General features: G+C 43.4%; 1 protein-coding gene across 3 annotated transcripts; it reads left to right on the top strand.

Moving 5' to 3' along the window:
- Window positions 1-83,993: 83,993 nt before the first annotated feature.
- On the top strand, window positions 83,994-141,754 carry LOC140459797 (NACHT, LRR and PYD domains-containing protein 3-like). 3 transcript variants are annotated; one of them, XM_072554323.1, is made up of 15 exons: window positions 84,022-84,315; window positions 86,463-86,555; window positions 93,713-93,867; window positions 98,798-98,837; window positions 99,234-99,400; window positions 103,938-104,109; window positions 104,210-104,275; window positions 111,608-113,375; window positions 120,168-120,254; window positions 122,677-122,847; window positions 122,977-123,147; window positions 124,744-124,914; window positions 127,129-127,299; window positions 137,316-137,483; window positions 137,653-141,754. In XM_072554323.1, exons 5-15 carry the CDS (start codon window positions 99,251-99,253, stop codon window positions 137,747-137,749), a joined length of 3,192 nt encoding a protein of 1,063 aa, XP_072410424.1. In that variant the 5' UTR covers window positions 84,022-84,315; window positions 86,463-86,555; window positions 93,713-93,867; window positions 98,798-98,837; window positions 99,234-99,250; the 3' UTR covers window positions 137,750-141,754. The 3 variants fall into 3 exon arrangements, with proteins under 3 accessions (XP_072410423.1, XP_072410424.1, XP_072410422.1); XM_072554322.1 differs by lacking the exon at window positions 98,798-98,837 and having other exon boundaries at window positions 83,994-84,063; XM_072554321.1 differs by lacking the exon at window positions 98,798-98,837.
- The last annotated feature ends 2,425 nt before the right edge of the window (window positions 141,755-144,179 follow it).

Genomic DNA, 144,179 nt, shown 5'->3' with positions numbered 1-144,179 from the left:
GGCTTTTCACTACGCTGCAAAGCACTCCATCTTTTTTTCTGCATTCCGTCTCGTCTTTTTGTTTTGCTGTCATCAGCAAACTGGTAAATGAAGTTAGAGCAGAAATTGACCACACATTTGAGAGTGCAGAAGAGGTATTCTATGGGGGTGAGTTCGCAACATTGTAGGGCGTGGCTGTTGATATTAATTGCAGAGGCAGTGTATTTGCATCTTCTTCCGGATTGTGGCTTGTCTCGAGTCCAACAGCGATCACACAGGCCCTTTGGTCGTAACTGGTCTTTGCCAACCAAAATGTACACCGATGCAAACCGAATTTCCTTCCACTTGTCTCATATCCTTCTAAACCTTTCTTTTTCATGCATTTGTCCAAATCCCTTTCCAAAGTTCTTTATGTACCAGTCAACAACTTGCCAAGGCAGTTCATTCCATATGGATTAGATTACTTACAGTGTGGAAACAGGCCCTTCGGCCCAACAATTCCACACCACCCCGCCGAAGCGCAACCCACCCCTACCTCTACATTTACCCCTTACCTAACACTATGGGCAATTTAGAATGGCCAATTCACCTGACCTGCACATCTTTGGAGTGTGGGAGGAAACCGGAGCAAACCCACGCAGACACGGGGAGAATGTGCAAACTCCACACAGAGAGTCGCCTGAGGCGGGAATTGAACCCGGGTCACTGGCGCTCTGAGGCAGCAGTGCTAACCACTGTGCCACCGTGCCGCCCATACCACTCCTTGTGTAAAACCGTTTCCAATCAGGTTCACTCTTACTATTTCCCATCTAACCTTAAACTAATGTGCTGTAGCCCTTGATTCCCCGAACCTGGGGAAAAGACTGAGTACATTCATCTTTTATGATCATTCCTTTTATGATCATATATACTTCTATAAGATTTCTAAAGCTCTGAAGAAATAAGTCCTAACTTGTCCAAACTCTCCCTATAAGTCAGACTACTGAGACAGAATAACCACCTTGGAAATTTGTTCTTCAGGATTTCCAGTTTAGGAACATCCTTCCTATAACCAGGTGATCAAAAATGAATGCAATACACCATTCAGACTCACCAAATCCCTGCACAACTGTAACAAAACTTCTGAACTTTGACACTGAATGTCCAAAGAAAAGAATGTTTCCCCTTGATGGAGGAATTTGATAAGTTGGTTTGGGAGTGGCTTTAAGGAAAGGGACTGGGGAAAAATGTTTCCACTCAGTAGGAATTCGAAACTCAGTGACTGGCAGGGTGGATGAGGCAACATCCCTAAACACATTGAGGAAATACATAGATATACACTTGCGATGCCAAGGCAATGGGCAAGGTTTTGCGAATGGAATTAGAAAAGTAAGGTGGTTGTTATTGTTTTGCACAGTCCAATAGGCTGAATGGATTAGTTACTGTTTTTCCATGTTGTGAAGCTCTGTATCCAAATTACTTTCTCTGTCCACCATTTGCAAAGACTTTCAAGTCTCCTCCAGCAGAGGGCGTGGTTATTTGCTGATGAAGTCAATCTCTCGAAATGGATTGAAACTTGGGAAGTCTTCATCTCGTGAGATCATCTCCAATATGTACTTGAGTTCGATTTTCAAGCGCCTCTACAGAGCCGGTGGCACTCACACCACCCTCCCCCACCAAAGCATGCCATCACCAGCCCACCCCTCTCCTCCCATCGACCCCTTACCTTCTGATCACATTCTCGAGATCACAAAACACTTCGGATTCATCTTCATCGCTAACCAGCAGACGACAAAATGTTAGATGCAGACCCAGCGAGTCTGCTTCATCATCGAAAGGATAATTTAACAAAGCTCAACTCAATCAACTCACTGTTTAGGCTGTACTTCTTTATTCCATTTCTGATTTGAAATATCTATCTGTATTACCCTTGAAAATGCTCCATGAACAACCTAAACTGCTCTGTACAGTAAAGACTTTCACAAATCCATTAACCTCTGAGCAACGAAATTCGGCTTCATCTCTATCTTAGAATTTGCCCACTGCTCATCGACCTTCCATCAAGGAGAACCATTCACTCTTTATTTTGCGTGTCATACTCCCTTGTGAGAACCTCAATATTATTCTCTGTTCGTTTTCTACATTCCAATGAGTGTGCACACACAAACTTTCCAAGGTATCCTCATAACAAGTTCGCATTATTTCAGGAAGTGAATTTTTTTAATCCTCCAAAATAAATTGCCCCCTTTTCAAATGAGACTAAAAGGTGTTCCACAGTTTTTCTCATCAAATTTAGGCAATGCTTGAACATACTTAAACAATTTCTCACTAGGCTTCTGACGAGCAGGGGCTTGCTCTCTATTCCTCACTAAGCCTACCCTCAGCGTTTATCTCCAGCCTTTTTAGCCAACTTTCCTTATTAAGTGTCAGTCTTTGAACTTCAAAAGCTCTATCTTTTTCTTTCTCTGCTCTCTTGTTTCCCTCTCTGCTGTTCTCTCTTTTTCCTTCTGTTCTGTTGCTCTCTCATTTTCCATCTCTTCTACTTTTCATCATAACTCAAACTGTTTCATTTCTGCCACCCCTTCACTACCTCTCGCCTCAAACGCAAGCTACTTCATTTGCAATCAAATTATTGCCATCTCTTTCGATTCTGATGGTTTCTCCAGCAAGTTTAAATGCTGAGGGACTGCTGTAATTATCTCTCCTTTCCTCACAAAAGCAGACAGTCCCAATTCCAGCTTCTCTGCTAATTTCTGCAGCTTAGTCTTATATTCACTTATTCCAAAACTTCCAAAGTCACTGCATTCACATCCAGAAAACCTTTGGCGACTGAAACAGCCATTGCTATCCCAAACTTTGTCTTCCCAACCAAACAACCACCCGAAATAAAGAGACTAGCACCTACCTCTCGCTGATTAATGTCCCGAAAAGAGCCCCCAATCTGTTAAAGACTAGGCCAGACCACTCAAAAAATTCATAAGCTGGTCGACCAGACCATGGATTTGCAATTTGTTTCATTAAGGGTACAGTGAAAATTACCCTGTTAAGAGGTTAACTGCCAGGCCTAAAATAAACAAATATGTATTCACAAAACTATATAATGAAACATGAAGAACAGAATAAAGAACCCATTCAGAACTCCATCCAACCAAACTAGACTTAAGTATGCTGTTTTGAATATACCCAACAGTCCATATTAGCAAACCTCATTTAAACACAGTACAAAAAAGGTTCAGATGCTTACAGGATGAAGTTAGAAGGGCAGAAGAGAATGTTTCCACACAGCTCACTGTTGAACTCCCAACCGTCACTTCTAAAACATGACGACTTTGGCCTGAAGTTTCATCTGTTTGCATATAACCATAAGGCCTCTCAAAACCATTTACATCTCTCTCCCAAACCAGCCTGATCGGAACTTGTCCTGGTTTATTACACATCTGAAAAATCATCAAGTACAGAGGATCCTTAAGGCAAGGAACAGCTTTTAGGAAATGTATCACTAGCTTTGCGACAGGACTGAAGTTAATTCCTTGGAATGCTCAGAAATTCTACTTTACATCTCACAAGGTAAGGAACTAACATGCAAACAAATAAATGATACTGCATCTTGTTCAAATGCAAAAGGTGTGGTGATATTGCACACCAAGAAAGATTACACATGAATGTTTCTTCGAAAGGAATTGAATGAGTGCGTTAACCATAATTATTTTTAATAGATACCGTTGAGCTGGCAACTATGAATCAGAGAAAGTGATAACTAACCTATTCCAATGGGGCTTTTCTGCAAATGTTAGAGATATGCATTGGAGTAAAATGGAATTCCAGCCTATCGAGTCTTCTGAAATCATTAAAAAAGATACACCGAAAACTACCTAATCGCGTTTCCAGCTGCTCGTCACAGCCTGGTCTGTCTTGGTCTTGGAGAACTGAATTTTTTTAAGTTAAAGCGTGATTACGTTTGTTATATAGGAGCAAACTTAGTGCATTCGGCCTATTGAAGGAATTTTCAGAACTGAAAGAGAACAGAGATCCAGTGAGGGGCGGACCGGTGAGGCCAAAGATGGCTGCTCCTGGTCTATGTGCTGAAATCCGGGAATTTTCTTTCTATGCTTGCGACCTAGCACGCCAGTAATATGTATCTCCATTTCAAACTCCTGATAGTGGGAGGATTCGGAACAGGAACGATGCTGGGACACAGAGGGACGTCAATGAGACCAAGGAATCATGGGTGAAACAGACGGAGATGACGTATTGGTGAAACCACGGTGGAATAATTCCAGTACAGCAAAGGAAATGGCAGAATGAGCTGACTAGCGAGAACACAGACCCCACAGAAACAGTGACACCATTTTTGATCCTGGTCGAATTCCAAAGGACTATCGGTGTGTGTGTATTCGTGTGTGAGTGGACGAGGGTTGGGGGGAGGGGGTGGTGGTGACGAGCAGCAACCACTCATAAAGGTCCGCCTTACTTCCGTTCGGCTGCACGGGGGTGGGGGGACGGGGAGAAGTACAAAAAAGTTTGAAAAAGGTGATCCAAATGTGTTGGGAACAGATAGGCGTTTCCATGCTTACAAACTGGAACCCAGCAAGTTATAATGCCTCCTTGGGACTAAGGTCAAGGTGGTCTCAGAGAAGTTACAGGATATTCTAAGGGAGTGGGGAGTTGGGGGGACGGTGTGAGGGTGAATATCCAGTGGTGGGGGAACACATAAGCATTGACAATACGTTTAAAAATTCAAGGACGAAGCCGCAAAAGCGAGTTAGCAACCTCGACCAACAGTTGCATCCCAAAGGGCGTGATCTCAGATGTCTCGTTTCCATTTCTCGAACAGTGCCTCCTTCTGAATTCTCTCAAGTGAACCTGCCATCCCCACATGTCCAGGCTCTACACTCCAAATCATAATCCTCGCCTCGACATCCATTAAAAATCCTTATAAATCGAGCTGTCTCATTCCTATTTCGTTAACTGTATGTGGAGACAGCATTTCCCTGGCTTTTATGTGCCGAGACATCACGGTGTTGGAAATCTCAATCTAAAATCCACTTGCCTTTAAGTCTCCCCCCCAAGTTAAACAGTGCCTCATTTTCCAATCTCTCTTTTGGCACGTTCTCTTAATCCTCTAATGGACTTTCTCTCCAATACCATTCCAAAAAAAAGCCTTGCCCAGAACTGCACATAGAATTCCCAGAAGAACGGATTGGTATGGAGAGTTCGGGCGAGGCAATAATCTTTGTTGGTAATCAATCTTCACTGCAAATGTCACAATAGCAATTAATCACAAAGTGTAAGCACATGCAAATGAGAATAAATAAAAGCGTACAAAGGAGAGTTCGACTTTCATGTTGATTCTGTATGACAGTCTGAATATATATAAATTTGATTCAATGCCGTTCTGATACATTGTGAGAGAGATGTATTTTTTTAAATTTGCAGTACGCTGTTAGTTGCAGCCTTGCCACTCACAAAAAGAAGCTTTCTGAAAGAGAAAGGAAAGGTTCAAAATGCAGGCAGTTGTGCAAAATGCAGAACTGATTTGCGAATGACAAATGTTCTTTGAAATCCTGTGCTTTTGAGAATAATGTAAAGATTGGAAAACGAGGCTGGGAGGTGCAATAATTTCGGAGCAATGAGCAGTTTAAGTGACCCAAAGAGATTGAAAAGTCACTTCAAACGTGGGTTTAAAACGAGCCACTCCTGACCCACATCCGTGGTATCAATGTCATTGGGAACTGTTTTCGCCGTGGGTTACCCATTCGGGTGAACCTTTTACTAATTCTTATCCTTGGGGTGAACACTTGAGATTCATAGTGATCATGTTGAGATGATGCGTAGTTCTCCCTCAGAGCGATGGTTGAGGTGAATGCAGTGGCACGGGAAGGAGATGCGTGGGTGTGTTAGAGGCAAACAATTTGGTATTCTAATCCTGGGTTTAGTGAAGAAAGACAATCACAGGGTTGAAGAGTAGGGAAGGGGGCTGTGCTTTTCTGGGGTGCGGGGTGAGGGGCAAGTTAGCAGAAGGGACACGAAGTGAGAGATAGAGTGACAGAGGTGCTGAAAGAGAGTCTGCTCAAAGGTTTGCGTTGTCAAGGTTCGGGGCTCACATTTGTCAGATTTGGAGAGGCAGTCACAAAGTCGGAGAGATTCATTCGGAAGGCACAGTCGAGAGCTAGGGTGTGTCGAATGGGATGGACACTAAAATGCATGCAGGAAGCAGTCGGGACAGTTCAGGGTTTGTGTTGGCATAGGATAGCCACAGGGTGAGTATCAAAGATGGAGAATGGCAAAGGGAATTGTGAGAGAGTCCAGAGTGCTTCGGGGTTTTAGGTACATAGAAACAAGGCGTAAAGTGGATTCAGATATGTCAAAGTTGATGGTGGGGTCAGAGTACTGAGGGCAAAGAGACAGGAACCCATCTCAAAGGCCAAAAGCTCCATTTGAGTGGTTTGATGCAAATGCTGGGGTAGTTCCCGTAGTAATCAACGTCCAATGGGTTTCCATTGACCCAAGATTTCTGCAAGTGACAAAGCGAAAGGAAAGAGGCAAATGCAGGGAGCTTCACTGACGATTTTCTGGGAGACGGTTTGCACTGGTGATGAGGGAGGGCAAAGGCTCCTGCAGATGTCACGGAAGCGGGACCATTAGCACCACAGGGAATGACCATGGAGATATGCCAATACAGAACTTGTTGGTGACCACGATGCTCAGCTGTGGTTTTGCTAGCAATGCCTGGAAACATCACATTTCTGCAGCTATCATGTGTGAAGTTATCACCAGTGTCCGCTTTCATTGCACCCATTAACTGATTTTGCCCATTTCACCAGGACGGGAGGGCAGTCGGGGGGTGACAAGAAAAGTTCAGGGGCTACACTGTTCCTCGGTTTCCGAACACTAATTGTCACTGGCTGGACTCCTAAACATGAGCGCCCCATTGGAATGATCCAATCGCTTTTAAATGGTGATGGATTTCCCCCTCCGAAGGTAGAAACTGCTGCACAGCCGAAGAAGATTGATGCTGATCTGTTTTCCTTATTCGGAGACTGATTGCACCGATCATGGCTCTTATTGCTGAAATGTCAAGTCCAATGAATATATCCTAGAGTTATACAGCAAGCGAACACGCTCTTCGGCCAATCTCATCCATGGCAAAATAGTTTCTTAATTACAACCAATTTATTGGCCATGCTAAATTGCCCGTAGTGTTCGGTGAAGGGGTAAAGATAGGGGAATGGATCTGGCTGGGTTGCTCTTCGGAGGGTCGGTGTGGACTTGTTGGGTCGAAGGACCTGTTTCCACACTGTAAGTAATCTAATCTAATCTAATCTAATGTAATCTGCCTGTAGCTAGCATGTAACATTTTAACCCTTTCCTAATAAATACCGTATCAGATCGTACAGTAAATTTTGGTGTCAGGCTGCAGCCCGTAAATATTCCATATTCTATACAATGAATGGCAGTGAATTACTTCACACTGGGTGTGCCTGCCATCGATGAAATTCATGAGGAAAGTCTCCATTTTCCTTGATACGTCCAACCATACCTGCGTACTCTATCAAAGCACAGAATTCCAATTTCTGTGAGCAAGCCCACAAAGGTGACAAGAAAAGAAACACAACTGTGTCGTCAACCACACAGAGCAAGTGGCACGCTTTCCCAGGACAGGGAATATCTGTGGGCTAGAGTCTCTGCATTCAACTGTTGAACTTTCAGTGAACATCCTTTCCATTTTTTTTGAACCTGTGTCTATTTTAGAGTATTACAACAAGGGACATAGAACAGTACAGCACAGACCAGGCCCTTCAGCCCACGATGTTGTGCCGACCACTGATCCTCCTATATGCACCCTCAAATTTCTGTGACCATATGCATGTCCAGGAGTCTCTTAAATGTCCCAATGACCCTGCCTCCACAACTGCTGCTGGCAACGCATTCCATGCTCTCGCAACTCTCTGTGTAAATAACCCGCCTCTGACATCCCCTCTATACTTTCCTCCAACCAGCTTAAAACTATGACCCCTCGAGTTCGTTACTTCTGCCCTGGGAAATAATCTCTGGCGATCGACTCTATCTAGGCCTCTCATTATCTTGTATACCTCAATTAGGTCCCCTCTCCTCCTCCTTTTCTCCAATGAAAAAAGTCCGAGCTCAGTCAACCTCTCTTCATAAGTTTAGCCCTCCAGTCCAGGCAGCATCCTGGTAAACCTCCTCTGAACCCGCTCCAAAGCATCCACATCTTTCCTATAATAGGGCGACCAGAACTGGAGACAGTATTCCAAGTGTGGTCTAACAAAAGTTTTATCGAGCTGCAACAAGAGCTCATGACTCTTAAACTCAATCCCCCTGTTAATGAAAGCCAAAACACCATATGCTTTCTTAACAACCCTGTCCACTTGGGTGGCTATTTTAAGGGATCTATGTATCTGCACACCAAGATCCCTCTGTTCCTCCACACTGCCAAGAATCCTATCCTTAATCCTGTACTTAGCTCTCAAATTCGACCTTCCAAAATGCATCACCTCGCATTTATCCAGGTTGAACTCCGTCTGCCACCTCTCAGTCCATCTCTGTATCATGTCAATGTCCCGTTGCAGCCTACAACAGCCTCTATACTGTCAACAACACATCCAACCTTTGTGCCATCTGCACACTTGCTGATCCATCCTTCTATCCCCTCATCCAAGTCATTAATAAACATTACAAACAGTAGAGGCCCAAGGACAGATCCCTGTGGAACACCACTCACCATAGACTTCCAGGCAGAATATTTTACTTCTGCGACCACTCGCTGTCTTCTGTTGGCCAGCCAATTGTGTATCCAGACAGCTAAGTTCTCCTGTATCCCATTCCTCCTGACCTCCTGAATGAGCCTACCATGGGGAACCTTATCAAATGCCTTATCAAAGTCCAAATACACCACATCCACAGCTCAACCCTCATCAACTTTTCTAGTCACATTCTTAAAGAGCTCGGTAAGGTATGTGAGGCATGACCTTCCTCTCACAAAGCCATGTTGACTGCATTTAATCAAGCCATGCTCTTCCAGGTGGTCATAAATCCTATCTCTCAGAATCCTTTCTTACACTTTTCAGACTTACTGGTCTGTAATTGCCGGGGATTTCCCTATTTCCATTCTTGAAGAGAGGAATTGCATTTGGCTCTCTCCAGTCCTGAGGTACAACTCCAGTGGAGAGTGAGGATGCAAAGATCTTCGTGAGTGGCAAAGCAATTGCATTTCTCGTTTCCCAAAGCAGCCAAAAAGCAGTGTTGAGCCAATAAGGGCGTTACTTCAATGGAACAGCATTTCCAATGTCATCATGGTGCATTACTAGTTCCATGCATATTCCCAGATATATCTCCGGGTGATTGTAACAAATCTTTCAGGTCATTTTGATTTTCGTCTCGAAGGTTATTCAATATTGCATTCCAATTGTCAAAAAAAAAATCCTCATTGCCCAATTCAATTTGAGTAATCTCAAATTCAGAAGCATCTGGATTAGGCCTTGTGGTCTGACTTGTAACAAGTGCCACATGATCCTATCACTATCATTCCAAATTGAAATACCATCTGCGCATATTCAGATGACACATTATGTAAGCTGGAATACTTCAAGGGCAGTGCGAGTGCGGTGGAAAATGGGGTATCAGTAGATATGGTGCACCTGGATTTCCAGGTGGCATTGATCAAAGAGACACAGAAATTTTTGCTCCAACAGGTAAATGTGTGCAGCATTTTGGTTAATGTGTGAGCATGGACAGAAGGGCTAGCTAACGAACAGAAAGCAATAAGTGTGGAGAGATGCTGCCTTTTGGGTTGGCAATCAGTAGCTAGTGGAATGCTAAAAAAAGCAGTGTTGAGATCGCAATTGCATCCAATTTATATCGATGATTTAGAATTAGGGCCAAGTGTCGTGTGTCAACGTTCACAGATGACACTACGATCAGTGGGACTGCAAAGTGTGCAGCGAGATGTAAGGAAGTTTGGCGTCTAGGCACGAATGTGTAAGATGACAGACAGTGTTGGTAAATGTAAAGTCATCTATTTTTTTAGATTAGATTAGATTAGATTAGATTACTTACAGTGTGGAACCAGGCCCTTCAGCCCAACAAGTCCACACCAACTCTCCGAAGGGCAACCCATCCAGGCCCATTCCCTTACATTTACCCCTTCACCTAACACTACGGGCTATTTAACATGGCTAATTCACCTACCTGTACATTTTTTGTACTGTGGGAGGAAACCAGAGCACACAAAGGAAATCCACGCAGACACGGGGAGAATGTGCAAACTCCACACATTTTGTTCGGAATTAGAGCAAAATAGACTATTATTTATATGGTAGACAAATTTAGTATGCTGTAATGCAGAGGGAACTAGGTTTCCATGATCATGATTCACAGAAAGTCGATTTGCAGATGCAGCCCTTCATTGTGAGAGGGCTATATTCACAGGAGTTCAGAACAATAAGATCGGGGATTCTTCTAACAATGTCTAATGTTAAAACAGTATATTTATTCTAATATGAAGAATATTTCAGATGACGGGGGAAGTCCAGATGTTGGGATCACGGTTTTTTATCATGGGAAGAGATTTTGAACTGAGCTGAGGAGCAGTTTCTTCAACCAGAGAGAGGTAGATCTTTCAAATCCCTTCACACAGACAGCAGTTCATGTCAAAACATTGAATATGTTCAAGAAAGGGGAATGAACAATGAAGCAGTGTAACGAAGGAACATGGAACTGATTTGAATGATCAGCCTTGATCACATTGAATAGCTTTGAGGATCAAATTGACTATTACTGCACTCATTTTCCATGTTTATGCCAGGAAATGCTGTTTTCACAACATTTACTGCCTCCTGCATCCGAATGTTGATTGTGAAGCTTTGAGACTGGTGTGTCGCAGTGTGTGCCATCATACATGTCCTGTCTTGCCAAACTGAAAATTAGTAATTAAGCCGAATTCTCTGTTTCACGTCAGATACTCTGAATTCGACCCAATGTGGCGTTTGCTTCCCAACATCATAGATTGTTTTCTGAAGGAACTGCTTACTTGGCATCTTGTTGAGTGCTTCTTTTCAAAAATCCAAATGCACACTTCACCCACGGTGATAAACAACATTCTCAATAGTGTCGGGTTTCAAATGTATTCCAAGTGACATCAGTTTTTAGTAAGCATTTTGCATCTACCTCATGGCAGTCTAACGTTTCAAGTCTATCGAGCATCAATCACATCACTAATTTAAATGCTTTGCGTTTTCCGATTTAATTTGATTCTTCAAAGGATCAGGCTTGAAGCAAAATAACCTTTCTTCATGCACTGTATTTAAAATGAAGACGGAATAACATAAAACAAATGAGCAGCTTAACTGCAGTTCTATAGATATACTTAGTGAAATAAATAAAGAAATAATTCCACAGAGGCCTGTTTCTGTCACCAAGCCACACTTAATGCTCATTTCCCCGGCACTTGCCACTGATCCGGCGTCCTCAGAACCAGCTTTCAGAGTGAACAGACCCTCTGACACTCCTGTTTACGCTTGTGCAGAGGGCTCCCAGATTGGACCTGGATTATAGTCCCAGTTAGGGAAATCATATTCGATGAAGTCTAACTGGCTGAACTTGCTACATCACTACATCCCTCCCCCTTTAATTCAGAGGGCGTATACGTGTTAATTTTCTTGTATCCAATTTTGGGGTGTTCTCATACTGGGCATGAGTCCTCCGAGTCTGCTTCAGTAACGGGTGCTGTATGTCAGACTGATGACTGCCTCTTACAGCTGGAATGTATTGGAAGAAATCCATCCTGTTCTTCAAGCACTAAAGGCATTGAGGGTGCGACATCCGCTGTGTGCACCTCAGATTCAGAGGTTACTTTGACTCTCAGCAGAGAATGAGAACCCATAGTTTCTGACCTCGTTTCTAGTTGTTCTGAGGGACCGTGTATGTTTTGTTCCTGCACTGTTTTCGAGAGAACAACTTCGTTGTAATCCATGCGCTAACTGAGGACTGACTCAGGTACCTCAGATTTTAGTAATCAGGCCAAACACTCTTAAAGGATTTCAAGAAAGTTGCCTAGACGCTAGCTTTGCTACTTGTTTTAAGCACATGCCGTGTGTACATTTCAGGAGAGATGTAGCTGGTCAATCCACTGAGTTTCAAACAAAACTAAATTTATTTATAAGATTACCGAATTAAACACAAACAAAAAAAAACAGAATACCGAATACCTTGGCATATTCGAAACCCTAACGGCTCATCCCAACTTCATAATGCAGTTCGAAATACTTGCAACAATCCCCATGAACACTCCTTGGAAGAAAAGGTAAAGACAAACACATGGTCTTACAGGAGTGATGTCAGAGAGACAGGTGGCAGCATGGTATACCCTGCTCCATTTAGCTGTTTCTTGGATGAGCAACCTCAAACACTGCTACTTGCTAACCAAACAAACAAGAGAAAAGGTAAGCTGGGAGAACAGGCCACCGATCCCAACACCCCACCATTCAATGTTTTTACACTTTAAAATCTTTTTTCTTGAGGTAGTATCTCTTAGCTACCGTCAAACTGGCCCGAAAATCCATTAAAACCCAAACTTAGCATAATCTGTGACTTTGTGTTATCTTGAGAAAAATAACAAGGACAACACAACCGTGTTAACCAGTATCATCATCAGACGCATTAATGTCCAAAGGTGGCTTCATTTTAATACCTCTTGAACTTAAGTTGTTAATACATTCGAATACTCATAATCATTACATTGACATTGGGGCGGCACAGTGGCTCAGTGATTAGCACTGCTGCCTCGCAGCACCAGGTTTGATTCCAGCCTCGGGTGACTGTGTGGAGTTTGTACATTTTCCCTGTGTCTGCGTGGGTTTCCTCGGGGTGCTTCGTTTTCCTCCCACAGTCCAAAGATGTGCGGGTCAGGTGAATTGGCCACGCTAAATTGCCCATAGTGATAGGTGCATTGGTAGGGAGTAGGTGAATGGGTCTGGGTGGGTTACTCTTCGGAGGGTCGGTGGGGACTTGTTGAGCCGAAGTGCCTTTTTTTGCACTGTGGGGAATCTATCTAAGAATCTATCTATCTAATAATCATCCAACATGCACTCTTACATTACGTTTCAGTCTGTTTTACTCCTGCCACCGAGCACCTCAGTTTCTCATTCAAGTCTCGACAATACGTTGTCATTCATGCTTTCTTGTACTTACACATTCAAAATTAACAAATGAATAGCTGTGACAGCAAGCTCCATCGAAACAGTCTGGCATAACAGTCCTTAAATTTCTTCACAATCTTCAATGGGATATGGCCATTATATATGCATCACTGACAACATAAAGATTGAAGTGTTGTAACGCCAAGACGTGACAGGTTTCGGACAGATATTAGGGGAAGTTCCTTAACTCAGAGAGTAGTATGGGCGTGGAACGGCCTGCCTACAACGATAGTAGATTCCCCAATGTTAAGGGCATTTAAGTGGGCATTGGACATGCATATGGATAATAATGGAATAGTGCAAGTTAGATGGGCATCAGATTATTTTCACAACTTGGCGCAACATCTAGGGCTGAAGGGTCTGTACTGTACTGAAACGTTCTATGTTCTATTTTCTAACACCAAGACCAAATTTCGTTTCTCAACTGTCAAATTTTTCTGCAGATGAATGTTCAATTTCCTGCAGAAATAACTGGAGAAATGGTGCACTGAGAACAACCTAGCTCTCAATGCCAGCAAAACCAAGGAAATCATTATTGACAAATGGCAGCATGTTACTCATGCCCCCCTTTACATTTTAGCACAGAGGTGGAACAAGTGGAGAGTGTCAAGTGGTCAAGTGGTCATCCACAACAAGTTTTATTGGACTCTTCATGTAGACGTTCTAGTTACAAAAGCCTAACAATGTCTCCTCTCCCTCAGGCAGCTGAGGAAATTTGGCATGAAGGTGAATACCCTTACCAACTTTTATAAGTGTGCCATCGAGAGTATTCTGACTGGATGTATCACTACCTGGTATGGCAACTGTAGCATTCAAGATCAGAGATGGTTGCAGAGACTGCTGAACTCGGCCCGAACAATCACAAAGGCAGATTCTACAGATGGTTTCTATAGAATCCATCTACCAGGCCCGCTGTCAAGGAAAGGCCACCAGCATTCTCAAAGATCCATCCCAACCTGGCAATACTTTTCTCCAACCTCTCCCATCGGGGAGAAGATACGAACGCCTGAACACACGCACCAGCCGATTTCAAAACAGTTTCTACACAACTATTGTAAGAATACTGAATGGACTCACTAACTCTTAACATTTGCCTGTACCTGTGATTTTGTTTTTGCCACTTTTTACCTATTATTTACTTATCAATGCTACTTAACTCTGATCTGCCTATATTGCTTGAAATGTTTTCATTGTTCTTCAGTACACGTGACAATAAATTCAATGCAATTCAATTCTATAGTCTTTCTATCTTCTTATCGTCTTCCTGCAAGAGCACAACACTGCTACCCACATCATTTGCATTGATAGCTATCTAGAATGGGTTTGCTTAATGAGGTGTGGCTAACACTGGGGTAATGGTCAATACTACTTTCAGGCTGCCAAATGCCTTGTGACAGTCCGCTGTCCACTGAAGATTCTTGCCTGTCTTTAGCAATTCAGTGAGTGGACAAACCCACATTGGTAAAATCCCGTACGGTTTTTCAATAGAATCCACTCAATCCTTGGAACCATAAGGACTGCTGTTTAGTTGATCTTATGGGAAGCTCCCCAATTATCTTCAAATGTGCATTCCGTGGAGCCGTTTGTCCATATCCAATAACATGGCGCAGGAAGGTGACTTGGACTGTGGAAAATCAATTTAAGCCAACTTAATCATCAATTCTGCCTTCCTGATTGATCGAACAAGTTTTATAAACGTTGAAAGTGTTTCTTTCATGTGTGAGTAAAAATCGTAAGGTCATCAATTTTTTTCATTAGAATAGATTACTTACAGCGTGGAAACGGGCCCTTCGGCCCAACAAGTCCACATCGACCGGCCGAAACACAACCCACCCAGACCCATTCCCCTACATTTACCCACTCACGTAACACTACGGGCAACTTATCATGGCTAATTCACCTAACCTGCACATTTTTTGTATTGTGGGAGGGAACTGGAGCACCCCCACATAAACATAGCGAGAATCCGCAACACTCCACACAGAGAGTCGCCTGAGGTGGGAATTGAACCCAGATCCCTGGTACTGTGAGGCAACAGTGCTAACCACTGTGCTACCATGCCGCCTTAATGCATGCAACATAATTGAGTAATGCGGCAATGACCTTACTGGTGAGTCTCTAATGTGGCTGGTGCATTTTTCATATCATAATTGACTTAATTGATAGAGTCACTTTGGCACTATGAAAGCCACAATTGTCTTTCTTTGTTACTGGATTGACTATAGTTCACACACAATCGTTGGGTATGATCTGGTTTTGTCATCATTACTATGGGCGACCTCCAATCACTGTAACTTACTTCGATCATGTCGTCTTGGAGCAGGTGTTCAATTTCCTTTTGAACCTTTCCCAACATTACAGCTTATGCCTAGAGGGATGTTGTTTAATCAGAACAGCATGTCCTATCTTTAAATCGTGCATAATTAGGAAAGTACTGCCAGCTTATTTCTGCACATTGATAGTCAGAACTCTTCCAGGTCATTTTGATTTTCCTTTGGAAGGTAGCTTAATAATTTATCCCAATCTTTGACAAATTTTCATTATCCATTTTAACTTGAGGAGCGTCCAATTTAGAATTTTCTGATCCTTGTTCTTCACTCTGACTTGAAACCAACGATGCATTCTTCTTTGGCTTTCCTTTCCTGTCTTTCAAGCTTGATCACATGACACACTTTGTGAGATTACATTCTGTCTGGAGTCCTTATCAAATAGTTCACCTCATTAAATTTCCTTTCCACTTTATAAGGTTCACTAAACCTTGCTTTGAAAGGTTCACCTCTCACTGGAAGGAAAACTCAAACCTTAACCTCGGTGGCAAAATTACAAGTTCTTGACTTCTTATCTGCTTCCTGTTTCATGATAAGCTGTGAGAGTTTTAAGTTCTGTCGAGCTGACTCCCCCACTGTATTTCATTGCTCCCAAACTTTGACACTTAGTCCAAATATGTAGTCTCTGAATTCTGACCTACAAGTTTCTCCTTAATCAAATTCAGTGGTCCTCTCTCTTCCTGCCCGTAAACCAATTCAAATAGACTGAATTTTGTTGAGTCATTGATGCACCTCTGACCACAAAAATTACAAAAGCAATTCCCTCTTCCAGTCAGCTGGATATTCTTGACTATCAGCACTCAACATGGACTGGAATGTCTGACATCACCTTCCTAATGTTCCCTGTAATTCTGGGTGGAATGCAATAGAATTTGAATTATTTTATTTCTAAGCTCGACGTTACTACCTTGAATAATTTCGATACGAAATTTGACCCTTGATCTGATTGAATCTCTATGAGTAGTCCATATCTCTTGAAACTTTGAGTAAGTCCTCCACAGTCCTTTTATCTGTGATTTTGCAGAATGGACGAGACTCTGAAAATTTGGTGGATAAGTCCATTATTTTTACGAATTACTGATGTTGTTGAGGTAGGGGTTCTACACAAACAATTAAGATTCTTTAAAAAGGTTCCTCAAAGGCAGATGTATGCATTGAAGATGCATTTTTTATTACTGCCTGTAATTTTCCAATGAGCTGACAGGCATGACATAACAGGCAAATGTCAATGACATCTTTGTGCCGTCGAGGCCATGAAAAGTATTTTTGAGTTTTAGCATGGGTTTTTCTCACTCCTCAATGATCCCCTCGGCGTTGCTCATGTGCTATTCACAACACCTCCTTTTTGTAACCCAGTCGCAGTACGATTCACGAACCTCTGCCCACTTCTCAGCTGCCAAAAGATATGATGCCCTGCATTTCTCATGAAGACATTATTTTTAAGATACTAACATTCAGAGATGCATTCGAATTCTTTTTCTGTGTATGGCTTTCGATACAATTGCTTTAAATTTTCATTTTTCTCCCATAGCTCAGTTAATCTATTTAATCTAATGATACCTGCCTTGTAATCTATTTTGTCTCCAAGATCTGATCAATTATAGTTGAAATGACTGATAATTATGAATTAGTTCATAAAGCAAAGCTTGGATTCCGAGATCAACTTCAGGACATGAAATGGTGGAAAAGAGAAATCCTCACCTGGCAAGAGAAAACTAGATCTTGGTGACGATCATAAGGATAACTTAGGATAAGTTGAAAAGAAACCTTTTCAAGGAAAGCGAAGTCAAAAAGCTCTGGTGTTTTCAGTGATGGGTCTCTGCAAATTCCACTGCAACTTTCTTATCTGTATTATTTAATCTGTCTTATTTCACCTGGTGAGTTTGTGACCTCGTTACCACACAGTCCGTAAAAAATCCCAGGATACCTGTCCTCAGTTCCCTGAGCTTTTACTGGCTTTTCAACCATGGTCGGCAGCACTCCAACCTATGAACCAGCTGTACCATTGCCGAGGAGAATTCTACTACTGGAGCTGAGAGTTTGTCCAGTACTCCTGCCACTACTTTTACGCTGTTCACTGGACACCCTAACCTCACTCTGAATAATTAAGTGCTTCATATTTCTCCGTAAATTCCCGTTGATAGCACGTTTTCTGGCAATAGCTCTTTACTCAGCGAGTCGTGACTTCATGGAATGCTCTGCCAGTAGCAGTGGTGGACTCTCCCTCTTGATGGGCATTTAAACAGGCATTGGATAGGCATATGGAGGATAGTGGGATAGTGTAGGTTAGGTGGGCTTGGATCGGCGCAACATCGTGGGCCAAAGGGCCTGTACTGCGCTGTATTCTTCTATGTTCTATGTTCTAAGTATGCATCTCCTCATCTTTACACGTCAGAGACTAAATGAAGTCTTTGCCTCTTAGAATTGTAATCTCTTTGAATGCTAGTCCTGGCCTATGTGAGTTATCGTTACCTTTGCAGGTATATGGTTGAAGAAGCGAGTCAAGGTTAGAGTGGTGCTAGAAAACTACAGCGGGTCAGGCAGCATCTGATGAGCAGAAAAATCGACGTTTCGGGGAAAAGCCCTTTATCAATTGAGTATAGAAGCAAAGAGGTGCTTCTGCAGCTGTACAGGGCCCTGGTGAGACCACACCTGGAGTACTGTGTACAGTTCTGGTCTCCAAATTTGAGGAAAGACATTCTGGCTATTGAGGGAGTGCAGCGTAGGTTCACGAGGTCAATTCCTGGAATGGCAGGATTGCCTTACACGGAAATACTGAAGCGACTGGGCTTGTATACCCTTGAGTTTAGAAGACTGAGAGGGGATCTGATTGAAACGTATAGGATTATGAAAGGATTGGACACTCTGGCAGGAGGAAACATATTTCTGCTGATGGGGGAGTGCCAAACCAGAGGACACAGCTTAAAAATACGGGGTAGACCATTTAGGACAGAGATGAGGAGAAACTACTTCACCCAGAGAGTGGTGGCTGTGTGGAATGCTCTGCCCCAGAGGGCAGTGGAGGCCCAGTCTCTGGATTCATTTAAGAAAGAATTGGATAGAGCTCTTAAAGATAGTGGAGTCAAGGGTTATGGAGATAAGGCTGGAACAGGATACTGATTGGGAATGATCAGCCATGATCATATTGAATGACGGTGCAGGCTCGAAGGGCTGAATGGCCTACTCCTGCATCTATTGTCTATTGTCTATTGTCTATCAGGCTTTTTTTTTTGTTTCTGACATCCGGGTTCTCAATGCTCTTCTAAATCCAACAAGATTATTTTAGTTAAGCATACTGCATTGCAGTGAAATCACCGGAGCATTTTAACATCTCTTTCTCCTTCACGGGTTTTCTTTTTACCCTGTGGTAAGTCATCCTTATGTTTTTTTTTTACTGAAATCTACCTTTGCTTTTCCATCCGAGGATTTCTCTTTTCTCCAATTTCAATCCGTCACAGATTTAAAATGGTGCTTGAAATGAAATTTTGATTGATGAACCAATTCATAATCAGCACCATTTCAGCTGCTAATGTTGTGGTTTTAACATGAGTTCTCATTGCCTCACTTAGCTTACCTTCTGTCTTCACCTCCATCATCTTAAGCCGTGTTTCCTGTCTGAGTACCAATGTCGGAAGTTCAAACTGTTGCTCCTTTTTCTTCTTGTTCTGCTATGGCTTTTCGTTCTTTTCCTCATTCTTCTGATTTTAATCGTAATTCAATCAGTTTCAATCTGTCTTCTCTTTCTATTTCCTTTGCATCTAACTCAAGCTGCTTCATTTTCAATTAAATTTTAGCAATCACCAATGTTTCAGATGGCGTTTCCAGCAACTTTAAATGCTGAGTTGTTGCTTTATTAACTCCATTCTTTTTTTCGGAGACACAGTCAAATTCAACTATAACATGCTTGCCAACTCCAGAAGTTTTTCCTTCTTCACCTTTTCTAAAGCCCCCGAAGTCACTTCTTCTCTCCCAGAAATTTCTTACTGACTGAAAGAAACATTACTACACCAAGCACTGCTTAAACAAAACAAATTCAATAACCGTAACAAAATACATAAATACCTAACAGTTGCTGCCTTTAAGACCAACATCCCTAATCCCAACATCCCTAATCCCAAATTGGGACTACAGAACAAATCACACATATCTCTTGTGGACCACACCATCCCCCTTCAACACATTTTAAGAAGATAGGCCAGACTCTAACTTTCATAGTTGTTTTAAGCACGTGTAAGATTAATATGCCAGGAGTGATGTAGCTGGTCAAAACAACCAGGTTAAACAAAACATAATTTATTTACAAAATAGCAAATGAAACATAAACAAAAAAAGAATATAAAGTGAATTAACCTATCTGAAAACTCAGCTGATTCCCAACTTAATGATACTATTCCAATGTCCTACAGTATCCTGTTAAATGCACCTTTGGCAAGAAAAGTTAAAATCAAACTATGGATCTTACAGGCGGGATAACAGAGGAGTCAGCTAGAAAACCTCTGTTGAGTCCAGAAATCTTTTTACTCAGTAGAGTTTCATAGACCAGTAGCTTCAAACTAAACCAAACTATATAAAAAACCTGACTTGGGAGACCTGGCAAGTCGCCCTTTCATTGTACAAGTGTTTTTATTTTTTTAAAAACTCTAAACGCCTCCTCTGATTGTTGACTTAGGCCGTTTCAGTTCGCCATTTTAAAGTAGCCAGTTCAGATAATCCAGCACCCCTGTGCTTCTGACCAGCCTCGAAAAATAACAAGGGCAAAATAATTTTAATTACGGGGCAGCACCATCTCAAACCGAATTAACAAGGAAGAACAGATTATAACAGTATGCAGCCAAGAAAGCTCTCTCATGGAGCTGGACATATGTGATAATTAGTGACTCAACAGTCTCAGCAAGATGGAAGTAATATCTATATGAAAACATATCTATATGAAAACATGTTTAGATATTGATGTGAATGAAAGTACCTAAAATAGTGCAAGTGGTGCTGCTTGAAGACAAATTTCAAATAACCTTTGAGGATCTAGATCGGGTTAATCACTTCCTTCGGGTATTCATATACTAACTGAAATCTAAATTTAACACACCACACCTTTAGGCTAAACCTCTCGTAATGTTTTCTTTTTTAAAATGACAAAAGAAATTCAAGTGTAATCACAGGTTCCATCGGAGATAACACACAGCATAAAGTATCACCTCTGAACTGGCTCATCAACAGTTGCAGGAAGATTCTTCAAATCCAAAAGATTTTCAGCAGCAGGGAGAGATTGTTTCATCGACAAGAATGGTCGCAAAAGTACATTACACTATTCTTGCTATTGTTGGTATTCCTGTTAGGTTTTGGAACAATCTACTTTTTATAATTCAGTGCATTGAATCATTCTCATTTCCACTCTCGGACTGATAATTTGTTTATTTACATTCAGCAAATTAAATGGCAATTGCAAGAAATAGTGTCCTCATTTCTTAAGTTTCAAGTGTATTGTTTATTGTTCAGGAGACTCGACAGTAATGTGCAGCATTGCCTCTTTTTCTGTATTGTACAGAATGTGCTTGCATTGACACCTCATTGACAGAGTTTGGCTGAACATCAGTACTGCTTTGTCCAAAAAAAACTGTTCAGCAAGATTGATCTCTCAGTGGAATTGCAAATGTGATTCGGAGATGCTGGTGTTGGACCCGGGGTGTAGAAAGTTAAAAATCACACAACACCGGGTTATAGTTCAACAGGTTTAATTGGAAGCACACTAGCTTTCGGAGCGACGCTGATGGAGCGTGGCCAAAGGAGTCATTTCACCGATTGCCACATATGATGTAATGTAGTTCAAGATGTCCCTGGTCAAACATTTTCAAACTGCTTCTCAGAAATTCTGCTGCATCTTCTTATTCTTTTGAAGATTGGAATGTGTACGTATGTGTGAAGTCAGTTCAACTCGAATCGTTTTGTGTGAAGTCGTTCCTGACTAGAACCTTTGCTGGTTGAGAATGACCATTCAAGGAACTGACCTGCATAGGTCTGTTGAGGATAGTTTACTCATTCGGGTTGGATGATTAGATTACTTACAGTGTGGAAACAGGCCCTTTGGCCCAACAAGTCCACACCGACCCGCCGAAGCGCACCCAATCTGACCCGTTACTCCTGCACCTAGCACTACGGGCAATTTAGCACGGTCAATTCACCTAACCTGCCCATTTTTGGACTGTGGGAGGAAACCGGAGCACCCGGAGGAAACTCACGCAGACACGGGGAGAATGTGCAAACTCCACACAGTCGCCTGAGGCAGGAATGAACCCAGGTCTCTGGCGCTGTGAGGCAGCAGTGCTAACCACTGTGCCACCGTGCTGCCCACATATATTTTGTTTCATCATGTTCGGATCGCTGTATCATACTAAGGTTGCTTATTGAAGATTACATTTAGGTGCTGAGTAAGCCAACACGTTTATTGATTAGTGAAGAAGTATTCAAATTACTTGCTGCTGCCCGCTAGCATGTGGAAGTTGATAAAATGTTTGTATTGACGGTAAGGCTAAGCTGAACATGGTCACATTACATTGCCACCACATGTTGCATCAATCGTGCCGTGTGGCCATGTCTGGCTTAGTTGTATTTTACATGACAGGAGTTAAACCATTAATAACAATCATTGATGCAATAACGTTCTGGTTATTCAATTCCACAATGAAAGAAAATGATTTGTTGGAGTGTTGGGTGGAAGGTTTCATTTGGCAGCAGATAAGACTTTGGAGGATTCAGAGAACATGCACTATTGTCATAAAGCCAGAGGTTATTATAATACTCAAGCTTGACTTTTCTGGGATACTAGTCTTCTTTCATGCCTCTCTTTGGAGTCCTTTATTCTGCCCTTGAAGTTTAGTCTTTACTTCCCTAGAGGATCTCTAAAATTAGAACTACAATTAGTATGGGTTACTAAATGAAGGTGAACAACATTCCACAGTGCCTTTCTGTGTGTCAAAGCATCTCTGATTACAGAATGTAACAATTTGTGAACAACTGAACGAAATAGAATATCAGACCCCAGAAGTAAGTAGGACCAAGAATCATCGTGTGATACCCTTATATCTATTCTGCTCAATAGTGCAGTCGTCAAAGTGGATTGGTCACACAATGGACTGCAGGTGGGAAATTGTCTCCGTTTATTCGATTTTCTGGCACTACATTTACAATGTAGTATATTCCATTGGTGACAAACAGATGTGCTTTTTTTTTAATGACAAAACAAAATAGCACAGCAACAACGTTGTTTCAATGAAATGTTTTCTCCAAAAGTATGTGGTACATAGCAACTTCAATCTAACACTTGCACATTAATAAGAAATTGACATATTGACAGTATTTCATATCTGTGTCTGATTAGATTCTGTTAAACTATTTTCAAATCAGGAAATCATAACGCTTCCACAGTTATTTTCCACTGATTGTTGTGGTTCTCTGTGATGTGGGTCCTCCTGGTGAAGTTGGTTTGATGAGAATTGTGCATCAATCAGTATTAAGACAATATATAAAAAATGAAAATGAGAATATTAATGGGAATAAAAATGACTGTTTTAACGAATGTTCAGGTTTAGTGCCTGCAATATAATTTCTGGATTATTAATGGAATTGATGAACATTTTATGGAATCAACAGTGCAGAACACAGAACATTAATATAACATTTTAATGTAACCTACGCATCTCTGCCATTCCGATTTGTTCCAAGCTGTAATGCATATTTCATATTCATAAACTCCAGTTGTGGTCTTTCTCATTTGCTGAAGTTTCATGCCCAACATGAGAGCTGTACTTCACATTCTCTCAGCGAAATTCAAGAGAGAGATGCAAGTTTGTCCGTGTGTGTCGAACATGTAAATGAGCTATGTTTTCTGCAACATATTGAGTCGTTTCTGCCCGCCATCTTCGTACTTCATGTCACTACCACTACATTTGAGAGTTCACAAGTTAAATTTTCAGAATTGTTAGCTTTTCACTTTATTTAATGTGATAATGGCAAACATGTTGACTCTGCCCTGGTCTTCAAACTTTGTCAGAACCTTTTTTTTGGGTAATACGACCTCTGACCTTTGAACACCATCGCATGTTAACTGTAAACTGTGATATACTCAGGCTTGATTTACTGGAATTGACAGATTGATAAACTGAACCTCAACCAGCTGCACTTTTTTTTAGTTTTGTTTCATTACTGAAAAAAATGCTTCGGTCATAGACATGAACATTTTTAACATATATTCACAACAAGGAGTCGTTGTCAAACTGGGCTCAATCAAATTATAACATTTTTTAATTTGGTTCCAGCTGTTTTAAGTGAATCAGCTAAGCCACCATTGTTGTCTGCAGGAGCTCGTCAGGGTATGCCCGAGAGCATAACATCTCCAGTTGTCTCATCTCTGTCCTTTCTTCCAGCATCATTTTCAAAGTGATATTTCCTAGCGATTGTGCATAGATAATGAAGATGTCTCTACCATATACAGTAACATAACATCTATTTGGGCTGAATGTAACATTCACATGTGACAGAGTCACACATTGACCAGCTTCAAATTGTTAGAATTTACCAGTTTGCTGTTGCCTTGCTATGACATTGCCATCACTGAGTGCCTGACCATCCATACTCCGAGCCAATCATGGAAAGAAAAATAAACTGATTCAGCCGTATCTGTGCTGTGCACACAGGAGTGCATCAGACACTAATTTTCAGTGGCCTGCTGATAAATTCATTTCCACTACCAGGAAAGCATAACTCAAGAACTGAATGCTGTTCATTTTCATGGATGATTGCAGCTCTAGCAACACTCAAGAAGCTGGACGTTCTACAGAGCAAGTTGTCAATTGACTAGTGTGCCACCCACTACGATCGGTACTCACACCTTTCACCAACAGCACTAACGACTATCAACTAATAGCAACTATAAGATGCAAAGCAGTAACACACCAAGTCCCTTCTGACATCACCTCGGACAACAATAACCTCCAGCACATAAAAGAATAAAAGTAACAGATGCATAGAAACAACATCACGTACAACCTCCCATTCAAACCAGATTTCATTCTGACTTGGATTTATATCATTGTTTCATCACTGCTGCTGAGCAGAAATTCCAAAAATATTTTCTGCATCCCAGTTAATGCAAGCGGTCAGAAAGTCAGCTGTCCATTGCTATCACGTCGGTGGTTAGAACTGAGCAGCGATCACTGGCCAAACATCAAAGCTAACTTTCCAAGAACAAGTTTTAAAATGTTCACTATTTACAAATAAGACAGAGGACATTTCTGAATTTGAGCATGACTTAACGTCCAAAAGAGAATTCCATGTGCAGTGCTGAGGTCTTCCCAAATTCAAGGCGTCGGCTTATCCCAGAGAATAGTCTGCGTCATGAGTTATTTTGCATGATGCACTGAATTTCCGAACTCTTGCTGGTCTGAAAGCCAGGATACACATCCTTTCCAGGATACGCATCCACAGCGTTGTCAGTGCTGCTGTCTGTGCTTGGTTTTCCATACTCGAATAGTTAATTTTACTGGAACATCTTATGACTTTGACAGCAAGCCCATTTTGTGAATCTCATATCAGTGTCTACAATTGTTGTGGCACTCTAAGCTAAGCAACGAAAACAGAAATTTTGTAAACCATAGGTGCTTCCTATTCTTTGTTTTGCCAATTCATTTTGCCTCAAACGTTGTCTTCTGAAGGGCAATTCAAGCCAGTCAGAACAAACTATAAAACAGAGGAACTCAGCTGTTGCATACACTAGAAGTAACCCACTACTCATGTTGGACACCATGTCTGTTATTTAAAAGAATACAATGGATTCCTTCTGTGACGGTTTTCTGCTGTATTTCAATTTTTTTTAAAAATTATGTGACACTGAACAACAACAATGTTTATGCTAAAATCCATCACTTACAGTCTGGTTCAGGTACAGAGAATACATTATCTGTAACTTCAAGTCTATCTTACTTTTCTGTCTCTTACAGTTAATCTAGTGGCGGCATGGTGGCACAGTGGTTAGTACTGCTGCCTCACAGCGCCAGAGACCTGGGTTCAATTCCCACCTCGGGCGACTCTCTGTGTGGAGTTTGCACATTCTCCCCGTGTCTGCGTGGGTTTCCTCCGGTTGCTTCCCACACTCCAAAGATGTGCAGGTCAGGTGAATTGGCTATGCTAAATTGCCCGTAGTGTTAGGTAAGGGGTAGATGTATGGGTGGGTTGCGCTTTGGCGGGGCGGTGTGGACATGTTGGGCCGAAGGGCCTGTTTCCACACTGTAAGTAATCTAGTGGCGATTGTATTTTTGTCTGGGGGCAAGTGTGGGCTTTCTACCTGCACCACTCAATATTTGGTGGCTATGGCAGCATCAGATCTTCTGTTCATTGTCTTCGACGTCATACTTGGTCAGTTCAGTTACTATTATTATCCACGGTGTTTCCTTGACATCACTCCTGTTTGTACTATTATTTATGCCCTGAATCGTTCATCCATTGACTGTTCTGTCTGGTTAACTGTCGCTTTCTCTTTTGATCGTTTTGTTGCCATTTGCATTCATCAAATGAAAACTAATTATTGCACTGAGAAAACAGCAACGAAAATAATAACAACAATATGCATTTTCTTTGTTTTAAAGAATATTCCTATTTACTTTCGATTTGAGCCTAAAATGTTTATCAACAATGTTCCATGGTACTGTTCTGACAGGGAAAGTTATCATTATCATCCTCAATGGGTTAGTTTTCGATATTTTGAAAAATTTCTAACACCAATTTTGCCATTTGCTTTCATTCTCTTGCTCAATGCTCTGACAGTGAGACACATCTTTGAGGCAATAAAGGTGTGTCAGGGACTCAGGGATCAGAGAAAAACAGAGAATGATCCAGAGATGGAGAGCAGAAAGAACTCTGTGATTTTATTGTTTGCCATATCAGGCAGCTTCCTACTTCTTTGGTTGATGTATATTTTATATTTCTTTGATGTCTCTTATCACTTGGATTATGCTGCTTATGATATTTTTGAACAAGTCGCATATATGCTACAAAACTTAAGCTGTTGCACAAATGCATTTATATATGTGGTGACACAAAATAATTTCAAACACCAGATAAAGAATGCTGCGAAATATCCGTTTGTAAAAATGTATCAGTTAGTGTTTAAATCCAAGTGACTGAGAGTCAACATTTGACGCAGCTTATAATGGAACAAGGTGTCCAGGTGAGGAACTGAACGAACAGAAAAGGAGAACACGCAATTTGTCAGCATTTGTCTTCAGTTGGGCGAAGAATGAATCTGAGGAGAAAGAAACAAGAGAATTAAATGAAGTATAAAGCTACTACAATGACGAACAGTTAGTAAAAAGCTGAACAGCAGCAAGTATAATGGCGACATTAAGTGCCAAGTGTTTTGACCTACTGTATCAATCTTGGGATAGTAACCTTACATCTGCCTAAAACAACGGGAAAATCTATGGTCAGAGCTAACTTCTTAAAATGTCTTGAGGATGTCTGGCCTTTTCTGTAGTACCAGGTAGCAGGGATGTGGACACAGCATCATGAAGACATGTTTATCAACTTGGAAATGCCAGCCCCGTTACTCTACAGGAAGCCTCCTTGACTGATGAAGGGCTTTTGCCCGAAACATCGATCTTCCTGCTCCTCAGATGCTGCCTGACCTGTTGTGCTTTTTCAGCACCACTCTGATCTAAACTCTGGTTTCCAGCGTATGCAATCCTCACTTTTGCCAATTGATTTTAATCTTACTGCGAATCCTCTTGTAAGGACAAAATGCAGGTTAAATGCACTTGACAAGCTTTGCTACCTGCCATTTCGAACTTTTAGAGGGAAATAGATAGACAACATTCTGATACTAAATCTGCACGCTGCCTGCCGTGGGAATGTTGAATACTTCAAAAAAAACTTGCAGTTTATACAATTTGTACTGTGCCAGTCTTGGGAAAGTCTGATCGTGAAAGTGCAGGTGGAGTTTTATTCTGTAGTCAAAGAATTTTGTACTTTGCATGGCATTGCTTTATTGGGGAACATAGATTGATTTTTACAAGTTAATTGAAGGTTGCTTTAATTGGCCTGAGCATGTATGAAAGTGTGGCCCTGGCCTCCGCTCTCCTTAGTTGAATGCTGATTTATGAGTGAATGTTGCTCTTTTGTCGGGTCATGACAGAGGACCCTGTTCCAATGTCTCATCAATTTAAATCAAGGACACTATCGGTTCGCTCCGAGTAAACTCATGATTCTCGCCAGGTCTGCTTGATGAGGCTTATTATCTGAGGAAATCTAACATGCTAACTCTATTCTTGGCCCCTTCATGATCCACCAGCGTGAATCTTCCAGCAGGACGTAGCTTCTCTAACTTTCTAGGACGTAGTGCAGTAATAATATTCTGTGATCAGTCTAGCTATCTTACAATTCTTGGATAAGTTACCTTTTATTGGTGTTGATTATCTGATCATTTCTTTGCCATGGGAGAACCACACGTCTTAAGATAATTATTGCCACCATGTCCCCCTCATCTGACAGAAAAATCATTCTTGCTGAGAACAAATGCATCTTATTCTCGAAAACAGAACACACTAATATTATTGGCAACAGATGGATTTGCAACCTGATATTAACCATATAATGTCATTAGGCCCGAGGCATCATGAGTACAAGTTGAATAACGGGGAATTATCATGTCTGTATTTCATTGAAAGTCAGAATACAAATAAACTTTTGTAAACCAACAGTTAGAACATAGAAAAATACAGCGCAATACAGGCCCTTCGGCCCTCGATGTTGCGCCGACCGAAGCCTACCTAACCTACACTAGCCCAATAACCTCCATATGCTTATCCAATGCTCGCTTGAATGACCATAAAGAGGGAGAGTCCACCACTGCTACTGGCAGGGCATTCCATGAACTCACAACCCGTTGAGTAAAGAATCTACCCCTAACATCTGTCCTTTACCTACCACCCCTTAATTTAAAGCTGTGTCCCCTAGTAACAGCTGACTCCATACGCGGAAAAAGGTTCTCACTGCCAACCCTATCTAAACCCCTAATCATCTTGTACACCTCTATCAAATCTCCCCTAAACCTTCTTTTCTCCAATGAAAACAGCCCCAAGTGCCTCAGCCTTTCCTCATACGATCTTCCTACCATACCAGGCAACATCCTGGTAAACCTCCTCTGCACCCGTTCCAGTGCCTCCACATCCTTCCTATAGTATGGCGACCAAAACTGCACACAATACTCCAGACGCACCAGAGTCTTCTACAACTGCAACATGACCTCAGGACTCCGGAACTCAATTCCTCTACCAATAAAGCCCAGTACGCCATATGCCTTCTTCACAGCACTATTTACCTGGGTGGCAACTTTCAGAGATCTGTGTACATGGACACCAAGATCCCTCTGCTCATCCACACTACCAAGTAGCCTGCCATTAGCCCAGTAATCCATCTTCTTGTTACTCCTACCAAAGTGAATGACTTCACACTTAGCTACATTGAACTCCATTTGCCACCTTTCTGCCCAGCTCTGCAACTTATCTATATCCCGCTGTAACCTGTCACATAACATTAAAAAATGTAAATACACGAGAATGCATCACATTCAGAATGCAGGTTTTATGAGCAAACCCAGCATTTATTTGTCATTCCTCATGGTACTCAAGGTGGTATCGCTACGCTACATTATTTGTCATTGTAATGCATGCCAGAAAAAATACTCCAAAGGTAGTACAGTTGTGAAGGAATTCTGAACTAGTTATACAGAGGGGAGAGTTTGAACAGGAAGCAACAAAATACTTACAAATTTCCTGAGGTTATATCTCAGAAATCTACTGAAAGGTTAGGCCAATCTTCCAATCGAGCTTGCTCCATCATTCTCTCTCTCTCACAAGGTCAGAACTGGGGATTTTCACTGATGGTTGTACCACGTTCAGCACTATTCACAACCCCTTAAATACTTTATTCAAATGCAGCAAGAATGGGATGGTATCCAAATAAAAAATGTGCTTGACAAGAGTGTAGAACATAGAACATTACAATGCAGTGCCGGCCCTTCAGGACTCGATGTTGCACTGACCTGTGAAACTAATCTGAAGCTGATCTATCCAACACTAATCCACTTTCATTTTGTATGTTTACCAAATGACCATTTAAATGCTGCTAAAGTTGGCGAGTCTGCTACTGTTGCAGGCAGGGCCTTCCACACCCTTACTACTCTCTGAGTGAAGAAACTACTTCTGACCTCTGTCCTATATCTAACACTCCTCAATATAAAGTTGTGTCCACTCGTGCTACCCATCACCATCCGAGGAACACGTCTCTCACTGTGCACCCTGCTTAATCCTCTGATTATCTTCTCTGTCTCTATTAAGTCATCTCTCAATCTTTTTCTTCCTATCGAAATCACCCTCAAGTTCCTCAGCCTTTCTGCATCAGACATGCCTTCCATAACAGGTAACATCCTGATAAATCTCCACTAGACCCTTTCCACATTCTTCCAATAAAATCGGTAACCGCATTACTCCAAGTGTGGCAGTTTTGTACAGCTGCAAAATGACCTCATGGCTCAGAAACTCAACCACTCGACCAATAAAAGCTGACACACTATACACCTTCTTAACAACCCTATCAACCTGGGATCTATGTACATGGACACTGAGAGCTGTCTGTTTACCCACACTGCCAAGAATCTTATGATTCACCCAATACTGTGTTCCTGTTACTCATTCCAAAGCAAATTGCCTCAACCTTTTCTGTATTAAACTCAATTTCCCACCTCTCAGCCCAGCTCTGCAGCTTATGTATGAACCTCTGTAACCTGCAACATCCTTCGGCACTGTCCACAACTCCACTGACCTCAGTGTCATGCGCAAACTTCCTAACCAATCCCTCTACGCCCTCATCCAGGATATTTATAAAAATGACATACAGCAATGCCTCCAAAACAGATTCCTGTGGGAAGCCACAAGTAACTGAACACTGGAATGAGCATTTTCCATCAACCATACCCTCCATCTTCTTTCAGCTAGCTATTTTCTGATCAAAACCACTAAATCACCCTCAATCCCATACATCCACATTTTCTGCAATAGCCTACCATGGGGAACCTTATCAAACGCTTTCTTGAAATCCATATACACTACGTTAACCGGTTTACACGCATTCACCTGCTTGGTCGCCTTCTGAAAAACTTTATAAGCTTTGTGAGGCACTACCTACACTTGACAAAACCGTGTTAACCATCCCTAATCAAGCTATTCGTTTCCAGATTGATTATAAATCTTGTCTCTTATAATCCTTTCCCACACTTTACCCACAACTGAAGAAAGGTTTACTGGTCTTTAATTACTAGGATTGTCCCTACGCCCCTTTATCATCAAGGGGATAACATTTGCTGTCCTCTAGTCTCCTGGCACTATTCCTATAGACAATTATGAAATAAAGATCAAAGTCAAAGTTTCTGCAATTTTCTCTCTAGATTCCCAAAGAATGCAAAGATAAATAGCATCTGGCACAAGGGACTTATCTATTGTTAAACTCTCCAGAATTGCTAACACCTCCTCCTTATGACCCCAATCCTATCCAGTCTAGTGGCCTGTGTCTCAGTATTATCCTCAACAATATTATCATTTTCCAGTGTGAATACTGACGAAAAACATTCATTTAGCAACTCTCCTATCTCCTCCCACTCCACACACCATTCCCCACTGTTGTGTTTGACAGTCCCTATTCTTACTCTTGTTATCCTTTTATTCCTGACATATCTACAGAAAACTTCAGGGTTTTCTTTGATCCTGCCTGACGAAGACTTTGCCTGTCATCTCCTTGCTCTTCTCAACTCTGTCGTTAGATGCTTACTGGCTGGGCCTTCATGTCTCATCCTCACATAAGCCTCATTCTTTCTCTTGAGATTCAATTTCTTTAGTAAACCACATTTCCTTCACTCGACAATCTCCTCTCTGTCTGAAGGTTTATACTTATCAAGAACACTCAGTAGCTGTTCCTTGATCAAGCTCCACATTTCAATTGTGCTAATCCACTGCAGCTTCCCCCATTCGATGCATCCTAAATCTTGCCTAATCTTATCATAATTGCCTTTCCCCCAGCTTTAACTCCTGCTCTGTGGTACATACCTACTCTTTTCCATCGCTAAAATAAATGTAATCAAATTGTGGTAACAATCACCAAAGTGCTCACTTATGTCCAAACCTAACACCTCACCTGGTTCATTACCGACTGCCAAATCCAATGTGGTTTTGCCTCTTATTCACCTATCGACAAACTGTGTCAGGAAACACTCCTGAACACATTGGACAAAAACTGACCCACCTAATGTATCACAAGCACAGCGTTTCCAGTTAACATTTGGAAATTTAAAGCCTCCTTAAAAAAAATTACTGGCCAGTTTCGCTCCTATCCAGAATCGTCTTTGCAATCCTTTTCTCTACATCACTAGAAATTTTTGGATGCCTTTAGAAATCTTCTAACAGGGTGACATGGCCTTTCCTGAAAATCTCCCAACAGGGTGACCTGTCCTTTCCTGGAAAAGTGCTAGGCAATGGACATCACCAACAAAAGAAAATCTGTCCTCTATCCATTGGCTTCGAATAGCAATAGCATCACCAAATTTTCACTGAAGTTCACAGTGCCAAAGTGCTGGGGATTATGATTGCTGAGCAACTGACCTGAATCAATCACGCAAGTGCCAGGGTGAGAAGCATAAGTCCGAGGCTGGGAGGTCTATGGAGAGCAACTCGCCATCTGACTCCGCAAGAACTGCCCATAATCTAAAATGCTTGAACCAGGTTTGAGGTGGATTATTTGCCAGTTGCCTCTGAGCGCAGTTCCCCAACAGCCTAAATCCTTGACAGAACATTTGACAAAACCACTCACGCAATTGATATTACAGACGTCACCTTCAATATGCATGCCCTCCACTTTGATACTTAAGCAGCAGTGTGTTACATCTACAAGATGCACTGCAGCCTCAACAAGGCTCCCCAGATAGCACCATCTGAGCGCACAAAGCCTACTACCCACAATCACTACAGCAGCAAAGAAAAGGGAGCACTGTCTTCAAGTTCATTACCAAGAAACATCATATTCCCAGTTGGAACTGCACTGGGAAATATCTTGGGACAACTGTTCAGCAACATCTTCAAGGACTGTTATAGATGGAAAAGGAATGCTGGCCTAGTCAATAACACTATCATGCCAGAAATTAATGCAAAATAAAAAGGTTGACTTGAATGTGATCTGTGAAGTTTTTCATTTCCCTCCCGTTATTATTGGAGAACTGTTTGTAGAAAACTAAGCTTGTCGAACTCAAGATTAACTCTGTTCATTGACAGATTCCCCACACTATCAAGTGAAGGAAATTTGAAAGAGCTGATGACATACAATATAAATATTCTTCCAAACATTCCTCTTAAATGGATGCAAGGTGGAAAGCCACCAGGTCCAGGTTACTTATGAGCATCTAATCACATTAGCTTTTCAAATTCATTTTCCCTCTTGCTCTTCTTTGAAGTTCCCCGTCTCCTATTCAATTGCTATAGTGCACTTCTTATGATTTTAAGTAGGTAACTTTGTAGAACGTTGCTTATTTCACAGAAGTACTCAGATGTGAGTCATTTCTATTTCAGTTCCATTGTGTTACAATTTCATTGCTCCTACAATATTATTCTTAGTAGGAAAATCCATTAATTCAATCTAAGTCAGAATCTCTGAGGAGATGTTACTGTACAGTTTTATTTGAAAAAAAAACATGATTGTATAACTTTTCTGAAAAGTGAGAAAAAACTCACATTAGTATACGGTTTCAAGCATTTGCTTTTTTTTCAAAAGAGAAAATTGTATTTCCTTCAACAGTAACTGGTAATTTATGTGTTACTTTATACATTTCATCATCATCCCACACTCAACATGGCAGTGATGTACTTAAGGATTTCTTCTTGCCCTCGAGATTTGATTGTGGAAAGTTTAAACTAGTTTTGCAAGGGGGACTAGGACCCAAGCAGTCGTGGGATGAGAGAATTGATTGATGTGGTAGTGATAGAGAACAACTTAAATAGACAAGGCAAGCAAGAGCATGACAGAGAAGAAGGGAAGGTGGTGAACTGAGCGGCATTTATTTCCCACCATTCGGTCTTGCTCAGTTTCGTTTTCTATGTATCTCTATTTCTCTTTTGGTCTTTCTCTCTCTCTCACTCACTCTCTTTCCATCTTGCTTCATTACTCTCTCTTTCTCCCAATCTATCTCTCACACAAATCGCACCATGCTGATCTCAAAGAACTGAAACCAGTACATCTAAGGGAAAGTTTTATCTTCCACCAGGCCCTTTGCTGGGACAGGTCTCAGACTTTTAGAATGTCATTTCCAGAATGTTGAAGAAAAGGGGCTGATGTCAAGCTCCCGAAAAGCCACTGGATATTTATATTTTGCACGCTTCTGGACACAATCACAAGAATCCCAAACCTATGGGGGGATGGAGAGAAGGACAAAGCAGAACTTAATATGGCACATGTGCTACATGGCTGGACAATGGGCTCCAATTATTAGGGGTACAGATAATGCATGAGGCAGGATGGCTAACTGTATTAATTTGATTCAATTAAAATCAGGCCCAGTGGGCAGTTGTTGTTCAGGCACTGTCTTTGAAATTGTTAACCCTCATGGACATGATGGATAGGGTAGTGGAAGCTTGTTTTTGCAGGTTTATTCCTGGTGCTGTCACACACTTCAGCATATGCAACCTTGCACAGAGTGGATCTTAACTTCCTTCATGCCATGCTCTCCTCAGTTATGCCATAGTCATTTGGTAACTTCACCTAGATCCAGTGGCACATTCAGGTAGGGCACGCGGGCTCACAGAATGTCCTGAACAGCCAACCTCTATTTGTGCCTGCTTGTAATAGAGGAAGTGCAGTGGCCAATGTACCACTGCAAGCTCCTGTAAACATCAGTTAGACTTTTTCCATCCCATTTTTTGGGATTTGGGTTGGGCCCTGCATTTATTTCCCCTTGAGAAGATGGTGGTAAGGCACAATCTTTAACTGCTGCCGTTGATGTTGTGTAGGGACACAGCACCATTAGGAAGTGAGCTGCTGGATTTTGACACAGTGACACTGATAAATCTCCAAGTGGGGATGGTGAGTGGCTCAGATGGGAGCTTGCAGTGGGTGGGGTTCACTTATATATCCTGCTTTTGACCTTCTACTTGGAAGTGGTCATGGGTTTGGAAAGTGCTGACCAAGGATCATTGTTGTATTTCCACTGTGCATCTTGGCAGTGAAACACACCACTGCTACTGGGTGTTTGCGAATGTGGTGCAAATCAAGCAGTCTGTTTTGCCCTGGATGGGGTTAAGCCCTTGTGTGTTGTTGGAGCTACCCCCATCCGGGGCAAGTGGGGAGCATTCCCTCACACTCCTGATCTGTGCCATGTCGATGGCAGGACACGACTGGGGAGTTAGAAGGTGAGTTCCTCGCTGCAGGATTCCTAGCTTCTGACCTGCTCTTGTAGCCATTTGTTTATATGAGCTGGATGAGTTCAGTATCTGTCAATTCTATCATCGATCTGACGGGTAGAGTGCGCTGGTGATCAAATGCAATTGTTCTGAGGGACATCAGTGCTGTGTAAGTTGCCAATTTTATCACTAAGATGCTTAATTATGCCCACAGTCTCACACAAATAAAGGATCTGACTTCAGGTTTTGTCAATAGAACCACTGCAAAATTTTGTTTTAATTAAGAAACATATCCTTTTCTGTGTGACAGCATAGAATCTAAATTATTCTTGTGCAAGTAAAATGATATTCCCTATAAATCCCAAACACATGCAACACACAGCAACATGCACACGTGCACATCCACACACTCACTCACTCACATGTATACACACACATACATTCACAAATCCAATGGTCAAGACACAGATCTCTGTCAAAATGTAATGTGCAGAAAAAATTAGTACAGAGGCAAATTTGCAGATTATGAGTCGGATTGCAAGAGTGGAATTAGATGAGTTTTGCACAATCCTTCTGGCTTTTAGTGGCACTGTCAGATTGTTGATGTCGTGTCAGAGGCCGGACAGTTGGAGTTGGTCTTGACTTCAGATAGACGTTCTTCCTTGCTGAGCATTTCAGAGCTCCACTCACAGAAAATTTTAACTGAAGAAAGAAAGAGAGCAAGAGAAACCTGTAGCAACTTCAAGACAAAAGTAGTCCCTCTGCGGTTTCTGTTTCCAAAAAAAATGTATTCAGTTTATCCTAGAACAGCATGGCCTTGTGTTGCCAAAATGTATACAGTTAAGTATCATTGAGGTATGAAAGAAAAACAACGAATTGATTCTATAGAATGTCACATAACAGCACTCAATCCAGAGCACATTGTGAAAATGAGCATTCACTGGGATTGTGTTCCCAAATGCAAAGTGTATAATCCTGATAGTGTTAATCGCCAGGATATTAACGAATGTGATACTGATTTGAAAAGTGGTTGATGGTCACGTGCCTGACTGCATTAATCCCCATCTGCTCAGTTGCAGTAATCGTTTCATGCTGCTGATTTTCCAAGCTACCATGCAAAGGTTGGGACTGCCGACTATATACCATGACATTATTATTGTCAAAGAGGTGTGAGGCGTGGTTGCCCAGCTCTGTCGTACAGATTTGCCAACTATGGTGGACAAGATCCGGGAGAAACAAAATATAAAATGTGTCTGGGGAGGATTGACGACACCTGTTACAAACTGCACCCACAGTAATTCTGATCCAGCTAGGTTGACATCTCTGTCGGGGTTAGGTAACAAAGAGCAGAATGTAAGTGTCATCAGCGGGTGGGGGAAGCTCACTGCATTGGTAATGAAGGATCACAGACTGGAGGGACACGGGCTAAAATCCCATGTCTCCACAGCTGGGGAATGTTTTGTTCAGTTTCACAACAAGAAACGCTTAAAATCTGAAACAAAGCCAGATTCTGCAGAGTGAGAGAGATAGACATAGACAGAAAGAGAGAGAGAGAGAGAGAGAGAGAGAAACAGAGCACAATTCACATATTGGCTGTGAGTCATTCATAGTTAATTGTATAATGTCAGCGTGACTGAGGCTGCAGCTTTACTCATAAAGTCAAGGGCAGTATGTGATTTATTCACTGCCCTTTCATAGAAGCAGAGAGGATGGCAATGGACAAGCTTTGCCATGTGGAACTCGCCCCATGTACGTGTATTTGACCCATACCCTTCTTAAGAGTTCCTCTTCATGTACCCATGTAGTTGCCTTTTATATATAGTAATGTTACACTACTCCACCACTTTCTCTGATAGATTATTCCATTCATGCACCCCTCTCTGCAAGGAAAGGTTGCCCAAGATACCTTATAAATCTTTCCCTTCTCACCTTAAACCTGGCCCTCTAGTTTTGGACTTGTCTACACTGTGAGGACCTTTGGCTATTAATATCCCTCATGATTTCATAAACGTTTATAAGGTCGCCATTAGCCTCCAACATTTCTGTAGTCAGGAAGTGGCAAATCTTTTGAATTCATTGTGAGATAAGGCTGTGCAGCCCAGGTCATTGACTATATTAAAACAGGGATGGATAAGTTCTTTAATGCCAAGGGGAATCCAAGTTTCGGGAAGAAAGCGGGAAAATAGTGTTGGAAAACCTATTAGCCATGATTAAATACTGAAGAGGACTCAATGGAACGAAATGCCTAATGCCAGCTCCTATGTCATTATGGTCATATCGTCTTATGGTCCCAGTCTCTCCAGTCTTTCTCTAGAACTCAAATCCTCCAGAATCAGTAACATCCATGAAGCCTTTCCAAGTTAACGATGCCCTTCCTGTAGGAGGGAGAGCAGAACAGTACACAGGACGACAAAAAGTAGCCTTATCAATGTCCTGGGACCAGGATAATCGACATTTAGAACATAAGCTCTTCATCAGGATTCCTCAAAACGTCGATTCTCTTGCTATCTGATCTGCTGTGCTTTTCCAGCACCATACTTTTCCACTCTGATCGGCTATCCACACTTTCTCCCTTGCCAATGCCCTGTACAGCCGTAACGTGATGTCTCAACTCCTATACTCCGTACTTAGCAAAGAAAAAAGAATGCCAAATATCTTCTTCCCTGTCTATGTGTGACGCAAATTTCAAGGAACTATGTACCTGAACCGGTAAGTCTCTTTGTACAGCAACACTCCCCAGGGCCTGTGTCCCCACTCCCCTGTGTCAATCCTGCCAGTCCTTCCCCACACCCCGCACTTCTCTGCATGAAATTCCATCTGCCACTCTTCAGCTCATTATGCATACAGCTTCACCTACTCCTGCACAGTGTGCCATTAAGGCGAAGGTGTCAAATAGAGGTGAATTTATTAATATTCTCCAAATTTTTTGAGAAGGTAAACCATGAGGAAACCTTCCTTCAGGATCTGAGTCTCATACTATCTGAGCGATTGAAACACGTAAGAAGGGCAAAACTGAGAGGAACCGGGTCTAAGTGTATCCAAAAAGAGGTTTGCAGGCAAGACAATAAATTCTTTTCAGGGTCAAAGGTCAGAACTGTGGAACGGCCAGAAGCCTTGCAGTCTGGGTAGTAAAATAAACTTGACAATACAATGGATGCGCTCTGATGCTGCCACCGATGGTGATTGTGTTGTCTGTTTAAACTCCAGGCGTGAGGCTTTGGTGTGCCTCTCTTTGCTTTGGTGAACAGACTGGGACAGAGCAGCTTGACAACATGCATCACTTGCACTGGGCATGTTAAGCTTGATTTGGTGCCTTTTATATCAGATGCTACTTCTTGGCACACGGTTGCCAGTCCACTCCAGGCAAAAGCAGAGCAGTGTTCATTCAAGCATGGTAAGGATTAAATGATGAACGCTAGGACTATGGAAAGTACAGAGGGATCTTGGTGTACGTGTACATCTGTCCCTGAAGGTAGCAGGACAGGAGAGATAAAGAGTTTCAGAAGCATTATGGGATACTTGCCTTCAGTAACCAAGACATCGAGTTTAAGAGTGAGTTTGGCTTGCAACCGTATACAAATTCGGTGTGGCCACTCAACAAGAGTATTCTGGAACTTACAATAATAGGAGGCATGTGACAGTACTGGTAGAGAAGGCACAGGGAGATTTAACAGATGCCGTCTGGTGCTGGAGAGTTTCAGTTATCAGTTTCAGTTATGAAGTGGTATGGACAATTTGTTGGACCAACCGCTAGAGCCTTGCTTGGAATCTACTGAGAGGAGGAAGCACACTAGAAAGAGTGCAGAGGAGATTGATCAAGATGGTGTTTGGAACTAAGTATTTTGCTTATAGCAGCTGAAGACTGAGGTGTTGACCACCACTCAATAAAATAAGGAGGGTGCAATAGTAACTTGGATCATTAAAATATTATCGATTATTAAAATATAGTTTTTCAGTGATCAAGAAAGTGACAGGGCATCTGTGAATAACCTGTAGGATACTTTCAAACACAAAACAGTGGCTGGATTCTGGTTGGCAAAGTTGGGGTGGGGATGTGGTGTTAATTAACATGGAGTGAAGCGGCATGGTGGCTCACGGCACCAGGGACCTGGGTTCAATTCCCTCCTCGGGCAACTGCCTGCGCGTAGTTTGCACATTCTCTCCGTGTCCGTGTGGGCTTCATCCGTGTGCTCCGGTTTCCTCTCACAATCCAAAGATATGCAGATCAGGTGAATTAGCCATGCTAAGTTGCCCATAGTGTTAGGTGAGGGGGGTGGGGGGAATGGGTCGGTATGTACTTGTTGGGCCAAAAAGTTTGTTTCCATGCTGTAAGAAAGCTAATCCAATGAATTTAGATAGGACAATTGGGAAAGCACATACGAAACAGCAGGTGAAAGGACAGTCAGCCAATATCTTAATTCATGTTCAGGCAACATCCGAGGAGCAGGTGAGTCAACTTTTCGGGCATGAACCAGAAACATCGACTCTCCTGTTCCTTGGATGTTGACTGTCTGCCTGTGTTTTTCCAGCTCCACACTCTTCAACTCTGTAGTCTTCACTTTCGCCAAATATGTTAATTCCTGCATCGTTCATTGTTGGAATGTCATAGACCCTGAGGATGAACAGACGTTCTCTGATGTTTGTCTCATGGGTTGAAAGCAGAGGCAGGGAATGAGGGAGAGAAATTGAAAAACTGCTGAGGCTCAAATCGGAATAACATGAACATGGAGAGTGACAGAAAGAAAGATCGGGAAATTACTACTGTTAAACATATCAATAGCCATATGGGAGGCTTAGCAGCAACTCCAAGACAGCCAAGGATATGATTGGAAATATACTGAGTAAGGATGTCGAGGTGGAGGCCATGCTCAACGAGAACATTATTTATCTAAGCCACAGCACGTGGAGTTTGCCGATCGTGTTAGTTCCCAAAGTGGATAGGATTTAATGATTCTGCGTGGATTATCCGAAAGTCAACGCCATTACAAAATTAGATTCATATCCAATTCATAGACTGGAGGACCGTATCGAGAAAGTCCAAGTTGGACTTAAAGTTAACCACACATTACCAGAAACAGCAAAAGAAATTTGTGTTTGTAACCTTAAATTTGCTGTATCAATTTAAACTAATGGCCTTTGGAATGAAGAACATGCCTGCTACATTCCAAAGACTCATGAACAGCATTGTGGCACTGCGCAGTTTATTTTGACAATGTAGTGATGTTTAGTAAATTCTGGAAAGATCACTTGGTACAGTTAGCAGAGCTCTTTGAATGACTACGAGAATCAAAACTGGAGGCAAACTTAAATAAAATGGAATTCATGAAAGTAGAGGTAACGTTCTTTTGACATAGCATCAGTCATGGAAGGTTGACCCTATGGAAAGCAAAGATGAAGGCCATCGAGGAATTTCCATGACCAAACTCTAAAAAAAAAGAGGTGCTTCAGATTCAGTGAAATCTATCGGAAATTTGTTCCAAACTTCAGCAGTGTAGTGGCAACGTTAACCAACTTGCTTAAGAACAACACAAAGTTTCGGTGGTCAGAACCATGCCAGGAGGCATTCGACCATTAGAAATCTGTATTAAACAGCAAACCAGATTTAGCAACACCAAACATTTCAAAACCTTTTAAAGTCCGCATCAATGCTAGTGACATTGGTGTTGGAGTAGTACTGCTCAGGAAAATGAGAATGGGATTGAACTGCCACTTGGTTACTTTTCGAAGAAGATCAACATCCACCAGAGGGAATATTCTACAATCGAAAATGAACTTTTGAGTACGGTACAGGTCTTGCAATATTTTGATGTGTATTCTGAAGTAGAGTGGTACTGGAAAAGCACAGCAGTTCAGGCAGCATCCAAGGAGCAGGAAAAATCTATGTTTCGGGCAAAAGCCCTTCACCAGGAACACAGGCAGAGTGCCTGAAGGGTGGAGAGATATTTTGATGTGTATGTCAACAGCAATGTGCCAGAGATCATTGTGTACACTGACCACAATCCACTTACATGTTTACAACATTTTAAAAATGAGAACATTTTACATGAGAGATTATTTTGTTGGAGTCTTATGTTACAGACTAATAATTTAAAAATCATGCACATTGTGGGTCGTATGAATGTAATCACAGATGCGTTATTGCGGATTTAACTAACAGAGTTTGGATGAGATTTGCCTCTATTTAATGTTTGGTGTATATATACAGGGGTAAATGGGAAGGCATTAAGATGAACTTACAGATAACTTTAATATATGTTCTGGGAGCGTGTTCAAAAAAGTAGAGAAAAAAAATGAAGCCATCTTTTCATTATGATGGCTCATTTTTTCTTTGGGGGGAGGTGTTATGAAGATGTGGGTATACTTTTAAGAGAGTTAAAAGCAGCAGAACCACCAGACAGCACTAAGTGTTCTCAATAAGGCAGCGATGTATGTAACACTGCGTTGAACAACTCCAGTAGTTCGTTGCCTGGAGACAAAAACAAAATCGAATCCAGTCAATCAGTTTAAATTATACAACAATAAATATACCAATTTCTAATCAAGTTTGAATTGAGTATATTGACAATCTCAAAAGCCAATGACACAACCCGATGTTCTGGGTTATAAGACAGAGGGAAAATTGAAGAGTTGAGAGGAGAACTGCCACAGCCCAGCATGTAAACAAATTGCTTTAAAATAGCTCTCTCTTAAAAGTATCTTTTTGATCAGTAACTTGTGACACATAAATTCTGAGCAAACAGAAAAGAAAACACAAGAAGATCCGAAGATAAGAATCGACAGTTGCCTGGTTTTCAGATAAGAGATGTGGTTTTCTAAATTTTAATTGGGAGTTTTATCAGACTAGTATTGTAGAAGGGAAGCTAAACGATAGGTTCGAGAAACAAATTGTAAACCGTGGTTTGTTAGTTATTCTCTGTTCTACATTAGGAAATAAAGTGGTTAATCTTTACTTTAAATAGTCCTTGGCAACTCGATTTTTACAGATTATTGCACAAGATGAATCTTTCTGTATCTATCTGGTTTTAAGATAAGCAGGAAGGTTTACCCAGTGTCATAACTATAGTAACACTATTACTGATACAAATTAAAGACAGTTGTAATAACAACCCTATACTGATGCTCATACTGTAATGTGTTTTTTAAACATTTACTTGGCTTATGTTCAGTTATTTTGAAGAACAGTTATTATAAACATTTTCAGAGAGAGTCTGGTACTTACTCATGTCTATATTGTGCAACCCTGATTTTTCCAAACCGGCAACTGTAGCTTCATTCCTGTATCTCAGTTTATCATTACCCACATTCAGATACATCAGAGATCTACTTGCACTGACAGCCAAGGTGAGATCCTCAGCACAAGCATCTGTGATACCATTGTTATAGAGTCTGAGGATCAGATATAAAGATAAAAGGGAAACAGAAAATAAAAGCAGAAATCAGAACAAACCCCAGTGAATAGTAATAGCACTGTGCTTGATATCAGTAATAATACGCAGTGTCAAACATTCAGTTATTATAAAAACAGTTACAGTCAGGTACTTAGTGCAGTTTCTGTATCTTACAGTCTGGATGTCTCAGAGACAAAGAAAGCACTTTCACTCCTGAATCTCCTAGATCATTGTAACCCAGTCTAAACAAATTGAATGAGAAACAACCTGAATCAAGCCTCCCTTCTGGTAATGTCATTTTTTGTTGTTACAGAGATTAGAATGCATATTAATACGGAAAATACAAGTTTGGGAAATAAATGGAATAGATTTCTCCATTGTTGACAACGAATCTCACTCTGTTCGAGTCTGTTTAGTGACGGACAATAAATAGACTGTTGCCTCTAGAAAGCTCCAGTCCCATCTTAGTCCCGCAAAAATCAAAATTGCTGCCAGTGAGCTTTCACTGTTTGTTAAATGCTGCACTCCCAGGAGGTTCTCGCATTACTCCCCATTCAACAGGCTTTATGTTTTGTAACTTTAGGTGGACAAGTCAGATCTATTAACTATTTCCCAAACATCCTTTCCGGAGAGGTGTCTCAAATGTGAAATGGATAAAAAGAAATGCCTGGTGACACTGGCTGCACTCGTCCCATGTCCTGCCCATTGTTGGTGAAGCCTTTCCATTTACTGCTGTGTGCCTGCACTCGAGGACTAATGTCTCACAACACTTTAGCTTTAAGGTTTTAACGTTTAAGACTGTGAGCCCTCAAAACTGCGAATAATGCTAATCATGTGCAGTTCAACGAATTTCCCTTTTCCCAAACCAGAAATCTTCCCTTGACAAGACATATTCAATTGGATTTAAGCATGTCATGATTATGAATCTAAATTCAACTTGTGTTTTCTCATTTCTAAACAAAATGACAGTTGAAAAAATTGCTTTTTTTTGTTAGCTTGTACATTATCCAGGTACAGCATGCTTTGTTTTACCAGACACCTTATGAGCCAGCACTCTTGCTAAACTGGGAAAAACCTTACCCCCGAAATGACGGATGTTTATTGTATTATCACCATCTCAATGTAGTCCGTTAAGAGTCCACTCTGCGGAGAAGTTTTAAAGGCAAGTAGCATTATTATTTCAGGGGATTTATGACCTAAATAATGTGATGTGTACGCCCCTGTATTATGTTTCTTGTACTTAGTGTGTTTTTTACATTTTGGATCAATTGATCATCTGGCATACGTACTGGTGAATAAAATATTTGTTGCATCTATATTCCATTATTTAGCCTTATTAGCTGAATTATAGTAAAAATCACGCAGATCAGCTACATCGAGTGATCTCTACTTGCTGATTGAACAGAGACTGTAAAATCCTTCCTGATCCAAAAGGATCGATTTTAGATTCTCCAGTCGTGACAAAATTATGAACTGAGGCCTTACGTTATTGATATGGTGTGTTTTGAATCTCCTTCTGTCGTTTAACTGAGCAGCTTGTTCCTTTTATATCAGAGCAACAACATAAAGCATGTCTGCTCACTGAATCAACCACCAGTTAGAATCGCCTCAACATCTGGCATTTGTGCAGTACACATCACAGTCATTGTAGACTTTCGTAACCAATGAATCATCTTTCTAAATCAAGCTATTTTACTGTCACTCAGCCATCAATGGCTTGAGACAGGAACGCACAATCAGGGTCAGTTACAGCTTTTTAAATGCAAGTGTTTGCATAGATTCTACTGTGGTCTGAGCCAGTGCTTTATTCTGAGACAAGATGAAAATTGCTGTTGTGTTGGTTAAAAGCAAAGAAAAAACAAAACACTAGGCAATGGCTGATAGGAGAAGACATCAGTTTGATTCAAAAACTGTTGAGATTTTCACATATGCTCTTCTATGGAAATGATTGAATTTGAATTACAAAAAGAAAGAGTCTGAACTATCTCAAAACATGAAATGCAAAGACCAGCGAAAACACATTCCTCAAACTGGATGTTACATGACACCAATCAGTTTATCTGAAATCATAACCTTTTGGAATGCTGCTCCTACATTGCCTTAATCTGTCTAACGACCAGCTCTCCAAAAGCTTGTGATTTCAAATAACCTTGTTGGACTTTAACCTGATGTCATATGACTTCTGACTTTGTCCATCCTAGTCCAATAGCAGCATGTCCACTTCATCATTCCTCATACCAAAAGATATATGTATAAGCTCAGTGCATGAAGCTACCATTCATGAGATCACCACAGAATAGAGACTGATTTTTCTTTTATATTCCATAATGTGAGATTGAAACATCCTACATCAATCACGAAAAGACAAACATTGGTTCTAAATTTCTAACCATTTTTTTTTTGCAAAACTGATTCATTCCAAGTATGTGTGTGTGTGCCTGTGTGAGACAGAGAGAATTAGAAAATAGTCTGCATAGAATATTTAACATAGTTCATAATACTGAAAAGAGTGGTGGGTTTCAGTGCTCGGGGAGAGATTTCGAGAAAACGGGTTTGACAATGAAGCCGAGAGGTAGCGGAGTTGGGAGTGATTGGAAGCCAAGGTCCACAATTGAGCAGGAAGTGACAGAGGGGCTGAAGTCATGAGGTCCTCAGATTTATGGTGGTGCCAGGAGTGCTAGGAGTATGTACAGTTACAACAGAACTGCAAGTGGTCGGGGAGTCTGGAGTAAGAACTGAGCTGCTGGTTCCAGGAGAGTATGAAGTGGCAGCAGAGCTAGCAGCACTGGGCAATAGGTGTAATAGATGAATGTGGAGTGACAAGTACATAGGATTACTCAGCTATGGATTAAACATCAGGGGAATATGTACGGTCATGGAGTAAGGAGTCAAAATGAAGTTTAGAATAGCAAAGGATTATCGAGTGAGAGGAGAGTGCGCAGACTCAAACGTTAGCTCCCTTGAACTCTTATGCTTACATTCAAATCATTAAGCCCTTTCAAACAGACATAAAGCTATACACAGATTTTCTTTGTTGGAAATTTAAGGGCTAAATAAGGGAGAACTAAAAGAAAACGAATGAAATGTCAAAACATTAAACACAAAAGAAAGAAAAAGATTTTGAGTGAAGGCTTCAGACTGAGAGGTGTGCAATTGGGAGACCTGATACACCTTGGGCTCACTGATACCTCTCAGCACCATGGACCCGGGTTCAATTCCTGCCTCGGGCAGCTGTATGTGTGGAGTCTGCACATTCTCCCATGTCTGTGTGGGTTTCCTCCGGTTTCTTCCCACAATCCAAAGATGTGCAGGTTAGGTGGATTGGCCATGCTAAATTGCCCATAGTTGCAGGGGTAAATGTAGGGGAGTGGGTCTGGGTGGATTGCTCTTCGGAGGGTTGGTGTGGACTTGTTGGGCTGAAGGGCCTATTTCCACACTATAGGTAATCTAAACTAATCAAAATCAGAACAGATATCTCATGCTACTTCAATGAGACAAACCTAGTTCTTGACCTGATCTGGATTTACTGTATAATTTACTGATCCATTTACTGTATAATTCGCTCTAGAAATGCATTAGCTCACATTTGCCTTGATTGAATGCCATCTGCACCACTTCTCCGCCCAACTCTCCAGTCTATCTATATTCTCCTGTATTCTTTAACAGTCCCCTATGCTTTCTGCTACTCCACCAATGTTAGTGTCATCTGCAGACTTGCTGATCATACCACATCATTATACACACACACCACAAACAACAGTGGCCCCAGCACTGATCCCTGTGGAACACCACTGGTCACATCTCTCCATTTCGAGAAACTCCCTTCAACTACTATTCTGTCTCCTGTTGTTCAACCAGTTCATTATTCACCTAACTCCACTTTCTCCATGAGTTTACCACGGGGAACCTTATGAAATGCCTGACTAAAGTCCATATATATGACATCGACAGTCCGTCCTTCATCTATCAACTTGGTTACTTCCTCAAAGAACTCTATAAAGTTGATAAGGCACGATGCGCGCCCCCTTCCCCCCCCCCCCCCCCGAAAAAAAATAATGTTGCCTATCATTGATAAGCTCATTTATTTCCCAAATATAAATAGATTTTATCCCGCAGTACCTTCTCCTTTCCTGCCACTGATGTCAGGCTCACTGGTCTATAGTTACCCAGAATATCCCTACTACCCTTCTTGTACAGGGAACAACATGAGCATCCTTCCAGTCCTCCGGCACCTCACCTGTATTTAAGGATGCTACAAAGATATCTGTCAGGGCCCCAGCTATTTCTCTCCCGCCTCCCTCAGCAACCTGGGATAGATCCCATCCGGTCCTGGGGATTTGTCCACCTTAATAACCTGTAGCCTACCCAACACATCTTCCCTACTTATGTCCACGTGATCCAGGGTAATCAATCTTCTATCTCTAATCTGAACCTTCATTCTGTTCCTCTCCTCAGTGAACACTGATGCAAAATAATCATTCAGAATCTCCCCCATTTTCTCAGGTTCGACACACAACCTTCCTTCCTTATCTTTTAGTGGACCAATCCTTTCTCCAGTTACCCGCGTGATTCTTATACAATAATAAAAGGCTATGGGATTCTCCTTAATTCTGAAAGCTAAAGCTATTTCATGACCCTTTTAGCATGCTTGATTCCTCGTTTAAGACTGGTCCTATTCTCTCGATATTCTTCCAGGGCCCATTCTGTTCTCAGTTGCCTGGACCTTATTGTACGCTTCCTTTTTCCTCGTGGCTAGTCGTACAATTTCTCCTGTCATCCACGGTTCACAAATCTTGCCTTTCCTATCCTTTGCTTTCAATGGGACACGACTATCCTGCACTATCTTTCACCTATCTTTGAAAGCCTCTCACATCTCAAATGTGGCCTTCCCTTCAAATAGCGGTGTCCAATCCACATTTCCCAGCTCCTGCCTAATTTTGATATAATTGGCCTTGGCCCAGTTTAGTACTCTTCCCTGACGACCACTCTCATCTCTGTCTATGAGTATTCTAAAACTTACAGAATTGTGGTCACTGTTCCCAAACAAACCCCCCATCACAGCTTCTCCCACTTGGCCTGGCTCATTCCCCAGTATCAGGTCCAACATGGCCCCTTCCCTTGTTGGACTATTGACATACTGTTCTAGAAAACTCTCCTGGACGCTTCTTACAAATTTCTACCCCATCCAGACATCTGACACTAAGCGTATCCCAGTCAATGCTGGGAAAAGTAAACACTCCCATCAGCACCACCCTATTGCCTCTAATCTGCTTCCATATTTGTTCTTCTACATCACACTCACTGTTGGGAGACATGTAATACAGCCCCAACAATGTAACTGCACCCGTATTTCTCAGATCCACCCATAATGGCTCACTACTCAAGCCCTCCATAGTGACCAGAAATGCAACTCTTCTCCCCTTTTACTTCCCTCTCTATCCTGTCTGAAGCATCTATATGCTGGAACATTGAGCTGCCAATCCTGCTCTTCCTTCAACCAAGTCTCTGTGATTACAATAACATCATACTCCCAGGCACCAATCAAAGCCTTACCTACTATACTCCTTGCACTGAAGAACATGCAGGCTACCAGTTCTTTTGCATTCATCTTTTGCTCTCTGCCTATTCTTCCCCTAACTTCATGATTCTTACAGTCTCCAATTTCCACCTCGCTGTCCATTTGTCTAGTCTCCTTGTTCACAGCCACCTAGAACATTAGTTTAACATCTCCCCAACAGCAGTAGCAAAACCTCCAGCAAGGACATTAGTTCCAGTCTGCTTCAGGTGTAGACCATCCAATTTGTAGGATTCCCACCTTCCGCAGAACCAATCCCAACGTCCAACAAATCTGAACTCCTCCCTCCTACACCATTCCTCAAGCCACGTGTTCATCCTGCCTATTCTTTCATTTCTACACTGACTAGCATGTGGTTCTGAGATCACTACCTTTGAGGTCAATCTTTTTAACTTCTCTCCTAGATCACTGAATTCTACTTTCAGGACCTCATCTCGTTTTTTTTTACTTAGATAATCGATGTCAATGTCCACCAAGACTGTTCACCCTTCCCTTTTAGAATGCTCTGCAGCCGATCGGTGATATCCTTGATCCGAGCACCAGGGAGACAACATACTATTCGGGTGTCTCGTTTTCTGCCACAAAACCAGCTATCTCCTCCTGTTACAATAGAATCCCCTATGTCTATGGTCCTATGAATCTTTTTCCCGCCCTTCTGAACATCAGTGCCCGCCATGGTGCCATGATCTTGGCAACTGCTGCCCTACCCTGGTGAGCCATCTCCCTCAACAGTATCCAACCTGTTCTGGAGGGAGATGACCGCAGAGGACACCTGCTCTGCCTTCCTACTCTTTTTCTGTCTTTTGGTCACCCATTCACTGTCTCCCTCAGCAATTCTAACCTGCAGTGTGACCAGTTCACTAAACGTGTTATCCACAACGTCCTTCGCACTGTAGATGCTCCACAGTGAGTCAATCCACAGCTTCAGAGCCGTCATAAGGTCGAACAAGAGTTGCAGCTGGACACACTTCTTGCAAGTGTAAGAACATCAGCCAGGTCCCTGAGGTCCCACATCAAGAAAGAAGCACATGCCACGGGTCTGAGGTCCCATTGTAAGCATTAGCTTTATATCAACTAAGTAAAACCAAACAATGCACTCAAATATATGCATTCATGTAATGTTATATTTAAACTTGCAGTGTTTGAATCTGACATTGACGTCACTTTGATCTTAGTGCACCAAGTTCTTTCAGTATCTGGTCCAGCTTTGGGATCCTGTGGTGCATTTACACAAAGGATTCCCACATCACCTTGCGAAGCTGAGAGCTGTTCTCCATCACCAGTTTAAGGAGAAGTTTAGAATTGTCTGCTCAGTGTCCTTTCTCTACAAGCTCAATGATTTTCTGTAATGAATAATGAAGAAGATATTGAGGAGTGAAGTGAAAAGATAAAATTGAATTTAGTGGAAGGTTGTGCTCCGCAAGACCGAGCAAGTTTTCTCATCCTACTGTCACAAAACTGCCTATGCTGCCCCTATACTGAGCTTGATTCTCCGGCTAGACTCTCACTTTAACGCTGCTGCTACACCCTTCTCCCACCAAGGCTTCACCCGTGCACCACTTTTTACCATGACTGCACACAACATGTTGCCTCACTTACTTTCACCCACTCCAGCACCCAGACTACTAACCTTGCATGCCCTCTGCATAACCAATGTACTCAGTCAGGTCCACCTCTTGCAGGTAACAGTGGTATCGCCAGAGTATCAGTTATCAAGCGGGCTGTTCCGCAAGACATTTGCTCCCGCACCTTCGAGGGAGTAGTGTCCTCGTAGGATGTACCAGCAAGGCTTCCCTTTTCATGCCCTGCCAGGTCACATACTCACACCTCAGTGGGAATGTAACATTAGTGGCACAAGCTCAACTGGTCAGTACATCACTGCAACATCTGTGCAGCTGGCCAAGGAGGAAATATGGCAGGCACTCAGAACTGCGAGAGACAAAGCACTAGTACAGTACCAGGGAGGAGAGGAGCCTAGTATCAGCAATTAAACATGCACAAAAAGGTACAAATGCAGCAGATAGATGTGCCATAGCTTGGGTGTGGTCTGAGGGGGGCAATTTTTACCGTAGTGCGGAGGTTTGCAGGATTACAGAAATGCTATCGGGCCACATTTGCCGCCATGGATAGGTTATCAGTTGCCATGGAGATCAAAGTTCAACAGGCTCAGAGTCTGACCCTTTACCATTGGGCCTCAGCAGTCATAGCACAGTGAGAGGAAAACTGAGAAAACATGATGTCACGAGCAATCACGTCACTAGGCTGTTGCCTCCCCATCATCTCACATGTGACACCTTGGTCCTTGGGACATCAAGGAGCGAGAAGGATGGGTGGGTTCTTTGTCTGAAATTTGCATCGGCCACTAGACAGAGACTCAAACAAATTTTGTGCGACAGTACCTCCATATCAAAGAATATGGGGAGAAAGCAGGAGCAGAGTACTGATTTAGATGATCAACTATGATCTGTACGGATGGCAAAGCAGGCTCAAAGATCGGAATGGTCTACTCATGCTCCTATTTTGTGTCTCCTCATACTTTCAAACATCAGGAAACCTCTCTGGGCAGTCCTAAATTCTGTAGTTGATGTGCTCTCCAGTGAAGGTTTTGGGAGGTTTGTTTGGCATTTTGGAGAGTTAGAGAGGCAGAGAGAGAGAGAAAAAAAAAAAGAGAGAGACAGAGAGACAGAGAGACAGAGAGACAGAGAGACAGAGAGACAGAGAGACAGAGAGACAGAGAGACAGAGAGACAGAGAGACAGAGAGACAGAGAGACAGAGAGACAGCCATCAAAGTATCTGCGAGCAAATCACTCTTTCTTAAAGATAACTTTTCATGTGAAACATCTTTGCAGCAAAAGACCGAAGACGATCCAAGGATATCTACAGCCAGAGGGAGGACGACACTGTACACATCCGCCACTGTTTGGTTTTGATAATTAAGTTGATGTAATTTTAATATGGGCTTTAATTGGATCAGCATATTGTCAAAGAGTGAGGTAGATAACAAGCATTTAGGAGAAAGGAGGTTTAAGGTTGTAAATAGTTGTTGTATAATGTGCACCTTTAGAGTTAAAGAATAAATTGATATTTTTCTCTTTAAATAGTGGAATTTGCAAGTTCTCAGTCACTCATACTTTAATGGATTACAAGGCGAGGTGAGCTTTTCTGAGTGTTTGGTTAATTAGCAGTGGGGTTCACTGCTGTGTCATTACACTTCCACTCGCCTACCAGTTCAATACACCACTATGTCTCAGCACTAACATTCCTGTTGTAGGCCTGCTTGTGAGCATTTGTGCAAAATCAAAAAAACATCTCATTTTGTGCATGGGGACCCTCCAGCCTCTCGGATTCAACTTCAAGTTCAATAGCTTTGGGAAAAAAGATCAGAAACAACTAAGGAAAGGTCACTGGACATGAAACGTTAAGTGTGATTTCTGTCCACAGATACTATCACACCTGTTGAACATTTCCAGCAATTTCTGTTTTTGACAGCAACTTTAGAACCTGATTCCAGCCTTCCATGCTTTGTCCCCACTACACCTGGTCCACGTTCAGCAAACACCACAGCCATTCCTGTTAGGACATGGGTTGCTTTCAGTGCAGCCCATTGTTTTCCTTCTTCCCTTGCCCTTATTGTCACTTATTCAACATCTCTTCTATCCTGGCCTGCTATCCATAATCTTGTTGCCTACTCCTTTCATAATTCTCCCTGGCTGGTTTCCATCTCCACTTATCTGCTCATCTCTCCTCCACTCCCCTATCTCCAAACCTCACCTTCAACACTAATATATTTTTTCTCTAACCACTAACTGTTCTGATGAAGCATCACTGGATTTGAAACCTTAACACTCTTACCACAGACACAGCCAGACATGTTGGGTTTTGCCAGCAATTTCTGTCCTGGTTGTTGAAAAACACTGAGTTTTATGTTTGGCAAGTGGAATGCACGGGATCTGCAGGAGTCTTATCTATTTGGGATCAGGATAAGTTTGAATTGAAACAATCAAACTGAGAAACAGGAGATCAGAGGGCCCCAGATTAGCAATTTGCAGCACACAAGTATTTGTGCTGTACAGTTTTTAAAATAAAAAGTTACATTGGGTTTAGGTTAATTAATTTTAAAAGCATGTAAGGAAGGTAAAGTCTCCAGTATATATTTAATGTATTTTCACTCAGAAGAACTAACTGACCAGGATGATTTAAAGGGGCATAATGGCAGGGCATTTTGGCCAAGTAGAAAACACCTACTGTAGGAATATGCAAAGTCAGTCACACTTGCAGGTTGACCAAGTGTACAGAAAATTGTTCCAGTCGCAGCTACTCGAAAGCTGTGTTTTGAGTCTACAGTCGTGGCTGGAATCACCATGGAGCATTTGCCAGACCGAAAAACTGAGATCTTTGCAGATAGCGTATGCAGTGAGGTGGTCATGCCACAGATAAAGACACAGAAGGGAAAGGAATGGCTGACCAAAGTAAAAGCAAGAGACAGGAGGAGATTCCTGAGTCCATCACCCATCTGACAGGTTCTTCGGTTTGGCTAATGCCAGGGGGCATGGTTTCCCAGTGGAATACAGCAAGAACCAAGTCTGTTCCACTGCAAATGGCTCAGTTGCACAGGGTAGGAAACCAATAGTGATACAGGAAATCTTCCATAAGGGGAACACACATCCGTTATTGCAGCCACTGACTGGATGGGTACAGTATATTGTATAGACAAAGAGTGAGGACTGTAGATGCTGGAAATCAGAGTCTAGATTAGACTGGCACTGGAAAAGCACAGCAGGCAGCATCCGAGGAGCAGGAAAATCGATGTTTCGGGCAAAAGCCAGGATTCACGATGTTACTGAGCAGCTGCAGGACATTTTGAACGTGGAGATCATGATCAATGTTGATTCCAATGACAGATTAAAAAAAAGGATGAGTTTTTTAAAAAAATATATCATTTTGGGCGATGAGGTCATCGCTAGCTCGGCCAGCATTTACTGCTGATCCCAGAGGGCAGTTGAGTAGTGCTGGATTTACACATAGGCCAGAGCAGGTAAGTGCGGCAGTTTCCTTCCCTGCAGGATATTAATGAACCAGATATGTTTTTTTCTGACAATCAAGAATACTCGCATGGTCATCATTTCAAATTTTTATCGAATTCAATTCTACCAACAGCTGAGGCAGAATTCAAACTCACGTCGCTCAAGAAATAACTGGGTCTCTGGATTAACAGACTAGCAATAATAGGACTCGGCCATAGCCTCCACAAGGTCCTGCAAGCAGAATATAGGGAGCGAGGAAATAATTTGAAAAGTAACGTGCAATTCAATTGCTGCACCATATGTTAACAGGCTGAGGAACAGGAGGATAGAATTGTGTTGGATGCATCTTGTCAGACAGATTTAATTAGGTTCCTGAAGCACTGGGATGTCTGCATCCTGCAGGATAGGGACTGACATTTTCACCGAGGAATTTGTTCAGGCTATGGGGAGGGTTTAAAACTAGAGTGTCAGGTGGATGGGGTGGTGAGCAGTGTTGAGCCTCACAAGGATGGTCAGTGGAAATCAATGCTGTCAACTCCCAAATTGAACATATTAAGTACAGTCAATTCCCAAATTTACCCGTCTTTTGTAACCAGGTTGAAAGAAGGCAAAACAAAGGAGAACATCTTTCTTTCAGGCAGTCCAAATGCTTCCGACTGTCTTGTTCACCCCCCACAAGCTGCTCAGCTATGGGACCCGGCCACATAATTGTTGGTAGGCATTAGGCCTTGGTCATTGCAAACTATCACCAGCCCACAGACTAGTCTGCTACTTGGTATCAGAAGAAACTTTTTTTGTACACAATGCTGGCTCCAGCTCATCTTAGTAAGCTCCCTTGCTGCTTGAATAAATAGCTCTAAAATGAATGCCAGGTAACTTCCACTTAATAAAAAAAGGAGTACTCCTGTCCTCAATCCTCATTTGCATTAACATCCCCTTTCTCATTTCAGCTCACAATAAAATAACGCAGAAAACTTGACTTACAATTTTTAGAGCAAGTAGTCACAAGAAAGGGGAACGAAGGTGATCACCAAATAGGGCCTAATGACAAAGAAAATGTGTAAAAATGTGAGAAAGATCATTCTAAAAGCACCGTATCTGAATATATGCAGCGTTAACAATAAAATAATTGAAATTAACAGAAATGTGGTCGCAGGATGACCAGGACTGGGAACCTAACATCCAAGGGTACTTAATCATCGGGAAAAATAGGCAAAATGAAGAGAGGTGGGACAGCTTTGTTAGTTAAAGATGAAGTCAGTCTGACAGTGAGGAAATATTGGTGCAGAATATCTAGATGCGGAATCAGACTCAGTGGAAAACATTAGTGGGCATTGTCTATGGGCTTGAAAAGAGTAATGGGAAGATGGAGAACAGCATTTAGCGTAAAATTAGAGATCCAAGTGGCAAGGGTCCTCCAGTAATCATGGGGAACTTTAGTTTACCAATAGACTGGACAATCCACAGACAACTAGACTTTAGTCAATCAATTTCTGGGCTGTGCATATGATGGCTTCTGAGAGCAGTGCATTCAGGACCAAAATAAGGAGCAAGGTGTTCTCAAATTGGTGTTGTGCAATTAGAATTGGTAAGCAATAATCTTGCAGAATAAGGCCCTTTAAGGAAGGGTGACTGCATGGTAACAAGACCAGATCAGAGGCTAGAAATCTTGCCGTAAAGTAACTCGCCTTCTGACTGCCAAAAGCCCATCCACCACCTAGAAGTCAGTAGTGTGTTGGAATACTCCCCACTTGCCTGGATGAGTGCAGCTCCAACAACACAATTGCAGCTTGACTACCCACACCCTTGGGAAAGTGACAATAAAGATCCCTCCCAACCCGGTTATACTCCCTACCATCATCATTAGATGTAAAAGTTTGGATACACATGCAAACAGGTTCAAGAACAGCTTCTTCCCTGCTCTAATCAGCATTTTACACAGACCTCTCATATTTTAAAGTTAACCTTTCTCTGCACATTCTCCGTAGCTGTAACACTATGTTGCACTCTGTTCTGCTACTCTAAGGCACTTTGTATGTATTGATCTGACTGTAGAGAATGCAGGTATGTTGGCATGTGATAGAAAATCAAATTAAATAAAACCAAATGATCCAGAACAAAGGAGCCCACGCGACTGGTACCACATCCACAAGCATCTACACCCCCCACACCGACACTCGGTAGCAGCAATATGTACTATACAGAAAGTGCACTACAGAAATTCATCAAACATCCATAAAGAGCACTTCCAAACAACCTTTCATATAGAGGCACAAGGTCAGCAGACACATGAGGCATCAGCACTTTCAAGTTCCACTTACAATCCTGACTTGCAAATATATCACTATTCCTTCAGCCACAGGATTGAAATCCTGGAAATCATTCTTTAACACCATCATGGGTCTATTAACAGCAAATGGGTTAAGCAGTTCGAGAAGGTAGGTCACCATAACCTTCTCAAGGAATGGGCAAACGATGCCCACATCCTGAGTGAATCTATTTTAACAAAAGCAATAATTTTCTATTGGAATAGAAGTAGTCCTTTCTGACAGTCTCCTAAATATAAACAAAGGAATCTCTTAAAAGTTTGGGAATGAGTTGACTGCAATAAATAATTTTATTGAAAGACATGACAGTGCAAGTGAAGGTGGTCTAATCATAGCTAAACAAAAGAAATGAAGGATAGCAGAAGATGTGTCAGATAAAGTTGTTACAAGCCTGAAGATTAGAGCAATTTATAATAGAGAAAACGATTAAGAGTAGAAATGAAGAACATGGAATTAAATTTGCAAGAGACATCAAAATAAACCGCAAAAGTATCGTTCAGAATATAACTAGGATTCTGGGTAATCCAAGATGGAGGACGGGAAAAATTTCTGGCTGTAAGAGCAGCTCCTTTTTTTGAGGTTTTTTCGGTATTGGAGGTGATTTTCTTGAATTCTAGGAGCATCAATTACTGTTTTATATGCTGTTGCATTGTTTTGGAACTTTGGGGAAAAATAGTCAAAGGGATGGCTGGAAAATGGGAAGCCTTCAGAAATGAGAGAACAAGAATCCAAAGAAAGTATATTCCTGTCAGGGTGAAAGGGAAGGCTGGTAGATATAGGGAATGCTGGATGACTAAAGAAATTGAGGGTTTGGTTAAGAAAAAGGAAGCATATGTCAGGTATAGACAGGATAGATCGAGTGAATCCTTCGAAGAGTTTCAAGAAAGTAGGAATATATTTAAGAGGGAAATCAGGAGGGCAAAACAGGGACATGAGATAGCTTTGGCAAATAGAATAAAGGAGAATGCAAAGGGTTTTTACAAATATATTAAGGACAAAAGGGTAACTAGGGAGAGAATAGGGCCCCTCAAAGATCAGCAAGGTGGTTTTTGTGTGGTTTTTGGGGGAAGGTACTACACGAATATTGTGCATCAGTATTTACTGTGGAAAAGGATATGGAAGATATAGACTGTATTTGGAAAGGCAAGGACTGATTCGGGATAGTCAACATGACTTTGTGCGTGGGAAATCATGTCTCACAAATTTGATTGAGTTTTTTGAAGAAGTAACAAAGAAGATTGAGGAGGGCAGAGCGGTAGATGTGATCTATATAGACTTCAGTAAGACGTTTGACAAGGTTCCTCATGGGAGACTGACTAACAAGGTTCGATCTCATGGAATACAGGGAGAACTAGCCATCTGGATACAGAACTGGCTCAAAGGTAGAAGACAGACGGTGGTGGTAGAGGGTTGTTTTTCAGACTGGAGGCCTGTGACCAGTGGAGTGCCACAAGGATCGGTGCTGGGAAATCTACTTTTTGTCATTTACATAAATGATTTGGATGCAAGCATAATAGGTACAGGTAGTAAGTTTGCAGATGACACCAAAATTGGAGGTGTAGTGGACAGCGAAGATTACAACAGGATCTGGACCAGATGGGCCAATGGGCTGAGAAGTGGCAGATGGAATTTAATTCAGATAAACGCGAGGTGCTGCATTTTGGGAAAGCAAATCTTAGCAGGACGTATACACTTAATGGTAAGGTCCTAGGGAGTGTTGCTGAACAAAGAGACCTTGGAGTGCAGGTTCATAGCTCCTTGAAAGTGGAGTCGCAGGTAGATAGGATAGTGAAGGCGGCGGTTGGTATGCTTTCCTTTATTGGTCAAGAGTATTGAGTACAGGAGTTGGGAGGTCATGTTGCGGCTGTACAGGACATTGGTTAGGCCACTGTTGGAATATTGCATGCAATTCTGGTCTCCTTCCTATCGGAAATATGTTGTGAAACTTGAAAGGGTTAAGGGTTAAAGACTTGCAAGGACTTTGCCAGGCTTGGAGGATTTGAGCTACAGGGAGAGGCTGAACATGCTGGGCTGTTTTCCCTGGAGTGTCGGAGGCTGAGGGGTGACCTAATAGAGGTTTACAAAATTATGAGGGGCATGGATAGGATAAATAGACAAAGTCTTTTCCCTGGGGTTGGGGAGTCCAGAACTAGAGGGCATAGGTTTAGGGTGAGAGGAGAAAGATATAAAAGAGACCTAAGGGGCAACTTTTTCACGCAGAGGGTGGAACGTGTATGGAATGAGCTGCCAGAGGATGTGGTGAAGGCTGGTACAATTGCAACATTTAAGAGACATTTGGTTGGGTATATGAATAGGAAGGGTTTGGAGGGATATGGGCCGGGTGCTGGCAGGTGGGACTACATTGGGTTGGGCTATCTTGTCGGCATGGACGGGTTGGACCGAAGGGTCTGTTTCCATGCTGTACATCTCTATGACTCTATGAATAGAAAACATTTAGTGAAGACAAATGTAGATCCCGTATAATTTGAAAGGGGAGAATTAATAACCGAGAACAAGGCAATAATAGAGCAATAAAACTATGAGAACAATCCAGGGTGGTTTAGTTTGATTTGATGTATCGTTACATGTACTAAGATACAATGAAAAGTGTTGTTGTACATGCTCACCAAGCAGATCAATACATAGGAAGTGCGTCACTGTAGCAAGACAGAGTGCAGCTTGCAGAATTACAGTTACAGAGTACATGTACAGAAAGATCATCCGTCACTAGGCTTCAGAGAATGAGGCCTCATTGCCGCCACACACTGGCCTCTGTCCCCTGGCTAGCCTGCACTTACTTTGCTCCTATTCTGAATACCGGTCTCTGCTTGCTTCTAGGACTTGGCCCACATCCACTCTACCTTAATTCCAGGTTCCAGCCACAACTCGTCTCCAAAGCTAGTCTCGGAGTCCATTCCCCATTCACTCCAGGCAGGGTACTTTAAGAAAGGAAGCTTTGGGTGGGGTGGGGGTGTGGGGAGAAGAGGTGGGGAAAGAGAAGAAAATGATAGAGGCAAGAGTCAAGAAAAGAAAGGGAAAAAAAAGGTGCTAGCGAAGACAGGAGTTCCGCCATCTTAACTGGAACTGTTATTTATATGGATGTTGCTGGGATTGAGGGGTTTCAGTTATAAGGGGAGGCTAGATAGGATGGGACCTTTCTTCACTGGAGTGTAGGAAGTTGAAGGGTGACCTTAACGAGGTTTATAAAATCATGAAGGGCATAGATAGGTAAATAGCAAAAACCTTTCCCCTAGGTTAAGGCAGTTCAAAACCAGAAGGCATATTTTTAAGCATAGAGGAGAAAGATTGAAAAAGGGAGCAGGGGTGACACTTTTCACACAGAGGGTGGGTCACACTTGGAATGAATAATCAGCGGCAGTGATTGATGCAGCTACAGTTCCAACACTTAAAGACATTTGGACAAGTACATGAATAGGAAAGGTTTACAGGGATATGGGCCAAATGCAAGCAAGTGGGACTAGGTTAGATTAGATTCCCTACAGTGTGGGAACAGGCCCTTCGGCTCAACAAGTCCATACCAACCCTCCGAAGAGTAACCCACCCAGACCCATTTCCCTCTGACTAATGCATCGAACACTGTGGGTAATTTAGCATAGTCAATTCACCTAACCTGCACATCTTTGGACTGTGGGAGGAAACTGGAGCAAACCCATGCAGACACGTGCAGAATGTGCAAACCCCACACAGACAGTCGCCCACAGCCAGAATTGAACCTGGGTCCCTGGTGCTGTGAGGCAGCAGTGCTAACCACTGAGCCACCATGCCACCCAAACATCTCAAGTTTAGTTGAGAAACTTAGTCAGAATGATCAAATTGGACTAAAGGGTACATTTCCAGGCTGTATGACTTTAGAAATCCTCTGGGCAGCACAGTGGCTCAATGGGTTAGCACTACTGCCTTACAGCTCTAGGGTTCCAGGTTCGATTCCAGCTGTGGACAATTGTCTGTGTGGAGTTTGCACATTCTCCCTGCATCTGCGCAAGTTTCCTCCCACAATCCAAGAATGTACAGGTTAGGTGGCTTGGCTATGGGGGATGCAGGGTTACACAGGTAGGGGATGCTCTTCAGAAGATTGATGTGGACTCTATGGGCTAAGTGACCTACATACAGTGTACACAGACTATGATTAGTAATCCAGTATAGGTCAGACAGCAGGAAGTTCCAGAATGATTTTTTTAAAATCATGGTTGTTTATGATAGGGCATTAACTTAGTCTTTGGCCGCGGCTAATCAAGGATTGATTTTAGCTCAGAAAAACAAAAGATTGAAAGATTTTGGGCTGTTCAAACGAGATTTGGTTAACAAATAGAGGTTCTCTCTGAGAAAGACAAATAGGTGAGCAAAATTACAGTTACCTCAGTAGAAAATTTCAGTCTCTGCAACATCCTGACCAAAAATATTTGATCGGAAACCTATACGCCATTCAGAGCTGACAGATCAGTGGGTAGCACGGTGGCATAGTGGTTAGCACTGCTGCCTCACAGCGCTAGAGACCCAGGTTCATTTCCCGCCTCAGGTGACTGACTGTTTGGAATTTGCACGTTCTCCCCGTGTCTGCTTGGGTTTCCTCCAGGTACTCCGGTTTCCTCTCACAGTCCAAAGATGTGCAGTTCAGGTGAACTGGCCATGCTAAATTGCCCGTAGTGTTAGGTGAAAGAGTAAATGTAGGGGTATGGGTGGGTTGCGCTTCGGCGGGGCGGTATGGACTTGCTAGGCTGAAGGGCCTGTTTCCACACTGTAAGTAATCTAAAAAAATGTTTAAGCTTTGACTGTGTACATGCAAGAAGACTTCTTTACTCACAAGGTTGTTAGGATTTGGAGCACACTGCCTGGGAGAGTGGGGGAGGCTGATTCCATCAGACCTTTCAAAAGAGAGCAAGATACATCTTTGAAAATGATGAATTTGGAGGCTGTGGAGATAAGGCTGGAGAACGGGACTAGCTGGGTAGCTGCATCCGGAGTTGGTTCAGACACAAGGAGCTGAATAGCCTCCTTCTGTCCTGTAAAATTCTATGATCTAAGACTTCATAATTCACAAGTGGAGAGAATTGGTTAAGTCAAACTTAAAGATTTCATATGGCCGGGGTGGGGGGAAAGAGGTAAGTTCTCCAGAGTTAGAACATAGAACATAGAACAATACAGCGCAGTACTGGCCCCTCGGCCCTCGATGTTGCGCCGATCAAAGCCCACCTAACCTACACTAACCCACTATCCTCCATATACCTATCCAATGCCCGCTTAAATACCCATAAAGAGGGAGAGTCCACTACTGCTACTGGCAGGGCATTCCATGATCTTACGACTCGCTGAGTGAAGAACCTACCCCTAACATCAGTCCTATATCTACCCCCCCTTAATTTAAAGCTATGCCCCCTTGTAATAGCTGACTCCATACGTGGAAAAAGGTTCTCACTGTCAACCCTATCTAACCCCCTAATGTCTGTAATGAATATCATTGGGAAATGGGTAGAATCTTACAGGGATCTGAGCAGGGTTTTGGAAAGATGTATAGCAGAATTGGGCGAGAAGTGCAAAAAAGTCCATTTGGCATTTTAAAAATGCTTTTCAAAAGCAGCACGGTGAGATTCTCTCTTGGTAGCAGTGAGATGTCTAATGATGAGGATTAGCGTTAATCAAGCCCTTGTTAACAGTACAATTAGTTTCATTAACATAAAGTCGATCATCTTACTAAACTTGCCAAAGAAGCTCGATGTCACAAAAGCTAGAGTAGGAAACCAGAGCAAGGCACCAAGCAGATTTGCTTGCTCCAAATGACCTCCATCCACCAACTAGGCACCAACAAGTATAGCCAGTGAATGTGTTGTGCTTGCATTCTCACAAAACCTTTGATAAAATCTCAAATAAAAGTGTACACATGGGATATACTGGCATGCAGCGAGAAATGGTTAGTAGAAAGAAAGAGAGAGAATATGAAGAAATGGGTCATTTTTGGAGTGACATGTGGAGTCAGTGCTTAGACTTCCAGCTATTCACGATATATTTTAATGATTTGGATAACGGCATGAAATGTAACAGCTCCATGTTTGTTAATGACACAGAACTAGGAGGAATTGAGTAAAGATGACAATGGAAAGAGTCTTCAAGACGATTTAGACAAATTCAGTGAATGGGCCAAGACAGTCTAATATTGATAAGTGTGAAATTATCTACTTTTGTCAAAAAGAAAATGGCAGAGTATTATTTGAATAGTAATAGATCAGGAAATGATGATGTACAAAGGCAGCTGGGTGTACTTGTACACCAGTCAGTGATTGCAAGAGGGTTTGAGTACAGGATTAAGGATGTCTTACTGCAGCTCTACAAAGCCGTAATGAGGCACACTAAAGTATGAGTGTAGTTTTGGTTGCCTAACTTAAAAAATATACTATTAGGGAGTACAGTGAAGGTCCACCACACTGTGAAGACCATGCCTTTTCACTTTTGCACTATTTAAAATTGGGAACTGAAAATAGAACAACTGCTACAAAACATGTTTAAAAGGGTTTCTGCACATATTAAAAACAAGTTACCTGACACTCCTGCCAAGCATCGTAAACTATTTGAATAAGCAGTAACTGAGGTCTGGTCTACAAGGGGCCCTGTATAGGTGCTTCTGTGCCACAACAAGTTGATTAATCTACAGGCTAGTGACTGGTTATTGATGACAAAAGCTTTTTGCCTGTCAACAACTAAGTAACAACAGCTTGGGGCTGGGAATACAATAGTGATTTGAGCTCCATGATTAGCCATGCTTGTACTGAATTCTGGAGCAGGCTCAAGAGGTCAGATGGCCTACTCATGCTCACATCTTCTAGGTTCCCATGTGTGAACTTCAACAGTAGGTTTCTTTCTGTTCTCTGCAGTCAAAAACCGTTCCAAACCTGAAGAAAACCAGTTCATCTTGCCTTCAGTAGTTGTTCTAAGTTGTGATTTTTGACTGATAAGTTAAAGATTTTTCACAAATGAACCAGCTACCCAGTGTCCCTTGGAAACCAGTGGAAGCATCCATTAGGGATAGAGTTCCAGTATTGTAGCCAGAGACAAAAAAGGAACAGGGATATAGTACCAAGTAAGGATGGGGAGTAGCTTGCAGTGCCGACGCATCTGCTGCATTTGTAATGCTAGATGGCAGTGGTCGTGTGTTTGGAAGCTTCTATTGAAGGAGAGTTGAAGGATTTCTGCAGTGCATTTTGTAAATAGTACACACTGCTGCTTCAAAGCATCAATGGTGATAAGAGTGGATGTTGAGTGGGGTGTTAATCAAGTGAGCTGCTTTGTCAAAGAGATCTACAGCACAGTAAAAGGCCTTTCAGCCTATTATATCAATTTCCTTTTCCAGCACCTAGCTGATAACATTGTATGCCTTGGCATCACAAGTGTACACCTAAATACTTAACTGTTATGAGGGACTCGGTCTCTGCCACTTTTACTGAAAGCCAGTTCCAGATTCCCAGCACTCTGGGTGAAAAAGGTTTTTCTTACATCTCCTCTAAACCTGCTGCACCTTCACCTTAAATATAAAGGTCCCTGCTCATTGATCCTTCCATCAAGGGGCAAGGTTTCTTCCTGTCAAGCCTATCTATTTCTTCTTAACTTTATATATCTCAATCATGAGCCCTCTAAATTTCCTCTGCTCTAAGGAAAACAACCCGGTCTGTCCAATCTCTCTTCATAACTGAAAATTCCCAGCCCAGGCGATATCCTGGTATACCTGGGCAGCCTCTCCACTGTACATCCTGTGTTGTCCTGGATGGTGTTGATCAGGGTTAATCCTAAGGCTTTCCATAGGTATGTCAGGATAAAAGAATAACGAGAGTTAAATTAGGGCCAATCAAGGATAGTAGTGGGAAGTTATGTGTGAAGGCAGAGGAGATAGGGGAAACACTAAATAAATATTTTTCAACAAAGTTCAACATAGAAAATGACAATGTTGGCAAGGAAGATACAGAGATACTTTCATCTAGACTAGAAGAGATTGAGGTTCACAAGGAAGAGGTATTGGAATTATTACAGAATGTGAAGATAGACAAGTCTCCTGGGCCAGATGGGATCTATCCTCAGATCCTCTGGGAAGCAAGGGAAGAGATTGCCGAGCCTTTGGCATTGATCTTCAAATCATCATTGTCTGCAGGATAGCAAATGTGGTTCCCCTGTTCAAAAAGGGCAGTAGAGACAACGCTGGTAATTACAGACCAGTGAGTCTCACTTCAGTTGTTGGTAAAGTGTTGGAAAAGGTTATAAGAGATAGGATTTATAACCATCTAGAAAAGAATAATCTGATCAGGGACAGTCAGCACGGTTTTGTGACAGGTAGGTTGTGCCTAACGAATCTTATTGAGTTTTTTGACAAAGTGACCAAACAGGTAGATGAGAGTAAACCGATTGATGTGGTGTATATGGATTTGAGCAAGGCGTTCGATAAGGTTCCCCACAGTAGGCTATTATACAAAATGCGGAGGAATGGGATTGTGGGAGACATAGCAGTTTGGATAAGTAATTGGCTTACTGAAAGAAGCTGTAGTTGATGGAACTTGTTCAGCTTGGTGTCCAGTTACTAGCGGCGTACCACAAGGGTCAGTGTTAGGTCTACTGCTGTTCATCATTTTTATAAAAGACCTGGATGAGGGCGTAGAAGGGTGAGTTAGCAAATTCGCGGACGACACTAAGGTAGGTGGAGTTGTGGATAGTGATAAAGGATGTAGTAGGTTGCAGAGAGCCATAGATAGGATGCAGAGCTGGGCTGAGAGGTGGCAAATGGAATTTAATGTGGACAAGTGTGAAGTGATACACTTTGGATGGAGTAATCAGAATGCAGAGTACTGGGCTAATAGTAGGATTCTAGGGAGTGCGGATGAGCAAAAGGATCTCGGTGTCCATGTACACAGATCCCTGAAAGTTGCCACCCAGATTGACAGGGTTGTTAAGAAGGCATACAGTGTTTTGGCCTTTATTAATAGAGAGATTGAGTTCCGGAACCAGGAGCTTATACTGCAGCTGTAAAAAGCTCTGGTATGGTCACACTTGGAGTATTGTGTACAGTTCTGGTCACTGCATTATAAGAAGGATGTTGAAGCTTTGGAGAGGGTATAGAGGAGATTTACTAGGATGTTGCCTGGTACGGAGGGAATGTCTTACAAGGAAAGGCTGAGGGCCTTGAGGCTGTTCTCGCTAGAGAGAAGAAGGTTGAGAGGTGACTTAATAGAGACATACAAGATAATCAGCAGGTTAGATAGGGTGGACAGGGAGAGCCTTTTTCCAAGCATGGGGAAGGCAAACACAAGGGTACACCGCTTTCAATTAAGGGAAAATAGGTGTAAGACAGATGTCAGAGGTAGTTTCTTTGCTCAGAGAGTAGTAAGGATATGGAATGCATTGCCTGCAATGATAGTAGATTCGCCAAGTTTAAGTTCATTTAAGTCTTCATTGGACAGGCATATGGATGTAAATGGAACAGTGTAGATGGATGGGCTTCAGATTAGTATGACGGGACGGCGAAACATCGAGGGCTGAAGGGCCTGTACTGCGCTGTAATATTCTATGTTCTTGAGTATTGCTGCAAATGCACCCAGCCAATCAAGTGAAGAAAATTTGATCTTTTTTATACAAAAAAATAATCCAGGCATTTCTACATTCTTTTCAACTCAAGTCCACAAAATATGGAATACGAACCTTTCATAACAACAGACTTGGGTCTTTTTCTTGAGCAAACAACGCATTTATTATCAGAATTGTTCATTCAGTTCTCCGACTTCTCATTCCTGTCACTTACTTGATGTTCTTGTCCATTGTTGATTCTCTCATGTTAACAATAAGCTGACTCCATCCATCACTCTTTCAATCTCTCGTTTGAGTCTGTCCCTAAAGAATTTTGTCAAGTGGAGCAAATTAAAATCTTCACACTTTTACAGGAACTCAAATGATTAGAGTTCAAATCTATGAACATGTTTGAAGACAAACACATCATTCTCTTCTAAACACCCTGCGAACCATATTGTAGCATAGAATGTTCTCGCTTTCGCATTGTATCAACCTGTATAGTCGCTTCTTAAAAAATGGGGCAGTTTTATGAATTGACTCTTATATTCCACTACTTGAAATACCTGGCAGCCTCTGAGTCTTAATTAAACTTAAACATTGATTTTGTCCTTCTGTTATTTCCGTCTTATTGGATACTTTTGACAGGAAAGCAAAGTTTTCTGTATTTCAGCTGCAGTCTACAATTCTGATAGATCTGCACACTATGACCCAATATCTACTAGTAACCTTGTGAATAGATGAGACTCCAGCATAAATTCTCTTGCAGAAACTTCAATGTGGTGTGAGAAAATGGCAACGCCCTGGCAGGATCTGTGTGCTGGCACTGTTCTACAACTTTGTTGATAGTCACCCAGAGACAAACACTTGCTCCAATATTAAAGGTGTTATATTGTCATGTAGCATGTAAACAGTCCCTTCAATCAGAACCAGTCCTTGCTTACCATAATCCCAAACGAAACCAGTCCCAGCTGCCTGCGCTTGGCCCATATCCCTCCAAACATTTCTTTTTCACGTACTTCTCTAAAGTCTTTTTAAATGTTGTACAGCATCCACCACTTCCTCTGCAAGTTCATTCCACATGGAAACCACTGCATTAAAAAAAAATGCTGCCGTGTCTTCTTTCAATATCTCTGCTCTCCCCTTAAATACATGCCCTCTAGTCTTGAAATCCCCCACTCAGGGGAAAATGCACCTAAAATCCATCATTTATCCATCATTACTTTATAAACCCCAACAAGGTCACCCCTCAACCTCTTGCACTCTACTGAAAAAGTCCGAACTTATCCTTATAACTCAAAGCATCCTTTCCCAGCATCCTGGTACACCTCTTCTGTACCCTTTTCAGCTCAATAATATCCTGCTCATCTGCCAGAACTGGACAATATTCCAGAAGAGGTCTCACCAATGATCTGTACAAGCTCAATCTAACATTCCAACTCCTATTCTCAATTGTCTGACAACAAAGGCAAGTACATTAAAATGGCGTTTTAAGCACCCCTGTCTACATGTGATGCAAACTTCAAAAGAATTATGTACCTGAACCCTTAGGTTACTCTGCTCTGAAACACTGCCCAAGGCACAATTTTTAATGGTATATGTCTTGTCTTTGTTTACATAGAACATAGACCATTACAGCGCAGTACAGGTGCTTCCTTCCTCGATGGTTTCACAGGTCAGTGCTACCATTTGAAGCCCATCTAACAAACAACTGCATTTTTGTCCATATGACTATACAACAATCATATAAATGCCCTTAACTTTGGCGAGTCTACTACTGTTACAGGCAGTGTGTTCAACTCCCCAACTACTCTGAGCAAAGAAACAACCTCTGACATCTGCCCTATATCGATCACCCCTCAATTTAAAGCTATGCCCCCTCGTGCCAGCCATTACCATCGAAGGAAAAAGGCTGTCACTGTCCACCCTAACTCTATGGTTATCTTATATGTCTCAATTAAGTCACCTCTCAACCTTCTTCTCTCCAATGAAAACAGCCTCAAATCCCTCAGATTTTCCTCAAAAGACCTTCCCTCCATCCAACAGAACAATTCACTTGATCAGATTAGATTCCTTACAGAGTGAAAACAGGCCGTTCGGCCCAACAACTCTACACCGACCCTCCGAAGAGCAAACCACCCAGACCCATTCCCCTACATTTACCCCTCCCTATAGCAGGGCAACCAGACTGCACACAATACTAAAAAAAAGGCCACACAAACGGATTGCGTAACCTTTACATGACATTCCAACTCAATGCTTTTAAGCAACGAAGACAAGCATGCTAAACACCTTCTTAACTACTCTGTCTACCTGTGACACAACTTTCTAAGAATTATGTGCCTGAGCCACTCTGTCTCTCAGTTCTACACCACTGTACAGGACTCTACCATTCACTGCGTAAATCCTCCCTTGCTTATTTAGCAAACAAAACACTCAATTATCAAAATTAAACTCCATCTGCCACTCCTCAGGCCACTGGACTAACTGATTAAAGTTCCTGATGTCATTTTATTCACTGTCCACTGTATCACCAATTTTGGTGTCATCTACAAACTTACTAACCATGCCACAAAGCATAGGGAAAACCTGAGGACAGCAGATCAGAATCAAGAGTGATGTGCTGAAAAAGCATAGCAGGTCAGGCAGCATCCGAGGAGCAGGAGAATCAACATTTTGGGCATAAGCCCTTCACCAGGAATGAGGCTTGTGGGCCAGGGGCTGAGAAATAAACAGGAGAGGGGTGGGGGTGACAAAGAGAGCGTGGTAGGTCGATGAAGGTGGAGGAAAGGTGATAGGCCTTGATGTTTATGTCCTCGTTGTCTACAGGAATAGTGTCAGAAGACTGGAGGATAGCTAATGTGGTTCCCTTGTTCAAGAAGGGGAGTAGGGATAACCCTAGTAACTATAGGCCGGTGAGTCTCACTTCTGTTGTGGGCAAAGTCATGGAGAGAATTGTAAGGGATAGGATTTATGAACATCTGGATAGGAATAATGTGATCAAGGACAGTCAGCATGGTTTTGTGAAGGGCAGGTCGTGCCTCACAAACCTTATTGAATTCTTTGAGAAGGTGACTAAGGAGGTGGACGAGGGTAAAGCAGTAGATACGGTGTATATGGACTTTAGTAAGGCGTTTGATAAGGTCCCCCATGGTAGGCTACTGCAAAAAATACAGAGGTATGGCATTGAGGGTGCGTTGGAGGTTTGGATTAGAAATTGGCTGGCTGGAAGAAGACAGAGGGTAGTAGTTGATGGCAAAGGTTCATCTTGGAGTGCAGTTACTAGCGGTGATCTGCAAGGATCTGTTTTGGGACCATTGCTGTTTGTCATTTTTATAAATGACCTGGAGGAGGGGCTAGAAGGTTGGGTGAGCAAGTTTGCGGATGATACAAAAGTCGGTGGAGTTGTTGACAGTGAGGAAGGATGTGACAGGTTACAGCGAGATATAGATAAGCTGCAGAGCTGGGCAGAAAGGTGGCAAATGGAGTTCAATGTAGCTAAGTGTGAAACAAGAAGTTGGGGTACTGGAACGGGTGCAGAGGAGGTTTACCACAATGTTGCCTGGTATGGTAGGAAGATCGTATGAGGAAAAGCTGAGGCACTTGGGGCTGTTTTCATTGGAGAAAAGAAGGTTTAGGGGTGACTTGATAGAGGTATACAAGATGATTTGGGGTTTAGATAGGGTTGACCATGAGAACCTTTTTCCACGTATGGAGTGAGCTATTACGGGGGGGGGGGGGGCATAGCTTTAAATTAAGGGGTGGTAGGTATAGGACAGATGTTAGGGGTAGATTCTTTACTCAGCGAGTCGTGAGTTCATGGAATGCCCTGCCAGTAGCAGTGGTGGACTCTCCCTCTTTATGTGCATTTAAACGGGCATTGGATAGGCATATGGAGGATAGTGGGCTAGTGTAGGTTAGTTGGGCTTGGATCGGCGCAACAGAGGGTTAAAGGGCCTGTACTGCGCTGTATTTTTCTAAGTTCTAAGGTCGGAGAGGAGGGTGGCACAGATAGACGGGAAGGAAGATGAGCAGGTCAAGAGGACGGTGCCAAGTTGGAGGTTTGGGGTTGGGAAAAGGTGGCGGGAGAGGAAATGAGGAAAGCGGTGAAATCCACATTGATCACATGTGGTTGCAGGGCCCCAAGGCGGAAGATGAAGCATGCTTTTTCCAGGGGTCAGGTGATTTGGGTTTGGCAATGGAGGAAGCCCAGGACTTGCATGTCCTTGGTGGAGAGGGAGGGGGAGTTAAAGTGTTTGAGCATGGGGCATTGGGTTTGGTTTGTGCGGGTGTCCCAGAGATGTTCTCTGAAATGATCTGCAAGTTGGCTTCCTGTTCTCCGATGTAGAGGAGACCACATCGGGTCCAACGGTTACAGTAGATGACGTGTGTGAAAGTACAGGTAAATTTCTGTCAGATGTGAGAGGATCCTTTGTGGCCTTGGACGGAGTTGAAGGGGGAGGTATGAGCACAGTTTTTGCACTTGCTGCAAAGCCGACAGAAGTTTCCCTGTAAACCTTCCACGTCCGACAGAGGTTTCCCCGTAAACCTTCCACGTCTGACAGAGGTTTACCTGTAAACATGCAGGTCCCCTGCCACCTCCCTTGCTAAACCCTAACCACCCGACGCCTGGAGGAAAAACACCTCATCTTGCGCCTTGGGACCCTGCAACCACACGGGATCAATATGGATTACACCAGTTTCCTAATTTCTCCTCCCCCCGCCTTATCCTAGTCTGAAGCCTCCAATTCGGTACCGCCCTCTTGACCTGTCCGTCTTCCTTCCCACCTATCCGCTCTACCCTCCTCTCCGGCCTATCACCTTTCCCCCCAACTTCATCTACCTATCACATTCCCAGCTACTTTCCACCATCACCCCCCACACCACTCCCTCCTATTTATCTCTCACCCCTCTCTATAAGCCTCATGACTGATGAAGGGCTTATGGCCGAAACATCGATTCTCAAGCTTCTCGGATGCTGCCTGACATGCTGTGCTTTTGCAGTACCACACTCTCATGCCTCAAATCACAGAATCCCTAGTGTAGGAACAGGCCATTTGGCCTAACAAGTCCACACCAACCCTCTGAAGAGTATCCCACCCAGACTCAGTCCCCTACCCTTTTACTGTACATTGCGCCTGACTAATGCACCTCACCTACACAGCCCTGAACACCATGGGTAATTTTAGCATGCTCGATTCATCTTGCCTACACATCTTCGGGAGGAAACCGGAGCAGATTTATATATGTGACAATTATAAGCTGTCATTTACATCAATAGATGACCAACAACAGTGGATCCTGCACCAATCCCTGAAGGACACTGCTGGACACGAGCCTCCAGTCCAAAAAAATGCTCCTCTGTCACCACCCTCGGTTCCCTACCTTTAACCAATTTTGCATGCAGTTTGCAAGCTCTCAATGAATCCCATGCAATCTAAGAGTACTCACCAGTCTCCCAGGCAGAACCTTGTCCATGCAGGCAGTGTTACACAGTTACATAGTGCTCTGCTGTATCTTTTTTGCCTTCAAAAATAGAATTCAACTTCATGAGACACAATGTCCAATACACACGGGCACATCGACTCTCCCTTAATCGTCTCTCCAAATGCAATAAATCCTCTCTCTCTGAATCCATCCAACACGGCTTCCAGACTCATTAGTCCCAGCCTTCGCATCAAAAACGCCGCTTGCATTCCTCTCTTGCCTCCCTTGAAATCCAGGAACACCGAGCTGCCAGTCCTCCCCTTCCCTCAGGTAAAAGTGAGGACTGCAGATGCTGGAAACCAGAGTTTAGATCATGGCTTGGCTGGTGGTGAGAAGGGCTCTGCCTGCACGCCCGGACTCTCAGCCGCACCACACGCTGCCCTCGAAGCGGCTGCGAGGGTGGGGGGGGGGAACGAGACTGTCACACACCTTCTGGAATGTACCCGAGCAGCGTCATGATGCTGGACTCGGTGCTCTCAGGTCTGTTCCCCGGGACGCACACCGAGACGAACATCAACTGTGCCTGGAGGATCATCAACTCGCTGAAGGGTGCTCTCTGGTCGGTCCAAGACCTGTTGATCTTCCAGCTGAAGGAGTTGACCCCGACTGAGTGTTGCGGACTGGCACATTCCAAGGTCCAGGACTACGTGCTGAGGGACGCACTGAAGCTTGGGGCGGCTGCCGCCAAGGCGCGGTGGGGAAAGACCACCGTGTAACATCTGCCTGCTTAAAGAAGAACAGGGGGGCCCACGCAGTCATTTGTATTCTGCTGACGCCTCAACTAAATATTTGGATATACGATTGACAAACCTGTACATACAAATGATAAACTCTGATCTCTGTATGCAAACAAATGGAATGTTCACGTATGCATGGCATGGCCAACTGTACAGACCATCAAAATACTTCATGAATGAAGTATATTTCTGAGATTAAAAAAGAAGTTTAGATCAGAGTGGTGCTGGATTCCCGATGAAGGGCGGAAACGTCGTTTTTCCTGCTGCTGGGATGCCATGAGGAATGCCTTCCCTCAGCCATGCTGCTGCGATACCCGTGATGTCCCAGTCCGTGGTGCCCAGAGACGTGCCTCTGCATTCTCGACCCGAAAAACGCTATTTCCCATGATTTCTTCCCACAGGGGATGCCAAAGGCGTCTCCAGCAATTCCTATTTCAGTTTGGGAATCGCAGCGTCCGCAGTCCTTTCGGATTTTCGAAGAAACGTGGCGGGTGTTGGTTCTCACAAAACACATCAGGAAACCGGGTTCCTTTGGTCGGGACGGCGAAGGGGAACGGCTGATGCAGAAGGATCCTCCAACCCAAAGCGTTACCTCAGCTTTATCCTCACAGAACCGAGAGTTTCTCCAAAAAAAGTCTCTTTTTTTAAAAAAACATTGCAATAGCCGGAGACTTTGCTTCCTCCGTTTACTGGGGGCGGGGGGAGGGGGACGCCGCGAACATGCGCAGTCTCATTGCCGGCCCCGCGCCGCGACGGTTGACCGGGGCAGCCGCGCGCGTGGGCGGGACCGACCGCGCCAGGCCAACGTCCATTGGCCAGAGCGGCCGCCGCTCAGCTGCCCCTCATCCACTAGGAAGCAACGCCCCGCCCCGCCACCGCCTCGCGCAGCCGAGGAGTAGCAGGAGAGAGAATGGGCGATCTGATTGGTCGCCTCGGGAAAAAAGGGGGTGGGAAGAGGAAACGGATTTGAATTTGGGAAAGTGAAAGAATCACACCACACCAGGTTATAGTCCCACAGGTTTAGGTGGAAGGACACTGTACCTTCCTTTATCAGGTGATAGTGGAGGGCTCAATCCTAACACAGAATTTATAGCAAAAATTTACAGTGTGATGTAACTGAAATACATTGAAAAATCGATTGTTAAGCCTTTCATCTGTTAGAATACAGTGAGAGTTTCACTTCTTTCAAGTGTAAATCACAAACCCTTTTTAAAAAAATGTTGCATTCTCGGGTTAGCTGTTAACACTGGTGATAGCTAGACAATATGTTGAAGGTGTTGGCCCCCTGTGTTCTCTGTTTAGATTGATTCTAATCTAAAAAGTGAGATAACGGAGTTTTACATAAATTCATGCAGTTTTTGAGCTCAGAGTTCTACATGAATGCATGCAAAGTACTGTTAGAAACAAGTTTTAATAAAAATTAGACGAGACCACCAAAACTGGAAACAAGACTTCATTCTACGATCTTGCAAGAAAGGGCATCAAATGCAGAAGCAAATGAGCAATGAACATTCAAACTAGTGCACAGTTATACTTTTGAGCTGCGTGAGGTCACCTCTTCTGACTCCTACATGACCCAATCAACTTTATTCTCTTGCGATCTGGTCTTATTATTTCCCCCACTCTTCTCCAAGTTGGCGACCCTTCCCTCTGTAAGTGCTGAAATAAGGAAGATTCTGCTAAACTTGGATCTTGATGTTCCTTTCACTTTTGTCTGTTTTGCTTGTAACATCTTCCCATAAGTATATTCCATTCCTGAATATACATTTTAACAATGTGTCTTTTCTTGCCTAGTTTATGTGTTTCAGCTATCTCAGCTATTTTGCTGAGACTAAATTATTTAAACTATCATGATGAAAGAAATTATTTACGAGAATAATTATGCACTAAAGTTAGTACCCATTATACATTTCCCTAGTGCTTGCTGATTTAGTCATTGTCTGCCGCTGCCCTTTACACTCGATTTATCAGCACTATACTTAAGCTTATTATCACTACCTTTTTGCGAAAACAACACACTTCCCGATTTCTTTTCTTTTACCATTTGTTGTTTTTGAAATTTTATTTTCTGCCCTCTTTTCACCCGAAGGTGCAGAGGTCCACAATCTTGCCATTTCTGCCCTCCTAAGTCTGCCTTTTTTCAAACTCTAGAAGTAATCTGCCACTCTCTCTTTCTTGTGCGTGCGCTGTTGTCATGATCAACATTGATTGTTGTCCTCCTAAAGACATTACCAACTTACTCATTATCCACTTTAACATGTTAAATCCTATCGTTAGACCTACTATTATCAGTTATACATAAATGGCTAAATTAACTGGCCACTTTACCCAACCAGTCAGTCCCCAGTCACCCCATCCCCATCCCTCGTCTTTTCGAAGTTCATCCCCAATTTTTCTTATATTCTTTATCTTTTTCTTTACTATTTCTTCCTTTTCTTCCACTGTGGAAGAGGTGTCTGTGATGAAGGTACAGCATTCCTTACCAATCAGAGCACAGGTTCCCCCTTTTTTCGGCCAAGAGGTAGTCTAAAGCCATTCGATTCTGTAAAGTTGTTAGTCTTGTGGCAGCCATTTTGGTGGTTATGGCCAATATTTGTGACTGAGTTTCTCCCATTACGTCAACGGTTTCATTAATTAACTTCTCAAGGGCAGCCGCCAGTTTCTGTATTTCTACCCCTGCCCTTGCAGTGCCGTAATTTGGGAATAGTGTCCACGACGGACGATCTCCTTCAGAGACCTCTCAGGCCTTACATCTTACTCCCCCCTCCTTTCTCAGGTTGTGCTCATGTTTTTCTAATCAGAGGTGAGAAACTATATAAGCGAGGTAACAGCAGCCACTCCAGCCTTTTTGACTTTGAGGCAGCGTTTCATCAACATCATAACATGCATGCATTCCTATACATTCGGTTACGCGAATGTATTTTTCCCCGGGAATAAATGGATTGGCCTTCAGGCCGCATACCCAATATGTTCCGTTTAATATAAGGGGAACGATAGTGGCAGTGGCTTGGCTGGTGTAGACACAAGATGATTTTCCTAATTAGAAGGGTGCGGCGTTATTCTGATTACAGAAATAGGTGAGATTTACTGCTCCTTTCGGTGGGGAAACTCGATGGCCATCGATAGCCTGGGTTCTTGGGATTGGTCTAGGGAAGCATCCCGCAAAGTTATATACACCCCTGTCAAAACTCCACTTTGTATCATTTGAGCCCGAGTCAAATTGTTGTACATCGTACACTTCTCTTTTTGTGAGCAGTATTACCGAGGTAGGGATCCCAGATTCGCCATGGTGTGGGACCTCTGCACAGACCCAACAGTTGGCAAGTCCTTCTTGTTCAGTATAATTTTGGCATAGTGAAGTGAAGTGATTTTTCCCACCTCCTTGAACAGTTAATCCTACTAACATTATAATGCTATACCAGGACCCGCCCATCTCTGACCCCTGCCTACCGTCCTGTCTATCTGTCTTAATCTTTTAGGTACCAGGGAGAGGTGAGTCCACGCAGCCCTTACAATCAGTAACAATCAAACATTTAAAAAATCTTTTGTCTCAGTTCATTCCTTCTTTCTCAGCTTAACTTTCAGAGGGTTGCCTGTAGGATGAGCTTTCCACTCCACCGATGGGGCCTTCACAGGAACTTTAACACAAGTGTGATGACTCCACCCTTTCTCACAGTCCGGATAGCTGTCTCAGTAGTCAGGGGGGTTAGGAATGGTCCCTCCCAGCTCTGGTGCACTTTGATATCTTTCCAGGTCTTGATCAGGACCCAATCACCCGGTCGTATCCGATGTGCTGCAAACTCAAGTGTCTGTACCTAAGAATAGGTAATGAAGAGCCAAGTGCCACAATATAATTTTTCAAAAACTTGTCATTAAACTCAGCTGTAGGCACTTGTCTTTTCCCTCCCAGGAATGGTACCCCAAACATCATTTCATAAGGAGAAAGGCCGATATCTCGCCTTGGGGCACTCCGAATGCGTAATAGCGCAATAGGCAAACATTTGGTCCATGGTAATCGAGTGTCTAGAACTAGCTTGGATAATTGTTTCTTTAAGGTCTGATTCATTCGTTCCACCCATCCAGAGGAAGGTGGGTGCAAGGGGTGTGGAATTCCCAAGAGATCTCTAATCCTGCCATTACTCATTGTAGAATCGTGGAAGTAAAATGGCTACCTTGGTCTGAATCTATACTTTCCACTATTCCAAATCGTGGGATGATATGTTCAAGGAGGGTTTTCGCCACTCCTTTTGAGGTGGCCGATGACATTGGGAAAGCTTCCACCCACCCGGTTAGGTGGTCTACTAGGACCAACAGGTACTTCTGTTTTCCCACTGAGGGTAGTTCAGTGTAATCCACCTGTATACTTTGGCAGGGTCTCACCCCTGGGTTTCTCCCTCCTTTGGGCCCTTCCCTTGTTACTTTCTTATTGATCTTCTGACAAGTTGTACACCCTGTGCATTTCTGTTTTGCCAACGTATATATTCCCTTACATCCATATTTCCTTCATACTATGTCACACATAGTTTGGGAGCCCCAATGACTACCCTGGTGTAAAGTGGCTAAGGTGTTTCTCATGACCGGTTTACTCAACAATTCCCTCCCATCCAGGAGGATCCACCTTCCTTCGGTTGTGTTAGTGGCTCCTATTTCCCGGAATTCTTTTTCCTCTTCCTCTGTGTACACAGGGTTCACAGAAGAAGTGTCGACTAGGGGTGTAAGAATCTGCATCTTTGTTACTGTATGGTTCATAGCTGCCTCTTTGGCTGTCTCGTCTGCTAGTCTGTTTCCCCTTGTTCTAGAGTGTTCCCTTTCTGATGTTCGAGTATATGGACTATAGCTATTTCCTGGAGTAATTCCAAACTTTTCAATACTTGTCCTATCAACTCTTCGTGTACTAATTCCTTTCCCTGACCATTGATTAGTCCTCGTCCTTGCCATATTTTTCCGAAGGTATGGCCATCCTGTTAGCGTATTTAGAGTCGGTGTAAATTGTCCCATCTCGATTCTCTAAGTATTTTAAAGCTTGGTTTAATGCATACAGTTCACAAGTCTGGGCCGACCATGTGTTAGGCAGCCGGTCAGCTTCCACTGTTCAGTTCTCATCATCATCTACTACTGCAAATCCATTGTGTCTTTTCCTTCCACTACTCTCGATGACCCATCTATAAACCATCTGTCCCCATCATGTAAGGGGATATCTCTTTGGTCCTGTCTAACTTTGGTTTTATACTCGATGATGTTCTAGTTCTCGTTTGTCCAGAGGTTCTCCCTTCCATAGGAAGGTAGCTGGGTTTAGACAGGTGTCTGTTGCTAATACAAGGTCATCTCTCTCCATCAGGATGGCCGCATATTTTAAAATTCGCGAATCTGTCAACCACCTCCCTGCCTTTTGGTTTGACACAGTTCTGACTTGATGGGGGGTACTAACGACTAGCGCCCCTCCAAAAGTCAGTTTCCGGCTTTCCTCTACCGATATGGCAGTTGCTGTTACTGCCTGTATACATTCAGGCCATCCCCTCGAGACAGGGTCCAAGATCTTAGACAGGAAGGCTATGGGCTGCCTCCTTTCCCCTCTTTTCTGGGTTAACATTCCTCAGGCTGCTCCATCATTTACTGTCACAAAACGGTGAAATGATTTCTCTAGGGAAGGAAGGGCCAATACTGGAGCTTGTATTAGACTACGCTTCAACTCATGTAACCCTTCTTTCTCCTCTTCTGTCCAGTGCAGTCTTTCGTGTTCGGACTCTATCAGTTTATAATATAACCCCTTCATTTTCTGGGCGTATGCTTATATCCATAATCTACAATAGCCCACCAGCCCCAGGAACTTCCATAATTCTCGTTTTGTTGTCAGGAGGGGCAGTTCTACTATCTCTTGAACTCTCTCGGGGTTAATGTGCCTAGTTCCCTCGCTAATAAGGTGTCCTAAGTATTTCACCTCTTTCTCGACAGATTGCAATTTATTCTTAAACCCTGTTGCCCTACAAAATTTAACAGTCCATTGGTGGCCGAACTTACATCATTTTTCTTTCGTCCTGACACAAGTAGATCGTCCACATATTGCAACAGTGATGTCTCTTGAGGCATTTTGTATTGTTCCGGGACTTGTTCCAGTACTTGTCCTAATAGAGTTGGTGATTCTGTGAATCCCTGGGAAAGTACTGTCCATCGGAACTGTTGTTTTCTGCCAGTGTATGGGTTTTCCCATTCAAAAGCGAACATGTCACGGCTTTCTGGGGCTAAAGGACAAGCCCAGAATGCATCTTTTAAATCTACTACACTAAACCAGCGGTGGTCACACGGTATCTTACTCAAAAGAGTGTATGGATTGGGTACCACTGGGTGCCAATGTCCAGACCAGTTGGTTCACTGATCTGAGATCTTGTACCAATCGGTAAGTTCCATCTGGCTTCCGGGCGGGAAGTATTGGGGTTTTAAAGGGTGACATGCATGGTTCTAATAGTCCTTCTTTTACTAGGGAATCTATTACTGGTTGTAGACCATTGCGTCCCTCTAATGAAACTGGATATTGTTTAAGTCTTACTGCCTTATTCTCTTGGGACAGTGTAATTACGATGGTCGTTCCCAGCTCTTGCCCACACATTGGGATTTATCTGTTCTTCGTCACTAATCATTAGTTTATTTATCGTCACAGCTACTGAATTATTCTCCACTCCAATCTTCAAATTTAACAAAATGATCAAATCCCTACCCAAAAGATTGCTTCCAATGTCAGGAATATGTAATAGTTGTCCCATCACTTCTTCGCTATTTCCCCTTATTAGAGTCGAAGAAACCCTAAGACTCTTGTTAGTCAATTTAACACCGCTAGGTCTAAAACTTAGGGATGACCCGTATCCCATATCCACCAAAACTACTGCCTCCTCTCCTTCAGGTCCCACGTTTAAATTTATCAAGGGTTCTCCGTGGGTTTCAGGAGGAAGGAACCCCTGACTCCCTATTCTTTATCAAAAGTCATCAATGAAACTGCCTCTCTTTGTTAAACATAGAACATAGAACAATACAGCGCAGTACAGGCCCTTCGGCCCACGATGTTGCGCCGATCAAAGCCCACCTAACCTACACTAGCCCACTATCCTCCATATACCTATCCAATGCCCGCTTAAATACCCATAAAGAGGGAGAGTCCACCACTGCTACTGGCAGGGCATTCCATGAACTTACGACTCGCTGAGTGAAGAACCTAACATCAGTCCTATATCTACCCCCCCTTAATTTAAAGCTATGCCCCCTTGTAATAGCTGACTCCATAACGTGGAAAAAGGTTCTCACTGTCAACCCTATCTAACCCTCTAATCATCTTGTTGTCCGAGCTTTGGACATTGCCTTTTAAAATGCCCTCCTTTTCCGCAGTAATAACATCCTGCCTGTTGCCTTCTTTCTCTACACTCTGCTCTCTGTCTCTCTTGTCCTCCCCTGTTGTTTTCTGGTTCTAACCTTTTCTTCGTAATTTCCTCAACCACTGCAACCATTATTTTAGCGTTCTGCTTTTGTTTCTCGTCTTCTCTTTTCACATACACTTTCTGTGCCTCATGTTACGATTCTTCCATCTGTCTTTCACTTCCATCCATCTAATTTCTGTAACTTCTTTTGTATGTCCGGCCATGATTTAGTCACAAACTGGACCTTTAAAAGTCCCTGAGCTACCGGATCATCGGGATCCATTCCCGAATATTTTCTAGTGGCCCCTTTTAGTATCTGTAAGAATGCCGACGGGGTTTCATCTTTCTCCTGTCTCATTTCAAAGGCTTCCACAAAATTCTGAGATCTCGGTGCCACTTCCTTAATACCCAAAGTGACCAATTCTCGAAAGTCTCTCATTTCTCCCCAATGGTGTTCATCCACGTCCTTCCAATGGGGGTCCACATTGGGGAATTTGTTTTCGGCTGGTATTACTCCCTTACCCACCGGATGTCTCTTTTTCCCATTTCCTTAGAGCAGCTGTTCTCATCATACCCCTCTCTTCTCCTGAAAATAGCGTCCCGAGAATGCTCATCAGTTCACTCCACGTCTACAAACTCGGCCCCAAAGATTGATCCAACTGTTCTGCCAATCCTACGGGGTCTTCACTCAAACTTTTCATTTCTTTTTTAAAGGTTCTAACTTCACTACTAGTCAGTGGTGCATTAACATATCCGATTTCGCCGTTACCGACGGGTACTTCTCTAAGGGGATATATTTGTGCCGCTGCCCCGCCTATGTCCCCCTCGTCCCTCCTTTTCACTGTTGATTTGGTTTTATTCGGACTCACGGGGAAGTTTCTCTCCAGACCTTTTTCAAGTTCTTGTACGGGGAGGGGGCGCTGTTGGAGAGGGGGACGACAAAGAAGACGGACCATTATTGTCATTGTCGTAAGGGGGGAGGTAAACTTGAGAAAGGATCCCAATGGGAAACCTTTGATTTCTCATCACCTTCTTCTGTCTTTGACTTTTGCAAGACAAGGATTTTCAGACTCCCTGTCCAACAGGTGGCGTAGTCAGATTCTTTATGGGAGTACCTTTGTTTCTTATTTGCATATATATTTAACTCTTGACATAGCCAGTCCTCATCTGACCCATATTTAGGCCAAAAAATACTTGGAGGTTTAATGCTTTCCTTTGTCCAGACGAAACAACAACATTTTATCATTTGATTTTTATCCTTTCCTCGCGTCTGAGGATTGTACTTCCAATCTCTTAAAATCTTTCCTAAAGGACTGTCCATTGGGATGTGGTCCTCGGACGTCCCTCTCATGTCTCCTTCAACACTTAAACGACTATTCTTATTTCCCATTTTAATACTCAGCCATTCCTTTATGTAATTTAATTAACCTTACTGAGGTCCGGTGTCACTTTCTTCCACACCCACTTCAGGGTCCTGACCTTCGCGTGGGGGATTTCGCCTCTTAACAACCGGTCTCAGGCTAGGTGGTCAAATCAGGTAGACACCTTACTCGTCAGATTAATCTAGCCAATTAAATACTTTATTTTACATGTTGCCAATTCCCCGTACTTCTCGTACGTCCCCAACCACCAAGGCAATACTTAAAGGTCCATTTTCTTTACCTTGGTCAGTGCACAGAGTTACCTGGTCGTTTCAGTGCGTCCCGTCCCACGGCAATTCCTGGATATATCCACCTGGCAGTAATTACCGCTGCCTACCCTGGTCGACCAGATTCACCTAACCCGGTCGCCCAGAACCCCGGTCGCCCGGAACCCCAGTTCCCTGGATCCCCGGATATATCCAACTGGCAGCAAATACCGCTGCTGGTCACCCGGATATATCCACCTGGCAGCAACTACCGCTGCCCACCCCGGTCGCCCGGAACCCCGGATATATCCAACTGGCAGCAAATACCGCTGCCCACCCCGGTCGCCCGGATAAATCTTTTAAGACCTTTCTTACCTTGTGCACACAAGAGTCACCCGACCGAACCTGCCACGTCTGCCCGTCTTGTGTCCATGGTCTCTCAGTCCAGATCACGCTCGCCCAAGCCGCCGCAGCAAGGAGGGAAACTAGAGACCGCCAAAATCAGCGAGGTGCACCTTCTCTGTTTTCCCAAAAATGCCGAGCGACCGGAGCTTGGGATCCTGGGACGAGCCCCCAAATCTGTTAGAAACAAGTTTTAATAAAATTAGACGAGACCACCAAAACTGGAAACAAGACTATTTATTCTACGATTTTGCAAGAAAGAGCATCAAATGCAAAAGCAAATGAGCAATGAACATTCAAACTAGTGCACAGTTATACTTTTGAGCTGCGTGAGGTCACCTCTTCTGACTCCTACATGACCCAATCAACTTTATTCTCTGACTAACTTGCGATCTGGTCTTATTATTCCCCACCCCCACCTTCTCCAAGTTGGCGACCCTTCTCTCTGTAAGTGCTGACATAAGGAAGATTCTGCTAAACTTGGATCTTGATGTTCCTTTCACTTTTGTCTGTTTTGCTTGTAACATCTTCCATTGTTCATAGGGATATTCCATTCCTGAATATACATTTTAACAATGTGTCTTTTCTTGCCTAGTTTATGTGTTCCAGCTATTTTGCTGAGACTAAATTATTTAAACTATCATGATGAAAGAAATTATTTACTCGAATAATTATGCACTAAAGTTAGTACCCATTATACATTTCCCTTGTGCTTGCTGATTTAATCATTGTCTGCTGCTGCCCTTTACACTTGATTTATCAGCACTATACTTAAGCTTATTATCACTACCTTTTTGCGAAAACAACACACTTCCCCATTTCTTACAGTACAATGTAACCCTGCAAGTACAAATTCACCCCACAAAATATATGTGTGCTTGTGGGTCTTTGTCTGTCTGTGTGTGTATGTGTGTCCATCTGGGTTGGGGGTTGTGAGTGTGAGAAAGTGTATGTGTGTGTGTGTAGTGGGTGCAGAGTGTCTTAAGTCTGTGACGGGGTGCATGTGTGAGTGTGAGAGCGTGTGTGTAAGGATGTGTGTGGGTGTCTGTATGCGCGTTCTGTGTGTATGTGTGTCCGTGTGTATGTGTGTATAGGAGTGCCTGTGTGTGTGTGAGAGAGTGTGTGTGTAGGAGTATCTGTGTGTGTGTATAGTGCAATGGTGGTCACCTGTAATGTGACATGAACCCAAGGTCAAGGTTGAGGCCCTCCCTATGGGTACCGAACTTAGCTATCAGCCTCTGCTCGGCCACTTTTCTCTGCTGCCTGTCCCGAAGTCCACCTTGGAGGATGGTCACCCAAAGGTCCGAGGCTGAATGCCCTGAACCACTGAAGTGTTCCCCAACTGAGAGGGAACCCTCGTGTCTGTTGATTGTTGTGCGGTGCCCATTCATCCGTTGTCGTGGCCTTTGCTCGGTTTCCCCAATGTACCATGCCTCCAGGCATCCTTGCCTGCAACGTATAAGGTAGACAACGTTGGCTGAGTCATATGAGTACCTGCCATGTATAAAGTGGGAGGTGTCCCCTAGCATAATGGTGGTATCTATGTCCACACTCTGACACGTCTTGCAGCGTCTCCCGTGACAGGCACACACGCACAGACAGACAAAGACCCACATGCACACATATATTTTGTGGGATGAATTTGTACTTTCAGGGTTACATTGTACTTTGCTCAAAAACTGCATGCATTCATGTAGAACTCTGAGCTCAAAAACTGCATGAATTTATGTAAAACTCTGTTATCTCACTTTTTAGATTAGAATCAATCTAAACATCATGGCATAGACAGAGAACACAGGGGGCCAACACCTTCAATATATTGTTTAGCGATCACCATTGTTAACAGCTAACCTGAGAATGCAACATTTTAAAAAAAAAGGTTTTGTGATTTACACATGAAAGAAGTGAAACTATCACTGTATTCCAACAGATGAAAGGCATAACAGACAATCATTTTATCAATGTATAATTTTAGTTACGTCACACTGTAAATTTTTGCTATAAATTCTGTGTTAGGATTGAGCCCTCCACTATCACCTGATGAAGGACTGTCGCTCCGAAAGCTAGTGTGCTTCTAATTAAACCCGCTGGACTATAACCTGGTGTTGTGTGATTTTTAACTTTGTACACCCCAGTCCAATAGCGGCATCTCCAAATCTTGAATTTGGGAGGTCGGATTTGGAAACGGAGAACTGAGAGAACGTTGTGAGGAACTTGTTTTCCCTTTTGGTAGAGCGTTTACAGAAACAAAACCTGGTGTCGTGAATGCAAGTGGAGTGGCAGGAGGGGACGTGAAAAATATGTTTGTTTTTAAATGTAGAGGATAATGTTTGACTGGAGTTGCGCTGCCTGAGTGGGTGAGAACACAGAAGCGAGACTCTTTTCTTCAAATAGAAAGTTGGGCTGGGTTGGATCGAGTTAAAAATCACACAACACCAGTTGTTGTGGTTCTGTTCACCGAGTTGGGAATTTGTGTTGCAGACGTTTCGTCCCCTGTCTAGGTGACATCCTCAGTGCTTGGGAGCCTCCTGTGAAGCGGTTCTGTGATCTTTCCTCCTGCACTGAGGATTTCACCGAGACAGGGGACGAAACGTCTGCAACACAAATTCCCAGCTCGGCGAACAGAACCACAACAACGAGCACCCGAGCTACAAATCTTTTCACAAACTTTGAACACAACACCAGGTTATAACCCATTGGTTTATCTCAAACGACAAGCTTTGGGAGTGCTGCTCCTTCATAAGTTAGCTACTGGGGCAGGCTTTGCATTTGCAGAAACACTCTATTTTGTTTTTTCTAAAAAAAAACAGACAATCTGTAGGCACTCAGTACCTGCGATATTTAAAATATTCCAACTTTGGAGATAGAACCGGTCTGACTCCAGGTTGGGATACAGATAGAATCTAACCTCACACTTTCAATGCATTGTCTGAGCTGAGGTGTTACTTTATTTATACTGATAAAATCTTGTTATCTCGGGACTGAGATTTAAAATAAGTTGTGGGATTTACATATTAATCACTTGAAACCTGCACCCCCATTTGAAGTGATTAAATAGACCATTGGGGAAATAGACCTTGCTCCCACATTGCTGTAGGTTCGTCCAGGCTTGGACTGGGGTGCACAGAGTCAAAAATGAAGGAAGGTCGCTCCGAAAGCGAGTGTGCTTCCAAATTAAACCTGTTGGACTCGAACCTGGTGTTGTGTGATTTTTAACTTTGTTCCTCCAGACCAGCTGAGATATCAGTGATTCTGACTGGCATGGTCTTTGGGGAAGAGGACATTTCACCTCTTTAACCTGCTGCAGAAGCGCCATGTGTCACTTTTCGGCCCTCTCTGGGGGTGGGGGTCAAAGGTCAGGAACTGGCGCGGGGGCGCTCCGGGATTGGGGCGGGGCGGAGCCGCTGAAGGTCACGAGGACAAGGAGCCCGTCTGTCTATTGGACGCCGCTGATTGATAGATACCTGCACCAATGGCCGTCGGCGGCCGTGTTCGCGCATGCGCCGCTCCACCCCGAGCGGGATACGGAAGACGGTGCAAAATGCGGAAGGAAGGTCGGACGCTCCAAACTTGAACCAAAAGCAGAAGTTTCCGGATAATTTCCGGATGGTCTGGCACTACTCGGGCGGGGGGAAGGACAGCAGAGTGAACGTTTGAGTCCAGTGCCGCTTGTTCAGGCCTGTGGCGCTTGTTCAGGCCTGTGGCGCTTGTTCAGGCCTGTGGCGCTTGTTCAGGCCTGTGCCGCTTGTTCAGGCCTGTGGCGCTTGTTCAGGCCTGTGCCGCTGTCCCCTGCGGTTGTGTTGATGGTGAGGTTCCTGTTGATTGTGGAGTTGTTACAGTGCGGGCGGGCGGGGGGGGGGGGATGTGGTGTTACTCTCATGTTGTTATCCGACTGGTCCCTGACCTTCATCGATAGTGTTGAAGGGGAAGGAGCGCATTTGGCGCAAAGTGACAAAACTGACTGTGAGAAACCAAGCTCTCACACCTCAATAATTTCAGTCCGAGACAAAATCTGAATCAGCAGTGTCCTTTATTTTACACTTGCAAGTGGGTGAGATGTCCAGTACCTATAAGGTAGAGGACATACACACACCAAGTTCAATTCGTACATAATATTTATATGATTTGGTGTCTTTTATTTTACATTGCTCCTCCCCTGCTTACATCCTCCACTTCCCTAAGACCGGCCCCCATTGCCCCTGTTTATCTCTTGCCTTATCTGGCCTTGTCTGTGACAAAATGCTTGTTTCTGGCCTCACAAGGCAGTTTGACCTCATCCTGCTGTAGGTCATTGTTAGGCATATTCTTTCTTCATCATTATCTACCCCCCTCCATCTGTGCCTTTCCTGAGGCTGTTCTGATCCCTATGACCCTTTTAATTGGGCTTTGTTCCTGTGTTTTTGTAAAAGTGGGAAGTAGATGTTCAAACCTACTGTTTGTACAGGCGTATCTAGCTTAACTTCATCCCCTCACAACATCTTATCTATTTGCCTGTAATGTCTACCTTCTGACATACAGTTTTAGCTAATACAAAAACAATTATATATTTCCTCCACATCTTTTCCATTCTTGTTGACTCAGCTCGTGGCTAAAACAATTACACACTGGTGTGAGTTCATTTTACTTTGTAAAATGAAATTGCAGAATTGCAGAAGTAACATTAATTTACCTATATCCCACACTGACCAAAGTGAAAGAGGGAGCTGCTCCGACCTGTGCCAATCAACAAGCTTCAGGGGCCAACTTTCCTTGCATGCTGGGTCAATACAGCCTTCGGCTTCCTGATATTTCTCAAACGTACCCATTTCCTCTTGAGATGCTCTCGCCTCTACAACTCTTCCTGCATCAGATATTCACAACTCCATTCACAACCTCACAAGCCTATGGGGACGATGTCCCCCAGATTAGATTAGATTCCCTATAGTGTGGAAACAGGCCCTTCGGCCCAACAAGTCCACACCAACCCTCCAAAGAGGCCCGTTTCCCTACATTCACCCCTGACTAATGCACTTAACACTATGGGAAATTTAGCATAGCCAATTCACCTTACCCGTACATCTTTGGATTGTGGGAGGAAACGGGAGCACCTGGAGGAAACCCTTTCAGACACTGGGAGAATGTGCAATCTCAACACAGACAGTTGCCCCAGGTGGGAATTGAACCTGGGTGCTGTGAGGCAGCAGTGCTAACCACTGAGCCACTGTGCTGCCCTGAGAATCCTCCAAGTGGAAGTACTTCTCAACATCTACCCTTGGCAAGCCCCCTCTGATTTTTGTAGGTTGCAATAAGTTCGCTGCTCACTTTATTAAACTCTAATGAATTAAAGACCCAAACCATTAAGCCGCTCTTGTAAAACCACACGATACAGGAGCAGAAGGGGGCAACTCAGCCCATCAGGTCTGCACATGCCATTCAATGAAATCAGGTAGTTCAGAATGAAACTCTGTGCTTAATACATTTAGTAATGACTTATTGGTTCAAGACTATCGTCTTTCAATGGGATGAGTAACTATTATGTGAAGTAATAGCAAGAATTACTGGTGAGACTCCTTAAGTACTTTTCTGTGAGGCAGAATCATCTGTGACCGTGAGGAATTCTAGTCCTTTGGGTCATTGTTGCAGAGAGTGCCACTGGGTTCTAGTGGTGCAGAACCACAGGGTAGTAGCCAGTTCACAACTGAGCGTATCTGATGTATTATGAAGCTGGAGTAGGGCTATGGTATCAATGGTGTGAGCATCACAATGTCCTTTGGTGAGACAGTCCTTTGTAAGTGGATGCATGAGCTGGATAAAAATATGCTGGTGGCAACATTAATGGATTGATTGTAAATTGACTTTTCTCACACAGACTAACTGCCACAAATCTACCCGATGACTGACATACTTTGCCAAAAAATGGGCAAATTCAGCCCACTATTTCTGTCTAATCTTTCCATTATTATATTGATTACAGATCATCAGAATCTGGAAATGTCTGACACCCCAGTGGCTGGGGTTTCAAACAGGGGAGAAGACGCTGCAGCGTCATAAATGAGAAAGGAGACAGGTAGTTTCACCAAACTTTTGGAAGTATTTTTTTTCCTTGATCAAGGTTAGATTTTGTAACGTTGTTTGCAAGAAAAGATGTTTTAATCAATGAAAGAAGTCGTCGCTTGGTAAATAAAAGTGAAGTGCAAAATGAAAGTCATGCACTGACAAATCAGTGACTGTTGAATGTTGTCTAAAAATGTTCAAGTCGTTCAAAATATATTTAACATCTCAGAGGTATGAGACACTTTATTTGGTATGTGTATATGTAGAACTTGGACAGTATTATGCAGCTCAGTAATATATAGGGGTTCCAGGAACTGTCTATACTTAGAAACCACAAAGCTGTTTAACATCCTGTGGCAATGCATGGGCATGTATTGAAATATAAATTGACATCAAACCACCTCCAGAGGAGTAAACAGAGGTGGGGTACCATTTTTCCATTTTAGATTGTGATCTTTTGGCAAGTTTCATGCCACGTGTCCTGTCAGTAATTGTTGTTACTTTACTCAGATTGAAAATGTGTTGCTGGAAAAGCACAGCAGGTCAGGCAGCATCCAAGGAGCAGGAGAGTCGACGTTTCGGGCATGAGCCCTTCTTCCTGAAGGGCTCATGCCCGAAACGTCGATTCTCCTGCACCTTGGATGCTGCCTGACCTGCGCTTTTCCAGCAACACATTTTCAGCTCTGATCTGCAGTCCTCACTTTCCCCTCGAAGACTTTACTCAGATTGTCTTCTGCTCATCATTTTCGTCAGTTACGTGACTGACTACTTTCTCTTCCTGCATGTGCAATCCTGAGGCAGGAGAGGAGAAATTCCTGCCGCTGCTTGGACCTTCTGCTTTACAAGTTGCTGGCACTTATATTTGAAAGCCAGCTGCGTGACACTTCAGATCCTGCATCTCTGAACGATTTCACTCACTGACTTTGTAAGAAGCTGAAATATCTGCAACAGTGAAGCTGGCTCCCCACTGTGCAATGGAAGCTGGCGGTCCTGACGATGGAGTGGGAGAAAGGATAGCCAATGCCTGCTCAGCTGGTACAGGCACCAAACACAGCTGGCTTGGCCCGAGTTAGCTGCCCAGGGCAGTGCATCCTCCAAGGCCTGATGTCTTGAGTCAAGTGTGTGTGGTGTTGGAAAAGCACAGCAGGTCAGGCAGCTTCCAAGGAACAGGAGAGTCGACGTTTCCGCATAAGACCTTCATCAGGATTCCCAAAAGATCTGTTCTCCTGCTCCTTGGATACTACCTGATTTGCTGTACTTTTCCAGCACCACATTCTCTATTCTCTTCAGCATCTGTCCTCCTGACTGACTTCAAGGTTTGATGTAAGGCATAGCAGTGTAGGAGAGCCGTCAATGATCTTCTGCTCTTCACAAGAGTATGTGCCACAATCTTCTCTCTGCCACCTCACACTCATTCTAACTTTACTGCTGCACGCAGACCTCACCAATGCTCACCTACTATTGACCTAACTCTTCCAAGGAGCTGCTCCGCTCATCAGCTTTCACCCACTTCTGCCTCCCTGCCTACTCACCCTTCCTGATGTTTTTGCTAAAACACTATGCAATCCACAGAGGCTGGCAGTCTGTAAGTGCAAAGTGCGTGCTAAGAAATTGAGCTAAAGGCCATAGAATGCAAGCTGTGTTGATGTCTGAGATGACTGTACTTCCTTGTGTGCAAAGTGACATGGTTGGAGTTTTGAAGTCAAATTGTCCCTGAGCTCCAAATTGTTGTCCTGAAGGGCTGAATTGTGTTCTGTGTTGGTCTAGATCAGCCATGATGATGTCTGGTAGTTTGCCAGTGGAGACTTCAGTGAACGAAGGATCAAGAGGGATCCTGCTTCTGGAGCATGCAAGGCTATGTTGGTAAAGGGGCATTAAAATAGAGCTCTTCATCAGCTAACTGATGAGACACTGTATTTTCTCTGGAGAGTGGTGGAGAATTGAGTTTTCAAAAAATAAGGCTGGGGCAGGGGTTAGGATATAATTAAGTGCCAATACAAGAACATTCATCTCACTCATTAGTGAGATCCCAAACTCCCCATTGACTCATTAGTGGGAGATCAGAAATCTTTTCTGAGTCAAGAATCTGATTTTTTTTTTCGTTTAATGCCCTGTTTAACCTCTTCCTATTCCCACTCCTTGAGTGCCTGAGATCCGCACAACTTGAGAAGGTAAAGAAATGTCAGCAAAATCTGCTTTGTTAAATTTGTTTGGACAGACTTGAGCAAACAAATGGGTGACAGGTCAGTTATCAACTGGGTTTTGCATTCCAGCAGTTAATGAAGTTGAGAAGGAACAAGATAAGGCAAATCAGATGAACAAAAATGTTTTTTGGGGTAGATTTATAAAAAAAAATTGTTTTAATTCTCTTCTGTGATGATAAAAGAGACAATATTGGTGTAATAGCCTATGCTGTGGATCTATTGCTGCCTCTTTTAATAGCATTGTTGCGTGGAGATTGTCCACAAGGACATCTGGCACCCTATCTTCTCAGAATATGGTGTTGTTTCCTCTTCAAAGGTGGAAGATGAACTGTGTGAGTCGCTGGCCTCCTTATTATCACCTTACCTGGATAAGAGAAAGGAGGCAAATTTAGTTGTGAAAATCAGCAAAATTTGGTTCAGAGTTGGCAGTGACAGTCGAGAGAGCATTGGAGCACAGCAAAATGAGGCTCACTCTTGTTGGTGGAGGTCTTGGCGCCCTCATGAACAATTGTCTTGCTCCAGACAACAGCAGTGTGTTCTCCTCTCGCATTGCGAGGGGGCTATCCTCTGCCAGCTTGCTGATGGTCTCTCATAATCAAGTGGATACTGTGTCATTGTAGGGAGGCACTGAGTATGAGGGAACAGGATAGGAGAACACTTAGTGGTGATATAAAACATTGTGTGGTGTTCCCAGTAACTGAACAGAAAGTACCTAAGGTAAGAAGAGGGTGAGGTGTGAGAGCCATTCATGCAATAGTGAAGGTTGTAGCCCATGAGCAGTGGGTGTTGGTGGTCTTGTGTGTGTTAACACAAAGTAGTGAACGTCTTCTCGCAGAAGCGAGTAGATGATTAAAGTACCCAACAAGGGATCGTGGTGTAAGGTTCAGTGAAATAGGAGTTGATGGGAAGGGTGAGGGCAGTAACAAATTAAAAATGCTACATATGAATGCACGAAGCATTGGAAATAAGATGGGTGAGCTTGAGGCTCTTTTGGAAATTGGCAGATACGATATTGTGGGGATAACTGAGATGTGGCTTCATGGGGACAGGGCCTGGGAAACGAATATCCAAGGCTACACGTGCTATCGTAAGGACAGACTGACGGGCAGAGGGGGTGGGGTGGCCTTGTTGGTAAGGGAGTATTCAGTCCCTTGTATGGGGGGGACCTAGAATCGGGGGATATCGAGTCAGTATGGATGGAGCTGAGAAATTCTAAGGGTAAAAAGACCCTCTTGAGAGTCATCTACAGGCCCCCAAACAGTAGTCTGGATGTCGGATGTAAGTTGAATCAGGAGCTGAAATTGGCCTGTCGCAAAGATGTTACTACAGTTGTTATGGGGGATTTCAACATGCAGGTAGACTGGGAGAATCAGGATGGTATTGGACCTCCAGAAAGAGACTTTGTGGAGTGCCTCAGAGATGGATTCTTAGAGCAGCTGGTGCTGGAGCCGACCAGGGAGAAGACAATTCTGGATCTGGTATTGTGTAACGAACCAGAATTGGTCAAGGACCTCGAAGTGAAGGAGCCATTGGGAAGTAGTGACCATAATACATAAGCTTCAATCTGTAATTTGAGAGGGAGAGGGTACAGTCGGAAGTGGCAATATTTCTGTTGAATAAAGGAGCTATGAGGGAGGAGCTGGCCAAAGTACAATGGTGCAATATCTTAGCAGGGATGACAGTGGAGGAGCAATGGCAGATATTTCTGTGTATAATGCAGAAGATGCAGGATCAGTTCATTCCAAAAAGGAAGAAAGATCCTAGGAGGAGGCATGGGCAGCTGTGGCTGACAAGGAAAGTTGAGAAACATATAAAGTTAAAAGAGAAAAAGTATAACATAGCAAAGATAAGTGAACAAGCGGAGGACTGGGAAGCTTTTAAAGAACAGAGGATTACTAAGAAGGAAATATGCAGAGAAAAAAATGAGGTACGAAGATAAACTGGCCAAAAATATAAAGGAGGATAGTAAAAGCTTTTTTAGATATTTGAAAGGCAGAAAATTTTTTAAGACTAAAATTGGGCTCTTGAAGACAAACAGGGGAATATATTACGGGGAACAAAAATGGCAGAAGAATTGAATTGGTACTTCAAATCTGTGTTCACTGGGGAAGACACAAGCGATCTCCCTGAGGTAACAGTGGCTGAAGGACCTGAACTGGAGGGAATTTATATTTGCCAGGAATTGGTGATGGAGAGACTGTTGGGTCTGAAGGTTGATAAGTCCCCGGGGCCTGATGGTCTACATCCCAGGCCACTGAAGGAGGTGGCTCGAGAAATCATGGATGCGCTGGTGATTTTTTTCCAGAGTTCGATAGATTCGGGATCAGTTCCTGCGGATTGGAGGGTGGCTAATGTTGTACCACTTTTTAAGAAAGGTGGGAGAGAGAAAGCAGGAAATTATAGACCAGTTAGTCTGACCTGAGTGGTGGGAAAGATGCTGGAATCTATTATAAAGGATGAAATTACGCTACATCTGAATAGTAGTAACAGGATAGGTCAGAGTCAGCATGGATTTATGAAGGGGAAATCATGCTTGACTAATCTTCTGGAATTTTTTTGAGGATGTAACTCTGAAGATGGGTGAGGGAGATCCCGTAGATGTAGTGTACCTAGACTTTCAGAAAGCTTTTGATAAAGTCCCACATAGGAGGTTAGTGAGTAAAATTAGGGCACATGGTACTGGGGGCAAAGTACTAACTTGGATTGAAAGTTGGTTGGCTGACAGGAAACAGAGTATTGATAAATGACTCCATTTCGGAATGGCAGGCAGTGACCAGTGGGGTACTGCAGGGATCAGTGCTGGGACCCCAGCTTTTTACAATATATATTAATGATATAGAAGATTGTATTAGTAATAACATTAGTATGGTTATCTATTTTGGTGGCAAGAACAGGAAGGCAGATTACTACCTAAATGGAATCAAATTAGGTAAAGGGGCAGTACAGAGACCTGGGTGTTCTTGTACACCAGTCAATGAAGGTAAGCATGCAGGAACAGCAGGTAGTGAAGAAGGCTCATAGCATGCTGGCCTTCATAACAAGAGGGATTGAGTATAGAAGCAAAGAGGTTCTTCTGCAGCTGAACAGGGCCCTGGTGAGACCACACCTGGAGTATTGTGTGCAGTTCTGGTCTCCAAATTTGAGGAAAGACATTCTGGCTATTGAGGGAGTGCAGCGTAGGTTCGCGAGGTCAATTCCTGGAATGGCGGGACTATCTTACGCTGAAAGACTGGACCGACTGGGCTTGTATACCCTTGAGTTTAGAAGACTGCAAGGGGATCTGATTGAGACATATAAGATTATGAAAGGATTGGACACTCTGGAGGCAGGAAACATCTTTCCGCTGATGGGTGAGTGCCAAACCAGAGGCCACAGCTTAAAAATATGGGGTAGACCATTTAGGACAGAGGAGGAGAAACTTCTTCACCCAAGAGTTGTGGCTGTGTGGAATGCTCTGGCCCAGAGGGCAGTGGAGGTCCAGTCTCTGGATTCATTTAAGAAAGAGTTGGATAGAGCGCTCAAGGATAGTGGAATCAAGCCTTATGGAGATAAGGCAGGAAGAGGATACTGATAAAGGATGATCAGCCATGATCATATCGAATGGTGGTGCAGGCTCGAAGGGCAGAATGGCCTACTCCTGCACCTATTGTCTTTTAATCTCCTTTCCGCAATGTGGTGTTTTTTCTTTTCCATGTCAGCAGTGCACCACCATATCCTGAAGTCTTACCAGGCTGGCTGAATCTGGTGATTATTTTTGGCAGTTGGGAGGAAACTGCACTGCTGTGTTCGAACACCCTGACCTCTAGGTCCCTATTGGGGATACGGAGTGCTACCCTGTCTGTGTCCTTTGTTTGGCACAACATCCCAGCGTAATCGTGAGTTCCTGACTTGCAGCATCTGAATTGTTGTGGAGCTGTGGTTTGGATACAGTATCAGCAGCCCACCTATACCCCTACATTTACCCCTTCACTTAACATTATGGGCAATTTAGCATGGCCATTTCTCCTAACCTGCACATCTTTGGACTGTGGGAGGAAACTAGAGCACCCGGAGGAAACCCACGCAGACACGGGGAGAATGTGCAAACTCCACAGTCAGTCGCTTGAGGTGGGAATTGAACCCAGGTCTCTGGCGCTGTGAGGCAGCAGTGCCATCCACTGTGCCACCATTTCTGAACACCAACTAGCCACGGAATGACACGACTAGCTATCCTTAGTAGCCACACACGCAGATGACAAACAACATGAATTCGACTGGGGCAACACTACTATTATAGGACAAGCCAAACAGAACAGCCAGGGAATTCCTACAGGCATGGCACTCATCCACAGATTCAATCAATAAGCCCATCGACCTGGATCCAATATACCGACCACTGCAACAGACAGCTGGAACTGACAACCGGAAGTGGCAGATTCAAACGGCTATAAATGCCGGAGGAAATATCTCAGAAGCGCTTCACAGGAGGTTCCCAAGCATTGAGGATGTCACCTAGACAGGGGATGAAACATCTGCAATACAAATTCCCAGTTTGGCGAACAGAACCAGAACCACTACAACACTACCAAGAATCTTAGCATTAGCCCAGTACTTTGCATTCCGGAAAGTACCAGAGCTCGTGCACAAGGGTGCACGACACAATCTTCTCACTGTCACCTCACACTTGAACTAAATCTTTTGCTGGCCATAGACATCACCAATGCTCATCTACTCCTGAGTTGATTGCTGATGCAGGTCTCCTTCCCCTCATCTGAGCAATTGCCCTACTCTAGCCAACAGCAGTGTCTTTTGGAGAGTAAGTATTCATGAGCTGAACAGCAGATGTTTTTGTTAGGGAAAAGTTGACTATGGCCATGGCAGGCCAACTTCCATTAATCTCTGTGACAACGCACTTTGCTAAAAATGGGAAAGAAATCAGGGCATCATTTCCTCTGCCTAATCCTCCCTATTAATATATTGGTTGCAGATCATCAGAATCTGGGGACATGTGACACCACAAAGGCTGTGAATACCGGAGAAGATACAACTACTTCAGGAATGACAAAGGACACAATTAAACAAAATTAATTGGAAGTTTTTTTTCTCCTCTTCCCTAACCCTTCCACCACCACCCCACCTCCGGTAAGTGTCAGATTTTCTTACATCAAGATCCCTTGCATGCGAACAATGTAATGAAAAAGGAAATCTCTTGGTAAGTCTCAACGGAGATGATTTGAGTTGGTGGCCAATTGTGTCAATGTTTACAGGTGACACTAAGATGGGTGGAACAGCAATTTGTCCAGACCACGCTGAATGTGTACAGAGGGATACAGATAGGTTAAGTGAGTGGGTAAGGCTCTGGCAGATGGAGAACTATGTTGGTGAGAATAACCGCAAATTGGACCGATGTTTAAATGGTGAAAATTTGCAGCATGGTGCTGTGCACAGCGACCTGAGTGTCCTTGTGCATGATTGACAAAGTTGGTTTGCAAGTGAATTTGATTTGAATTTGTCACATCTACTGAGGCACAGTGAAGAGCTTTGTCTTTCGAGCAATATAGGCAGATCACATCGTTGACTCGCATAGGTAAGTAAATATTAGGTAAACAGCGGAAAAAACAAAAACACAGGTGCAGACGAATGTTAAGCGTTTCAGAGTCCATTCAGCATTCTAACAGTAGGGTAGAAACTGTTAGGAAACCAACTGGTGCGTGTGTTCAGGCTTCTCTACCTTCTGGATGGTAGAGGTTGTAGGAAAGCATTGCCAGGGTGGCATGGATCTTTTGTGAATGCTAGCAGCCTTTCATTGACAGCAGGCCTGGTAAATAGGTTCTATAGATGGGAGGTTGGCCTTTGTGATTGTTCAGGCAGAGTTCACCACTCTCTCTATAACAGTCTTCGATCTTAAATGGTACATTGCCATTACCAGGGTAGTGATACATCCAGACAGAATACTCTCAATGGCGCATCTATAAACGTTGGCAACGGTTTTTGCTATCATGCTAAATGTCCTGTTCTGCCTGAGGAAGAAGAGACGTTGGGCCTTTGTAACCAGTGTCCACATGAAGAATCCAAAAAAGCTTGTTGTGGATGGCTACTCCCAAAAGCTTGACACTCCACTCGTTCCACCTTTTGTGCTGTTAATGTGTATGAGTAACGTTCCCCCAAAATTCAATAGTAAGTTCTTTTTGGTTTTGCTGCAATGAGAGCTAGGCTGTTCTCAGTGCACCATTTTTCCAGATTCCGTCTCCCGTCTGTAGTCTGTTTCATTGCCATCTGAGATTCAGCCAGTTATGGTGTCAACAGCGAACTTGTAAATGGCAATAGTCTGGTATTTGGCAACGCAGTCATAGGTAAGTAATGAGTACAGTAGGGGGCCGAGTACGCATCTCTGGGGGTATCCAGAGTTGCGTGTTAGTGAGGATGAAATATTGTTTACGGTCTTCACTGATTGTGGCCTGTGGATTTGGAAACTGAGGATCCAGTTGCAGAGAGTGGGTCTTAGTCCAAGATCACTATGTTTTAGTAATCAGTCTCAAAGGGATAAGAGTGTTGAAGGCTGTATTTTAGTCAGAGTAGGAATCTTTCATCACTGTTCTAGGGAGGAGTGGAGGGTCAGTGATATGGCATGTAACGTGGATCTGTTGGTCTGATAGGCAAATTGGAGTGGGTCAAGAGTAGTGGGGAGGCTAGAGTTGATTACTGTGGTATGGACACAGCAGTTAGTATAACAGTGGTAAATTCCTGTGATAGTTAGGGGCAGCATTTGATGGTGAGGGATTCAGGGTTTGTGGAGCAATGGCTGCTCAGGGTTGCAATGTCCATGCATCATAAATTGTTGATTTTAAAAAGCAAACCTCTCCACCACTTCTCTTACCTGAGGACGCTGCACAATCCGATAAGATGGATGGAGAAACCATCAGTCTGAAATGCCCAGTCAAGAATGGATGGGGTTGAGCCAGGTTTCCGTGAAGCAGAGTGCGCAGCGATCCTGCAGTTCACGGTGGAAGCTGAGCCGTGATCGGAGTTTCGTTCGTCTTGTTTTCCAGAGATTAGACATTTGCCAGGAGTAAGTTAGGAGGTGGGTGGGGGAGGGAGAGCTGTCTTGAAACCAAGTAATCTCAGTCTTACTAGCAGACCGGCATGCTTGACTTGCTTCCTGGTAGTCTTTTTACATTTGTGTGGTCTGGTGGAGTGGATCGCAACTGCTTCCAGTTAAGAGATCCTTCCAAGGACCCTGTGGAGCAATTTAGTCTACTTTTGCGGAGGGTCTGCCTAGGACCCAGTGTAGCACGTAATTTACTATGTAGCTGATTTTTACAGGAGGGAGTGTGTTTAGGACTCAGTGGAAAAGGTAAGTTTTTTTTTGCTTGTATTCCGATTTGACCAGTTAGTTCCTGCTTTCTGCTGCTTGCGATTTGCTGTTCCATGTCCCGCACATTTTTTCAGACCTGTTTGGGCTGTCTCCAGGTAAGTTTCTGATAGATTTCTTGTCAGGTAGGTAGTTGAGTGCCGTAGGTAATTAGAAGTCAAATTGAATATTGTCCTTCGCTCGAGGGATGGAATTTAAAAACTAGGAGTTTACGCTGCGGCTGAATAGTGCAATGAGGTACTGGCATTGCTGGGGGTGCTGAGGATATTCACTAGATTGATTTCAGCAGTTGAGGCGGTTGGCGTCTGAGGAGAGATTGAGGAGATGGGGACAATGCTTCTTGGAATTAAGATTGAGGGGGATTCTTATTGTAACGTATTTTGAAGGGAGTAGATGAGATGGTTTTCTGCTAGCTGGTGAAACCAGAACTAGGAGAATAGCATCAAAATAAGGGGGAGTAAATTTTAGGACTGAGGTGAAGAGAAATCCCTTCACCCAAAGGGTTGTGAATCTGTGGAATTCACTGCCTTGTGAAGCTGTTGATGATACTTTGTTTTTTTTTTAAGGCAAAGATAGATATTTGAACAGTGAAGGAAAGAAGAGTTATGGTGAGCAGGCTGCTAAGTAGAGCTGAGTCCATGAAAAGATCAACCATGATCTTGTTGCAGCAGGTTCGAGTGGCCAAATTGCCTACCCCTGCTCCTGTTTCTTGTGTATGGGGAAAAACTAACTGTCAGACGCTGAAGAGTCAAAGCGAGTGTTGAATGTTGTCTCTAAGTGTACAAAACATTTAGCCTATATTGGCATGTCAGAGTATGAGACATTTAATCTGATATGTATGAACCAGTGTTTGTTTTTAAAGGACTTTGAAATTATTATGGAAGTCAGTATTGATAAATGATTCCAGGACAATATTACAATTAGCCACAAAGTTGTGCTTATTGTGCATAATTTTCATAGGAATAGAACATCATGTAGCAATTCACAGGAACATTACCAAACATGAATTGTCATCAAGCTACAAACAAAGGAGTGGGCACAGAGGAATGGGATATTTTGTCCATTTTAGTTTGTTTTTGGGAAGTTTCATGCCAGGTGTCCTGATATGATTTACTATGATCTTCCTTGTGCTGTCTTCTACTCCTCACCGCATTAATTATGTGACAGACATTTGTTTTGGTTTCCTCCTCATACAATCTCCTGTCAGGAAAGGAAATATTCCTGCTGCTGCTGACACCTTCCAGGTTACAAGTCTCCTGGCACCATGGTAAAGCCCAACTGTATGTGGTCTAAGCCTTAAGGTTGATGCTGTATGTGGAAAGGTCAAGGTCCTGTTTAGTAAAGGCACATTATTTGGCAGAGGGCCTCCATTTCAACAAATCTGAATTTCAAGTCTTAATTGGATGGGTGTATGAATAGGAAGGGTTTGGAGGGATATGGGCCGGGTGTTGGCAGGTCGGACTAGATTGATCTGGGATATCTGGTTGGCATGGACGAGTTGAACCGAAGGGTCTGTTTCCATGCTATACATCTCTATGACACTATGGTATTGTCTAGTTTCTGTTGTGAGGAGTGGAGAATTGCAAGTTGCGTTGACATGAGGCAAGATTAGCTCTTCTTTTAAATACAAATTCATAGAAATTTTTGTTTTTCGTTCGCGAGATTCAGAACTTATCGTTGAAACCTAAAGGGTAAAGTGGGAAATATTTTCTTGGTCTTGCAAACGCAATTATTTCTCAATTTTGCTGAGTTTTTTTTTTCCCCGAGTTATGTTTCTTTGCCACTCAAGGACACTTGAACAGAAATTGCCAGTTTGAGACATAAACAACATTAAGACATTAAAGATAGTGTAGCAAACTATGCTTGGTTCGAATTCATATCTACACATTTCAACTAAAGAAAGGGGAATGGCTCAATTGTCAATAAGAAATGGATGTAGGGAGAAAAAGGTTTCTTGGCTACGTAATTTGACCTTGTCCCTTCAATCATCACTGACAAATGTTGGTTTAACAAACTGTAGTTTGCTCCTGAACAGCATTGTGGACCGACCTCCCCATTCCATTGGATTAAGTGGTTTGCCCATGAAAAGGCAGTATGAACTGTGAAGGATTGAGAAGTTCTGGCTCAGGCACCCATGTCCATAAACTCATAAACCAATACATTAAAGCTTTAGAGTTTTGACATATGAGTGAGTCAGTTACAGTTAGAGTCATGCAGCATGGAAACAGACCCTTCAGTCCAACTCACCCATACCAACCAAGTTTTCCGAACTGAATTTGTCCCAGTTTCCTACATTTGGCCCATATCACTCAACATTTTATACTTGTGTACCTGTCCAAATGTAATTTCAATGTTAAAAGTGTACCTACACCAACCACTTTGGCAGTTCATTCCACATGTGAACTATGCTCCTGAAACAGTTGCCCCTCGGGTTCCTTTTCAATCTTTTTTCCTCTCATCATAAACTTAGGCCTCCTAATTTTGAACTCCCCCCACCTTTGGGAAAAGATGTTTGCTATTCACCTTTTTCATGTAGCTATAATTTTTATAAACCTCTACAAAGTCACCCCAGATTAAGATAGTACTTCAGTTTCCCTGAAGTAGAATCCCATGTGAGTCCATCAGTTTCTTTCGTAAACTACTGTTGAGTTTAGTTTCTCTGTACTGCATCTTTTCCAAAACTCCTCTATTGACCTACAGGGCCAACTGGATTTTATTTTCCAGCTGAGGGCCGTGCAGGGTAAGAAACCTCATTGATCAGCCCATGAATGCACTGAAATGACACTAATTATCAGTTCATAACAATAAGTGTGTCTTTTTGGTTATATGCACCGAAGTTTTGGCTATGAATGTTATATTAAATGCCATAGCTAAGTGTGATGCTTTTCCTTGAAGGATGTATGAATTTGATGTACTTACCCATAATTCTGAATGTAACTTGCCAGTTGCAAGCCCAAATAATTAATACATGAGAAAAAGCCTTTTGGGTCAAGAGCATATTATGTGAATGTTGTATGTGCATTTTCTCTGGATTTTCAGCTGATGTAGCACATGGATATCATTTGGTATGTGGGTAATGCAGAATTTGGATGAAATTTAAATCTGTTTTGTTTCTTCCATTTTCTTTTAATCACAGATCCACACTTGACAAATATGGAGTTCTTGACAAAGTGCAATGAGGACCAGCTGTTCAAATTGACAAAGTTGTACCGGGACAGACTAGAACAAGCGATGGAAGAAGTCTCGGCTGAAATCAGCACGTTGCTAACATTTGAGAAGCACTTCACTGGACAGGAGCATCAGGTAAGTGGCTGGGTCAGGCAATCTGTTTGATTATTTAAAGGTGGCACAACTACCACAATGTCAAGTCTTCGAAATTGAGAGTAAAAAGAAACTCCAGCAGGAAAAAATTGAGGTGAAGAAATATTGTGGATCTGAAACTAGGGGCAAAACTGTGCTCTGAAAAGGTTGGTGGGAAATGCAACCACTCTTCATTTGGGCTTTTCCACATCCATTTCGTGATCTCAGGGATATTGTGGCTTGAGACCTGTTTTCTGCCCCAAATTGCTTGGTAAATCAGATGGCTGAAAGGTATGTGTGAAGCCTTCAATTCTGTAAGCACCTGGGATGCCACAGCGGATGTGTCGTGGACAGAAGCAGCCGTTGAAAATAGGAGTCCTGAGTGAGGCCCCACCACTGGCATCAACCCCTTCTGCTCCTTTTAAAAGCCCACTTATTGGCATGAGATGTTAGGAAGGAGGACTTTGCAGAATTGAAAGTTTGCGGTTATTGTTTCTGGTGCCCCATGTTGTGCAAAGTGATCTATTAAGTTTCGTTTCTACTTTGAAGCTTTTAGCAGTTTGAAACCTACAAGAGAGGAGGGGGCCACTTGGCCTTTTTGAGCCTACTCTGGTATTCATCATGACCATAGCTGATTGTCCAACTCAATAGTCTAAACCAGTTTTCTCTCTATAACCTTTTGATTCCATTCACCAAGTGCTACATCTAGCCGCCTCTTGAATACATTTTAGTGTTTTTGGCATCAACTATTTCCTGTGGTGATGAATTCCACAGACTCACCAGTCTTTGCATAAAGAAGTGTCTCCTCATCTTCATCCTAAATAGTCTACCCTGAATCCTCAGACTATGACCCTTGGTTCTGGATGCAACCTCCATTGGGAACATCCTCCCTGCATCTATCCTGTCCAGTCCTGTTAGGATTTTATAAGTCTGAGATCAAACCCCCCCCCCCCCCCCCCCCACCACCACCCCTAACTCCCATTCGTCTACGTTCCAGCGAAAACCATCCTAACTTCTCGATCTCTCCTGTATGTCAAGCCCCTACACCCCTGGAATCAGCTTGGCAAACCTTCACTGCACTCCCTCAAGAGCAAGAGCATCTCTCCTCAGGAGAGGAGACCAAAATTGCACGCAATATTCGAGGTGTGGCCTCACCAAGGCCCTGTGCAATAAAAAGTGGGTTTGGCCAGCAATGCCCTCATCCCATGAATGAAGTAAAAAAAAAACTCTTGTAATGAAGACCGATATCCCATTTGACATTTTTCCTGCACTGCACCTGCATGCCTATTTTCAACAACTGGTGCTCAAGGACAACCAGGTCCTGCTGTACACTCCCTTCTCCCAATTTACAGTCATTTAAGTAATCTGCCGCCTTCATTTGACTTCCAAATGAATAACTTCACTGATCCAAATTATGTTGCATCTGCCATTGACTTGCCCACTCACCCAACCTGTCCCGATCGCTGCATCCTCGTTCCAGTTTACCCTCTTGCCCAACCAGGTACCATCTGCAAAGTTTGAGATGCCACACTAGTTGGCTCCTGCACATATTAGTCAAGAAAACCATTCCATTATACACTCCAGGATTTCCTTCTGGGCATTATGGCTAATTAGATTTTGCCCAATCTATGTGTAGATTGAAGTCACCCATCATCACCGCTATTCCCTTACCACATGCACCTCTAATTTCCTGTTTAAGGTGCATGTGATAGGGGAACATCATGGGTGATTTTAATTGGCATATAGATTCGGCAGCCATGTCTCCATAATCCTAATCATAACCATTTTCAGTCCAAAAGAATATGCAGGTTAGGTGAATTGGCCATGGGAAATTGCCTGTCGTGTTAGGTGAAGGGGTAAATGTAGGGGAATGGGTCTGGGTGGGTTGCACTTCGGCGGGTCAGCGTGGACTTGTTGGGCCGAAGGGGCCTGTTTCTACACTAAGTAAGTAATCTAATCTAATCTAATCTAATCTCTCTGCATGATTAGTTCAGCCACTTCGTTGCAAATGTTCCAAACATGAAGGCACAAAGGCTGTAAGCTTGTCTTTATAACATTGTCTTGCTTCCAGTACTTCTCACAGTTTTTCTGCCTAAGGACAAAATTCAATCTCTCTTTTTTTTTTCCATTTTCCGTTTCCTAACTATTTGTTTTTGACCTTGTTCCCTCCTTCCCTCCTTTCCTGACTCCTTATGCCAGGATATTGGAAACCAACATATATTAGTTTAAGCCCTTCCCAATTGCTCCAGCAAGCACTCCCCCGAGGACATTAGTCCCAGTCCTACCCAGGTGTAATCTGTCCAGTTTGGTTAGATTAAATTCCCGACAGTGTGGAAACAGGTCCTTCGGCCTAACAAGTCCCAACCGACCCTCTGAAGAGTAACCCAACCAGACCCAGTTCCTTCTGACTAACACTATGGGTAATTTAGCATGGCCAATTCACCAGACTTGCACATCTTTGGATTGTGGGAGGAAACCGGAGCACCCGGAGGAAACCCACGCAGACACTGGGAGAACATGCAAACTCCACACAGTCAGTCACCTGAGGCTGGAATCAAACCTGGGACCCTGGCACTGTGAGGCAGCAGTGTTGACTATCCTTAATCAATCCTTACCTATCCAAATACATGTAAATCCCGTCTCTTAGTATTCCCTCCAACAACTTGCTTGCCACTGATGTCAGGCTCACCGGCCTATAGATCCCTGGCCTTTTCTTACCAGCTTTCTTCATAGTGGCTTCACGTTAGCCACCTCCAGTCGTCTGGCACCACATCTGTGACTATCGGTGATACAAATATCTTAGCAAGGGGCCCAGCAATCACTTCCCTAGCTTCCCACAGAGTCCTAGGGTACTGCAGGTCCTGCAGTTTGATCTACCTTCATGCATTTTACGGCAACCAGCATTTCCTCCTGTGCCATGGACACTCTTTCAAGATATCGCTATTTATTTCCCTGCATTCTCGATCCTCCATATCCTTCTCCAGAGTAAACAAGATGCAAAATACTCGCTTAGTATATTCCCCCATTTCCTGCTGCCTTGCTGGTTTTCATGGCCCCTATTCTCTCTCGAGTTACTTTATTGTCCTTAGTGCATTGATAGAATCCCTTTGAATTATCCTTCACCTTATTTGCCAAAGCTTATACCTAACATCGTGATCTTTTCCTTAATTTTAAAAAAGACTTTCCTTCGTCATTACATTTAATTCTCCTCCCAGCAATTGCCTAAATTGCACCTACCTTTCCAAATTCTATATCGTGTTTAGTTTTAAAATGAGTTCCTGATCTCGAATCCTCTGCATCATAAAGATTGCATGATTCTGCCTCCATAGGGTTGTTATTGCTCCTATTGTAATTTCACAGCGAATGAAACTCTCTCATTCGTGATGGTGTCACCATTAGTTCAAATTGTTTAATAGTATTGTTGCTGACCTTCCTCCCATCTATCATAAACTTTGCATCCAAAATTCTGCCTTTATACTGTTGCATTTGTGTGTTTGACCATGGTCCTCTCGTGATTCCAATTTAAAATTCTCTTCCTGAAGTTTAATTCTATTGGTGCTGTAAACATCAACCATGTTCAATCTAGTATCTCTTTAAAACCCTCCAACATCAATGGACATCTCTGTTCCTTCTCACTCGCTACACGCTTTCAGATGACTGGCATGTTGGCTCAGTTTTGAGCACTGCTGCCTCAGTGCCAGGGACTATGGTTCGATTCCAGCCTCTGGTGACTGTCTGTCTGTGTAGTTTGTACATTCTAACTGTGTCTGTGTGGCTTTCCACTGGGTGCTCTGGTTTCCTCCCACAGTCCAAAGTGTAGTTCAGGGATGTGTAGGTTAAGTGCATTAGCTGTGGGAAATGCACGGTTACAGGAATAGAGGATTGGGGCTGCAGGGTTGGTGTCAACCTGTTGGGCCAAACAGGCTGTTTACACGCTATTGAGATTCTATGATTCTGTCTCCCTATTTTCACCTTCCTAGTTGTTTTGAGACTGAAAATGCAAATTGCGATGGTGACTGTAGGCTTGAATGAGGAGAAATTTTTCTGTTTTTGGAGGTGTTGTTTATTTATGGAAACCTTTTTGTATCATGAATTGTGGAAAATTGTGCCTGCTTTTGTCTGAGTCTTATTGCACATTGTAAAAGGTGATTGAATCAAGCTTTCCTGCCTAAAGAAACACTTGTAGTGATACATAGGAGAACAACGTGCTTTGATCTATAGGACAACCATGTTCCTTTACACCAGGTATGAGTTTATCGAGTGAAGCATTTTCCAGAACAAGGGTCCTTGATCTGAAAAATGGGCTCTGATTTGAATCATGTAACAGGCTTAAAAGCTGAATAATGTTCAGTGCCCAGTTCCTAAGATGTTTACGGAATATTGATAGGAGGTTAGAATAGATACTGCCTAATCCAGTGATTGTTTTCTATGCAAAATGCAACTTGGGAATGCCATCACTGAGCAGATCCTTTTTGACTTCTCAGTCACAGTCTTTACCTCTCATTCGACTCTTCAATATACTTATTGATATGTTTTCCAGAAAGTCATTGAACTCGTGGAGAAGGGAAACCAGGCGGGCAGTTCCAAACTTCTCCTAACTCTTGTGATGGGGAAAGGCTCTGTGGCTCGAAGATTGATGTGGGAATCCTTTGTGACAATGCGCCATAGATTTCCAAAGTTGGATAAAATACTTAATGAAATACAGGAAATTGGTATGGTTACATTGAATCCCATTTCAGATTGTAATGCTGTAGATTTTGCTAAAATGTTACAAAGATTTGAGTTCATGAAATTTTTAATGATTTAAAACAGATTTTGAACAATTTGTTAACGTGAACATGGCAAAAGGTTTACCTGAAGTCCCCAGCAACCTGAAAGGTAAGAGATAAAGAAATGGAGATTTCAAATTTAATTTTATTTCACTTCTGAAAATCAGATTGTTTGATCATAGATGCTTGAAATTTCAAAATCTACTAATCAAATGTTCAGAGCGTGGGAAACTCAATTCAGAATTATTCAGAACCATCCCAAATCCTCAACTATATTGAAGAGATTCAACCTACATGAGAAGCCATATGAGTTATATATTGTTTAAGTGCAGATAGAACAAAGAAAATTTCCAGCCCAGGAACAGGCCCTTCAGCCCTCCAAACCTGAGCCGATCCAAATGTACTGTCTAAGCCTGTCAGTCAATTCCTAAGCATTTGTACCCCTCTGCTCCCCACCTACTCATGCATCTGTCCAGAGTCCAAATGAATCTACCGTGCCTGCCTCTACCACCTCTGCTGGCAACACCATTCCAAACACCCACCACCTTCTGTGTGAAATACTTGCCATGTGTATCACCCTTAAAGTTTTCACCTCTCACCTTGAAAGCATGACCTCTTGTTATTGAATCCTTCACCCTGGGAAAAAGCTTGTCTCTATCCACCCTGTCTCTACCCTTAATGAGTTTGTGAACCTCCATCTTTTTTTTTGAAGTGAAAATAAACATATCCTACCCAACCTCTCTTCATAGCTAGCACCTTCCATAAAAGGCAACGTTCTCGTAAACCTTCTCTGCACTCTCGCCAAAGCATCCACATCCTTTTAGTAATGTGGCGCCCAGAACCGGACACCATATTCTAAATGCGGCCGAACCAACGTCTTGTACAATTTTAACATGACTTGCCAGCTCTTATACTCAATACCCCATTCAATGAAGGCAAGCATACTATATGCCTTCTTGACCACTCTATCCACCTGTGCAGCAACCTTCAGGGTGCAATGGACCTGCACTCCCAGATCTCTCTGCCCATCAACTTTTCCCGAGGCTCTTCCATTCATTGTATAATTTGCTCTAGAATTAGATTTGCCTAAATGCATCACCTCACATTTGTCTGGATTGAAAACCATCTGCCACTTTTCTGCCCAACTCTCCAGTCTATCTGTATCCTCCTGTATTCTCTGACAGTCCCTTATGCTTTCTGCTCCTCCACCAATCTTTTGTCGTCTGCAAATTTGATCATACCAACAGTGCCCTCTTCTAGATCATTTATGTATATTACAAACAGCAGCTCCAATACTGACCCCTGTGGAACAACACTCGTCACCTTTCTCCATTTTGAGAAATTCCATTCAACTACTACTGTATCTCCTGTTGCTCAACCAGTTCTTTATCCACCTAGTTAGAACACCCTGCACACCATGTGACTTCACTTTCTCTATTAGTCTACAATGGGGAACTTTATCAAATCCCTTACTAAACTCCATGGATATGACATGATCAGTCCTTCCTTCACCTAACAACTTGGTCACTTCCTCGAAGAACTCTATCAAGCTGGTAAGGCAAGATCTCCCCCGCACAAAACCAAGTTGCCCATCACTGACCACCTCGTTCCTTTCCAAACATAAATAGATCCTATCTCTCAGTAACTTCCCTACCATCGACGTCAGGCTCACTGGTCTGTAGTTACCCAGAATATCCCTACAACCCTTGTACAGGGGGACAACATAAGCAATCTTCCAGTCCTCCAGCATCTCACCTGTATTTAAGGATGCCACAAATATCAGTCAGGGCCCCAGCTATTTCCCCTCTTGCCTCCCTCAGCAACCTGTGATAAATCCCATCAAGCCCTGGGTATTTGTCCACCTTAACCTCTAGCATACCCAATACATGTTCCCTACTTATGCCAATGTGATCCAGACTAATCAAACGTCTATCTCTAATCTCCAGATTCATCATGTTCCTCCCCTGAGTGAACACTGATGCAAAATACTCATTCAGAATCTCACCCATTCTCTCAGGTTCAGCACACAGCCTGCCTTCATTATCTTTGTGGACCAGTCCTTTCTCTAGTTACCCGCTTGCTGCTTATATAAGAATAAAATGCTTTGGGATTTTCCTTAACTCTGCTCGCTAAGGCTATTTCATGACCCCTTTTAGCCCACTTGATTCCTTGTTTAAGACTTGTCCTACTCTTCCGGTATTCCTCCAGGGCCCATTCTGTTCTTAGCTACCTCAACCTTATGTACGCTTCCCTTTTCCTAGTGGCTAGTCGTGCAATTTCTCCTGTCATCTGCAGTTCATGAATCTTGCCTTTCCTATCCTTTACCTTCAATGGGACATGACTATCCTGCACTATCTTTAACCTATCTTTGAAAGCCTCTCACATCTCAAATGTGGACTTCCCTTCAAATAGCTGTGTCCAATCCACATTTCCCAGCTCCTGCCTAATTTTGCTATAATTGGCCTTGGCCCAGTTTAGCACTCTTCCCTTAGGTCTACTCTCCTCTTTATCGAAGAGTATTATAAAATGTACAGAATTGTGGTCACTGTTCCCAAATAAATCCCCCATCACAACTTCTATCACTTGTCCTGGCTCGTTCCCCTGTACCAGGTCCAATATGGCCCCTTCCCTTGTTGGACTATTGACATACTGCTCTAGAAAATCCTCCTGGACGCTTCGTACAAATTCTACTCCATCCAGATCGCTGACGCTAAATGTATCCCAGTCAGTGTTGGAAAAATTAAAATCTCCCATCACCACTACCCTATTGCCTCTATATCTATTCATAATCTGTTTACCTATTTGTTTTTCTACCTCATGCAATACAGCCCCAACAATGTAACTGCACCCTTCTTATTTCTCAGCTTCACCAATCATGTCTCACTATGCATGTCCTCCTTTAGCACAGCCATCATATCGACCCTGACCAGCAATGCAACTCCACCCCCTTTTTTACTTCCCTCCCTGTCCCGTCTGAAGTGTCTATATCCTGGAGCATTTAGTTGCAAATCACCATCTCCTTCCTTCAATCAAGTCTCTGTGGCAGTAATGTCATACTCCCCAGGCACCAATCCAAGCCCTAAGTTCATCTGCCTTACAAAGTATACTCCTTGCATTAAGATGTTGCAATATTTCACCAAATCAAACTGTTTATCATGACTCCTTTAAATCTTACATACGAGAACATAGAACAATACAGCGCAGAACAGGCCCTTCGGCCCTTGATGTTGCACCGACCTGTGAACTATTCTCAGCTCACCCTATCTCAAAATCACCCATGTGCTTATCTAGGGATTGTTTAAATCTCCCTAATGTGGCTGAGTTGACTATAATTAGCAGGTAGGGCATTCCACATCCTTACCACTCTCTGCCTAAAGGACTTGCTTCTGACATCTGTCTTAACTACAAATTGATGGGTTTAGATTTATGCCGTCTCGTACAAGTTGACTTCATCCTTGGAAAAAGTCTTTCACTGTGTACCCTATCTACTCCCCTGATCATCTTGTATGTCTCTATCAAACCCCCCCCCCCCCCCCTTAACCGCCGCCTTTCCAGTGAGAACAAGCCCAAGTGTCTCAGTCTTTCCTCATAAGACCTTCTCCCCAGACCAGGCAACGTCCTGGTAAATCTCCTCTGCACCTTTTTTCCAATGCTTCCACATCCTTCCTGTAATGGGGCGACCAGAACTGTACACAATATTCCAAGTGTGGCTGCACCAGCGTTTTGTGTAGATGCAGCATGATTTTGCGGCTCAGGAACACTCTCTCTACCAATAAAACCTAACCCGCCGTATGCCTTAACAGCACTATCGACCTGGTGGCAACTTTCAGGATCTATGTACATGGACTCCAAGAGCTCTCTGCATGTCCACACTACCAAACATTTTTCCATTGACCCAGTACTCTGCGTTCGTGTTATTTTTACCAAATGAATCATGCACATTTAGCTGTATTGAACTCCATTTTATACCCCTCAGCCCAATTCTGCAGTTTATCCAAGTCTCCTGCAACCTGTAACATTCTTTCAAACTGTCCGCTACTCCACCAACTTTAGTGTCGTCTGCAAATTTACTAATCCATCCACCTATCCCTGTGTCTAAGTCACTTATAAAAATGACAAACAGCAATAGTCCCATAACATCCTTGTGGCACACCACTAGTAACTGGACTCCAGACTGAATATTTTCGATCAACCACCACTTGCTGTCTTCTTCCAGAAAGCCCGTTTCTAATCTAAACTGCTAAATCACCCTCTATTCATGCCTCTGCATTTTCTCAATCAGTTGACCATGTGGAACCTTATCAAAGGCTTTACTGAAGTCCATGTATACCATGTCAACTGTCCTACCCTTATCTACATGCTTGGTCACCTCAAAAAAAAACTGAGGTTTGTGAGACACAACCTGCCCTTGACTATCCGACTCTGAAATCATTTTTTTAATGTATGTTCTTGGGATCGTGACTTCATTGATAAGGCCACCACTTTTTGCCGAGAAAGCAATTAAGAGTGAACTGCAGCAGTGTGGGTCTGGAGTCACATGTAGGCCAGACAAGGTAGAGTGTAGATTTTATCCCCTAAAGCACATGTGTAAAGTAAATAAATTGTTACAATTGACTAGTTACATAATCACCACGTTGCCTATTTAAAGACTCCAGATTTTTATTGAATTCAGACTTTTTCCTCTCCCAATGGTGGAGTTAACATCCATGTCCCCAGAACATCAACTCGCGTTTCTGCATTGCTAATTGAGTGACATTATGCCATGCTAAAGGAAGAGATCTCCGCTCTGCAGTCCTGCCAGATCCAGTTGTGAATGGTGGACAATTGAACAACTCACTGGAGGAGAAGGCTCCACAAATATTCTTATCCTTCATGATGGCAAAGCCCAACTCATTAGTGCAAAGTGTAACCTGAAGTATTCACCACAATCTTCCCTCAGTATTGGGTTAGGCCAGTTTTTGAATATTGTGTGCAATTCTAGTCTCCTTCCTATCTGAAGGATGTTGTGAAACTTGAAAGGGTTCAGAAAAGATTTACAAAGACGTTGCCAGGGTTGGAGGATTTGAGCTATAGGGAGAGGTTGAATAGGCTAGTGCTGTTTTCCCTGGAGTGTCGGAGGCTGAGGGGTGACCTGAACAGGTTTATAGAATCATGAGGGCCATGGATAGATAAATAGACAAAGTCTTTTCCCTGGTGTGGGGGAATCCAGAACTCGAGGACATTAGATTTAGGGTGAGAGGGGAAAGGTATAAAAGAGACCTAAAGGGCAACTTATTCACTTGGAGGGTGGTGTGCGTGTGGAATGACCTGCCAGAGGAAGTGGTGGAGGCTAGTGCATTTGCAACTTTTTAAAAGACACCTGGATGGGAATATGAATAGGAAGAGTTTGGAGGGATATGGGCCAGGTGCTGGCAGATGGGACTAGATTGGGTTGGGATACCTGATCAGCATGGATGGGTTGGACCGAAGGGTCTGTTTCCGTGCTGTACATCTCTATGACTCGAAGTGGCGACTGGATAATCCATCTCTGCCTCCTTCATAGGTCCACAGTATTATAGCCTTAAGCCAATTCAACTCATTCCACATGATATTAAGAAATAGTTAAAGACTCCAGCAAAGGCCATCTCACCAAGCTTCCGTAACACCTCATGAGGGTTTTCGATCTCTCTGCCATGGTTTTCCAGAACGTTATAAATATAGTAGGAATATAGCTGAGTGGTCCTGGGAACATGCTGTTTCCTTTGTATGCTGCAAAGGCAATATGCCCAAACAACATTTCAGCAATAGTATTGAAACCATGACCTCCAGAACGTGCCACGACCCGTAGCCAAGCCATTCGAGTATAGGTACAGCACAGGTATCTGTCCAGTGATGTGGAAAATTGCCCAGTTATGTCCTGTTCTCAAAAATCAGGACAAATCCAACCTGGCCAATTAACGTCCCGTCAGTCCCAATTATCAGTGAAAAAATGGAAGATGTCATCAACAGTGCTATCAAGTACCACCTGGTCAGCAATAACCTGCTCAGTGACACCCAGTGTTGACTCTGCCAAGGCCATTTGGCTCCAGGGCTCATTACAGCCTCAGTTCAAACATTGACAAACCAGTCCAATTTCAAAGATGATGTTGGAGTAACTGTCCTTGACATCAAGACCGAGTGAGTTTGGCACCAATGATCCCTCTCAAAACCAATGATCAGGGGGTAATCCGACCTGGCATTACTGCAGATAGTACTTTTTCACTGTATCTTGGTACGTATGTCAGTAATAAATCAAAACGAGAATTAGGAAATGTCTCAGGGCAGAGGAAAAAAAGACTACCTGTCCCAAACAGGCATGTTCCTCTTCCAGAGACAAACTCATCTGGCAGTCCACTAGCTTTGCATGTAACAACCTGGGAAGGCAATAATCTAGTGGTATTGGCGTTGGACCAATAATCCAGAAATGTGGGTCATGATCTGGGTTCCAATCATATCACAGCTGGTGGTGATAGTTTTATTTTCAGACTTTTAATTTGTTAATCTATTACTAAAACCATTATCAATTATCATTAAACCATTTGGTTTAAATATGCCTTTTACGGAATTAGATATGCTGTCATTAACTTTCTCCTATGTGTGACTCCACTCCCACAGAAATGTAATTGACTCATAGCCTAGCAAACAGCTGGTTTGGATTGAACTACTACAAAAGTCCCCCCCCCCCCCCCCCCCCAAAAAAGTCGATCTTGTTTATTCCTATCTGGCATTCACCTGGAGCCAGAAGGAAGAGCAAGATGCTTGGAGAGCTCCTGGTCAAAACACCGACTCTCTTGTGCTCCTGGAATGCTGCCTAACCAGCGGTGCCTTCCCAGTGCCACACTTTTCGACTCCAATCTGTAGTCCTCCGTTCCTCCAAGAAGCTTGGTCCTGTCAATGCTGCAGAGCCCTCTCTACTGCCACCTGTTGGGCCATTCCAAAATTGGGGCACAGTCAGACCATTCCTGTAGGTGAAGTAGTGCAGTGATCTACACACTGGAGGGAATTGCCCTAGGAGTCTTCAACATTGACTCCTGACCCCATGAAATCTCAGCATCAGGCCAAGCATGGGCAAGGAATTTTCCTGTTGATTACCAAACGCCATCTGGAACTGAGCAATAAATCTTCGTTGAGCTTTATCATTGATCAAAATTTGGAGTGAGGCACTTGTTAGTGTTAATCACGAGTGATTCTGTGCTTAGTTCGGTAAATACTGGAATTAAATTGGTTATTGAACATTGTTCGCCATTTTTTGACTTGTAAATGGGGTTTCCATTAACTGAAATTTAACTTGCTCTACTGAAGCGGTGAATCAAACGCCACAATAGTTCACTATTTTGCAAAGTGGAATAGCGAAGTGTTTCTTTTTGTATATTCCAATATGATTAACATTGAGAACCACTTTTTCTATCTGTTCTAATTAAAGGTGTTCAGGCAAAACACAAGGAAGTACTCTCAGTACAAACTCAAACACTGCAAGTGAGCACAGTCCTAATAAAGGAGAAGGTGAAGACTTTCCAGTTGGTTGATCGATATACTGAGCTAACGGTCATCTCTGCTCTTCGAGATCGGAAACTTGTAGAGCATGAGTTGCTGGCAAGAGGCAGAGACCATGAGGAGTGGAGAGAGAAACATCTCCGGAGAGAACTGGAAAAAATTCCAGTCGATTGCTTGTTCCAGAGCAGTTTTTCCTGGGTAGGATTTTTGGTCCAGAAATTAAAGAAATGGTTTTGGCAATCCAATTTCGGGAGTTCAGCAGTAGTGAGTGGAGTCCCAGGGATTGGGAAAACAACAATGGTGCAGAAGATTGTTCATGACTGGGCCATTGGGAAAATATACCCACACTTTCAATTTGTTTTCAGCTTTAAGTTCCGGCACTTAAACACTTATAACGGCAGGGTTAACCTGCGGAACCTGATACTGGATGAGTATCCTTACTTTGAGAATGTTCTAGGAGAGCTCTGGAAGAACCCAGAGGGTTTGCTTTTTATATTTGACGGTTTGGATGAATTCAAGGAGAGGATCGATTTTGCTGGCCATCGGAGAAGCACAGCACCTCAGCACATGTGCACAGACCCTGAAAGCTGGTGTGAGATGTCTGACATTGTGTACGGTTTAATCCAGCACAAGCTGCTCCCAGGATGTTCTGTGTTAGTGACCACTCGTCCCACTGCGTTACATTTATTGGAAGTGGCTGAGGTCAGTGTCTGGGCTGAAATCCTGGGGTTTGTTGGTGATGAGCAGAAGGAATACTTCAACAAGTTTTATGAAGATAAGAAAGTGGCAGCAGCTGTTTTCAAACACTTGAAGGAGAACGAGATCCTGTACACTATGTGCTATAACCCTTCATACTGCTGGATCCTCGGTCTGTCACTGGGTTCTTTCTTCACGCAAAGAGGTAGGAAACAGCATGTTCCCAGGACCATCACTCAGCTGTATTCCTACTATATTTATAACGTTCTGGAAAACCATGGCCGAGAGATTGAAAACCCTCGTGAGGTGTTACTGAAGCTTGGTGAGATGGCCTTTGCTGGAGTCTCGGAGAAGACAATTGTGTTTACAAATGAAGATTTGATCCAGTACAACCTCCAACCCTCCCAGTTCCTGTCTGGTTTCCTGATGGAACTTTTGGAGAGAGATGATTCTGTTCGCAATATAGTTTACACTTTCCCGCACCTCACCATCCAAGAATTCATAGCTGCGTTGGCACAGTTCCTCACTTCAGATTCTGGGAACATACAGGAACTCCTCAGTCAAGCCCATAGGATGGAAGATGGGCGCTTTGAGATATTTCTCCGTTTTGTTATTGGTCTGTCGTCTCAGTCAGCCAGGCCCCTGGAGAAGCTCCTTGGTCCATTTTGTCATGCGACAATCTGTCAAGTGATTACTTGGGTGAAGGAGAAGGTTGAGGAACAGATTAAAAACGCAGCAAGTAAACCTGATCAAACCAACCTGTTGAACACATTGCACTACATGTTTGAGTCTCAGAATAAGAAACTGCTTCAGGAAATTGTGGAATCTGCAGAAATATTTAATTTGCGTGGACTGAGACTGACTCCAATTGACTATCTGGTCCTATCCAGTGTCTTTGAATTCAGTGATTCGATTAGAAAACTCGACCTGCGGAATTGTTACATTAAGTGCGAAGGATTGCAACGGCTGGATTCCATACTCCACAAATGTCGTGTGTTGAGGTAATGCTTTCTTTATAACTACCTGTTCAGCAAATTATTGAAAAGGCATGTTTTGAATTACATAGAACACAGAACATAGAAAAATACAGCGCAGTACAGGCCCTTCGGCCCTCGATATTGTGCCGATCAAAGCCCACCTAACCTACACTAACCCACTATCCTCCATATACCTATCCAATGCCCGCTTAAATGCCCATAAAGAGGGAGAGTCCACCACTGATACTGGCAGGGCATTCCATGAACTCTCAACCCGCTGAGTAAAGAATCTACCCCTAACATCTGTCCTATACCTACCACCCCTTAATTTAAAGCTGTGTCCCCTAGTAACAGCTGACTTCATTAGAGGAAAAAGGTTCTCACTGTCAAACCTTTCTAAATCCCTAATCATCTTGTACACCTCTATCAAATCTCCCCTAAACCTTCTTTTCTCCAATGAGAAAAGCCCCAAGTGCCTCAGCCTTTCCTCATACGATCTTCCTACTATGCCAGGCAACATCCTGGTAAACCTCCTCTGCACTCGTTCCAGTGCCTCCACATCCTTCCTATAGTATGGCAACCAAAACTGCACACAATACTCCAGATGGGGCCGCACCAGAGTCTTATACAACTGCAACATGACCTCAGGACTCCAGAACTCAATTCTTCTACCAATAAAGCCCAGTACACCATATGCCGCCTTCACAGCACTATTTACCTGGGTGGCAACTTTCAAAGATCTGTGTACATGGACACCAAGATCCCTCTGCTCATCCACACTACCAAGTAGTCTACCATTTAGCCCAGTAATCCATCTTCTTGTTACTCCTACCAAAGTGAATGACTTCACACTTGGCTACATTGAACTCCATTTGCCACCTTACTGCCCAGCTCTGCAACTTATCTATATCCCGCTGTAACCTGCCACATCCTTCTTCGCTGTCCACCACTCCACCGACTTTCATGTCATCCGCAAACTTGCTCACCCAGCCTTCAAGCCCCTCCTCCAGGTCATTTATAAAAATGACAAACAGCAATGGTCCCAAAACAGATACTTGTGGAACACCGCTAGTAACTGCGCTCCAAGATGAACCTATACCATCAACTACTACCCTCTGTCTCCTTCCAGCCAGCCAATTCCTAATCCAAACCTCTAATGCACCCTCAATGCCATACCTCTGTAGTTTTTGCATTAGCCTGCCATGGGGTACCTTATCGCACGCCTTGTTAAAATCCATATACACCACATTTACTGCTTTACCGTCGTCCACTTCCTTGGTCACCTTCTCAAAGAATTCAATAAGGTTTGTGAGGCACGACCTGCCCTTCACAAAACCATGCTGACTATCCTTGATCACATTATTCCTATCCAGATGTTCATAAATCCTATCCCTTACAATTCTCTCCACAACTTTGCCCACAACAGAAGTGAGACTCACTGGCCTATAGTTACTTGGGCTATCCCTGCTCCCCTTCTTGAACAAGGGGACCACATTTGCTATCCTCCAGTCTTCTGGCACTATTCCCGTAGACAACGATGACATAAAAATAAAGGCCAATGGCTCCGCTATCTCCTCCCTAGCTTCCCAGAGGATCCTAGGATAAATGCCATCAGGCTCAGGGGACTTATCTATTTTCATCCTTTCCAGAATTTCCAACACCTCTTCCCTACATACCTCAAAGCCGTCCATTCTAATTACTTGTGACTCAGTATTCACATCGGCAACAATGTCGTGTCCCTGAGTGAATACTGACGAAAAGTATTGATTTAGTGCCTCACCAATCTCCTCCGCCTCCACACACAACTTCCCACTACTATCCTTGACTGGACCTAATTCCTACCCTGGTCATTCTTTCATTCCTGACATACCTATAGAAAGCCTTGGGGTTTTCCCTAATCCTACCAACTAAGGACTTTTCATGTCCCCTTCTCGCTGCTCTTAGCTCTCTCTTTAGATCCTTCCTGGCTACCTTATAACTCTCAATCACCCCAATTGAACCTTCACGCCTCATCTTTACATAGGCCACCCTCTTCCCTTTAACAAGGGATTCCAATTCCTTATTAAACCACGGCTCCCTCACAAGACCCTTTACTCCCTGCCTGACTGGTACATACTTATCACGGACACCCATTAGCTGTTCCTTGAACAATCTCCACATCATTTGTGTTCTTCCCTTGAAGCCTATTTTTCTAATCCACACATCCTAAGTCATGCCTCACCGCATCATAATTTCCCTGCCCTCAGCTATAACTGTTGCCCTGCAGTGCACACTTATCCCTCTCCATCACTAAAGTAAAAGTCACCGAGTTGTGGTCACCTACCTCCAAATCTAATAACTGGCCTGGTTCATTACCTAGAACCAAATCCAGTATGGCCTCACCTCTTGTTGGCCTGTCTACATATTGTGTCAGGAAACCCTCCTGCACACATTGGACAACAACCGACCCATCTAACTAACTTGAGCTATAGCTTTCCCAGTCAATATCTGGGATGTTAAAGTCCCCCATAACAACCACCCTGCTACTTTCACTCTTCTCCTGAATCATCCTCGCAATACTTTCCTCTAATTCTCTCGGACTACTAGGAGGCCTGTAGAAAACCCCTAACAGGGTGACCTCACCTTTTCTATTTCTAACCTCCGCCTACACTACCCCAGATGGCAAGTCTTCCTCCATCACCCTTTCTACTGCAGTAATACTATCCTTGACAAGCAATGCCACACCTCCCCCTCTTTTACCCCCATCTCTGACCCTACTAAAACATTTAAACCCTGGAACCTGCAACAGCCATTCCTGTCCCTGTTCTACCTACGTCTCTGTAATGGCCACAACATCGAAGCCCCAGGTACCAACCCATGCTGCAAGCTCACCTACCTTATTTCTTATACTTCTGGCATTGAAGTATACACACTTCAAGCCACCTTCCTATTTACAGGCACCCTCCTTCGAGATCGATGCCATGTTCCTAACCTCCCTACGCTCAAGGTCCTGTACCCTAAAGCTATACTCCAGGTTCCCATGCCCCTGCAGAGTTAGTTTAAACCCTCCCAAAGAGTACTAGCAAACCTCCCCACCCAAGGATACTGGTGCCCCTCAGGTTCAGGTTCAGGTTCAGACCATCCTGTTTATAGAGGTCCCACCTTCCCCAGAAAGAACCCCAGTTATCCAAATACCAGAATCCCTCCCTCCTGCACCATCCCTGTAGCCACGCATTTAACTCCTCTCTCCCTATTCCTCGACACTCTATCACGTGGCACGGGTAACAAACCAGAGACAACAACTCCTTTTTTTCGTTCTAGCTCTGAGCTTCCAACCTAGCTCCCTGAAAGCCTGTCTAACAACATCACCCCTCATCCTACCTATGTCGTTGGTGCCAACGTGGACCACGATCTGGGGCTGCTCCCCCTCCCCCTTTAAGGACCCAGAAAACACGATCCGAGACATCACGTACCCTTGCACCTGGGAGGCAACATACCCATCGTGAGTCTCTGTCGCCCCCGCAAAACCGCCTATCAGTGCCCCTCACTATTGAGTCCCCAATAACTATCGCTCTACCTTTCACCACCCTTCCTTCCCTTCTGAGCAACGGGGACAGGCTCCGTGCCAGAGGCCTGAACCTCGTTGCTTACCCCTAGTAAGTCATCTCTTTTCTCCTCCCTTTTTTCCCCCCCCCCCCCCCCACACCTCTCTCTTCTACCCCCCACCCACCCACCAGTATCCAAAGCGGTATACTTGTTCTTGAGGGGAATGACTGCAGGGGGTGCACTGGCTGCTTCCTCCCACTCCCCCTCACTGTCACCCATCTCTCTATAACTTTCGGAGTAACTACTTCCCTAAAGCTCTGATCTATGACCACCTCTGCCTCCCGAATGATCCGCAGTTCATCCAACTCCAGTTCCAGTTCCCTAACACTGTCTTGGAGGAGCTGGAGATGGGTGCACTTCTTGCAAGTGTAATCAGGAGGGACGCTAATGGCTTCCCTCACCTCATACATGTTGCAAGAGGAGTATTGCACTGCCTTCGCTGCCATCCCTCTAAAAGGTAAACTTTAAAAACTAGATCTAAAGAAACAAACCAGCAAAATGCAGCACTCACCTGCTTGTCACAATGGGTCGTATTATTAGGTTGGAGGAGGGTGGGTGGGAGGCTCTACCCCTGTAGTGCCTCGGGTTCCTCGCCTGCACGCTTTTATAAGAAAAAAACCTTCCCAGGTAAGCTAGCACGACACCAGCTTCCAGGTCCGCTAGGCGCTTAAAAAAAACTTTAAATTTTAGCCATTAGAAAAACCATAACTGGACTATACCATGACTTAAAACACCACCAGACAGCCATTTCCTGCTCCGCTGAGAGTTATTAATTCTGAGTACAGTTCTTTGACCCACCTTCCAAACCCACAACCACTTCAATGTAGAAGGACGAGAGCTGCAGATACGTGGAACTCCACCCCTTGAAAGTTGCTCTCCAAGCCAGTCAGCATCCTGACTTGGAAGTATAACACCATTCCATCACTGTTGCTGGGTCAAAACTCTGGAATTCATTCCCTAAGGTTATTGTGGGTCAACTTGCAGCAGGTGGACTGCAGTGGTTCAAGAAGGCAGCACACCACCACCTTGTCTAGGCAGAAGTGGGTCCTGCAGATGCTGGGGATCAGAGAGATTAGACAGGTGCTAGAAAAGCGCAGAACGTCAGGCAGCATCCGAGGAGCAGGAAAATCATCGTTTCGGGCAAAAGCCATTCAGCCCATCCTGATGAAGGGCTGTTGCCTGAAACGTCAATTTTTTTTTTTCTCCTGCTCCTTAGATGCTGTCTGACTGTGCTTTTCCAGCACCCCTCATGGAGACCACTTTCTCTAGGGCAACAAGATGCTGGTTCAGCCTGTGATGTGCATGTCACACGAGTGAATAATAAACAAAATCTAGTCTGGCTGGAAATAAACAAGTGGATGGCTTGAGGGAAAACCACAGTATCGTGGTGCAGGAGGTTACTCTGGAAAGAGTCCATTAGGCAGATTAGAAAGAGTGTTGGTGGGTGACCTACTGTTTTGCAGGATAAGCATTTTAGTTTGCAGCCAAGATAGTGAATCTGGTATGATTTCTTACCTTCTGGGTGCAAGGATCTGTGACACAACTGATAAATATTTGAGCAGCCAGGATACCTCTCCAGGGTGGCACAGCAAGGGAGACATTTCTGCCATGTGTGCAGGAGAACTTTCTGGAACAGTAAATTTCCAGCCCTACAAGGGAGGGAAGGCGGGAACTATCCGAGGAAACAAGGCAGGCCAAGTGGAGGATGTCAGAGGAGAGAGTATTTGGGAAAACAGTGGTCATAACATAATAATCCAATGTTAAGGTAGAAAAGATGAAAACCAGTCAAGGATTAAGACCCCAGAGTAGAAATCAGCAGATTTTGTACCAGAGCTAGTTGATTGGAAATCCACTTTTGTGGATAAAACAGTGGATGAGCAGGGGAGATTTTCAGCTAGGTCCATACCTATGGGCAAATAAATATGGGACATCCAAGTCTGCAAGACTATTGATAATGAAGGATATTGTTGAGAAAATAAGAAATAAAAACGCGATAAGCTGCATTCTGGAATAACCAAAGCAATAGAAATCAGGAAGAGTATTTCAGAGTCGGAAGGCTTAAGAGGAAGCATAAGAAAAAGATGTCAAGCTGCGCGAAAACAATGGTGAAATATTCTCCAAACATATCAACAGTGAAAGAATCATGAATGATAGTGGGGTCCATACGGATCCAGCAAGATCAGTGATGCACTGAAGCAAAGCTAGTGACATAAGTGACAGAGATGGGTACGTTGCTTCTGTGAAGTGGAGGGTGCCAAATATGTAGGTCACCGGGTGGAGACCTCACCGGGTGATCTTTGGGGTAAGGAAAGATATTCTGTTTCCACTAGTAGGATTGCCAGTTAAAAATTAAGATTGAGATTAACAATTAAAAGATTTAAATTAAGATTAACAGCAAGAGAGCGAAGAGTCAGATAAACTTCTGAGGAAAGAAGATTTAGAATATGCTGCCTGGGAGAGTGTTTGTTTGTTTGAGACAGATTCCATAGGAGGATCGAAAAGAGTCTCTATACATATTTGAAAGTGATTCATTTAGAGGCCCACAGAATATCGTTGGAGAATGTGACGAGCTGGTACAGACAAAGTTGAATGTTCAGTATAGTATAATTCTAATTAGTAATTTTGTGATGAATAATAAAAGAATCTGCTACTAATACTAGAGCTTGGAGAATCTAAAATGGATCTTTGCAAACGTTTCAGAATATTTTGGTCCATTGTAAAATCATCTCACTTGTAGAAAAGAAGAATTGCAAACCTCCTCCAACATGGAGGTATCTACATGCTAAGTTTTAGTGTATTAATTTTGATCGTCAAATCGAACTAGGCTGAGGGCTATTGAAAGGATTTGAAAAAATGCATAAGTGATAGTTTTTAGTATATGGGCAGTTGTATGGAGCAATATTGTTTGCAAGTGACAGGAAATGTTATTATCTTTTGAACTCTGTTTGATATGGTTGGCAACACATTCATAACAAACAAATACTACAGTTCTGAAGAAGTGTCATACTGGATTTGAAATGTTAACTTGCTTATTCTCTCTCGTGCGCTCTGTCCCGCACTGACTCGCACTCACCTTCTCTCATGCTGTCTCTCGCTCGGGCGCTCTCCATGGATGCTGCGCGCCCTGCTGAGCTTTTCCAGCAATTCTGATATCCAGCATCTGCAGTATATTGCTGTAACTTAAATTATATCCAAGTTTTGATTTAACTTGTTTCTGACTCTTGTGTTTAGACTGAGTTTTAATGAACTTGGAGATTCAGGAGTGAAACTACTGTCTGTAGTTCTGAGGAAGCCAGACTGTAAAATACAAGAACTGGGGTAAGTGAAAGATTATTTGGAATTGTTTACCAAGAACTGGATGCTGGATAAAGTGCACAGTAACCATACATGCAAACCCATGAATTAGGAGCTGGAGTCATCTATTAGGCTCATCAAGCCTGCCCACCATTCAGTAAGAGTATGACTGATCTGTTTGTGCTTTCAACTCCACATTTCATCCTACCCTCTAATAATCTGTGTCTCCTTAGTCAATCAAGATTCATTTTACCTCTGCCTCAAAAATATTCACTCGTATTTCCTCCAATGCTTCCTGAGGAAGTTTTGTTCCAAAGAATTATGAGCCTCTGACAGAAACAAAATTCCTGACTTCCATCCTAACCTAGAGGCCCCTAATTTTTAATCTGTATGCCTTTTCTCCACAAGGAGGCACATCCTTTTAGCGCACACCTTATCAGTTTCCTCAGGGTATAATGTTTCAATAAGATCGCCTTTTGTTATTATAACCTCCCCAATGGATATAGGCCCAGCCTTTTATCATAAAGTCAAGTGAACCTTCTGTGAAATGTTTCTGAAGTATTTACATCCTTTCGTAAATAAGAAACCTATTACTACAGATGTTTTCTTACACTACGCTACACTTGTACATTGTATTGGTATCTGCTTCTCTTATCCATTCCCCTTATGAACAACGTACCATTTGCCATCTTAGTCACTTGCTGTTCCTACGCCCTACCGTTTTGTGATTTGTGTATCGAGACTCCACTTTTTGTCAGAGTTCTGTAGTTTCTCTCCATTTAAGTATTTATTCTTCCTGCTGAAGTTCATGGTTACCCACATTACACTCCATCTGCCAATGTTCTTACCTTCTTATGAACCTGCCTTTGCAAATTACTTCTGTCTCTTGCCAACTTACTTAGCTACAAATCTCTATTAGTAAACAGCCATGCGTTTGATTCCTACATCTATAAATTATGAATGCAAGTCAAAATCAGTTCATCACATTGTCCCGACCATTAGGCAATGATGTTTAATGCCTACTTTTTGCTGAATCATAAGCAATTCTCTGCCCATGCTAATCTACAACAACAATCTGTCATGTCGCGTTTTAACCTTTTGCCTTGTTTGATATCTTTTGGAAATCTATGTAGATCCATCTATAGGTTTTGTCTTTATCTGTGCTTAGTTTATTGGAGTCTTTGGAAAAGAGATCAAATGATCAACCACATTGCTGTGGGTCTGAAGTCACATGTAGGCTAGGCCAGCACACTTCCTTCCATTTAAGGCCGTTGGTGAATCCCATGACCCCAGAACATTGGCCAGTGACTGGTCCAGTGCCTACACTACTACGCCAATGTCTTCCCCTAAACATAGTCTATCCTTTATAAGATTTGGTTTGTGTGGTGCTGCAAAAGCTCAACAGGTCGGGCAGCATCCGAGAAGTAGGAGAATCAATGTTTCAGGCATAAGCCCTTCAAGAATGAGGCTTGTGGGCCGATGGGGTTGAGAGATAAATGGGAGAGGGATGGAGCAGGAGGGAGGATAGCTGAGAATGTAATAGGTAGATGAAGGTGGAGGAGAAGGTGATTAGGATGGAGCGGAACAATGGGAAGGACGATGGACAGGTCAAGAGGGCGGTACAGAGTTGGAGGCTTGGGACTGGGATAAGGTTGGAGGAAGGGGAAATGAGGAAACTGGTCATCCACATTAATCCTGTGTGGTTGAAGGGTCCTGAGCCAAAAGATGAGTTCTTTCTCCAGATATCAGGTGGTTAGAGTTTGGCAATGGAGGAGGTCCAGGACCTGCATGTCCTTGGTGGAGTGGGAGGGGGAGTTGAAGTGTTCGGGCTGTGAGGGACTTTGGTGGTTGGTGCGGGTGTCCCAGAGATGTTCTCTGAAATGACCCGCAAGTTGGCGTCCTGTCTTCCCTCCTGTAGAGGAGACCACATCGAGTGCAACAGATATAGCAGATGGCATTAGTGGAGGTGCAGGTCAATTTCTGTCGGATGTGGAATGATCCTTTGGGGCTTTGGATGGAGGGGAGTATGGAGGAGCGGGTGCTCATTTTCTCCTTATAAGATTAGGCCTAAAATTATCACCTCCAGAACAAAGATCATCTCTTTCCATTGTAGCAATATCATCCTTAATGAACAGATCTGCCCTTTCACCTTTCTTAGCTTGCTGTCTTTATAAAATGTCTTGTACCTTTTGAATTATCCGGTCCCAGTCTTTTTCACCTTGCAGTCATTTTTCAGTAATGGTTATCTGATCTTTGTATATTTCAATTTGTGCTGTTTTGTTACTTGTGCTGTGTCAATTCAGATACATTGTTAACAGCATAATGTGATTTCAGTAGATCTGGAGAAGTTACTCTCATTGATGCTATTTTTCTTTTGTCTGCTGCACCATCTCCTTCACGGTCACTGCCCCCAAACACCCTTCTGCCTCCCTCCTTTTCTCTTTAGCCTGGAGGAAAACAGTCTGACAGATGTTTGTGCCGGAGATCTCTCATTTGCACTCAGTATGAACAGGTCACTGAATGTGCTGAATCTGAGTAATAATGAGCTGGGTGATTCTGGAATGAAGTTACTGTGTGTCGCTCTGAGGAACCCTGACTGTACAATACAGAAACTGCAGTAAGTACCAAACTGAGAGACTGTTAGTAATAACTTGTTGTCTGACACTCTATCTATTGTGCCTTTCAATAATAGTGTTATTAACAAGCACTGGGATTTATCCTGATCCACGCTGTCTTTCAATTCCAGATTGGCTGATAATGATCTCTCAGCTTCTTGTGTTGAGGATCTTGTCTCTGTTCTCGCTACAAACCGATCACTGACAAATCTGGACCTGAGTAATAACAAACTGGGAGATTCAGGAGTGAGTCTCCTCTCTGTCCCCTTGGGGAACCCTGACAGTAAAATACAGGAATTGGTGTAAGTACCTAATTGTGATAGATTTGAAGTTCTTGTAACTAGACACTTGTCACTTTTTTTTTTATGAATGTACTGAATACACACAACATTGTTATTAATAAATGTAACATAGTGTCACAGATGTATAGCACGGTGGCTCAGTGGTTAGCACTGCTGCCTCACAGCGCCAGGCACCCAGGTTCAATTCCAGCCTTGGGTGACTGTGTGGAGTTTGCACATTCTCCCTGTGTCTGCGTGGGTTTCCTTTGCATACTCTGGTATCCTCCCACAGTTTAAAGGTGTGCAGATCAGTTGAATAGGCTATGCTGGCAGTGTTGGTGGATATGTAGGTTAGGTGAATTAGTCAGGGGAAACGTAGAGTAAGAGGGTAGCAGAATGATTCTGGGTGGCTTCCTCTTTGGAGGGTCAGTGTGGACTTGTTGAGCCAAATGGCATGTTACCACACTGTAGGGATTCTATGATTTTTCTGAAAAGAGACCCTTCAGTCCAACCCACTCATGCTGATCGGATATCCTAAGCTAATCTCGTCCCATTTTCCAGCACTTGGCCCATATCCCTTTAAATCCTTGCTATTCACGTACCCATCCAAATGCATTTTAAATGTCATAATTGTACCAGCCTCCACCGCTTCCTCTGGCAACTCCTTCCATGCACACACCACCGTCTGCATGAAAAGGTTGCCCCTTTTTAAGTCTTCCCCCACCTCACCCTAAACCTATGCTGTCCAGCTCTGGGCTCCCCCACCCCAGAGGAAAAGATTTTGTCTATTTATCCTGTCCATGCCCCCCTCGATTTTATAAACCTCTGTAAGGTCACCCTTTAACTTCTAAAGCTCTAGGGAAAACGGCCTCAACCTATTTAGCCTCTCCATATCGCTCAAATCCTTCATCCCTGGCAACATCCTTGTAAATAGTTTCTGAACCCTTTCAAGTTTCATAATGCCTTCATCCTCCCTATGGGGAGGGAGACCAGAATTGCGCACCGTTTTCCAAAGTTTGCCTAACTACTATCCTGGGTAAAATGGAGTACGGCAGATGCTGGAGATTAGAGCCAAGAGTGTGGTGCCGGAAAAGCACAACAGGTCAGTCAGCATCCAAGGAGCAGGAAAATCAATGTTTCGGGCAAAAGCACTTCATCAGGAAGGGCTTCCTGATGAAGTGCTTTTGCCGGAAACATCGATTTTCCTACTCCTCAGATGCTGCTCGACCTGCTGTGCTTTTCCAGCACCACACTCTTAACTAATGTCCTGTATAGCCGCAATATCACCTCCCAACTCCTGTACTCGATGCTCGAATCAATAAAGGAAAGCATACCAAACACCCTCTTCTCTATCTGAGCTAGCTGCAACTCCACTTTCGAGGAACAGTGAACCTGCATTCCAAGATCTTTGTTCAACAACATTCCTTAGGACCTTTTTACCCACAAGTCCTGCCCTGAATTGCCTTTCCAAAATGCAGCACTTCACATCAGTAATTGTTTTGATTCTTGCTATGTTGTTGGTAGTATAATGCATATCCTTAATAAGAAGGATCAGTAGCAGTGATATTAATAAGCTTTGGGATGCTCATTTACACGATCTGTCGTTCTGCTTGCCAGGCTGAAAGAAGTTGGTCTCACATCGGCTTGTGCTGCAGATCTGGCTTCAGCGCTCTGTGCAAGCCCGGCACTGACCATTCTAAACCTGAGTTATAATAAACTAGAGGATTCAGGAGTAAAAGCACTGTGTGAAGCTCTAGCCAATCCCAACTGTCAAGTACAGAAATTGTGGTAAGTACCAATCTGAGATTGAGAAACAAACCATTATTTTTATTATCAGTTGGAGTGCTCACAATAAGCACTATGCAATGGTCAAAAACAGCGTGATTACTGTTAATGCTGGCTATAATGTTACCAGTAGTTGTGTTCATAATTAGCACTTTGAGAGCCATGTTTTATTTCTTATTCCAACATTGAGATTAAACTAGAGCATAGAATGTCTAGTCTCAGTACCTTAGAAATTACTGTTGCAGAGGCAGCACGTTAAGTGACTGTCTCCAAGATTCCCAGTTAAATAAAGTTATGGAGTCATACAGCATAGAAACAGACCCTTCGGTCCAACCAGTCCATGCTGAGCATAATCCCAAACTGAACTTGTCCCATCTGCTTGCATTTGGCCCATATCCCTCCAAACCTTGCCTATTCATCTACTCTTACAACATTTGAAAGACATTTAGATTTTTACCCACATCCACCACTTCCTCATTCCACATGTGAACCACCTGTGTAAAAAAAGAAAAAAAATGTCCTTTGCCTTTTTTTACAATCTCTCTCCTCTCAAGTTAAAGATGTGCCTCCTAGTCTTAGCATCTCCCATCCTAGGGAAAAGGCAGCTACCATTAACTCTTTCTGCACCCCACAATACTTTATAAATTTCTGTAAGGTCACCTTTCAACCTTTTCGTCTTCGTTCTTTGAATGAAAAACAATGAAATTATAGTGCAGAAACAAGCCCTTCGGCCCTCCAAGCCTGTGCCAATCCAGATCCTCGATGTAAAAAGACCAAAACAACCACCTATAGCTGGCAAGATCCTAGTAATTCTCTTCTGAACCCCTCTCCAGGTTCATAATATCCTTTCCTGTAACTGCGTGACCAGAACTGGACACAATCTTCCAGAAGAGGCCTCACCAGTGTACTGTATGCTCTCAACATGATTTCTGAACTCCTATCTTCAAAAGACTGAGCAATGAAGGCAAGCGTGCCCAAATGCCTTACGCAAACTTCAGAGAATTATGTACCTGAATCCCACAGTCCCCCTGTTCTACAGCACTATCCCAAGGCCTTACCATTATCTGTATAAGCCCTACCTTTGTTGTATCAAGATGCAATAGCTCGCATTTAGCCAGCTTGAACTCCATCTGCCATTTTACTGCCCTTTGACCCATTTGATTAAGATTCCTTTGTAATTATAGAAAACCTTCTTCAGTGTCTATTATGCCACCAATTTTGGTGTAATCGGCAAACTTGCTAACCATGCTTTCTACACACACACATCCTAATCATTGTGATAAGCAAAAGGGGACCCAGAACCAATCCCTGCGGTGTACTGCTGGTGACAGGCCTCCAGTCTAAAAAGCAACCCTCTGTCATCTCTGTCTCCTGCCGTTAAGCTAATTATGTATCTGGTTGACGTATTTAAGGTATTTGGGCAATTAAAGTTACAGGATCAACAGTAGGTCCTCCTGTATTGACACAGACAACTCCACCATCAGAAATGAAACAGCAGCCAGCCCTTATGTAGGGTAATTCCTTTACAGGGAAACCAGTGTCAGCAGAATTTCTGATGTCTCAAAGACGGTGGATCGTTTTGAGAGAGTTGCCAGAAACTGATGTGTGCAGGCTCACAACCCTTCCCCCATTCGGAACTCCTGGAATCCATCTGCTGGCGGAAACATTCCATTCCGCTCCGGAAGAGGTGCATCGATAGATCCTTTTAAAATGTTTAATTGATTTCACGTTGCTCTGTGAACAAATATTGGTCGCCACCTCTAACCAGTCGAAATGTGTGGTGCTGGAAAAGCACTGCCAGTCAGGCGTCGTCCGAGCAGCTGGCAAATTGACGGTTTGAGCATGAGCTCTTCATCAGGACTGAACGAATTCCAAATGAAGAGCTCATGCTGAAAACATCGATTCACCTGCTCCTCAGATGCTACCTGACTTGGCTGGGCTTTTCGACTCTGATCTCCAGTATCTGCAGTCCTCACTTTCTCCTTTTTCAGCTCTCACCCAGTCACGTCCAGAATGGCCCAGAGATGAGTCCATCATGGCACACTGGCCAGTAGCTTGAATTCACTGGCCCATCCTTCTCTGCTCCTGCGCTGTCACCGCCCCACACTTCATCTCCAAATGTGCTCTGTACAACAGTAATAGTTTCATTGCTGGGAGAATTATGAATGTCTCTTTGCATTTTATATATACCCTTACCACTGTCTATCTGGTCTACAGGCTCTGTGAGAATGGGATCTCAAATGTAAGCATGGAGTATCTCCCCTCCGCTCTCAGTTCAAACTGTTCATTGATCGAGTTGGACCTGGGCCACAATAAATTGCGTGATTCAGGCGTGAAGCTTCTGTCTGCAGCTCTGGGGAATGCAAAATGCAAAATTCAAAAACTGCGGTAAGTGCCATGACTCTGTTTAACTGTTTTTTCTAACTGGTATTTGTCAGAGCTCGCAATCGGTCCCAGTTGAATTTGGAGTGTCCTTGTGATGGACCCATGATAGCATTAATGCTGAAGAGTCAGAAGGCTGTGGGTTCAATGTCTGTCCAGATACCTCAGCTCAAAAACTCAAGGCTGACACTCTATGCAGTGTTGAGCGGCTGATGTTCAAGAAGCACCTTTAAACTGACAACCTGTATGTTCCCCCTGGTGAACGTAAATGGTTTTATGGCATTCTGTTTTGAAGAGGTGCAGGTGAGTTACCACACAATATTAAAATCAAAGTGCGCTTCACCTGAACAAATGAGACAATGACCAGCGTCTGCTGAAATATTTGTGGCCTCAAATACATCAAGCGTGTTGTTTTCCAAGAGACAGGAACCTCCAGAGAGGTGGCTGGGAGGGGAATTGATCAAACGACTGCTGTTAATTTTGCATGTTTTAGTGTCATGTCACTTCACAGGAGCTTTGGGAAATCAAGTGACACAGAACTGAATTATGTCCAGTGGTCAAAAGCTTGGTCCAAGTTAGGTATCACCAAAAATAGTAGAGCTAGAGGAGATTACAGTGAAACGGGGGGTAAGACCATGATGGGAACTAATTCTAAAAAGTCTTTAAATCGGGGTATTGTTTAACCAGGAGCCAATGGAGGTCAATAAGCTCAACAGCGCTCAAAATACAGAGGTTTGATTTTTTAGATTACTTTTACAGTGTGGAAACAGGCCCTTCGGCCCAACAAGTCCACACCGACCCGCCGAAGCGCAACCCACCCATACCCCTACATTTACCCCTTTATCTAACACTACGGGCAATTTAGCATGGCCAATTCACCCTAACCTGCACATCTTTGTGACTGTGGGCGGAAACCGGAGCACCCGGAGGAAACCCACGCAGACACGGGGAGGACGTGCAAACTCCACACAGTCAGTCGCCTGAGTCGGGAATTGAACCCAGGTCTCTGGCGCTGTGAGGCAGCAGTGCTAACCACTGTGCCACCCAATGGATGGAGGATTCTCACCAAAAGTGACAAGATTGACCAGGGAAATTTACTCATGTAGCCACCCAATCAGAAACCTCACCCTGTCCCTGGAAGAGTCACAACCACAGACTGAATCATAGAATCCCTCCGGTTTGGAAGCAGGCCATTCAGCAGACCAAAGAGTATCCCACCCATTTCCACAACCCGACCCTGTAACCCTGCATTTCCCATGGCTCATCCACCGAGCCTGGACACTGTGGGCAATTTAGCGTGGCCAGTCGACCTAACCTGCACAGCCTTGGACTGTTGGAGGAAACTGGAGCACCTGGGAGAAACCCATTGCAAACCATAGGGAGAATGTGCAGAATTTGCTGGTGGAATCAAATCTGAGTCCCTGGTGCTGTGAGGCAGCATTGCTAACCACTCAGCTGCCGTGCTGACCGTTTCACTAACGTGTTGCAAATACGGCCGTGAAGTAGCATCTGACTGAGAGCAGCAAGCAGGGCAGTGACAGTAGTGAGTAAGGCTACTGAGCCAAGAGTAGGGCTGGAGCGAGCGGGCTGGAAGTTTTTGAAGGCTGGGGCAAACACATTTGAATAGCCCTCTGTTGGAAAGAATTCAAAGATTCGCAACCTTCAAGATATTTAGATTTGGTAAACAAATTGTCAGTCAACAATAATACACAGTAAAAGTAAGATGGTAATTGTGGAGAAGGAAACCCAAGTAGGAACTGATGAGTTGCTGACAAAATGCCTCACTGCTATGGAGAGGTTTGCTAATGATTAATTCAGTGATATGTGTGTGAATATAAACACAACAGGTATGATAACAAGGCTTTCAGCTGCTATTTAGCAATGGGATGTCTGAAAGAAGCTATGCAGTAATATACAACATGGTTCGTCACATTTTGGCAGATCAACCAAACTGTCAATTATTGGTTGCCCAAAAGTGGGTCGGATGTGCTCCGAATCAGCGCGATAGGATTAATTTGCAGAGCGAGGATATTAAAGAATGGAGAAGCCCAGAGAAGGAGAGATGTTAAACTTAAAAGGGCTCAGAAAAGATTTTAGCTGGGATTGGAGAATTTGAGCTGTAGCGAGAGGCTAAATAGGCTGGAGCTATTTTCCCTGGAGCAGCAGAGTTGTGAACTTTTTTAGAGGTTTATAAAATCATGGGGATGTGGATGGCCAATTCCCCCCCCCCCCCCCGCCTCCCCCCAGGGTAGTAGAGTCCGTAATTAGAGGTTTTATGGTGAGAGGGGAAAGATTTAAAAGGGATCTGTGGGGCAACCTTTTTCCGACAGAGGGTGATATGTGTATAAAACGAGCTGCCATAGAAAGGAGTGGAGGCTGTTATTATCACACTGTTTTAAAAGGCATCCAGATGGTACATGCATAGAAAGGGTTGAAAGGGATATGGGCCAAATGCTGGGAAATGGTACCAAATGAATTTATGGTGACGTGTATGGGTTTGACTGAAGCATGCTGTACAAATGAGAAAAAGTACAGCTTGGGAACAAACTGTTTTGGTATATGCTTCAAGGTGGTTTGGTATTGATTACAAATTTCTGCAGATGTTATAGAAAATGCCAAGGTACAAGTTACCCCTCTCTTTAATTGTTGCACAGCTGTGAGGATCAAACTGTCACAACTGGGGAGATATTGCCTATTGGTATTACAAGACTAATTATCTAGAGAGATCGGGGACCTGGGTCCAATTGGTGCCGTGGCAAATGGTGGACCTTAAATTGAGTGAAAATCTGAAACTTAGAGTCTAATGATGACTAAGAAACCACAATTATAAACTGATTTTCCTAGTTGCCTTCAGTTCTGAGGAAGGGTCATTTGACTCAAAGCATTTAACTCTGATTTCTCTCAACAGATGATGCCAGACCTGCTGAGCTTCTCCAGCATTTGTTTTGTTTTTGTTTCTGGTTTACGGCATCCGCAATCCTTTTCAGTTTTTAGGAAACCGTTATTGTTGGTGAACCAGATAGGGTTTTTCTGACTGTCCTTTTTGGGAAGAAAACAGTTGTTCTCATCAGGTCTGGCCTATGTGTGTATCTCAACCCACAGCAATGTAGTTTGCTCTTAACTGCCCTCTCGGCAATTTTAGATTTAGATTAGATTACTTACAGTATGGAAACAGGCCCTTCGGCCCAACAAGTCCACACCGCCCCCGCCAAAGCGCAACCCACCCATACATCTACCCCTTACCTAACACTACGGGCAATTTAGCATGGCCAATTCACAATTTGGTATGAGCATCAAATTCTGGCCCGTCCAGTGACCCTTATTGCTTGAATGCAAAAACAAATTAGCAGTTTGTCTCTTGATGGAGGCATTAGTTCTTTATTGTCAATTGATCCCAAAGGACGGCAACTAAAAGGGAGTTAAGTCAAATGATCAACTGAAGAGCTATTGAAGGGAGCAAGGTAACTATTATAAGTGAAGTGGGAAAGTCCACTGGAAAATGGAGATTCACACGGATGATCCCTGGAATGGTAGGTCTAACATATGAGGAACGGCTGAGGATCCTGGGATTGTATTCATTGGAGTTTAGAAGATTTAAGGGGAGATCTAATAGAAACTTACAAGATAACACATGGCTTGGAGAGGGTGGACACGAGGAAATTGTTTCCGTTAGGCGAGGAGACTAGGACCTGTGGACACAGCCTTTGAATTAGAGGGGGTAAATTCAGAACAGAAATGCGGAGACCTTTCTTCAGCCAGAGAGTGGTGGGCCTGTGGAGTTCATTGCCACAGTGCAGTGGAGGTTGGGACGCTAAATGTCTTCAAGGCAGAAATTGATAAATTCTTGATGTCACAAGGAATTAAGGGCTACGGGGAGAATGCGGGTAAGTGGAGTTGAAATGCCCATCAGCCATGATTGAATGGCGGAGTGGACTCGATGGGCCGAATGGCCTTACTTCCGCTCCTATGTCTTATGGTCTTAAAATATGAAAACTGGATGCATGTATGGATGAGAGGCAGTAGGTTGGGCTTGTGAATTGGGAATATAATGTGGAAGTAAGAGTGTGCATCCAAGTGATCTCTTGAAAGAGATCTGTTGAAATAAATCCTATCAATAGGTAGAGAAGGTCAACCAGTTCTATTCTAGAAAGGCAGAGGCCGTAGCTTAACAAGGACAAGAAGTATAGGAGAAACCTGAAAAAGCAGCAGCAGCAGCAGGAGTCCACATGATCGGGAAGTCTTAGCAGCAATGTACTGAGTAGAGTAGAAGTTAAGGATGTGAAGGAATATATAGTTGGAGAGAATTTGGAGGTGACTTTGAGGAGCACTATCTGATCACATCTGTGGGCGTGTACAAAAAAGGTGTCTCCTGATGGGGTTTAGAAAAATAAAGCAAGGCTTTTGATATAAAGGTAGATTCACCAACAGCAAGGAAAAATAATTTTGAAAATGTTCTTCGTTTCGTCAGCCATAAATGCTTGAGTGTCAGAGATTCCAGAAGATTTGGAGAGTGGCTAATGTGGTCCATCATTTAAGAAAGGTGGGAAGAAATCCCAGGGAACTGTAGACCAGTGAGGTTGATGTCAGTGATGGCTAAGTTGTTGGAGGGGATCCTGAGGGACAGGATTTACATGCATTTGGAAAGGTAAGACCTGATTAGGGATAGTCAACGTGGCTTTGTGTGTGGGAGATAATGTCTCACTAAATTGTTTGAGTTTTTGAAGAGGTGACAAAGGAGCTTGATAAAGGTAGACACCACCGACCATATAATGGCTTGTGAGCAAGCCATTTGACAAGATTCCATGTGGTAGACAGGATTAGATCATGTTGAATACAGAATGCACTAGCCAACTGGATACAAAATTAATTTGAAAGTAGATGGAGGGTGTTGGTAGATCATAGTCTTTTGGACTGATTTGGTTGTTTTTTGTGATGAGTACTTTACTACGAGAATTGAATAAAGAACAAAGATCATTACAGAACAGGAACAGGCCTTTCAGCCCTCCAAGCCTGCGCTGATCCAGATCCTCCATCTAAACCTGTTACTTAGTTATTTTCTAAGGATTTGAATCCCTCTGCTCCATGGCTGTTCATGTATCTGTCTGGATACATCTTAAATGATGCTAATGTGCCCAGCTCTACCACCTCCACGAGCAATGCATTCCAGGCACCCACCACCCTCTACGTAAAGAACCTTCTACACATATATCCCTTAAACATTTCCCCTCTCACCTTGAACTTGATTCCTAGTGATGACGTCCCCCATTCTGGGGGGGAAAAAGCTTCTTGCTATCCACCCTGTCTATACCCCTCATAAGTTTGTAGGCCTCAATCAAGCCCCCCCCCCCCCCCCCCAACCTCTATGTTTCGAATGAAAATAATCCTAATCTACTCCAGCTCTTTGTAGCTAGCACCCTCCATAACAGGCAATATCCTGGTGAACCTCCTGCACCCTCTGCAAAGCATCCACATCCTTTTGGTAATTTGGCAACCGTAACTGTGTGCAGTATTTCTAATGTGGCTGAACCAAAGTCCTGTATAACTATAACATGACCTTTTGTACTTGATATCCCATCCACTGAAGGAAGGCATGCCATATGCCTCCTTGACCACTTTTGACCTGTGTTGCCACCTTCAGGGTACAATGGGCATGAACACTCAGGTCTCTCTGTACATAGGGCTTTTATATTTACTGTATAGCTTGCTATTGAATTTGGATTTTCCAAAATGCATCACCACGCATTTGCCCGGATTGAACTCTGCCATTTCTCTGCCCAGTTCTCCAATCTGTCTGTATTCTCTGACAGTCCTCTTCACGATCTGCTACTCCACCAATCTTAGTGTCATCTGCAAACTTGCTAATCAGGTGCTGGGTCCATTGCCTTTTGTCATTTATACAAATGATTTGGATATGAGTTTTGGAGGTTTGGTTAGTAAGTTTGCAAATAGCACCAAAATAGGTGGTGTAGTAAACAGTGAAGAACGTTATCTAAGAATACATGAGTCAATGGGCAGAGGGGTAGCAGATGGAGTTTAGTTCAGATAAATGTGAGGTATTGCATTTAAGGCAAATCAGAGCATGACTTGTACACACAATGGTAGGATTTTGGAGTGTGTTACTGAACAGAGATCCTGGGGTGCAGGTTCATAGTTCCTTGAAGGTGGAGTTAGAGTTGGACAAGATAGTGAAGAAGACATTTGGAACACTTGCTTTTATTGGGCAGTACCTTAAGTATGTTATGAAGTTAAAGGTGTGCACTGTACCTTAGAGAGAGTGAAAGCTGGCAAACACCAGTCATGTCAGTGTGTACCAGAAAATTAAAAGATGTAACATTTTTGGCAGTAACCTAAGTACCTTGTTGTTTTCGCAGCATTTTGAATTGAACCAATCAGTTAAAACTGTGCCGTAAGATACTAAAACCCAGTTGAATTTGAATGTTACTGCTTGGGCACCATGGAACCAATGAGATGATGCGATGTTTTGGGGTATAAAACGGAGGCATTTTGGACAGTTAGCCAGAGAAAAGGCACCTTCTACTGCCCGCAAACTCTCTCTGGCTGAAAAGTACCTTTCTCGTATGAAACATCTTTGCAGCAGAATACCCAAGGTGACCCGGGGACATATACAAACAGGAAGATCCACGCCACTGTCTGGTTTTCTAAAATTGATTTGCTGTAAACTTAATTGGGGCTTTATCGGGTCAGTATGTTGTCATACAGTGGGAGGTAGGGAACCAATGTTTAAGAGAACGGAGGTTTAGAGTTATCAAAAGTTGTTGCTTAATGTTCTGTTTTGAACTTAAAGAATGAATTTGATATTTTTTCTTTAGATAGGGGAATTTGTATAGTTCTGTTATTCCTATTTTAACAGATTACGAGGCGAGGTGATTGAATTAGCAGAAGGGTTTACTGCCATGTCGCAACAAGTGTAGGAGTTCGGATGTCATGCTGAATCTGTGGGATATTTCTGAGGCCACTTTTGGAATATTGCATTCAGTTCTGGTCTCCCTGCTATAGGGAAAGCACCATAAATATTTTCTGAATCCTTTCAAGGATTGAAGGCTTTGAGCTACAGGGAGAGGCTGAATAGGGTGTGCGTTTCTTTTTCCCTGGAGCATTGGGGACAGAGGGTTGATCTTCTAAAGATTTAGAAAATCAAGAGGGGCATGGATAGGGTGAATAGCCGAGGTCTTCGCAAGATAGGGGAGTCAAAAACCAGAAAAAATAGGTTTGAGGTGAGAGGGGAAAGATTTAAAAGGGACCTAACGGTTAACGTTTTCACACAGAAGGTGGTACATGTCTGGAACAAACTGCCAGAGGAGCTGGTGGAGGCAAGTAAATCGGAAAGTTTGAAAGACATCTGGATGGTACATGAATAGGAAGAGTTTAGAGGGATATGGGCCAAATGTTGGCAAATGGGCTAGATCTGATTAGGATATTTGGTCGACACGGGCTATTTGGATCAAAGGGTCTGTGTTTGTGGGCTGTATAACACTCTTAATCTGATTTTAATTAGATTTATTGTCACATGTACTGAAATGAATACTGTGAAAAATTTATAAGTTGGCGCTTACAGTGCCATCTTGTGTACAAAGTTACCTAGGTACAATGCTTAGTTACAAACTGAGAAATGAAGAAAGTAAGTTACATTACAACTGTACTCAGTATAGATTAGATTCCCTACAGCATGGAAACAGGTCATTTGGCCCAACAATTCCACACTGACCCTCTGAAGAGTAACCCACTCAGACATGCTCCCCTAACCTATGTTTTCCCCCAACTAATGCACCCAACACTGGACAATTTTAGCACTGCCACTTACCTGAATTGTGGGAGGAAGCCAGAGGAAACCCATGCAGGGAGAATGTGCAAACTCTACAGACAGTCGCCCTACGTCGGAATCAAACCTGGGTCCCTGGCACTGAGCCAGCAGTGCTAACCACTGAGCCACCATGCCACCCAATATTGTATAACCATAGGTCAGAATATTTCTGCAGGGAGATTAGTTTGAGAGAGTGTCCTCCCCTGGATATTAAACCAGATTTTGTACTTCTCAGATCCATCTTAGTAAAACTGGGTTGTCTTCAGTTAACAGCAGTCTCTATCCTGTTTTACTGGTACCATGAGGGGCAGTCATTCCTGACGAATGGCAAATGCCTGAAACATTGACATTCCTGCTCCTTGGATGGTGCCTCACCTGCTGCACTTTTCCAGCGTGACACTTTTGTCGACTCTGACTCTGCAGCATCTACTTTCCCCTCGCAAAAATATGGGAAACATTTCCAAAAAGCGTTCAGTAGCAACACTGATTCATGCTATATTCATCGTAAGTCACTTTTGGGAAGAGGTACACACAATAAAATGTAAACTCGGAACGTAAAGACTGGCAATTGGTACTGTAGTTTTGAAAAAGATGCTGGCGAGCTGGCCCAAATCCCTCTAAACTCTTCCTATTCATGTACCATCCAGATGTTTTTCAAACTTTCCGATTTACTTGCCTCCACCAGCTCCTCTGGCAGTTTGTTCCAGCCATGTACCACCTTCTGTGTGAAAACGTTAACCGTCAGGTCCCTTTTTAAATCTTTCCCCTCACCTCAAACCTATTTTTTCTGGTTTTTGACTCCCCTATCTTGCGAAGACCTCGGCTATTCACCCTATCCATGCCCCTCTTGATTTTCTAAAACTACAGGGAGAGGCTGAATAGGGTGTGTGTTTCTCTTTCCCTGGAGCATTGGGGACAGAGGGTTGATTTTCTAAATCTTTAGAAGATCAACCCTCTGTCCCCAATGCTCCAGGGAAAAAGAAACGCACACCCTATTCAGCCTCTCCCATGTAGCTCAAAGCCTTCAATCCTTGAAAGGATTCAGAAAATATTTATGGTGCTTTCCCTATAGCAGGGAGACCAGAACTGAATGCAATATTCCAAAAGTGGCCTCAGAAATATCCCACAGATTCAGCATGACATCCGAACTCCTACACTTGTTGCGACATGGCAGTAAACCCTTCTGCTAATTCAATCACCTCGCCTCGTAATCTGTTAAAATAGGAATAACAGAACTATACAAATTCCCCTATCTAAAGAAAAAATATCAAATTCATTCTTTAAGTTCAAAACAGAACATTAAGCAACAACTTTTGATAACTCTAAACCTCCGTTCTCTTAAACATTGGTTCCCTACCTCCCACTGTATGACAACATACTGACCCGATAAAGCCCCAATTAAGTTTACAGCAAATCAATTTTAGAAAACCAGACAGTGGCGTGGATCTTCCTGTTTGTATATGTCCCCGGGTCACCTTGGGTATTCTGCTGCAAAGATGTTTCATACGAGAAAGGTACTTTTCAGCCAGAGAGAGTTTGCGGGCAGTCTGTCAATGGTAGAAGGTGCCTTTTCTCTGGCTAACTGTCCAAAATGCCTCCGTTTTATACCCCAAAACATCGCATCATCTCATTGGTTCCATGGTGCCCAAGCAGTAACATTCAAATTCAACTGGGTTTTAGTATCTTACGGCACAGTTTTAACTGATTGGTTCAATTCAAAATGCTGTGAAAACAACGAGGTACTTGGGTTACTGCCAAAAATGTTACATCTTTTAATTTTCTGGTACACACTGACATGACTGGTGCTTGCCAGCTTTCACTCTCTCTCTAAGGTACAATCTCCAAATTGAAATGGTTAGGTAGCAGCAGTTAGCTATCTTACTGTTTTGCAGAGAATTCATTGGACATACTGCATGTTCGACTATTCCATGTCGTACATCCTACTTTCTTGCTCGTTCATCTGGTTCCCTCTTAACAACAATTGTTGTTTGTGGAAATTGCTTTGGTGCAATGGTGATTACATGTCAAAAGTACTTCAAAGATGGCAACGTATTTAAATTTGTCTCTGAATTGTGACAAGTGGGCAAGTCTTTTAGTACAGTTACTAATCAAAAACTATACTATAGTGTCAGTCGCAGTAATATTAATAAAACTTTGTTCCAGACCCTGATTTCTGTTCCTTGTGTGTCTGATCCGTTAGGCTGGATGATAACCGTCTCTCGGATTCTTGTGCTGAAGATCTTGCCTCAGCCCTTAGTTCAAACCGGACACTGACACGGCTGAATCTGGAATGCAACTCCTTCACTGATCGATCAGTCCCAGCACTCCGCCGAATCATAATGAAGTGCACTGGTCTAGCTTGCATCGAGTGAGTGGTTTATGTTCACGTTTGAATTTAATTGCTAAAATCAAAATCTACATCAGTCACCCCTTTAGCTAATATTTGTCAGTAATTATGATTGAAACAGTAACCTCAATCACCCTGTTGTTGACACTGCTATTAAATCTATTGTATAATCTATTTCATCTCTTTTCAGGCTGTGGGACAACAAGTTCAGTTCAGATGGACAACATCAACTCAAGTCACTCCAGGGTACAAGATCTGGTCTCAATGTGGAGTTGTCAGCCCGTTAATTATCACTTTGGCATGAACTTGTGTTTATCTGATTCTCTATTCCTCATGTATGACCACCCATGCTCCAGGTTGGAAACCTGTTGGCTGTTCCCGACTGGAGCTGAATGGGGATCATCACTCTCTCTGACAGGATGAAGGCCCAGCCAGTGAAATGCAGGGGGCTGGCTCAAAGTAGAGTCAGAGAGTCATGAGGATGTACAACATAGAAACAGACCCTTCAGTCCAACTTGTCTATGCCAGCCAGATATCCTAACCTAATCTAATCCGATTTGCCAGCACTTGGCCCATATCCTTCTAAACCCTTCCCATTCATATAGCCATCCAGATGCCTTTCAAATGTTGCAGTTGCCCCAGCCTCCTCCACTTCCTCTGGCAGCTCATTCCATATATGCACCAAATTCTATGTGCAAAGGTTGCCCCTTCGGTCCTTTTTTTTTTGTTTTAAACGTTTCCCCTCTCACTTTAAGCCTATGCCCCCTAGTTCTGAACCGCCCACCCTGGGGTTTAAAAAAAAAACCTTGTCTATTTACCCTGTCCATGCCCATCATTATTTTATAAACCTCGATAAGGTCACTGCTCAGGCTCCGACACTCCAGGGAATATAGCCTCAGCCTATCCCAATCCTCCAACCCTAGCAACATCCTTTTATAATCTCTTCTGAACCCTTTCAAGTTTTGCAACACCCTATAGGAAGGAGACGAGAAATTGCACACGGTATTCCAAAAGTGGCCTGACCAATGTCCTGTATAGCTGTAACATGACCTCCCAACTCCTATGCGCAGTGCTCTGACCAATAAAGGAAAGCAGACCAAAAGCCGCCTTCATTGTACTATCCACATGTGAATCCACTTCCAAGGAACTATGAACCTACACTCCAGTATCTTTTTGTTCAGCAATACTGCCCAGGTTCTTACCATTTAAGTGTATAAGTCCTGCTCTGTTTTGCTTTTCCAAAAATAGCCAATAGGTGCAGGAGTAGGCCATTCTGCCCTTCGAGCCTGCACCGCCATTCAATATGATCATGCCTGATCATTCCTAATCCGTATCCTCTTCCTGCCTTATCTCCATAACCCTTGATTCCACTATCCTTGAGAGCTCTATCCAACTCTTTCTTAAATGAATCCAGAGACTGGGCCTCCACTGCCCTCTGGGCCAGAGCATTCCACACAGTCACCACTCTCTGGGTGAAGAGGTTTCTCCTTGTCTCTGTCCTAAATGGTCCACCCCGTATTTTTAAGTTGTGTCCTCTGGTTCGGCACTCCCCCATCCGCGGAAATATGTTTCCTCCTGCCAGAGTGTCCAATCCTTTCATAATCCTATACGTTTCAATCAGATCCCCTCTCAGTCTTCTAAACTCAAGGGTATACAAGCCCAGTCGCTTCAGTCTTTCCGTGTAAGGCAATCCTGCCATTCCAGGAATTGACCTCACGAACCTACGCTGCACTCCCTCAATAGCCAGAATGTCTTTCCTCAAATTTGGAGACCAGAACTGCACACAATACTCCAGGTGTGGTCTCACCAGGGCCCTGTACAGCTGCAGAAGCACCTCTTTGCTTCTATACTCAATTCCTCTTGTTATGAAGGCCAGCATGCTATTAGCCTTCTTCACGACCTGCTGTACCTGCATGCTTGCCTTCATTGACTGGTGGACAAGAACACCCAGATCTCTCTGAACAGCCCCTTTACCTAATTTGATACCATTGAGGTAGTAATCTGCCTTCCTGTTCTTGCCACCAAAGTGGATAACCAGACATTTATCCACATTGAAACTGCATCTGCCACGCATCTGCCCACTCACCTAACCTGTCCAGGTCACCCTGTAATCTCCTAACATCCTCATCACATTTCACCCTACCACCCCCAGCTTTGTGTCATCAGCAAATTTGCTAATGTTATTGCTGATACCATCTTCTATATCATTTACATATATTGTAAAAAGCTGCGGTCCCAGCACGGATCACTGCGGTACCCCACTGGTCACTGCCTGCCATTCCAAAATGGAGCCGTTAATCACTACCCTTTGTTTCCTATTAGCCAACCAATTCTCTATCCAATCTAGTATTTTTCCCCCAATACCGTGTGCCCTAATTTTACTCACTAACCTCTTGTGTGGGATTTTATCAAAAGCTTTCTGAAAGTCCAGGTACACTACATCCACTGGATCTCCCTCGTCTATCTTCCGAGTTACATCCTCAAAAAATTCCAGAAGATTAGTCAAGCATGATTTCCGCTTCATAAATCCATGCTGACTCTGACCTATCCTGTTACTACTATCCAGATGTGCCATAATTTCATCCTTTATAATAGACTCCAGCATCTTTCCCACCACTCAGGTCAGACTGGTCTATAATTTCCTGCTTTCTCCCGCCCACCCTTCTTAAGAAGTGGCACAACATTAGCCGCCCTCCAATCCTCAGGAACCGACCCCGATTCTATTGAACTCTGGAAAATAATCACCAGCGCATCCACGATTTCCCGAGCCACCTCCTTCAGTACCCTGGGATGCAGGCCATCAGGTCCCGGAGACTTATCAGCCTTCAGACCTAACAGTGTCTCCAACACCAAATCCTGGCAAATATAAATTCCCTCCAGTTCAGGTTCTTCAGCCACTGTTGCCTCAGGGAGATTGCTTGTGTCTTCCCCAGTGAACACAGATCTGAAGTACCCATTTAATTCCTCTACCATTTCTTTGTTCCCAGTAATATATTCCCCTGTTTCTGTCTTCAAGAGCCCAATTTTTGTCCTAACCATTTTTTGCCTTGAACATACCTAAAAAAGCTTTTACTATCCTCCTTTATATTCTTGGCCAGTTTACCTTCGAACCTCATTTTTTTTCTCTGTGTATTTCCTTCTTACTAATCCTCTGTTGTTCTTTAAAAGCTTCCCAGTCCTCAGTTTTCCCACTTATCTTTGCTATGTTATACATTTTCTCTTTTAACTTTATATGTTTCTTTACTTCCCTCGTCAGCCACGGCCGCCCATGTCTCCTCCTGGGATCTTTCTTTCTTTTTTAGGAATGAACTGATCCTGCAACTTCTGCATTATACACAGAAATATCCGCCATTGTTCCTCCACGGTCTTCCCTGTTAAGGTATTGCACCATTGAACTTTGGCCAGTTGCTCCCTCATAGCTCCATATTTCCCTTTATTCAACTGAAATATTGTCACTTCCGATTGAACCAACTCCCCCTCAAATTGCAGATTGAAGCTTATTGTATTATGGTCACTACTTCCCAATGGCTCCTTCTCTTCGAGGTCATTGACCAATTCTGGTTCGTTACACAATACCAGATCCAGAATCGCCTTATCCCTGGTCGGCTCCAGCACCAGCTGCTCTCCAAATCCATCTGAGGCACTCCACAAAGTCTCTCTCTTGAGGTCCAATACCATCTGATTCTCCCAGTCTACCTGCATGTTGAAATCCCCCATAACAACTGTAGTAACATCTTTGCGACAGGCCAATTTCAGCTCCCGATTCAACTTACATCCGACATCCAGACTACTGTTTGGGGGCCTGTAGATGACTCCCATGAGGGTCTTTTTACCCTTAGTGTTTCGAAGCTCTATCCACACTGACTCTACATCCCCTGACTCTAGGTCCCCCCGCGCAAGGGACTGAATATCCTCCCTTACCAACAAGGCCACCCCACCCCCTCTGCCCGTCAGTCTCTCCTTACGATAGCACGTGTAGCCTTGAATATTTATTTCCCAGGCCCTGTCCCCATGAAGCCACGTCTCAGTTATCCCCACAATATCGTATCTGCCAATTTCCAAAAGAGCCTCAAGCTCATCCACCTTGTGTCTAATGCTTCGTGCATTCATATATAGAATTTTTAATTTGTTACTGCTCTCACCCTTCCCCTCAACCCTTATTTCACTCAACTTTACAGCATGATGCCTTTTCCAGTTTTCTGCCTCCTTGATACAGTTGTCTTTCTTGACTTCTCTTGTTCTAACTACCCCTTCAATTTCCTTTTTAAACATCCAGCTTGTCCCCTGCCCCCCCCCCCCCCCCGCTACTTAGTTTAAATGTAGCGGTGTTGCAGCAGAAAACCTGCCTGCCAGAATGCTGATCCCTGATCTATTAAGGTGCAAGCCGTCTCTCTTGTAGAATTTATGGTTACCATAAAATATACCCCAGTGATCCAAGAACTTGAAACCTTGCTTCCTGCACCAGTTCCCCAACCACACGTTCAAGTCCATTATCTCCCGGTTTCTGGCCACACTAGCCTGAGGAACTGGAAGCAAACTGGAGATAACCACCTTGGACGTCCTGCTTTTTAGCCTTCTTCCTAGTTCTCCGAAGTCTCGCTGTAGAATGTTCCTCCTCTTCTTCCTGACATCATTTGTGCCGACGTGTACCACCACCTCGGGCTCTTCACCCGCGTCCTTGAGGATGTCCTGCACTCTGTCCGCGATGTCTTTCACTCTAGCACCAGGAAGGCAACACACCATCCTTAAATCCCGTCTGCTGCCACAAAAACCCCGGTCAGTTCCTCTCACGATGGAGTCCCCTATTACCACAGCTCTGTGCGATGTCCGACTTTTCTGCTCTGCTTCTGCGGCAACTTTTGATTGACAAACATGGCCGCCTTGCGAACTGGCAGTGTCATCAGACTCTACTGTGTCCAAAAGCTTCAACTTGTTCCTGACAGGTACTTCTCCTGGGGTCTCTTGCACCTGTCTCCTCTCTGCCTTCCTCATCGTCTGCACTCTTCTGCTCTCTTCTGGCATGATTGGTGTAATAACATCACTGAAGGTCTTGTCCAGAAAGATCTCGTTCTCTCAGATGAGCCTAAGGTCTTCGAGTTCTTTCGTCAGTGCTGCAATATGCTCGGTCAATTGCTGAATGTGCGCATGCTTTCCACACATATACGAGCCAGACACACCGGAGTCGTTGACCTGCCACATCAAACACGTAGCGCACTGAACCAGCTGAGCAGTCATGTCTTCACCCTCTTCAACTGTGGCGTAATCTCTTTACTCAACCTCCTTATCAAGATTCCTGAGCTGAAGCCTCACTCTTCGATCTAAACTTCCTTAGACCCTCTTCCTATGGCAAGTCTGTGGACTCTTAATTAAGGTTAGGAGGAGGGAGGGAGGGAGACCCTACTTTGTAGGACCTGGGGTTGAGAACACACCCACTCTAATAACAATCACTTACCTTCCTGACCGGCTTTGCGCTCCGTCTGAACTTCTGCCCAGCTCCCGCCGCTCTCTGCTGCATCGTCTGCTCTCTTCTCGTATGATTGGTGTAATAACCTCGCTGAAGGTCTTGTCCAGAAAGATCTCGTTCTCTCGGATGAGCCTAAGGTCCTCGAGTTCTTTCATCAGCGCTGCAATATGCTCGGTCAATAGCTGAATGTGTTCACACTTTCCACACATACACAAGCCAGACACACCAGAGTCGTTGACCCCTCACATCAAGCACGTAGCGCACTGAACCTGCTTGGCAGTCATGTCTTCACCCTCGTCAACTGTGGTGTAATCACTTCACTCAACCTCCTTGTCAAAGACTCCTGAGCTGAAGCCTCACTCTTCGAGCCAATCTTCCTTAGACCCTCTTTTTGTGGCAAGTCTGTGGACTCTTAATTTAGGTTAGAGGATGAGGGAGGGAGGGAGACCCTATCTTGTAGGACCTGGGGTTTAGAACACACCCACTCTAATAGCAATCACTTACCTTCCCGACCAGCTTTGCGCTCCACCTGAACTTCCGCCCAGCTCCCACCGCTCTCTGCTGCGAAAAGACCAAAATGCAGCACCTCACGGTAGCACACCACTGGTCACAGGCTTCCGTTCGGAAAAGCAACCCTCCCACCATCACCCTTTGTCTTCTACCTTCAAGCCAGTTCTGTATCCAAATGGCTCGTTGTCCCTGTGTTCCATGTCCTCTAAGCTTGCTAACCAGTCTACCATGAGAAACCTTGTCAAAGTCCATATTGATCACATCTACCACTCTGCCTTGGTAATTCCTCTGTTACTGCTGCAAAAAACAGAATCCAGTTAGTAAGACATAACTTCCCACGCACAAAGCCATGCTGACACTCCCTAATCCCTCCTTGCCTTTCCAATTACATGTACATCCTCAGGAGGCCCTCCAAATAACTTGCCCATCACTGAAATCAAGCTAACCTGTCTACAGTTCCCTGGCTTTTCCTTGCCACCTTTCTTAAATAGTGGCACCACGTTAGCCAACCTTCAGTCTTGAAGCACCTCAGCTGTGACTATTGATACAAATATCTCAGCAAGGGGTCCGGTAATCACTTCCCTAGCTTCCCACAGAGTTCAAGGATACACCTGATTAGGTCCTGGTGATCTATCCACCTTTTATGCTTTTTAAGACATCCTGCGCCATCTCCTCTGTAATGTGGACATTTTCACCATCTAATTCCCCACATTGGGTGTATTCTATGTCCTTCTCCACAGTAA

This window comes from Chiloscyllium punctatum, chromosome 35, assembly GCF_047496795.1.
Source record: "Chiloscyllium punctatum isolate Juve2018m chromosome 35, sChiPun1.3, whole genome shotgun sequence".
In the NCBI taxonomy this organism is placed as follows: Eukaryota; Metazoa; Chordata; class Chondrichthyes; order Orectolobiformes; family Hemiscylliidae; genus Chiloscyllium; species Chiloscyllium punctatum.
The sequence above is the reverse complement of the archived record's forward strand: the minus strand, read 5'-3'. Positions and strand labels throughout refer to the sequence as shown.

Coding starts and splice junctions, on each gene's coding strand:
- LOC140459797 (XM_072554322.1), top strand. CDS start 99,251: ATGGAGTTCTTGACAAAGTGCAATGAGGACCAGCTGTTCAAATTGACA. Junction 120,255..122,676: donor TGTAAAATACAAGAACTGGG/GTAAGTGAAAGA, acceptor TTTTCTCTTTAG/CCTGGAGGAAAACAGTCTGA. Junction 122,848..122,976: donor TGTACAATACAGAAACTGCA/GTAAGTACCAAA, acceptor TTTCAATTCCAG/ATTGGCTGATAATGATCTCT.